General features: G+C 58.8%; 3 protein-coding genes and 1 long non-coding RNA gene across 5 annotated transcripts in view; all 4 read right to left on the bottom strand.

Annotated features, from left to right (window-relative positions):
• Positions 1-3,190: 3,190 nt before the first annotated feature.
• ELFN1 (extracellular leucine rich repeat and fibronectin type III domain containing 1) lies at positions 3,191-6,067 on the bottom strand. Its single transcript, XM_060284801.1, has one exon. It carries the CDS (start codon positions 6,065-6,067, stop codon positions 3,620-3,622), a length of 2,448 nt encoding a protein of 815 aa, XP_060140784.1. The 3' UTR covers positions 3,191-3,619.
• A 46-nt stretch (positions 6,068-6,113) lies between these two features.
• On the bottom strand, positions 6,114-71,680 carry LOC115848698 (uncharacterized). The gene is made up of 5 exons (XM_030849581.2): positions 71,575-71,680; positions 71,071-71,167; positions 68,515-68,655; positions 34,667-34,828; positions 6,114-6,310 (listed from the first exon to the last, which is right to left on the bottom strand). Exons 1-5 carry the CDS (start codon positions 71,678-71,680, stop codon positions 6,214-6,216), a joined length of 603 nt encoding a protein of 200 aa, XP_030705441.2. The 3' UTR covers positions 6,114-6,213.
• A 5,149-nt stretch (positions 71,681-76,829) lies between these two features.
• On the bottom strand, positions 76,830-95,096 carry LOC115848713 (uncharacterized). The gene is made up of 7 exons (XM_060284409.1): positions 95,069-95,096; positions 87,586-87,653; positions 86,694-86,834; positions 84,106-84,536; positions 80,287-80,447; positions 79,997-80,202; positions 76,830-79,593 (listed from the first exon to the last, which is right to left on the bottom strand). Exons 1-7 carry the CDS (start codon positions 95,094-95,096, stop codon positions 79,573-79,575), a joined length of 1,056 nt encoding a protein of 351 aa, XP_060140392.1. The 3' UTR covers positions 76,830-79,572.
• A 15,381-nt stretch (positions 95,097-110,477) lies between these two features.
• Positions 110,478-121,896, bottom strand: part of LOC132593464 (uncharacterized) — a 24,732-nt gene continuing 13,313 nt past the window's right edge. The window contains exon 3 of one of the 2 annotated variants that reach the window (XR_009559011.1): positions 110,478-110,652. This is a non-coding gene — a long non-coding RNA (uncharacterized lncRNA). The other variant, XR_009559010.1, reaches the window with a different exon arrangement.

Raw genomic sequence — 121,896 nt, 5'->3', positions numbered from 1 at the left:
ACACAGCAGGTGCTCTGTAACTGTGTGTTGAATGAACGCATGAATGAAACCTCAGGACCACATCTTGGGTTTTCTGCTGTTTGTGCTCTGTGGTCCCCTCTAGAGGGAGGACACGTGAGGCTCGGCCACGCTTTTGGCCTCTGTTCTCAGGTGGTCCTGATTCTTCTCCCCACCCTGTGTCCCCGCCCTTTGCCCCTGTGGAGGGAGTGGCCTGTCTGCGCCTTGACTTTGAGCTCAGCCATGTGACTCACTCTGACCATGGGGGGCTTGCTCTCTTGGCCATCACCTGGGCCGGTGTGTGGAGGACGAGGGCCCCAGTCCTCCCAGCACCCCCCAGATACATGGATGGGCGACCAAGATCAGCAGAACTGCCCTGGTCACGTGAGCAATAACGTGTGTATGGTGGTTGTTACACGGCACCGTCGGACCGACAGAGGTGACAGATACAAGCCCACGTGCCATTCGGGGACCCAGTGCAGTACAGGGGGGGCAGGTGCAGCGTCCCCACTGAGCTGCAGAGAGGTCAGCGGCCTTCTGGGGTCGCGCGGTCACAGGTGGCAGAGCCTGCTTTGTGCCCACGCTTTCGGCTTCCACATCTCACAGACCTACAAGAGCTGCCCGTGGGGAAGCCGGGCCCTGGTCCCAGCCCAGGGCGTGACTCGCTCCGGCAGACCTTCATTCTGGGCTCTGAGCTCACTTCTGAGCCCACAAGGCTGCTGACCTCTCTCCACTTTGTAGTGTCCACCCACCATCCTCACCGTGGCTTCCTTTTTCCAGACCAAACACCCCTTCTAGGAAGCCTTCCAGGCTCTTCCCAGGCAGGGGTTCCCATCCTTCTCCGGGCCTCCTGGGCCCTGCGCCTCCCAGAGCTGCGTCACCTGCCTCTGCTTCCAGTGCCCTTCTGGCCTGTGAACCTCTCCAGAGTCGGGGCAGCGTCGACCCCTCCCTGGGCTTCAGTAGGGCTGGCACAGAGCCCCGCACGCAGTAGGGGATCAGAAGCGTGTGCGTCCTGTGTGTCTACTGTTGCCTCCTCCACTGTGACCACCTTCGAGCAAGGGCACGGCGACATACAGGTCTGTGCCCTGGGACTGGCCCAGCATCCAGCAGTGAGAGCCACGTCTGTCCAACCCGGGGTGTCCCTGGGACCCCTGCTCGGGGCAGGGCCCTCGGTAGTGACGTGTCCTCCCCGATGCCTGGCCAGCTGGCGCCTCCGGCCTGTGGCCGTCGCTCTCTGATTCCCTATAGCCAGTGCTATCTCCTCAGTGACAGGGAACAGCAGCTGAGGCCTGACCCCACTTTTGTCCCACGGCCAGGACTGTCACCACTTACTGCGTGACCTTGGGCGAGGCAGGCCCCTCTCTGGGCCTCCACCCAGCCTCCAGCCCCGGGGTCTGCCTCCTCTGCCTGCCCGCGCTGCCCTGGGCACGGCCTCGTGGTCTCCAGCCCCCTCACATGTAACGGTGCCCCTGCACTGTCACCCCCATGGCCGGAGCCGGGGGAGCCTGGGGCCTGTCGGGTCGGGGGGCAGCGTCCTCAGAAGTGGCCCACTCTGGAGGGGCTCAGTCGAGGGGGGCCGTGCAGGGGCCCCACATGCAGGACCTTGACGGGGTCACCTGGGTGCAGAGGCCAGGACGGCGGCCAGCCCGCAAGAGACAGACCCGCCGTGTCCCGGCCCCGGCTCCTGCACAGGCTCTAAGGTGCCTAAAGTGAGATCGCCATGGAGGGGAGGGGGGAGCAGTCTGTCAGCGGGGGTGTGCAAGGAGGGCTGCTGACCCGCCGCTTCCAGCCCTGCCCCCCACGCCTGAACCCCGCTTCCATCCTCTGCTCCGGGTCTGGCTGCTCTCCGGCTCCCCATTGCTTCCGAGCTCAGTCCCAGCTCCCACTCGTGCCTGGGCGTGGGTTTGCCCTGGACTGGGGCGGGGGGGGTAGGAAGGAGAGGAGAGCCCCTACCCCTGCGAGGTAGAGAGCTCGGATGAAGATCTGACGCGTCCAGCGGGAGGGTCAGTGGCGGGTCCCCTGTTCCCTGCAGGGCCCGCCTTGGAGAAGGTGCTTCTGCAGGACGCAGGACTGGGATGGGTGCAGGTCCTCCACTGTGCTGACAGGTGGCCTCAAGGCCCAGAAATGGCTTCTCACCCTAAAAGCCTTGCTCTGGCTCCTGAGGGAGGGCACCTGTGGCAGCACTGCTCTGGACGGAGCCACTGAGGGGGACCCTCCGTGAGCTCGGGGTCGCGGTCCGGGCTCCTCGGGAGATTCTGAACAACCTGGCGCTGTTCATACCTGCGCTCAAACCCCTTCCTCCGAGTTCGGGGCCCCACCAGGCTGGCAGGGGGATGGGCGCGAGGCCCGTGAGGGCCTGCGGCGTCGGGATCTGAGGGAACTTTCCCCGTAGGGGGGGCTCCAGCCACGGGAGGGGCCCCTCCAACCCGCTCGAGCTCGCCCCGCTCACATGCAAACCCCACCATGTGTACACACCCGTCAGCTTCCCGGGTGTGTGCGCAGACACCAGTCACACGCACCGTCGGACACACTCACTCACCCCCCCGGTGCCCACCTCCCTCCCCTGCCCTTCCACACCGAAGCTGGAGTTCCCCACCCAGGGCTGGCTGCGTCACTCCCAGGGCCTGTGACCCCAGCGCCACCCCTAAACCAGACATCTAAAACCCCAAATCCTTCCCTAAATCCCACAGTAGAAACCCACTACAAACAAACAAGCATTGGGATTTTTTTCCTTTGCAGAATTTTTTTTTTAGTGGACAGACAGACATAGTCTTTTTTTTCTTTCTCGTTTTACAGCAAACATTGCAAATATAGAAATATTTTTCTATACAACAGGACGACAGGAGCACACACAGCCCCCGGCCACCCCCGAGCCGTCCCCAGGCACAGCCCCCCTCCTCGAGTCCCGCAGGGCTCCGGGACCTTCCTGGAGGCCACTCGGCCGCCTGCCTTCGCTCTGCCCCTCTTTGGTGGCCTCCGGAGGTGGCAATGAAGAGACGGACTGAACAGTCCACAAAAAACCACGGACGGAGATCATGCGAGGAGCCAGGTGGCCACGCTGGCCACGCCCCCCAGGTCTAGTGTTTTATCTTTTTAAGAGAACTTTTAATATATTTTTTTAAAAAAGAAAATAACGAGAGAAGAGAGGGAAAGAAAGAAAGCAGAGAAGAATCAAAAGAGAGAATAGATAATGAAAAAAAAACCCCCACCCCCCATCCCTAAGACACAGTTTTCCGAAGTCCCTTGTGTGTGTGTCTGTGTGTGGGGTGTGTGCGTGGGGTGTGTCTGTGTGGTGGTGGTGGTGTGTGTGTGTGTGGTGTGTCTGTATGGTGGTGTGTATGTGTGTGTGTGTACGGGCCCGCTCACACCGGTGAGAATGACTCAGGGCAGGTACACGTGCTCGGCCACGGTTCACCTCCCGTTCATACTGTCAGTGCCCCCTCCCCACTTCCTCTGCAAAGCCCAGGGCTTTAACAGCTGCTAGCGTGTGTGTGTGGGTGTGTCCCGTGGGTCTCTGGGTTACAAACAGCTGCAGTGGCTCTTGTGTCCTTTTTGGTCCAGTGGGCATCACGAGTTTCGGGGAGGGCGCGGGCACCGGGCGCCTGGCGTGGGGGGGGGGGGCTCAGGACTTGTGCTGTGCGGACACGCCCTTCCAGTAGTCCAGGATGTCGTGCAGGTCCTCATCTTGGGCGAACTGGACCTTCTTGCGCAGGGCGTGGCCGGCCGCCACGAACTCCCCGTTGTCCTTGTGCCGCCGGCGGCTCAGTCTGAAGCGCTCCCAGATGCTCTGGGAGGCCCTGCAGGTGTATTCGGGGCTGGAGGAGTAGCTCAGGTTATGGTACTGCGGGGACAGCTGCGAGTAGGCCAGGTCGCGGGGCCGCGGCCGGGTCAGAGGCTCCAGGATGGACGCCTTGCGGCCGCCGGGGCCCTCGTGGGGCAGGGGCGTCTCGGCGGGGTGGGAGCCGGGGTACGAGTGCCGGTGCTCACCGTACTGGCGGCTCTTCTCAGCCTCGGCCCGCAGCACGGCGGCCGCGGGGGTCACAGTGAGGATGGCGTCGGCCGCGGGCGAGCTCTTCTCGATGTACTTGGCCTCGGCGGCCGCGGCCTTGTGCGGCCCGGCGGCCTCGGCGCGGTAGGGCCGCGGGCTGCGCGCGGAGCCGCTGGACGAGGTGCTGGCGCGCGGGGCCCCGGGGGCGGCCTCCGCGCTGTGATGCCGCTGCAGGCTGTGGCTGAAGGCGTCCTTGTAGGCGGGCGCCAGGAAGCCGTGCTTGCCGGCCAGCGGCTCGGACAGCAGCACCAGCTGCGGCTCGGCCGCGGCCCCCGCCTTGCCGCCCTGGAAGGAGGTGGACTCGGACTTGAGGGCGTCGATGCAGTTGTTGATGATCTGGTTGACCTTGTCCACCTCCTTGGCGATGGTGGAGATCTCGGCCACCGAGCTGCGGCTGTCGGGGCCCGGCCCCCCGTCCCTGCGCTCCGCCTGCCCCCCTGAACGCACCTCCAGGTAGCTGCCCTTGCTGGCCTTGGGCGTCTCGCCGCCCTCCGCCAGCTTGTACTGCTCCAGCTCGCCGGCGGCCGCCGGCAGGTACGGCACGCGGGTCACGGCCTCGGGGCCCAGCAGCGGGCCCTGGGACAGCGGGGCCAGGCCGGGCGCCTCCATCTCGGGCCCGTACTTGAGCTCGATGACCGTCTTCTGGAGGCTGCCGGCCGCGGCCGCCGCGGCGGCCTTCTGCTGCTGCTCCTCCCGGCGCCGCCGCCGCCGCAGGCAGTAGTAGACGGCGCCGAGCACCAGCACCATGCCGAAGAGGCAGCCCAGGACGGTCATGATGTAGCGCGTGGCCGTGGAGGAGCCGGGCACGGGGCCCGGCGGGCTGGGCGGCTTGGGCAGGCAGATGGTGAGGCAGGTGTGGTTGTGATGCAGCCCCGAGCTGGTGGAGACCACGCAGTAGGTGTAGTTGGTGAGCGCGTAGAGGTTGGTCAGGCGGATCTCCTCCTGGGCCCGGGTCAGCCTGGACACGGTGGACGACCTGCTGTTGTTGAAGTGCTCCAGCGTGTACATGCGGTTGAACGGGCTGGGCAGCTGGACCGTGATGGTGGCCGAGTTCTGCGTCAGCTGCGTGACCTTCATGAGCGGGCGGGCCTCGGCCTGCGGGGCCAGCGTGGGCAGGGCCACCAGCGGCGTGGTGCCGTCGCCGGAGAAGCACTCATCCTCGGCGCAGGGGCCCTCGCTGGGCTCCGCGGGCGGCGCGGGGGGCGGCGGCGGCGGCGGCGAGCGGCCGGGCGCCGGGCGGGTCTCGGCCGCGTAGGAGGCGTCGGTGCACACGGACTGCAGCTTGCTGAGGACGCTGCGCTGGCCGTGGCGGCCCTGGCCCAGGAGGGAGTAGCCCGAGTAGAGCGGCGGCGACTCGCACTGCACGCGGTCGTAGGTCTGCGTGGCGTTGGTGAAGGCCGCCAGCCAGCGCAGGAAGCCCAGCAGCTCGCAGGAGCAGTAGAAGGGGTTGCTGTAGAGCTCGCACACGGACAGCTTGGCCAGGCCCGCGAAGGTGGCGCTGTGCAGCCGCTGGATGCGGTTCATGGACAGGTCGACGTTGACGATGTTGGGGCACTCCCAGAAGGCGCCGGGCGCCACCACCTCGATGAGGTTGGCCTGCAGGTACAGGTACTCCAGCTTGCTCAGGCCGCGCAGCGCGCCCTCCGTCAGGTTGCGCAGCCGGTTGTAGCCCAGCTGCAGCACCTGCAGGTTGAACTGGCCCGAGAAGGCGCCGTCCTCGATGTAGCCGATCTCGTTCTTGGTGAGGTTGAGGTACGTGAGGTTGCCGAAGCGGCTCAGCGCGGCGTACTGCACGCTGCGGATGCGGTTCTCGTTCAGCCGCAGGTCCACGACGGTGCTGTTTATCTGCTGCGGGATGGCCTCGTAGGGCGGCTGGTTCTGGCTGCAGATGGCCAGCCACACGAAGCCCTTGTCGCCCTCGATCAGCCAGCAGTCGCCGCGCACCAGCCCGCCCGCGAGCAGCAGGGCGGCCGCCGCCACGCACGCCCAGGCCCACGGCGCAGCCTGCCGGCACCCGGCCATCGGGACCAGCCCTGCGGGGGCGCCCGCTCGGCCTGCCCGGGGGCACGGGGTGGCGGGAGGGGAGGGCGCCCGCGCTCTCAGGGGCGCACCGGGCCGAGCCGCATGGCCGGGCGGCCCGAGTGCTGGGGGCGGGGGGAGCGCCTCCCTCACGGCCAGCCGCCTCTCGCCATCCGCCGGCGTCCTGCCGGAACCGGGGCCTCCTTCCCCATCGGCCCGGGCGTCCTCCAGCTCCAGCCGGTCCTGCTGCAAGACAAGAGGGGAGAGGGCGGTCAAGTGCGGCCCTGGGCCCAGTCCCGCCGAGCTGCCCCGGGCAGTGAGGGAGGAAACGCAAGGGGGCTCAGTGCCGGACCGCAGGCTGACCTCTGTGCCCTGAAGCGGGAAGCATGGGCTGAGCCCGAGCCCCACTTCCGCCCCCTCACCAGTGACCCCACGTGTCAGATGAGCAAACCGAGGCCCAGGGACAAGGCTAAGGTGCTTGGCTGACCGGCGACGGTGGGGGAGGGGCCGTGTGACAGATGCTCTGCGCTGCCCCCTGAAGGCCTGGGGTGGCACTGCGGCCACCTAGGAGGGCACTCAGCCCCTCCCAAGGGTCCTCGGCTGGCTGCGCAGGAGCCTTCCAGACCCCTCTCAAGCGAGGAGCCAGGACGGCGAGGTCCTGGGTCCGCGTTCTCGGGCAGTGTGACCCGGGTACCTCGTGCCCCTTCTGGGCCTCCGCTTCCCCGAATGAGCCGGCTGGACGCTGTCTGTAGCTTTCCATCTGGCTCCGATGAGCACACCTGGGCAGCCCTGACCCCTCCCATCTCTGATCTCTGCCCCCACCAGACCCCGCGCGTCTCCAGGGCAGGCCTCCCCACCCCCGTGCCGGCACGCGTGCCGAGGCTGCGACGGTCACAGTACAGGGCAGCCGTCCGGGATGAAGCCGGTGCCTGTGGGGCTCACGCGCCGCGGGCTCCCGCTGCGCCTGGACGCGCCCCCCCTCCCCAGCCCCGGCCAGTGCGGGACTCACCCTCTGCCCCTCGTATTTCTCCCGCAGGACAGACAAGGGCGTGTGTCTGCCGGTTACGCTTTGGAGTTGCAGCGGCCTCTGTGACTGCCCCGTGGCCTGGCGGGCAGCCAGCTGAGTGCATTTCACTGATATTGACGTTTGCCACTAGCCTGCACTGAGGTGGTTTAAATTAGGAGAAAAAAATAATGATGTGAAATGGATTTCCCCCCCTTTGGAAACTTCACGAAGAACAGCTTTGATCTGGCTCCTGGGGCAGAGTCTTTCCGAGTTAGTTAAAGGGAGGGGAGAGCTCAGAAGGGGCTGGGAGAGTTCCTGTGGGGCCACAGCAGAGCCCAACCGGGGCTCGGCCCAGGGTCGCTGTGTGACACCCAGCAAAGCACAGGGCCTCTCTGGGCCCAAAGGGAAATGGCTGGAGGAGGGAGCAGCCTGCGGTTTGCCTGGGTCTCCCTCGCCTCAGGAGGAAGCCTTGCAGGGGATGCTGGTGTCCCTGCGTGGTCCATCTTGTGACGTGAGATCTACAATCCCAAGGGGCGTACTTGGAGTTCATCGCCATCACACCTCCCAGCGTCTGTTGGCCTGTGCAGGCCCTTTCCTCCCCACCGGTCCCCTGCCCCATCCGTCCAGGTGCTGGGGCTTAGGTCCCCCGGCCGCCCCAGAGGCCAAGAGCGGGCGGCCGGGCAGGCTGCAAGTGCGTCCAGGCGGTGTTTGGAGGTGGGGATGGCTGGCGGGGCAAGGCGCCAATCAGAGTCTGGCTCCGGCCTCCGGATGGACACGGACGGAGCAGTGAGCCCGTCAGGGCAGCGCGGCGCCTGGGCAAGGCTGATCATAATCGCCTTTAATCTCTTGCTCAAAATAACTCAAAGTCAAGTTAAGGAGGATCACAGGGCCTAAAGAACCCTTACCACAGGCAGGCGTGGTTGGGGAAGACGGGCCCCAGGGCTGGCCCAGCCTCTCGCTGCCCCACGCCCAGGGCACCTGGGCACCAGGTGGCTGGAGAGCCACGTGCACGTGTGCTCGCACGCACAGGGCGGAGGTATGTTCCACACTTGCTGGGACCTACGTCAGCCCGTGTGCGTGGACCCGTGTGCCTTCGGATGGACGCGGCTCCGCCCGAGCGCTCGAGGGTGTGCGGGCCCCTGCGGTCCAGCCAGGCCTGCTGCGCCCCCTCCCCACGGCCCGCCCTGCCGGCACTGCGGCCCTCCTCCCGGCGTGACAGTCTAGGAACTGCGCTCAGGGCTGGCACCTGTGAGCGGCAGGTGCCTCTGGAGCCCAGCCTTGCCTCTCCCCACGCCCCATCCGGGGGCCTCCTCCATCGGGCCGGCCCTCACGATGAAGGACGGAGGAGGGCAGGGACGGGTCCCGGGGCTCCTGTTGGGCCGGCCGGCCCGCCCTCAACTCTGTGCATCAGACCTGGCCCTGGAGCCCGGGCCGGGGGGGGAGCCAGGCCTGCGGGGACACAGCCCTCCCTACCCGCCCGGCCACAGGCAGGAGCATCGGCTAGGAGTGTGGGTGCCACCCTGGTGGCTGTTCCCCAGCCAGCGTAGCCTCCGCCCCTCACCTCAGCCTGGCAGGGACCCCAGAGTTCTGTTGCACACCTCACACAGGGGAAACTGAGGCCCAGAGGGCCTCCCCGAAGGTCACACAGTGAGCCAGCCCGTCCTCCTGTGGAGGAGGCCCCTCAGGCCACCATGTGCTGCGTCAGCAGGAACGCCCCGGTGGGGGGCCAGGATACCGCCCCCGGTGTCTGAGAGCCCCGTGAGGACTGGGGTCCTCGGGAAGCGGCTGCCCAGGGAACTGGCCGAGTCACTGAGAAAGGTTCTGAACAGACCACGGGGCCCGCTCCTCCTCTCGTGCTCAGGCACGCATCACGCTCCCGCCCCGTCCATCCCTGGTTCGCTCCCACACCCCTGCCCCCCCCCACCGCGCACAGCAAGCCTCTGGCCGCACAGCTGTTTCCGGGACGGCTGCAGAGCGCGTGCGCTGGGGGCAGGGCGCAGAGACCTGTCCCCCAACCTGCCAGCACCCCAGACTCACGGTCCCAGTACAGGTGGAGCCGCAGGGCCCTGGTCCCTCATCCTGCCCTCGCTGGTCCCCGGGCCCCATACTTCAGAGAGATGCAGGGGTGGAGGCCGCCTTCAGGGGGCCCTAGGTACAGCCGACGTGTGCTCCCCCGCTCCTGCATCGTCCCCCCGGCTCCCGTCCCCACCCGCGGACTCCGCGATAGTACAGATGGTCTATGTGTGTGCTGTCCAACAGGGCGGCTACTGGGCACAAGCAGTGGGGCAAGTGGTGTTGAACACACAGGTCTAGAACCTTCCATAAAGACAGCAGCTTGACCTGAGCACCCTCCGGCCACGCCCCTCTCCCTTCCCCCCCCCACGATGCCGCGGTTCCACCCCCACCCCCGCCCCTCCAGGGCAGCATGCATCCCCCACAGCCCGAGCCGCCTCCCATCGAGATCACTAGTGCTCCAGAGGGAGCACTAGTGACCTCTGTCCTGCCCGCTCCACTCCTCTTTGTCCCTTTTGCAGCCTCTGGGCGGCCCCTGGCCCAGGTAACCGGCCACCCCTTCCTGGAGCACTTCCTGCTCTGGGTCCCTGAGCCGCCACGCTCTCCCGCCCTGGGCTCCTCCGCTAGCTGCTGGCCCCTCTGCCGGCCCCCTCCCTCGCCCTGACCTCTCACTGTGCCTGTGGCCAGGCTCTGCCCTCCCTTCCCCGCGGTGCTGTCACCCCTCCCTTGGCTTCAGTGCTCTCTCCACGCGCCTGCCCCACCCCGCCCGCCCACCTCGCCAACCTTGACGCCCTGGACCCCAGGCTCACAGACGCAGCCGCTTCCCCCTCGAAGTGCGCAAGCCTCCTCCACCACGTTCCCCAAACCACAAGCCGGCGGGTCGTCCTCGAGTCCCCTCTCCCCCCCACCCCAAACCCAGTCCCGCAGCAACAGTGTCCGCTCCACCTCCAAACCGGGACCTTCGCCTCCCGCCACGCACGCTGTGGCCACCCCGGGCCAAGTTGTCCCCATCCCTCGTGGGACAAAGGCCATCGCTCCAACCTTGTGGCACCCACGATCCACTCCCCCGCACAGCCAGAGGGACCTGGAGAGCCCTCACGGGATCCCACCGTCCCGCCCACAGCCCTGATGACAGCCATCCTTTCCTCCCACATGGGGAGCAAAACCCAGGGTCCTGCCCCACCCGCCGCCGCTGCCCGTTCTCAACCCACCTCCCTGCCCCCACCCCCTTCCCTCCAGCCACCGGGCCGCAGCACCCCTGTTCCCGCCTGGAGAGCTCTTCCTCCGGCTGTCCGATCAGAAGAGGCCCCTTCCTCTCCCCCGAATCCCAGAGCCGGCGGCCTCCCCATCTGAACTCGTGCTCCCGGCCCCGTCACCCAGTTCCCAGCTCTGCCCAGCACTCATCTCCCCCGATGTTTCCCTTGTTTATTTTATTATTCACTTCTGGAGTAAAGATCCTCTCCCCGCTGGGATGTAAACCCCAGAGCAGGAGCCGTGTCCTGTTCTCTGCTGTGATATCCCAGGCCCGGACCAGCGCCTGGCACATGGGAGCAGCTCAGCAGGGAACGTCTGCTCCGTTTTCTCATCTGCAAAAACAGGGTAGAAGTGCGTCCTTCCCGAGGGCCGCTGCTTTCTCACAAATCACCTTCCTTTGCATTTTGTCGGGCCAGCGGGAGCTGTCACTACCCTCTGGAGGGCCTCGGGCTGCCTGGGTTGCCCCTGGTCTGCAAATCCCAACACGCCCGATAGGACCAGCAACGTGTGTCCGACGTCCTCCCTCTGCCAGCGCCCCCCTGAACGCATGCCCAGGGGCTCTGTGCCCCCTGCGCCCCTCACCCAGGTGGACGGAGCCCCGAGCACAGTCACTTTCAGAGCCATCACATCCTCACCCTCACGGCAGTCCCACAAGGTGAGGGGACAGGGACACCCACCCTGCCCTCCGGGCCCAGGTGAGAAGCCTGAGGCCCCGCGAGTGAAGGGACCTGCGAGGTCCCAAGACCAGTCAGGTGGGAAGCCCACCGGGGCCACCCGGCCGCTGTCTCAACAGCCACCTCTGTCACCGAGGACGTACGACGGGGTCAGCATGTGTGAGGCTGGCACCGAGATCGTTCTGTCGCATCAACTCCAGAGCCCGGGTCGCCGATAATGAAATGAAGAAATATGGTGGTTCCAGGCTTTTAAACTCCTTACGACCAGATTTGCATAATCACCACGGCCATGTGGGAAAGGAGCACATCCGTCTAAAAAGACTGTTCCTCTCCCCGATCGCCAAGCCCAGACAAGAGGCCGGGGTGCTCTGAGGATTTTGCTGATGGACGGGACTTTCCACCTCCACACGGACGCTCAGGCCGAGGGCCAGGGGCTCGGGGGAGGCAAGGAGATTGGTGGCAAGTTATAGATGGATAACTTTTTGCCGTTCCAACGTTTTGCCAACACATGGTGTTCACTGCTAACGTTTGTCTGACCCTACAGCCTGGCTCTACTGCAGAGCCCACGGGTCATGACGGGCACCTCAGGCAGGCCAGGCCACGAGGCAGGCGGATGACCCCACCCAGCCAGACCAAGCGTGGGAGCGGCTGCCCACCTGAAAGAGGCACAGAACCATCTCGGGCTTCAGGTTCCTGGGCCAGGACGAGAATGCTGGCTCAGCCGTGCTCTGGCTCTGTGGCCTTGGGCCAGTCACTCACCCTCTCTGAGCCCGTTTCCTCCCCTGTCAAATGGTAGGTCCCCCAAGGGTTACAGTGAGGCTGCCATGGCCAGATTATGGAGGCCTCCAGTGCGTTGCCCGGTACAGGGGTGCTCTGTAGACCCTTGTATCCTGCTGCAGCTGTGCCCCTGGCCTCGTGGATGGAGGAGGCATTCTAGGCAGTTGGGCGGGGCGGGGGGGGGGGGGCAGCAGGCCGCTGGACGCTCTCTGTGGGTTTTACTTCAGCAAGCCGCCCACTCTGGGGGGTATACGGGGGCCCCACGGGGGCCGTCCTGGGCTCAGCACCCACCTAGAACCTGCCCCACTGCCCACTCCCTCCCTGTGTGTCCAAGGAGGCTGGCACGGGCTCGCATGGCAGGTGGTCCAGCAGTGCTGACTCAGCGGGGCTGGACCCTCAGGACTTGGCCACGGGGTCGGGTCTGGCAAACCCCTGACCTCAGCTGGCCCCGGCCTTGTCCTCTGGGAGGACATGAGGTGGAGGGACCAACCCCTGCACCCCGGCCCCCCACCCCGCAAGGATGCGGACGGTGTCGGCAAAGGTCAAAGGACGGGGCCCAGAAAGGGGCTGAGTGCCCAACACTCCTGCCAGTTGACCTTGGGTGGGTCCACGGGACCCCACCGGGCCTCAGGGCCCTCACCCTGCCCATCCAGAGGCTGTGACGAGCACATGTGCAAACAGAGGTCACGACCTCTCACTTCCTCCAGGATTCCCCACGTATTGAGCGCCTACTGTATACTGACCCGCTTCTCCCATGTCTGGGGAGGCAGGTATCGGCGTTACCCAACAAGCCGGCTGCGGAAACACGATTCTCCCAAAGTGAGGTCAGAGGACCACGGCATCTGCTTGTTCAAAAGGCCCCGGGAGGGGGCGGGGGCGCAGGAAGGGCTCTGGGGCTGGGGTCTGTCTCCTGGGAAGATGCCATGCGCTGCATCCCTCCTCCCCCCAGGCCCGAGGCTCCAGGCTGCTCTGGAGTTAATTAGGGACCCAAACATTTAATGGTCTGCTGTGCTTCCACTGGGCATCTTTTTAAATTAAAAAACATGATGTACAGCATCGCTGGAGAGAAAAATCACTTTGCAGTGGCTTCCTGCTCGGTCGCTCGCAGGGACACGGGGGTGAGGGTGGCTGGCCGGCCTCCGGGGAGGAGGGATGACGAGAGACCCTCTCGAGGAACACGGGTCCACCCCGCGCTGTGGACGCCTGGCACTGTTCCCCATCACACCCTCAGAGCCCCTGCAGCTAGGAAGTTCTATCTTTAGTCTGCGAACCTCTCCACTTGTTTTGAGGGAGGGCTGGTCTGAGACTGAAAGCAGGGACTTGCTGGATCTGCTCCTCCCGGTACAACGCTGACAGCCAAGAGCCCTTTCTGACCAACTCCGAGCTCGGGTCCGTCCCCACCCTGAGCTCTGATCCCAGCCTGGCAGGAGGGCAGGGCGGCGGCGTAGGGCTCTGGAAGGGACCTTAGGGGAGACCGAGGCACGGGTCCGTCTCTGTCCTCCACCCCCCAGACACTCACAGGGCCCGGTGACCGTTTCCCACCTCCTTCACGGGGTCAGGCCTCTGCACACGTGCGCCCTGCAGCACGTCCCGTTGCTATGGTTATTTAATCAAAGCATACTTCCTGGCCACGATTAATTGTATTAAAGGTTTGGGGCACGGTTTTGGAGTGGAGATTATAAATGAGCAATTAGCCCGCAAACGCTAAATTAATAAGGGAAATAAAACACCACGCAAAGTCAGTCTGAGAAGTCTCCGCAACGGAGTACTCAGGACACGTCGGCGGTGCCCAGGCTGGCCGTGCTGCAGGCTGTGCCTACGGCGCCCTGTGGTCAGGGGGCAGCTCGGCACGGTGCCCTCAGCAACGGGGTGTTTCCACGTGGGAAACGGGAGAGCCGTCATCACACCGGGGATTCCTTCCAGGAGGCTCCCCTCCACCACCCACCCCTCACATGCCAAGCATTCGCCCCACGAAACCTGTCAGAGGCCGCTGCCTCCAGGCCCCCGTGTTCCCGGGATGAACAAGCCTTGCCGGGTCCGGCTAGGCTGTAAGAACGAAACTGTGCACTGCGTGGCCTCAGCTCACACCCTCTCCTGCAGCTTCCGGAGGCGAGGCCAGCACCACAGCCAGGCCTGGGCCACAGACTCCTGTTAATTTGTGTGTCATCACATACAAATCACACACACGCGCGCACACACACGCACACACAGCTTGGGGATGCCGAGCTGTCCCGAGACCACACGTCTGCCTCTATCTGCATCTTTACATTTAACTTGCAATCCACCTGGAAAGTATTTCTCGGGTGTAAAGAAAGATAAAAATTGATGCCCCCCAAACCCCTGGAACAGGCACCCAATCGTCCTGACATCTTCTGCCGAAGAATCCACTCCCTGCACTTGACCCGTGATGCTCCGGCCCGCACCCCGGCGGGACTGTGCTTTCCACAGGGCACAGCTGGTCAAGCCTGTCCCCCTCCTCCCCCCTGCCACCCCGCGCAGCTCCCCAGTTCCCCCCATGAGCCCACGTCTCCAGCGGGCCACCCAGGCCCGGCGACGGTGCCTGCCTGGCCCTCACCGTTACTCCGCTTGTCCTACGCGGCAAAGAGTAACTTGCACATCTTCCATTTTCTCTGAGACGCTGTTTCCTCCGCCTGGAACCCTAACCCCGCCCATCACCCCAACCACCCCCTGCCAGGCGTTCTCTGTTCAGACTCCAGGTTGGAGCTGGGGACTCCCCTCGGGAATCCCAAAGCTGCCCGTGCTGGCCCCACCGCGACCCCACACTGCAAAGACCAGACCCCCTGTCTCTCCCCACCAGCGTCAGATCCCAGGCAGAAAGCCCTTGGCCAGCAGGCCCGGGTCCTGTCTGCCTTTCCAGGCACAGAGTAGGAAATGTATGCTGACTGAATTTGTGAAAATATTCAATCCACAATCACCCGTAAAGGAGAACAACCGTGTGTCGTGATCTTCCGGGGATGCTCTCTATTAATGCCTCTTGTTCCAGAGTAATTATTAATAGATCCCCTCTCACTTGCAAATTATTCCCATTTGGGTGATAACTTGTTCCATGGTCACCCTCTAAGGAGGCCTCTGTCTGGGGACTATTCTGTTCCACTGACCACGCCCTGTCCCGGACACACCAAAGCAGCACCGGCCAGACTGCCCGTCGTTAAAAGGTCTACAAATAACCAACGCTGGAGAGTGTGGAGAACAGGGAGCCCTCCTACACTGCGGGTGGGAATGTAAGTTGGTGCAGCCACTATGGAGAACAGTATGGAGGTTCCTTAAAACACTAAAAATAGAATTACCATATGACCCAGCAATCCCACTCCTGGGCATATATCCAGAAAAGACGAAAACTTTAATTTGAAAAGACACATGCACCCCTATGTTCATAGCAGCACCGCTGACAATAGCCAGGTCATGGCAGCAACCTAAATGTCTATCAACAGATGAATGGATAAAGAAGATGTGGTACATATATACAGTGGAATATTACTCGGCCATAAAAAAGAATGAAATATGCCATTCGCAGCAACACGGATGGACGTAGAGATTATCCTACTAAGCGAAGTAGATCAGAGAAAGATAAATACCCTATGATATCACTTATATGTGGAATCTAAAATAGGACACAAATGAACTTTTATGAAACAGGAACAGCCTCGCAGACATAGAGGACAGACCTGTGGTTGCCAAGGGAAAGGGGGGGATTGGGAATTTGGGGTTAGCAGATGCAAACTGGTACATATAGGATGGGCAAACAACAAGGTCCTACTGTAGAGCACGGGGAACTATACTCAACATCCTGTGATAAACCATAATGGAAAAGAATATGAAAAGTCTATACGTATAACTGAATCACTTTGCTGTACAGCAGAAACTAGCACAACACTGTAAATCAACGAGACGTCAATAAAAAAAAAATAAATAAACCACTGTCTCTATAACAAGCTTCCGTACCTAGGAGGCAAGGCATCCTTTGCACATTCTTCTAGGTCAACTCTTAGAACGATTTTATCTCGCTCTTCAAAACATGCCACCAAGGTGCGGACGGGAGTGCACGGAACCCAGAAATTAATTTTGGAAGAACCTGCAGGTTTTATAATATTCCAACACGGCTTATCTCACTCTTCTTGTTTTCTTTGGTATCTCTCAGGAAAACTTTACAGACTGCCTCACAATGACCCTCATTTTTCCTTGTAAATGCATTCCTAGGAATCCCACGGAGGTTTTTTTCGTTGCCATTGTGACTAGGGGCTGTTTATTTCATTATGTTCTCCAACTAGCTGCTGCTGGTACAGATAAAAACTATTGATTTGTGTATGCCTGTGTTCTGTGCAGCCCAGTACCTTCACCAAGTTCTCACATTAAATTATTTTTTCACTCGGTTCTTTTGGGTTTCTGAGGTCTCCAATCACATTGTCTGCAAATAATTACAATCCTTTCTTGTTTCCCGTTTAATTCTGTTTCATGTCTTATTGCTACGTCCAGAATATCTGGACAATGATAAAGGGCACTGTTGGGGTTTTTTGCATAGAAGTTTTTGAATTGGAATCATTAAAAATCTCATCGTTTGGAATGACACTGGCTGTTGAATTGAGACAGATTCTTTACTGTGATAAGAAAGTGTCTTTCTAGTTCTATTTTTAGCGGTTACTTTAAAATCAGAAAGTGGTGCTGGATGTCATCACATGCCTTTTGTCACTTATTAACAAGGCATTAGGGCTGAGCTGCTCATACTGCGTATTATTGTATTAACAGATTTCTCTACTATTAAGCCATCACTGAATTCTTTCAATAAATCCTGCATAATCAGGGCAGATTCTCTAATATTTTGTGGGACTGAATTTGTCTGTGTCTTATTGAGGACTTTGGATCCACCATTCATGGGCGAGATCCCTCCTCTGGGGTTTCATTTCCTGGACCATCTTCACAGTTTGGGTGGGGCTTGGGGCCCTCCTCACATCTACCTGGGATGATTTCCCCCAGAGAGATTGCTTCTGATGGAGGCCTCCTGGTTCTACGAGCTCAGGGCCTCCACGGCAGATGTGCCCTGGACAGCCGTGTCAACAAATCCCATGAACGGCTTTGTAAAGTGCATGGCCGTTTTATCAAGTGAAACGTCACCCCTGACTCGTCTTTTGCTCATTCCGGGTTTACACGAGTCAGGGTCGGCTCAGAGCAGGGTAAACAGCAGAGAAAGCTCCGCCGGGAAAGCTTATGACAGGCATCTCATCTGGTGACTCCAGCACTGGCCTCCAGGAGGACAGGGAAATGCGGGAAGGGCTGCCTCGGAGGGAGACCCCAGCCCCCTCGGGTGACGTTAGGATTGCTCCACCACCCTCACAGGGCCTGCTGGTTTCCGTTCCGCGTCATCTGTGTGTGGACAGACGGACATCACGTTAGGCCCAGATGAGTAAAAGACACAGACCTTCTCAGAACGCCCTCTGTAAATGAGGGGAAACCACGCTCCACACGGGAGGTGAGGCCACGGCTGCTACGGCAGATGGCTTTCCCAGAACTTCCCCTCCCATCTCGCCTGTGACGGGACCTGACTCCCCCTTCCACCACGAGGGGGGTCTCTCTCTGCACCCCTGGAAGCTGGGCGCCCCGACACCGCTCTGGCCAACAGCGCTGGCAGACGTGAAGCTGAGTCCGTCCAGGGCACAGCCCTCAACCAGCCTGCAGCCGTTTCCCGTCCCTTGGAAGAGCCGCCACCTAAAACCAGCGGCTTCCAACACGACGTGCTGGAGAAGCTGCTCGGGGGCGGAGGTGGGGGTGTGGGGGGCGAGCCACGGAAGCAGCCCCCCTCAGGGCGCGTGAGGCCGCGCGGAGCTGACGGGAACCACGCAGCTGGGCCCGTCCCGAACTCCTGCTCCCAAAGCCATGGGCCAAACTCGGGCTCCCTTGTGCCCCCGAGGTTGGGGTCGTCCGTACGCAAAGCAGTAAGTGGCACAGGGCTGAGCGCCGGTGAACAAGGAGGGCTGGGCCCCGTCCCCCACGCCCTGCCGTCCCCATCTGTCAGAGGGCCCAGCTTTTCATCTTCAAGAACCCACGGCAGGACCCGTCTGTGCTGCCGGCAGTGAGGCGGGGAGTTCAGAAAGGGGGTCTGGTTTTGGGGGGTCAGGGAAGGCCGGTCAGTGTCTGAGTCACAGGGCGGCGGCCTGAGAGCGCCAGACCCTGAGCCGCATGGGACCTGGCCTGCTACTCACCAGCTGGGCCGTTTTGTGGAACCTTCTTACCTTCTCTGAGACTCAGTTTTACTTTCCTGACAAATGGAGCCATTGACAGCCACTCCCGGGGCCATCAGGAGAGTGGAGCGCAATGGTGTTTGTGAACACGCTGGGCTGGGCTGGGGGGAGGGGGCCCGTGTGTCCCCCACCCCCTCCCTTCACAGGAGGCGGGACCCCGTGATGCCATCAGACCCTCGGTCTCGGCTTCTGAGCCAGCACATCACCCAGCGCTTCTCTCTCTTCTGGAAAGTGGGAACAGTCACCGTACCCCACGTGCTCACTGGTTTGCACAAAGAACGCATGTGTCAGGTCCTCCCGGCACCCGAGCTCGAGGAGGGCTGTGGTCCAGGGGCAGAGGGACCAGGGAGGGTCTGAGCAAAGTCAGAAGGTGCGGCCAGGCCTGCGAGCCTGAGAGTTGGGGCGGCATCTTTCCCCGCGGGACGTGGGGCTGGACCCCGACGGGGGGCTGCCTGCAGCTGCCCCTCTGCTCGCCCGGCCAGCTCTGTAAATCCCCGCCTCTCAGTCCATAAAAAATCCACCTCATAACACACCAAACATTAATTACAGCCAAAACGCCAGGAAGGGGACTGGTCTGGAAGAGGCTGCTCTCATGCTAGTCACCGAGACGCTCTGGGGGTGGGGGTGGGGCTCCTGCTTGGGGCTCCGAGGTGAGCCTCTCCCCACGACACGGGGCTGGGGAGGCGGAAAGTGGAGGCCAGGGCGCCTGGGATCTGGGTCTGGCCCTGCCCTCCAGCTCTGGCCCAGAGAAGGATCGTGCAAAGGGCTGCTGCTTCCTCCTGACGGTCAAGAGTGGGGAAGGTGAGCCCACACCCAGGGCTCTCAGCCCCCCATCTCCGTCCCCTGCAAACAGGACAGAGGCCCACCCACGGCCCCCTCGAGTCCAAGGGGGTGACAGTAATGAGTAGCGGATGTGGCCAGAGCCTCCAGCCAGGCGGAGCCCGGGAAGGGGCTGGGGGCAGTGAGCAGGAGCCCCCCTCAGGGGCTGGGCAGCCAGCCTGGGTGGCGCGGGAGGTGTCTGCTGGAAGGTCACTGGGTCACTGCTGGAAGGTCCCAAGGAGGCAAAGGGAAGATTCAGCCTCAGTTACTTGGCCCTGAGCCTAAGGAGATCCCCCCACCAGAATAAAAGGCCCTGTCTCCGTTGTCTCCGGCTACCGCAGGAAGACCAAGGCTGCGCACTTCAGCCGCGCAGGTGGTGGGGAGACCTCGGCTGGCAGCCCTGGAGACTCGCACCCCCCCCATCTCAGCCCTGAACCCTGTGGCAACGACCCTCTTCCCACAGTCATTCATTCACTCAGTGTTTACTGAGTGTCTACTCCCAGGGACAGGACAAGGTCGCTGTCCCCATGGGTCACAGAATGTGTGTGAAGAACACACGATCGGATCGCACAGCCCTAACCCGACCCTGGACTTCAGTCGTATCACCTGGTGCTGTGTGCCCCGGGGCAAGTGGCTCACCCGCTCTGGGCTTTAGTCTCCTCATCTGTAAAATGACTCATGGAAAGCACTGACTACGGTTCCTGGCTCAACAAGCGTGAGTCACCCCAGAGGAGCAGAGGCGTCGTAAGACTGCACAGAACATGCGCCGCAGAGCAGAGACTCCGCTGAGGTGGGGGCATATCCCAGCCGACCCTGAGGACCCCTTGCTGCTCCGCGTGACGGGCTCACATCCCCCCCGCCCCAGCCAGCCTGCACTGACAGACAGCCTCCCCTCTAGGTGTGGGACACACGACCTCAGCCCCCATCTCCTGCTGGTCTGTACTCAGGAGGAAACGGGAGAAGAGGGGGCTGGGGGACCCTCCTGGGGACACATCTGACTAGCAGATCCCCCTGGACGGCGGGCCCCCTCTGCAGCAGCTACCCACCCCAGGCCCCTGAGACCCAGGGGTCCCGGAGGCCGCCGTGTGGGGTGGGGTAGTCCTGCAGCAAGAGGCCGAGCGGGGCATGTGCTGCCACCCAAAGGGCACGGGGAGTGAAGGGGGGAGGGGCGGGGGTGACACCCCACCCCCTGTGAGACAGAGGCATCCCCGGGTCCCCATCCCAGGGCCGCAGGCGGGGTGGCTGCTGCTGGGGTGGGGGGCACAGGGCGGGGAGGGGTCAGCCCCTGGCAGGTGGGGGCCTGGAGGCCAGCATGTTACAGCCTGAGACCCGCTGGCGGGGTGTGTGGGTGTGGGGGGGGGGCCCTCGGGTATGGGTCTACCACCCGCCCCCCCCCCCCGCCGTGCTGCACACGCACACCGTGTCGCACAGGAGCGTAAGCCCCGCCCCACAGCGGGCAGGGGGGCAGCGGCACAGCAGCTGGAGGACGGTCAGTGCTCCGCGTAACTGACGAGGCAGGAATCGGCCCAAGCGGGGTGTGAGGACGGCCTCCCTCCTGACAGCCCTTCCTCGCCGAGCTGAGTCCTGCCGCACCCCGCCGCCGTCTGCTGGGCGTCTGTGACTCTGCTCCTGGTTTGCAGGCCACACGCGCTGGTCACCGCCTGTTCCCCCGGCCAGTGCCGGGACCCGGGGGGCGGCTGTGGGCGGGATTTCAGGCAAGGCGGCCTCCCTCTGGCATGTGGTGTCGCCACCCCATTCCCTGGCTCGATCTCCCCTGAACGTGGTGCCTGGCCTCTGCTGCCCGCCGGGTATTGGGGTGCCAGGGGCAGCTGCCCCAGGCCCTAATCCCAGAGGGCTCCCGGAGGAGAGTCTGACATTCGTGGGGGCAGAGCGGTGGGCACTCACCGAGAGTGACACAGACCACGTCACTCAAAGCACCAGGGACGCCCCCAGTGGTGTCTGGGTGGTCCGCGGCTCTGTTCTCAAGGTGAGCAGCAGTTTGGACGAAGTCTGAGAGCCTGCAGGAAGGGGACAGACGCCGGAGGCCGGGACCAGGACCCAAGCATTCCCTCCAGCTGCAGTAACGGGTCAAATCCACCTCAGTGCAGTACGCGGGGCGAAAACATGCCAGGAAGGAGGTCACAGAGAAGCACGGCCCCACACCACTCACAGCGCAAAGACAGAGGCAAGAGGAGGCTCACAGGTAAATGCGGCGGCCTGAGAAGGTAACGCGGGCCGACTTAACAGAGGCATATCAGGCGGAACAGAGGAGGCGATGATCCGGCACTGCTCCACAGGGTCGGGCTCCAGACCTCACACTCGCAAAGCACCTACTCTGCACCGCTCTTCTGACAGCTTTACGTCTCGTTCACACTATGTATTTAAACCAATCTGGTGAAGTCAGTACTGTTACTGTCCATTTTACAGAAGAGGCACGGAGACGTCTATTAACTTGCCCGAGTTTCCACGGCTACTCAGGTGGGGCCGGGTTCAAACCCAGGCAGTCTGGCCCCAGAGCCTGTGTGTGTGACCACGCGTCATGGGGCCAACAGATCAGTGTTCCAAGGCGAGTGACCCTTGGAACCCTTGGTGAAGCGCACACGCAAAAGCCGGGGGTCCGAAGAGAGGCAGGAGGCAACGGGGGTGTTTGGCTCCGTCCCCACAGGGCGTGCGTAGGGCAGAGGGGCGGAGCCTGTGTGTGGACACCGCGTGTGACCACTGTCCCCCCTTGGAGGACTCCCAGGGCCAGCCGATGCGAGCCTGGGCCAGCCGGCCTCGCTGAAAAGCAACCGGGGCGGCACCGTGAAGGCAAAGATGCACGTAGCCCGTGAGCCCAAATCCCTGTGCTGCCTGCACCCCAGAGAAGCTGCGAGGGGTCCGAGGCCGTGCGCGACCGAACCGAGGGGTCCTCAGAGACCTGACTAAGCACGCGGCACGCGCCCGGTGAGCGCTACACGGCGGGGACGGGAGCCTCCGGGCCGCGCGCGCGCGCGCGCAGCCGCCCACCACCCGGGCCTCGGGGCAGGACGCGGGACTCCGCCCACCACCCGGGCCTCGGTGCAGGACGGGGGCCTCGTACAGAGTGCAAGCAAAGAAGGCAGAATCAGCATCACACAACTTAGTGAAGGACTTACTCTAGCGGGGAGGGGAACAGGATGAGCCCTGGGGGTGCCGGTGCGGATGGCTGCACGCCAATGTGCTTAACGCTCGTGACCTGCACACTTAGATGGTAACTTACCACCATCAAAAATTTATAAGGAAAAGGGGGGATAGGGTCTGAGAGGGGCACACAGAGGCTTCGGGCGGGGCAGGGGGTGGGGGGGGCACTTGAACGCGGCCCTCTGTCCCCTCCAGGGCTTCCCTACGACCCAGGCAGTGACTGGGGTTAGGGAGAGCTTTCATGGTATCTTCTTCATACCTCGGGCTGCATTAAATATTTTATAATTAGTGAAATATTTATTAGAGATTTCTTCAATATTTGAGACGTCTTAATATTTTATAAGAGATTTTAAAATGTTTTGAAAAGGAATGGGCTGCTGTGTGAGACTGAGCTCCCCGTCGCCAGAGGTGTGCAAAGAGAGGTAGGCATCAGAGCAGGCACTCACGCTGGAGCGGGGTGGGCTAGAGCCGTGGTTCCTAAACCAGGAAAACCACCAGGACACTTGTGAGCTTTAAAAACACAGCCCCCCCAGGACCCGACTCTGGTTTCTGTCTCAAGGCCCCACTGGCCTAGCTGGGGCACTGTCTGGTCTGTGCTTTGTTTCCAGGCCCCGAGGACCAAGCCCAGGCCACTCGGGCTGTTGACCAGCTCAGCCAGTCCCAGGGCTGGGGCAGAAGGCTGTCAGTTTCACAGCCGTTGAGCAGAGGATGACATGTACCAGCCCCGAACTTGATCCCTAGAGTTGCTGGCCAAGGGCCTTCCAGGACGTGTGATGCAAGGCTCCCACTGCACAGATGGAAACACTGAGGCCAGAGAGGAGAGGGGTGTCAGGACCACGGGAGGGGGTTCGGCGAGGACGGAGGGCGGGCTGGAGCCTGAGCCTTCCTGCCTTCTTTCCGGGGCCTCTCTGTATCACAGGCTTCACGACCCCTGGTGGACAGAGCCACGCTGGTGACCCCCTGCAGAGGTCCCTCCGGCCAGGCCCGGCCTCCACCAGGTGCTGAGGAACCGTGTGACGGTTGAACTTGGCAGGCTGGGCAGGTGCATACGCTCTCTGCAACGGCTCCCGGGAGAGGCCGAATCCCTGTCTCACGAGCCGACAGCTCTGACGTGCCTGCCTCTCCCACCCGGTCGACAAAGCATTGAATGGTTCCTACGTGCCAGGAGCCCCGCCAGGGAGGCAGGGCAAACAGGGTGAACCGTCCAGCAAGGTGCCCGCCCTTGCTGTGCCGTCCCAGCGAGCTTGAGGAATCACATCAAGAGAACCTTCCAGCTCTGGCCTCTGCCCTCTAAGGGCCTGTACTCACAAGCCCAGAGAGGGCAAGGAATGTTCCCCGGGTCACACAGCAAGGTCACAGCAGACCCAGGACGAGGGCCTGGCTGTCCTGAGCCCTTCTCCAGGGGTCTCCTCTGTACCTCCACCCCAACCCCGCGCCAGGACACCAGGGCCGCGCAGCAGCCCCGGGGCTGGGAGTCCAGGAGGAGGTCGTGCAAGCGATTAACACTGTAGCTGGTTCCCTTCTGCCTGCTCTTCCCCCACAAACAGGGTGCCAGAGCGGAGGGGCTGAGAGCTGGCTCTGCAGACGAGTTGCCACTCGCCAGATGAGGGCCTTGGGCACGCCGCTAAATGTCTGTGTCACTGCTTCCTCGTCAGAGAGCCCCAGAGGGCTGAGAGAATTAGTTATAATCACGCCAGATAACTGTCATCAAATGTTTGATTTTACAAGCGCTGAGGCACGTATTTAAATGCTATTCAACACAAAGCAACACGATGATGGGTCTTATTTGACAGACGAGGAAACTGAGGCACCACACGGGCGAGGAGCACGTCAGTGGGTGGCCGGGCTGGGACCTGGACCAGGCGGACGGCGTGGGCTGCCCACTGGACCGTCTCAGTACGAGAGGTCTGAGCTAAGTCTCAGCGTCATCAGTACTTCCAACAATAACGTAAGGGTGTCTTACGATATAAAATAAAAAGTAATCGTTAACAGCCAGGTCTGTGGAAAGGGGGGCCCAAGTACAAAGATGGGGGCGCTCAGAGGAGGAGGGGATCCAGTCCAGGAAGGGAGAGGTGGTCTCAGGGCCCATGAAGCCCGAAGCAGGAAGGGCCTTCCAGGACCTCGGGCTGCACTGGCCACATTCCTGGCTCATGACGCCAGGCAGGGGGCTGTCTGGGCCTCACCTGCCCCACCGGGTCCGGCTGGGTCGGTGAAGGTGGCTGCCCGGTCCTTCCCCAGCACACGGCCTCGGGGCGCTCTCTGCTGCAGCGGGCTGGGGGCCGACGCTGGTTGGGGGGTGGGCCCGCTGCCCCTTTCTGGAGGCTGGACGGGCCTTGAGGGGAATCAAAGGTGGGCGAGGACTCCCCGGGCCCCGGCTGGAGGCTTGGGACCCCTGGCTGGTCCCACCCTCGTCTTCCCAGCAGAGGGGGTGGGTGGTGGTCCCAGGCTGCGTCCCAGCGAGAACCTGGGCTTCCCCGTGATGAGGGACACGGGGTGGGAGTGGGGCTGGAGAGGAGGGGCGTCTCCTGGGACAGCTCCAGGCCACACGGAGCTCACGGGGGGAGACGTGCCGGGATGCTGTCTCGGGGCTGAAAGAGAGGAGGCCGGGCCTGCAGGTGCCACCCGCCCCCCAGGGGCCTGCTCCTTCCTGGTCTCAGTGCTCGTCACCACCCCCGTCACCCCCATTTGAAACGAGTCCTCCGGGCCCTGCTGTGTCTCTGGTTTTCATGATGACGGCACAGATCTGCCGGGGGCCCCAGGAAGCAGCTCCCCACGGACTCAGTGTGAACAGCCGTCCAACACGGCTCCTGTTCCAGAGGCCCGGGGGGCTCTGAGCCCCTGATTCTCCCCTGCAAAACGGGGACCGTGGCTCCCACACTGCCCGCCCACCTTGCACAGACAAATGGCGAGCAAGTCCCCCCCACGTGTCAGATGCTGGGCCAACAGGGGTGCAGAGGCCAGCAAGGCCAATGCCTTGGAATTGCCGGTCTGGTGGAGGAGACAGAGCTCCAGCTGGCACGAGTGAGATGTCATCGTGAGACAGCACTGCGGGGAGCTGGCGCAGGGGGATCCGTCCAGGGGTCCAGGTCTCGGCCCGTGTTCCCAGAGACCTGAGAGAGAGCTTGGCTATGCAAAGGCCATAGGTGAAAAGACGGGCGGGGCCTATGAGGAAGTACAGAGGCCAGAAGAGCCGGAACTTGGAAGGTGGGGTTGGTGGGGTGAAAGGAACCCGCTGGGGCAGACCTGCTGGGAGCTCTGATCTCAGCCCGGGGGCACTGGGGAGCCACTGAAGGTTCAGTAGAGAGGAGGAATGATTACCCTGGCTGTTGACGGAGAATGAACTACTGCAGGAAACAGTGGGTGTGCAGGGAATGGAGAGGAAGCTGCAACAGTCACTGAAGGAGGGAGGACAGGGTTCTGGGCTGGCTCGTGGAGGGAAACGGAGAGACGAGGGGAGGCAGCCACGAGACACAGACAGTACCCAGCGGAAACGCACACACGCGTGCGCAGGGAGACTCGGGTGCTCACAGCAGCACTATTTGTAATAGCCCCAGCTGGACACTACCCGCTGCCCATCGACAGGAGCCCAGACAGCACACTGTGACACACCCACACCATAGGACAGTCATGACACAGCGACAGGATGGGCGAGCCCTAAGGACGCAACAATGTGATACACGTCACAAACACGAGGTTGAGCGAACCATTTACACAGAGCTCCAAAACGGGCAGTGTGGGTACAGGAAGGCAGTGGTCACCCTTGGGGTGGTGGACGGAAGGGGACACGAGGAGGGCCTCGGGGGGCTGGTGATGCCCTTGATCTGGGTCCCAGGGACACGAGTGTGTCCGGTTCATAAAAGTTTATTGAGCTAAACGTACTTGTGACTCCTCACTTTTCTGTCTGTTACGCTCCAATAAAAGATTCGAGAGAGAGAGAGAAACGGGGTACTTAGGAGGTCAGACCAATGTCACCTGGAGATTTACTGGGTGGTGGGAGACCAGGGGCAGTGAGTGATGATGAGTTGGTACAGTCAGAGCCATGCCGAGCTTGGGGTGCCTGTGACGGAGGATGAGGGGAGATGCCCAAGGCCTGGGCCGGGCAGAGAAGACCGGGCAGAGGGGGGAGATGGTCCAGGCGCTGCCCGCACGGTGTGGCTGAGGCCGGGCAGGGAAAGGGCACAGCAGGAGAAGAAAGCGTGGGCAGGGACTTCAGGAGGATCCGCACTTAGGGACACCTGAGAGGGAAGTGTGTCCAGAGGCAGGAGGGCTCAGATGCCAAGAGCAGAGAAGAGGATGTTTCAGGACAGAAGGTGTGATCCGGGGCACTGAGTCCCGGGCACGTGGGAACCTCTGAAGTCACAGGGCGCTGCAATTGTCGGGGTCCCGAGTTCACAGATGAGCTGGGATCAGGGCACGTCCCAGAGGTCTCCTCCACGTGTATCAGGCGAGTATCACCTGTGCTGGAACCAGCCCAGGCTGCAAGGGCTCAGAACACACTAAAGAGGGGCAGGGGCAGGTGGGGGACAAGGCTGGCACGTGCAGGGAGAGCAGGCGCCCACGCCGTGAGCTGAGGACGGACAGAGGGGCTGACGGGGTGTGGGGGAGGGAGCCATCTCTGAGCGATGGGTATGTTCACGGATGGGTGTGTGCAGACCAGACTCTCAAGGATGAAGGAGGGGGAGGGGTCTGGGGGGGTCGGGGCTGCCTGACCCAGACCTGGCCCTGTTGGTGGGGAGGGTGGCCCTGGGGTGTGGAGAAGCGGCAGGGGCGGGGCAGCCTTCAGCGCCCTGACTCTGTGCAGGTGCTCAGGACCATGGACAGCTCTGGGCTGGCCCTAGATGCTCCGTAGAGGCCTAAACGGGGAACCCAAGCTCCTGCCTCTGGGACATCCCCCCCTCAGCACCGCAGAAGCCCAGGCTCAGAGAGGCTGACAGGCGTGCTAAGAAGGAGGAATGAGGACACGGCTGAGACCAAGTGTCACTAACACAGGGTCTGGGGGCTGCACTGTCCACAGAGAGGAAACAGACAAGATGATCTGTCTCTAGGTAGGGTGGCCACAGTTGGCCCTGCCAGTGTAATTGTTAACACTGCCTCTTTTTACTCTCAAAAGTGCTTCCGGTTTGGACGCTAACTTACAGAGCCACCCTCTTGCTAGAGGACCTTTCCATTCAAAACGTACTAATGATCTCCTCTTGCTCCATAACTGTCAGTAACGGCAAGCTTCCTGCCCAGACCAGTGAGGCTCTGGGAGTGGACAAGTCACACGCCAGCCCCAGCCCCCATTCACCAGCCAGGCCGGCCAAGGATGCCCTGCACCTGCTTCTTCTCTCCGCAGGTCCTGAGGCCACAGGACGTCCAAGAAGAATGCGTGACCAAGCTCTCTTGTTGGTCACCAGTTTCTATCCTCCTCTTCCTTTACTACTGGACCCACATAAAGACTGTGGTTCCCAGCATCCCTTGCAGATAGGCAGGGCCTATGACCCAGTTCCAGCCAACGGGATGTGAGTGGAGGTTGAAGGGCACCACTGCTGAATCACTCCCTTGAAAGGAACGGGCATGCATGCACCTTGCCCAGTTAGGATGCAGATGTGATGGTGGGAAGTGCAGCAGCCACTTTGGTCCCAGACACAGAAGCCACAGGTTATAGTGACAGAGCTGCCCTACCAGCCCTGGGCCACAGGCTTCTGGGCTGCTTTGTGAACAAGAAATAAAGTTCTATCTCATTTGAAGTATCGTATTTTTGGAGAACTTTAATGGCTCACTAATAGAGATGAGGGCCTTCTCAGTCGGGGGACAGATTACGAGGGAGAGAGCTCAATGGGGTCTGGAGATGCTCCGGGGGCCGGGAACAAAGGAGAGGCAGAGTTGGCAGCCCCGCCGCACACCCTGCAAGCTTGTCCCCCCCACTCTCCATCTTACCTCTCTCCACCCGCCCACCACAGCCCAGGCCCGGGCCACTTCCTACGCTGTGTGCATGCCAAGTGCTATGCAAACACCCTTTCTCACATCTGGAAAGGCCTCCTCTCCGCCACCCACCCCAAGTCCTGCCCATCCTTCCCTCCAGGAAGCCGGCTCTGTCCGGTCTGCTTCTCTGAGCTCTGCGCACTCACACATCCTGTCTGGAGGGCTCAAGGCCCACGGGAGCCCCTTCCCCAGCCAGGCCTGGCCCTCCAGCTGCACAGACCAAGCACAGCGCCCACCTCTGCCCACCCTCCCCAGGAGCCTCAGTGTTGGCAGGTCAGCCTGGAACTGCAGCCGGCCATACGCGCTCGGCATCTCAGGGCCGAACCGCAAGCGACCAGGCCAGAGGCATTCATGGGTCCGGGGCCAGGACAGGCAGGGAGCCCCTGCGGGCTCCAGGAACCCTTGCTGTCCACGCAGAGAGCAGCGAGGGTGGGAGCCCTGGGCGCGGCGGGGGCAGGACCCTCAACCCTTCTGCACCTCCATTTCCCGGGGGCGGTCACAGCAGGGACGCCTGTCACTCAGGGCCACTGTGGGGAGTGAGCTCTGGCATGGAGAGGGCCTGCACACAGCGGCACTCAGTAAACGCATCCTCGCTCCCTCCACCCTTCCCTCCCTCCTGAACATCCTGGCAGAGAAGCTTCTCTAGAGCTCTGGGTCACGTCCATATCAAATCACCACGACGAAGAAACAACTGTCTGCTGGTTCCCCTTCCGGCTCCCATGCCCCGTGCCTGCCGCCCTCTCTGGCCTGCTCCAAACCCCGCTCTTCACCCCATTCCCCCTCCCATCACCCCCACAGCTGTCATCACCCCGGCCTGGGCAGCGGCCTCCCCTCGCTGGTCCCTCCCGTTCCCCGCACGCCCCAACCCACTCTGGCTGCAGCCCTGGCTGTGAGTCACTGGGGCTGAGCATGCAGAGGAGGGGGAGGGCAGGGCGGAGCCTGGGGCCCCCCCGGGATCATGGGGACACGTATGCACAGAGGGGCATATGCACACGTGTGCAGGCTGTGGACATCCACGAAGCAGGAGGTGGGAAGGGGGGAAGGCAGGGGAGGAGGCAGAGGTGGGCTACTCCTCGGTGCCTCTCATTCACTTCATCAAAGGGCCCCACCAGCAGCTGCCACACCCCCATAGTACGGACGAAGAACAGAGAGGTGAAGTGACTTACCCCTGATTGCACAGCTGGCCAGCACTGGCACCCATATTGAAATCTGGGACCTAGACTGGGTCCCTGGCAGTGGCGCCAAGGAGATAGGTCAGAAGTCAGGTCTACGAGGGAGGGGGCGAGAAGCTCAGGCTGAAGGAAAAACCCGTAGCAGAGATGGGTGCACGGGGCCGCAGGCCCAACCCAGGAGCCCTGGCCCGAAGGAGAAGGGGTCTCCAGGGCCTGCGCAGCCAGAGACAGCCCAGAACAGGAGGCGCCGCGAGGCTCGACCCTCCTCCCGCTAATTCACTCCAGGAACCAGAGGATGTACGTTCTATGAGGAAACGAAAAGGCAAATTAAGGTCTAGGAGCAGAAACGTGGCCCCGCAAGCCTGGCCCACCAGCTGGCTGGAGGGACACACAGGCCAAGGAGGGGCTTTGCCGGAGGCCCAAGGGGGAGCACAGGGACCCAGGGCCCAGGAGGGCTGCGGGAGAGGGGAGAGACGCTCCCCCATCCAGGGCAGCTCTGTACAGGCTGACTGGACACCCCCGCAGGTGGCTAGGGCAGTGTGGGTCCGCGGGGACGAGAAATGCGACGGAGGCAGAGCCACCCTCGAGCTGAGCCCACTGTGGACAGCAGGAGCCAGGTGTGGGGTGGAGGGGGGAAGAATGCCCCGAGGCGGGGCCACGACTCATCTCACAAAGGCCAGCACGTGGCCTCGTGAACACAGGGCAGGGGTCTACTGCCTGGAAAACAGGAGGCACCAAGTAAGCATGCGACAGATAGAGGGACCATTTAGTGAGAACCAACCATGAGGCGGTAGTGGACCACAGTGGGCAAGAGAACAGGCTCAGGTTGTTATCCTGATAACCAGGAACAGACTCGGCCAGTATACTCCCTTCCCTTCACCTCCTCTGCTTTTCCCACCCGAGATGCAGATACGATGGCTGGAGGCACAGCAGCCATCTGGGGGCCATGAGGACAAATGCTAAGACTGGCCAAGGGGGCAGCTACAAGGAAACTGAATTGCTGATAACTTCCTTAGACTGTGTACCACCCCCACTGCTGCACTCTCTACACGAGAAAAATGAATTGCTACATGGGGTTCAACCACGCAAGTGTCAGGTTTCTTCTGTCTTGTTCGGCCAAATTCAATCCCTAGCTGACACAGCATAAAATAATGCTGAATAATTTCATTAGACAGTTACTCTTAATTTAATTCTTTTCAGTGCTGCTGATTACATCAAAAGAAAGTCTCAGATCAGGGCTAGTAAAGTCTTGAACACCTGTGCACACTTGCTGTTTTCCCTTTTTAATAAAGCGATAGCAGGCCTTGGGCTCTGAGCTTCCTCTGGGCCGCGGCATCCAACTAGAATTTAATAACATTGCTTTGTTTCCACTGAATTTATTTTTATGATTATGAATTCTATTTATGGAAAAGGAGGCTTGTTTTCTATTTGTAGTAGTGCCATAAAAGTTCCCTTTTAAATAAATGTATTTAAGTTTTTAAAAAGTAAATTTACTTAGAGAAAAACAGTAACAACACAGTCAGAGGGAGTGTGCGTGTGTGCCCTGCACTTCGGCTGCTGGGGACTGTCTGCTCCTGAGCTCCGGGTAGGCTGAAGGCTGGGGGCTGATCTCCGTTGTTTGTCCGGCCTGGGGCAGGGAGTGGACGGCTGGACCCCGGGCGTCGGGAATCTCTAAAAGGTGGAGCTCAGAGTCGTGCGCTGGGAATCAGGTGATGAGATGGGAGCAGGGGTTTGAAGCTGTCCTGGTAACCAAGCCACTAACTCAAAGTCTCAGCTCCCTCCAGCCTGTCTGTGTGAGGCCCCGACTTCAAAAGCGGGGCCTCCAGGAGCAGGCGTGACCTTTTGCTAATTAGCTCGGGCTGTTTGCTCTGCGGCCGCCAGCTGATCTCTGGACAGCAGCTCTAACTCTAGCCACTGCTGCCTGTCACCATCCGGCAGATAAATAACTCCGCTCCTTGGAGAGAAGGGGGTGGGGAACCATGACAGCTGGAGGGCTGGGGGAGGGGCAGGGATGTGCAAGAGGGGAGGGGGTGGGTCCCGACGGTGCTGGGTGGCCAGTCACCCTTAGGTCATGCCAGCTGTGCTGGGGAAAGCATCACCCCCGTTTCTCAAAAAGAAAACCGAGGCCTAGGGAGGGGAGGGGTCTTACGGGGGGGGGCTGGGGTGCCAGCTCTGCCAGCTCCCAGATCCCCCTCTCACCCACCACCCACAGCCCAGGGCCACTCGCTGGGCTCTGTCCCTGGTGCTGAGCAAGTGCCGGCACAGAGCTGGCCCTGACAGGTCACCTGGGGCCACCAGAACACTCAGAAGGTTCCTTCTGGACTCTTTAGTCATTGCTTCAATATAAGACACTTCTAAGGACGAGGTCTTAGGACCAGGAAACGGAGGAGGAAGGAGGCAAGAATAGACCAAGAAAGTTCAAGTCGCTGAATGACAAAATGTTCTATCTGGAAGGGATCTCAGGAACAACAGCCCAACCCCCAGGCGCCTGGAGAAGACCTAGTGCAAGGCGTGGGCTCCCCCGCCAGACCCCGCAGGAGCGCCACCATCTGCTTTGCCACCTGCCTGCTCAGGTGGGGCGGGGCTGGGAAACGTCCCATCCATTCATCCCACAAACATTCATTCAGCGTCTGCCACCCGCCAGGCTCCCGCGGAACACGCAGCCTGGGGCCAGTACAAGGGCTCCAGGGCCAAGGCAGGAGGGGGATGCCCCCCGGCCGTGGGGGTCCCGGACTAGCTCGGGTGAGCCCGAACTTGACGTGGGCTGGGGAGAGCGGGCACCTCGGAAGGAAGGGAAGAACTAACATTTATCTAACGTGATGGGCCAGAGACGCTCCCATTTCATGCTGGGGGGGCAAGGGGTGATACCCCTTACTGTTTCCTGAGCGCCTACTGTATGTACACCAGGCGATTCACACATCCCACTGAACACTCTCCGTAAGGGAGAGATTATTATCTCTACTTTACCGATTTAAAAAACGTGAGGTCATAAGCGAAGTCAGCCAGAAAGAGAATGACAAATACCTTATGATATCACTTACGTATGGAATCTAAAATACGACACAGGGACTTCCCTGGCGGTCCAAGGGTTAAGACTCCACGCTTCCAATGGAGGGGGCGCGGGTTCGATCCCTGGTCGGGGAACTAAGGTCCCACATGCCACACAGTGCAGCCAAAAATTAGTAAGTAAATAAAATGAAATAAATAAAGTACGACGTGAACTTATCTACGAAACAGAAACAGACTCACAGACACAGAGGACAAACTCGAGGTTGCGGGGCGGGGTGGGGGAGGGATGGATTGGGAGTTTGGGATGAGCAGATGCAAACTATTACATAGAGGATGGATAAACAACAAGGTCCTGCTGTAGAGCACAGGGAACTACACTCAGTATCCTGTGATAAACCAGCATGGAAAAGTATATGAAGAAGAACGTATATGTATAACTGAGCCACTCTGCTCTACAGCAGAAATGAACACACCCTTGTAAATCAGCTATAGTTCAATAATTTTCTAAAACGTGGGAGGCCAGAGGTAGCGAGTGACCTCTCCAGCACTGTACATCCGAAATTCAGCAGAGTAGGGTCTGTCCGACACCAAATTCACTCCAAAGACAGACGGACCTTGGAGAGAGGATATTCCAGGCAAAGGTACCACCATGAGCAAAGGCACAGGGTAGGAAAGGACTGAGCGGATGCCAGGGCCTCAGCTAAACCCGGGCTGTCCTGCACCTTCACGGCCGTGCCAATGGCCTGAGGTCAGCACCCCCGAATCCACCCAGCCGGGCCCTAAGTGTACACTCTCTACCACAGCCCTGGGCCTCCGGGGTGTCCCGTCCACCCCTGCGTCACGCTCCACTGCTGTGTGGTTCAGTCTGGACGCCCATGGGGGTCTTAGGCTACTGTGTGGTCAGAGCTGCCCCCACCCCAGACTGTCCTATCTTCTCAACTTCTCAACAAATCCATGGAGAAGGTTCTTGGGGACCCCACCATACTTCATATGGGAAACTAAGGCCCACTGAGGGGCAGGTGCCGGTCTCAGTCACATGGAGTCAGAGCCCAGCCCACCCCCAACCCCGACTTCCTGGATGATATCAGCTAAAGAGACGGGGGGCCACGGGGCAGCATGAACTGCATCCTCACACTTCCCTCCTGCTAAACCTGGAGGTCCCTGGAGGGACAGGGGTCTCCACCCACCATGCCCAGGGTCTGGCAAATGGCGGGCACTCGATGGCCGTCTGGAGAATGACGGAAGGAGCAGTGACCAGGCGGCTTAACCCCGTGACCCGGCCCCAGCCCAGCGCTCCGCCCGCGCCTGCGCTCTGACCCTCACCCGCGCCAAGCCTGCCCGCCCCCAGGGCTTTGCTCGGCCGCTCCCTCTGCCCGGGACCCCTGCGGCCTCTTCTCCTGCCGGTGGGCTCCTCTCCGTCCTCGATTCCTCTTCAGAACCACCTCCCCAAAGCCTCACTCGAAAGCCACGCTGAGGAGCCACGTGCCGGAGGACAAAGCTTCACAAATCCCCCGACGCCTCCTGTCACAGTCCGTTAGAGTGGGCAGAGCATAAGACCACCATCACTTTAAATGAACCCAGTTTACAGGATTCTGTAACAGCCGAACACAGCAGGCAACAGTCTACTGCAAACACCCAAAACCTAAAATCCACTTTTCAAGGTACCGTGTCACTTACCAACAGCACCTCCTGCTGGTTCAGTGAAACATTACAACCCAGCTCTATCAGACGAGGAAACTCCCATTCACAGCACCTGCCTAGGAGCCAAGTTTGAAAACTGCTGAGTCAGAGTCCCAGGACCACACGAAGTCCTTGTGGCCTGGAGAAACCCGAGATACGGTCGACAGAAGAGGGCATATCTGTGATTTCTGAACGCACTGAAGGAGAACAGCTTGTCCAGCGACTTTCCAGCTGGAGGTGAGACTCCAGCAGACACAGCACAGCTGGTCACGAACACCTGGCCACTGGGATGGCAGCTTCAAGCCCCATCACTCACTTAGGTATTCAATGCAGCATCTCAGATAATTTTTTCCATATGAGCCTGTCTTCAAATATACACGGAGTCAATATTAACATATATCGCGCTGCAGCTATGGCTTTACGCTCCAACACGTGACGCCGCATCTTCTCCCATAAAGTGGTGGAAGACGAAATCGCTTTTACCCCACAGAGCATCCCCTGACTCATCGGGGAGGATACTGGACAGGCCTGAGCACGGCCACTGCCTACTCAGACCATTCTCGGGTCCCCTGAAACCCCCCGTCCCTCTTGTTGAGTCTTAGGGAGCCCCTGCAGCCTTTGCCCGTTTCCTCTGTGGGCTGGGCAGCACCTCTGAACGGGAGCCAGACCCTAAAGGCCGACTGTTTTCTGCAGGAACGGCCGAATTTCCCCCCACCCCTTCCAGGCCGCACCCATGACCCAGCACACCTGCCTCCCAGGTCCTTATGAACTGGCCCTGCCCCCCTTTGCCGGGACAGCCAATGAGCAAGGGCATCCCTTACCTCCGGATCAGGGCCTGCCGATGACCTGGCCTGTCTGAGAAGACCAGGCTGGTGTGTTCCTCCCCAAGGGGGTCGTAGGCATCACATCCTCGTTTCAGGACACAGAGGGAGAGCACGGGTCCAGACAAAGTGCAGGACACGGTGTCACCAAGGCAGCTTCCACTGTGTGGAGACAGAGGGGAGAGGAGTTGAGAAGGGAACGGGCCTTTCGGAAGATCCCATCTACCCGAGCACAGGGGGAGTCTCTGCCCTGTGTGTGCTCACTGTGTGGGTAACAAAACGGAGGGCAAGCGAGGAGCTGACACAGAGGCAAGAGATCAACAGAACTTCGCGGTCCAGACCGGCTGGGCCCGTGGTCACTGCTGCGATTCCAGCCCATTCCACCCTGCGGTGGCCCCGGTGTCGGGCAGGGAGCCCCAGGAACAGAAGCCTTCGACCCCCGGCCCGGCTCTGGCTGACATAATGAGCTTGTGACCTCAGCAATTCAGTTTACAGCCCGAGCCCCCTCGCCTGCCCACCAGGTGTGACCGATCATCTATCCTGGCTCAGCCCCAACCTGCGCTGAGCGTCCTCAGTGCCGAGGACCTTCCACGCGCCTCATTTCACCCTCACTCTTCAATCACTCGATCCCCACTTTGCAGGTAGGGAAACTGAGGGCGAGGGGCTGTCCTCTTGCGGGGGCACACAGGGGAGATGCAGTAAGGAGCCGCGTTTGGACAAAGCCCGCGGCCACCATGCCACCGCTCTCTGCCTGTTTCCAGCCAACTCGAGGGCAGCACCACCTGGTTTGGGGCGAGGGGGTGCCCAGAGGAAGCGGCATCTTTGGGACAAGGGGGATCCCGGGAGTAGGATGGGGGCGCTCCGGCACACCTTCAGCCCCTGGAGGCCCGGCAGTGACCCTCAAGGGCCTGGGCAGGAGCCGGATCCCCACGCAGTCTGCCTGCGCCTCCCATCCCCCCACTCGGAAGCCCCCCAGGCTCCTGGGCTGGGGGTGGGAGCTGAAAGGGAGAGGGAGCCTGTCCTGTGAGTGCAAATAGATGAGAGAGTGGCGCATAATTACCTAAAATTGTTGGTTAGAAGCGGATGTAAATAACCAAAAAAATATGTGGGGAAGTGGGGGGAATGCTCATCAATTAGAGTTAATTACTTAACAGCTAATTGAAATAATAATGAATGTATTTGAATATGCTAATGAGGCTGAACCTGCCTTGGAAAAGGTAATTGGAATAAAAATAGAGAGGACGCCGGGCTCAGAAGCTCCCTGAAGCCGGGCCCCCCCGCAGGATTCCAGGCTGAGACCGCAGCCCACGGACCCAGAGGGCCACATCCCTTCCCACCCCCAAGGCCTTTGCCCACCCTGGCTGCCCACCCAGAGTGCCCTCTGCTCTCCTCTCCTGGGTCCCGGTGACCCTGACAACCCCAGCTCGGCCTCCCAGCTGCCCAGAGCCAGCAGAGGGGCTGCCTCGCCCCACGAAGCCCCGGAGGAGAAGCAGGAACGCACGCTTACCGAGCGCCCACTGTATTCCCAGCCCAGCTTCGAAAAGAGTCCCGCATTACAGACGAGGAAACAGCTCGGGAACCCCAGGCACCCTACCGTCTCGGCCGGCACCGGGCAGGGCCAGGGCCCGGGTTTCCGGCTACCCTCAGACATCCTAGCAAAGCTGTCCGAGGCGGACCAGTGGCCCCCATGCTCCCACGCGTGTGAGCAGAAGCCGGGCCACCGTACGGGGAGATCCGCGGTCCCTGGTCTGCGCGTGGGTCCTGCGGTCTCACACTACCTGAGCTTTCACTCTCCGTCAGCATCGCTTGCAGACCCCAAAACCACTCGTGTGTGCGCACACGCTCACCGCACTTGGCTTTAACCCAGCCCCGCATCTCGCCCTGCAGCCGCCGCGCAGGCCAACCAGAGAGGCCACAGGAGCCCAGGGCCGGCTCCCACCCATCTGCCTCTGATAATACCTCGTCTTTCCGCAAACGGCCTAGAGCATCACCCAGGTGTCACCCCTTGTGCAGGCCCACTAGCTCCCACGGACCTGGGGCCCGGCGGGAGGCCTCTCCAGGGCTGCGCCCCTTCCGGGGTCAGGCTGATTGCACTGATTTCCGACGGCGCCTGCGCTGCTGCTGGAACTCTATGGGCCTGAACAGCCCATAGATACTGCAATCGCGGCACCTGTGGTGGGAGGAGCTCAGGTGAAGCCGGTCACAGATCCGAGCCTCGGCCCGGGAGCTGCCCCGTGCGGCAGATCGGACGAGGAGGTCCGCGGTTCGGGTGGAGCGGCTCGAGCGGGAGACACGGGGTGGGGGAGGGGGGCCAGGTGGGAACCGGGCACGTGATGGAGACACGCTGACCGGTGGGTCCTCGACAAGCCTCGGCTCCCCCTCCGAAGAACAGGGATGATGGTGACCACCTCTCACCGGCCACTGCCCAGGTTGGTCTGAACCCACAGGCCTGAGGGCTCCGAAAGCCCCAGAGACCACCTGGGTTGGAGGGGTCGAAGGTGACGAGCCCCGCTAGCAAAGTGTACACACAGGGATGCTGGGGGTTCACCACAGCCCCCAAAGACCGCCCAGGGACTCCGAGTCTCCCTTCTATTGAGAAGACACCTGTGCAGGGCTTCTGCAGGTGGGAAAGCGAGGCCCAAACCCTCCATGGGGTTGTCAAGGGGGCAGAGAGCACGGGCCCCGAGGCTGTGGCCCCATCACAGAGACAGGAAACCTGGGGCTCCTGGAGGCCAAGGGACAGGCCCCAGGTCACACGGCGGGGGATGGGGCGACCGAGGCCCCCCTTCTAAGGTGCACGGTGCGCACGATCGGGTGGCGGCCCAGGACCCCTGCCGCGTCCGGGTGCCCCTCGGGCGGCAGAGGCAGCAGCTGGTGGGGGGCGGGGGGTGGAGGGGCCCAAGTCCCCCGCTTCCAGGAGGAGCGACTCATCCCCGGCGGACGTCAGTCTGGGTGAGGGGGTGGGACAAAGGAAAGGCCCCAACTTGGCATTTGCATTTCAAACACTTCTATCAGCAAAACAAATAACAGTAATTATACCATTTGCATATTTTGCGCAATGATTGTTTAGCGGGGGGGGAGGGGCTCCTGCTGATGCCAGCAGCCCGGCCTCCCCGCAGCTGCACCCGTGCCCCCCCTTCTCCACGCCACATCCCCCCGACGAGGCCGGGGCGAGGGGGTTCCGGGGGGCGGGAGGCGCCCGCCCTGTCCCCGGGCCCGTCCCACCTGTCAGGAGCCAGGCCCCTCACCTGGGACGCGGGGTGCCACTGGCCGCTTTGGGGCCCTGCAGGGGCGCAGTCAGCCCCCCGACCTGCCAACCTCAGGCCGGCCGGGCTCCTCGTCCAGCCCCCGGGCGGCTCCTCACGCCCCGCCACACGTGGCCCCTCAGGCCCTCCCCCTCTTCCTTCAGCCCCAGCACCAACGACCACCCGCTCCTGCCCCGGAGCCCCGTGGGCCTCAGCAGTGGGGATGCCGCCCCCAGGCCCCTGCGCTCCACGGCGCCTGCCGGGCTCCTGGTGTGCACCGGGGGCTGGGGAGGGCTGCCATCCTGGCGCTGACCCTACGGAGGGGGCACGGTGGGGGGAGCCCCCAACTCAGGGGCACCGTGGGCCAAGGGGAACGGGGCCGGAGGACAAGGGAGCTGAGCCGGCCTGCCCAGGCCCCTCCCCAGCCGCTGCAGGGGGTGGTGCCTTCCCGGGGTGCCCCGAGCCGGGTTCTCAGCTCCCTCCTGCCCCCGGGGGACCTCGGCAGGGCTCCATCCCTCTGGACCCCGCCTCCCTCCTCTGCCCAGGGTGGCTGGACAGAGAATGGCAGACCCCTCCTGCCCCTACCTCAAGGCTCCAGACGGGGCCCTTCTGGGGGGTGGGGGTCGTTCCAGGCTGGGGGCCACACATGGAGGGAGCGGGTGGGCTAGGGTTCGGGTTCGGGTTTACGCAGGGCAGAGTGGGCCCTGCTGCCCCTCCGTTCCTGCCCCTCCGTTCCTGCCCCGCCTCTCCTGTGCCTCTTTCCAAGGGACAAAAAGCCCGGGAACGAGAACGGGAGACTGTAGGAAGCCCAGCCCCTGGCAGGCCTGCAGGGAGGACAAGGGGCACGAGAGGGGACAGGTGTGGGAACAGCTCAGACAGCCCGGGAGAGCTGAACCCTGCCAGCCAGCACCGCGTACGTGTGTGTGCGCGCGTGCACACGCGTGTGTGCCCGGCAGAGTCCCCGGGGCCAATGCTGGTCCTTCTGTCTGGGTCAGGAAGCAAGGCAATGCACTCTGCATGCCTGACCCCTGCAGCTCAGTCTGGGGAGCTGAGGAGGGGAAGGGGCACGTCCCCCCACCCACCAGGGCTTGGGAGGAAGGGGGTCCCACAGGCCGTCCCACTGCTCTTCCCTCCCGTATCTCTGCCCCCCACAGCTGGGCCAGGGCCCTTCCCAAAGACCACAAGAATCAACCCCAGAGCCACTGCCCCTTCCCCTGAAGGGCAATCATGACAGCAGAGAGACAGCCATGCAGTGTTCCCCGGCCCCACGAGGTGGGAACTGCAGTCGTATCATCCCTGGTTTCCAGATAGAGAAACTGAGGCTCAGAGAACTGACATCCCACAGAGGAGCCAGGACCTGTGCTGGGTCTGCCTGACCCCCTGCTTTCTGCAGGACATGCTCCCAGTGACAGCACCAACAGGACAGGTGTCATTTGTGCCACCATTCTGCAGACAAGGAAACTGAGTCCCAGAGGCATGAGGAGACTGGCCCAGGATCACGCAGGATACTCCTCAGCTGGCCTGACAACTCTTTGCTTTTGACTTAGTCAGGCAGAGGCAGCGAGGGACGGGTTAATTACAGCTCCCCGGCCGGCTGCAGACAGTGCCACCTCCCCTCCTCCCTTTAATCTCTTCCCACTCCGCCCAGACGAAGGGAATCCAGGCTTGGAAGTGCAAATGAGGCCGCTTCCCCCTTAAACTGCGTGCAGAATTAACTCCTCGCTTCACATCCCACAGCCCCACAAATTCCGGATGGAGTAAACAGTTAAATATGAAATATTACACTATAGAAAAAAAGCTAGATGAAAACAGAATTCAATAGTTAGCAGTCCTGAGGAGGGAGAAGGCCTTCCAAGCTCTGGAGAAACAGAATAAATTGTACAAGAAAAGAGAGACAGATCTGACCATATAAAAATAAAGGAGGACTTCCCTAGTGGTGCAGTGGTTAAGAATCCGTCTGCCAATGCAGGGGACACGGGTTTGAGCCCAGGTCCGGGAAGATCCCACATGCCGCGGAGCAACTAAGCCCATGTGCCACAACTGCTGAAGCCCACGCACCTAGAGCCTGTGTTGTGCAACAAGAGAAGCCACCGCAATAAGAAGCCCGCACACCTCAACGAAGATTAGCCCCTGCTCCCCGCAACTAGAGAAAGCCTGCACGCAGCAACAAAGACCCAACGCAGCCAAAAATAAATAAATAAAATAATTTAAAAAAATAAATAAAAATAAGGGAAAAGAACATAAAAAATAACATTTTAAAACAAGCACAACATACTTTCATAGTATGTATTCATAGTACATGTGACAGAGAAATGATAACTTCATTATGTAAAGAATTCAAATTGATTAGGGAAACACTAACAATGTATAAAAAAATGGGTAGAGAAACAGACACAAAGGAAGAAACACAGTTGGTTAACAAATATATGAGACAATGTTCAACCTCTTGCATAATTAGGGAAATGCAAAATTTTTAAATTACATTGAGACACCATATAGGCTCATCAAATAAACAACGATCTAAAAACAACCACTACCACAGAAACAAAACAAAACAAACAAGAAAACACCTAAAGATAATAGCTAGTGCTGCTAAGGTAATGGTGAAACTGGCACAATTCTTTTGGAAAGTCATTTGGTAATACAGATAAAAAAGCTCTGGAAGGGCTTCCCTGGTGGCGCAGTGGTTGAGAGTCTGCCTGCCGATGCAGGGGACTCGGGTTCGTGCCCCGGTCCGGGAAGATCCCACATGCCGCGGAGCGGCTGGGCCCGTCAGCCATGGCCGCTGAGCCTGCGCGTCCGGAGCCTGTGCTCCGCAACGGGAGAGGCCACAACGGTGAGAGGCCCGCGTACCGCAAAAAAAAAAAAAAAAAAGCTCTTGAAGTGTGCATAGCTTACAGCAGACAAGATGCTTAATGGTGAAACTAAAACTTTCCCTTTAAGATCAAGGACAGCACATGGATGCCTGCTACTACCGCTTCCGTTCAAAACTGCACTAGTGGGCTCCACCATTGCAATAAGGCAAGAAAAAGAAATAAAAATGATATGACTCAGAAAGGAGGAAACAACTCGAGTTATTCATAGGCATTACATAAAAAAATCCCAAAGAATGTATAAATACAGCGATGGATGACAGAGCTTAGAGTGCAGGATATAAAATCCATATACACATGTAAACTGGATCTCTCTGCATCTGTAATAAGTAGCAAACGAACATTTATTAAAATTCAGCGCTGCAAATTGATCCGTAGAGTCAATGCAATCAGTCAAAACCCTGGCAGACTTTTTTCTTTTTGTGGAACTTGACAAGCTGATTCTACAATTTAGATGGAAGAGCAAAGGGCCAAGAATGGCCCTAAATAAGAAGAACAAGGTTGAGGGTGGGGGTTTACTCAATCAGATAATTTATTATACAACCACAGAAACTGAAATAGTGTGCTCGTGATACAAGATCAGACAAATGAACCATGGATCAAAACAGAAAAAAGCTCAGACACTGAACTAGGAACCAGCCCTTGATATGACAAAGAAGACACAGGAAATCAACGGGGAAAGGAAAGAGTTGTCAATAAACTAGACATTTATCTGGGAGGAAAGAGAAATCAAACCCCTACCTCACACCACACAAAAAATCAATTCCAGGTTGATTACAGACCTCAGTGGGAAAAGAAGAACTATATATTTAAGGAGATAACAGAAAAATACATTGATGACCTGGAGGAAGGGAAGGTGTTCTTCCTATGCACCCATACAAGAATATACTGATAAAACTTTATTCCGTGAAAATGAAGAATTCCTGTTCTTAAAATATAACATAAAAAGAAAAAAAACACAAGCCACAAATGTTAGAAGACAGCCATCTTCTATCTATTCCGAGGAAATGCTATTCCATTCCGAATCTATGGACAACTCCTACAAATTAACGAGGAAAATACAGGCATCTCAATAATAAAATGGAGAGAGGTCTCGAAAAGGCATTTCATAAATGAGGACATCCAATAAGCCTCCAAAAAACCAAACCATAAGAGATTCTCAACTTCATTATTCATGAAGACAGAAAAGCTTCAGAAGTCTCATGAGTCGTGTTGGGGAAGCGACGAAGCAGGAGGACCCTCATCCTCTGCTCTGGAGGCCGTTTCACCATCACTTTGGGAAACAGCATGACGTGAAGCTGTACATTCCGAGCTCAGCCGTTCCTCCCCAGGTGTAAACCTCGGACTATGGTACTCACACAACCAAAGACACACAAAGAGGTTCATCACAGCCCCAAACTGGAAACGAGTCTGATCCAGTCCTAGAATGGGATACTCTCCAGCAATGAAAATCCACCCTTGATGAACAGATAAACAGCCCCCAAATGATGCTGACCAAAAGAACGGGGTCAGAAAGACTGGGTATGAAATGATTATCTTTAAGTAAAGTACAAAACGGGCCACCCCAGAATGCATTGTTGGGGGACGCTGATTGCTACATTCGGGAATGAAAAGAGAGGGCTGTATCAGGGAGAAGCTCTTGGAAGGGCCCCCCGAGGGCTGGTGATGTTGTCTCACACTCTCTTAACCTTGACTGTGGTTGTGCAGATGTCCACACAGTGATCATTCTTTCCATTGTTCATACATGTTTTTTGCACTCTTCTGTACATACTGTTCATCACATCTGACAATATGAAAGAGTCAGAGGGGTGTGGGAGGAAAGTCCATCCCTGGGGCCAGCTGTCCTCCTCCCAAGAACCTATCTATCATAAAGAAATAATCCCAAAGAGGAAAAAAATGTATGGCCAAAGATTTCCACTGCCACTTAATATTGAAGAGAAAAAAAACTGGAAACCACCTAAGTGTTCCATGCGAGGAGAAGGACTGTAAATCAATTAGCGCACCCCCTCACTGAACACTGCACCAGCGTTTTAATAACGCTGATGAAATTCTGCAGCTTGGAAAGCGCTCAAGGTCCGTGAATGACCAGAGACAACAAGTTCATTCCAAGACGACAGAAATATGAACATATACCTGCAAAACACATGTTCAAGGGTGTTCTTAGCAACAGTATTCAGAGCAGCCCAGACCGGAAACAATGTCCGTCAGTGTCAGAAGGGACAGATGAATTGGGGTGGCTCCACACCTGGGAATATTATACAGCAACGAAGATGAAGGAACCATCACATCCAACAACAAAGTTATGTGAATCTCACAAGTGAAACGTTCTGTAAAAGAAGCTAGACATAGAGAGTATATAATCGATGAGTCTGTTTACACAATGTGCAAAAACAGACAAAACTATGCTGCTAGAAGCCAAAATCGTGGTCACCCTTGGGCGGGGCAGGACCCCGAAAGGCCAGGAGGCGACTTCCGGGGGGGTTGGTTAGTTCTGCCTCTTGACGTAGGTGCTACGTATACGTCATGAAAAATTCACTCAATAGTAGCTTGGGATCTGTGAGCTTTTCTGCAGGTAAGTTACATTTCGACTTGTCACAAGTGTTTTTTAAGGGTGATTGATACCAACACGCTGTAGCAAACCCTCAACCTCAGAAGAAAAGACCAGAAAGCCATTCTCCAGAGCGCTGACCTGCTCATCTCTGGACGGTGGAACCACGGTTCATTTCTCCTTTGAGCATTTTCCTAATTTGCTTTTGTGAAAAGATAGATATCTTTTTTTTTTTTTTTTGCGGTACGCGGGCCTCTCACTGTTGCTGCCTCTCCCATTGCAGAGCACAAGCTCCGGATGTGCAGGCTCAGCGGCCATGGCTCACGGGCTTAGTTGCTCCGCGGCATGTGGGATCTTCCCGGACCGGGGCACGAATCCGTGTCCCCTGCATCGGCAGGCGGACTCTCAACCACTGCGCCACCAGGGAAGCCCAATAGATATCTTTTGAAAATAAAAAATAATTGGGAAATAATACATTATTGCACGTATTTAAATGCTAGGCAAAAAAAAAAAAAAAAAAGTGCCTGTGCTAATGAGCATTTTGCAATCCAGAATGGCCTCACGTTTTCCGCGTTGTGGGAAAACTCAGGGCTGACGCTAGCGTGACCAGGACCCTCACCCCATGTTCTCGCAGCTGCAGCCCCGTCATTCCTCAGCAGGAGGCTGACGTGCTAATTTTCTGGGCAAAGGCAGAGAGACCTCGGAGGGTGCGGCGCAGTAAGGAAAATTGCAGCGAAGGGGAGGCCGGCATATTCGGGAGGCATCAGCCCGACGAGCTGTACATAAAGCCATAAATTTGCTAAGTGCTTATTAGAAATATGAAAATGAGGCTTGAAATTTGCTTGTCTGCCTGAAACGAAGGCTGAGGTTCCCTCAGACTCTACTTGGCTAAAAATGTGGTGAGCTGTTCCACTCCAGGCGCAAGGTAAAAAAATCCATCTAGACAGACGTGAGCTCCCTAGAAGAGCCCGTGGCAGCGTCCGCGGCACACCGGTAAACACTCCTCGGAAACGGGCCGGAAGGTCGGCCGGATCCCCCGCGCCCTCCTGCCATCTGTCCGGTGACTCTGGTTCCTCCCTCGCGGCGGTCCAGGACCGCAGCCCCAGTGTCCGGCCAGCTGAGCTCCACTCTGGCACCGAGGACAAGGGCCCAGGGACCGCCCACGGGGCACTGACTCCGTTCCAGGCCTTACTCACTCATCTTCACGCCTGCCCTGGCAGGTGGCCCCCGCTTCGCAGCCAGGCTACAGGTGAGCACTGAGAAGCAGCGAGCGACCTGCCACGATCCCGTTCCCCACCGCGCCGGGCAGCCCCGGGCTCAGGCGGCCTCCCTGCGGGACTGGCGCCCGGCAACCATCTGTTCAGGCGAAGCTGCTGAATGGTGACAAACACCTTGCCGCGTTTGCAACGGCAACACTGATAAAAGGCGAAAAAAAGACACGTTCCCAGGAGAATGGGGGGTGGGGGGAAGGGGGACATCCTTGAAAGGACCGGAAATGAACGTGCCCGCGTGAACTGTGCTGCTCCCGCTGAGAACCCTTTTGACAAATGAGACAACAGCCTCGGGGCCCCTGGGCCCCTGGGAGGTCAGCTGGGACGGAACCCAAACACTCCCACCCCGGCCCGCCTTCGCGTGGGCGGGTGGACCCCAGAGGCTCAGCTCCATCGCACAGACGGGGCAGCAGGGGCTCAGCGAGGCCAGGGATTGGTCTCCCGCCTGTGCACTCCCCCACCACCCAGACACCCCCTAGCAGGGGAGGAGGGGGCAGAAGGGGCAGCTGTCCTCGACAGGCAGAGGCCTCAGGCCCATCTGTGCATCCGTGGGTATAAACATAGGCAGGAGACCCTCCCTGCCGCCCCGACGCAGCACCTCTCCCGCCAAGAGGAGTGGGGGCTCCTCTCTGCGGTGCCCAGAAGGACCATCACCCTGTCCTCTCCCCCTGCCCTGGCTTACAGCAAACTCTCCCCCACCCCATTTCTCTGGTCGCTCACACCACTGCCGGGAAGCCCAGATCAGAGAGGGCAGGGGCTTCTCCAAGATCTCAAAGCAAATGGCAGTGGGCCTTGGACCCCAGCCTGGGCAAGAGCTCGATGCCACCTCCTCCAAGAAGCCTCCCCAGCCTGCCCCGCATGAAGGAGCCAGCGGATCGCCCCAGGCCACGTCTGCAGAACCCTGTCCTCTGGCAGTGTTCTCACCTCTCTGCTTCTCCACGTCACTCCCACTGACTGTCAACGCCATACGGGCAGGAACCGTGTCTGTCTCCTTTGCTTCTGTGCCCCGGCGTCTACACCAGCACAGGGCTGAGCACACAGTAGGAGCTCAGTAGATGCACGCTTGACACGGGCAAGGACTTGGTTTCGTACCTCCAGGCCTGGCACAGGGTAGGCCCCACAAGATTTGCTGAGTGAACGTTGAGAACGAATGAATGGGAAGCAATTAAGCCTAAAACCAGGCAGGTTTTAAGGGTGGGGATCGGGGCGGGGCTGTGTCCCCTCCTCTGCCTCCAGGTGGGACGTGGCCCAGGCCTGGTCCCCACCCAGGCTTGCTCCGGCCTCTACCTGGCACCTGACCCGAGGGTGTGGCCCAAGGGACAGGACGCAGGCTGGCATTGGGAGGGGGCTGAACGGAGTCGGTGGGGTCCCAGTCACTCTGGACTGAGGCTGGTCCTCGAGCCTGGAGGGAGCAAAGGTTGCCAGCACCCGGGGCAGCAGGAACATCTGAGCGGACGTCACGATCGGAGGCAGAGTCGTCGCCCCCTGGCCTGGCGGGGGGCGGGTTCCAGGTCGAGGGGCCGATCCCTCCCCCCACGTCGAGTGCGCGCAGGACCGCGCGGCTGTGACGTGGATGCGGGACGTGCCCCATCCACACTGACCCATGACGCCACTCGCGGAGGGAGGGGCACAGAGGCAGGAAGTCAGGTGAAGGGCTCTGGACGTCCCTCCGTGCAGGAGGCGCCCACGCCCGTGGCCACGCAGTGGGCAGCGGCGGGCCCCCTAGCTGACAGGCGGCCGGGGTCAGGACAGAGGGCCTCTCAGGATCCCCACCTCCCTCTAACAGGAAGCGTCTGTTTTCTTCTGCAGTGAACCGCAGGCTTGTTCCAACGAGACCGAGAAACTCAAGTGCGGTTCCCATGCCCCCACCCTGCAGGGCCAGCTGCCCGGTGGTCTCACGGGACCCAAACAGGCCCCAGCGAGGTGTGCGGCCGGCAGCTCTCAGAGCCAGTCGGGCGAAGTGCAGCTGGCCAGGTGTGGTGACCGTGATGCCTCTTGAGCCTTGGGTCTTATGCCCTCACTTCTGCCACAATCTCCACCTGCACCTGGGCAGCCGGGGGTCTGGGTGCCGGGGGAGGGGGAGGGTCACTCCCTTGGAGGGAGGGGTTGACTGTCTCCAAGCAGTGGGGGACACCTAGGCCCCATTTCCAGCCTCACCACATATGCCTGTGGATGACTGAGAAGCCAGAAATCCCCTCCTCCGGCCTCACCCACCCCTCCCTCCACCCTCCCGGGCCCTTTGTGCCGTCACTGCTGTTGCCATGGGAACGCTGCCAGCTGAGCCGATGATTTCAGGGCGGGCAGAAGGGGAGGAGCTGGGCTGGGCCCGCCTGGTCTTGCAGCAAAGGTCCCGGATAATTAGCCAGATGGCAAAGGAGGCAGGGAAGCCACTTGGGCAGAGGCCGAGCTCGGGTTTAAGGCGAGGGCTGCTTTCCGAGTCTGGGAGCGGGAGGTGGGTGGAGGCTGAGTCCCGCGCCTTCTAGACGGAGGCTGGCAGGACCCACACCTGCCTGGGCTGGCCGGGGAGTGGGAGTGGCCACGGCTGAAGCTGTCTCCAGCCTCAGTTTCCCTCTCCAGAAGGTGGGAGCCAGACCACAAACCCAGGGCTCCCTGCTGCGTCTGGCGGGGGGGGGGGGGGGGACCTGGGGGGCCGTTCAGCTGTAAATGCCCCGGCACATCTTGCGTGAATCACAGCCAGATGGGGGCTTCCGGAAGCTTCCCATCTAATCCGGCTCGCAGGGGGTGGCAGCGTTTGCTGGGGAGAGGATAGCACTTCCCCATCCCCCCGAGCCCTCACCCCGGGACCCTGATCGGTCCGGCCGCCCCCGGGGAGCCCACAACATGTAGCCCACCTGTCAGCACCGATTCAGGTCTCCCAGACACCTGCTCTGCGCCTGGGGTTGCCATGGGGACGAGCTGGCGGGGTGAGCGTGTTCACGCAGGGCCGTGGGCACCGCCGCGGTGTCCGCACCAGCCGTGCACACAGGTCTGCAGGTGTGCCCGCACCGTGTCCACACACAGCTGTGTGTTCCACACCAGAAGTGGCCCCTTACTCGGGGTAGATACAAGCTGTGCACGGCACACGCTCGTGCAGGGATGCGTGTGTCCCAGCCAGGCCTCACTTGGACCTTGACCGCTGTTCCCTACGCGGCGTGGAGCACATTGTCAGGAGGCAGCTGACGCCTTCTTTTACTTTCTCTCCTTTCATTCCTCAACTCTGCAAGGTAGGGATTCAGGAAGCCTCCCCCAACTTCCAATTAAAGAAACAGAGGCTCAGAGAAAGGAGGTAGCTTGCCCAAGGTCACTGAGCCCTCGGAAAGTTCCGGAGGGTTGTGTGGGGAGGTCCCCAGGAGGGCCTCAAGAATCCACAGACTTGCCTGGTCCAGCCCTGCGCCCCCAGCCCAGAGGCAGCCGCAGCCCCGGCCTCAGTGGGCGAGCAGGTTGCCAGCCCAAGTGCCTCCTGCTTCAGACTCTGCGTCTCACACATACGACGGTGCAGAAGGCTTCAGACTCTGCGTCTCATACATACGACGGTGCAGAAGGCTTCAGACTCTGCGTCTCATACATACGACGGTGCAGAAGGCTTCAGACTCTGCGTCTCTTACATACGACGGTGCAGAAGGCTTCAGACTCTGCGTCTCATACATACGACGGTGCAGAAGGCTTCAGACTCTGCGTCTCACACATACGACGGTGCAGAAGGCTTCCGACTCTGCGTCTCATACATACGACGGTGCAGAAGGCTTCAGACTCTGCGTCTCTTACATACGACGGTGCAGAAGGCTTCCGACTCTGCGTCTCATACATACGACGGTGCAGAAGGCTTCCGACTCTGCGTCTCATACATACGACGGTGCAGAAGGCTTCAGACTCTGCGTCTCTTACATACGACGGTGCAGAAGGCTTCCGACTCTGCGTCTCATACATACGACGGTGCAGAAGGCTTCCGACTCTGCGTCTCATACATACGACGGTGCAGAAGGCTTCAGACTCTGCGTCTCTTACATACGACAGTGCAGAAGGCTTCAGACTCTGCGTCTCACACATACGACGGTGCAGAAGGCTTCAGACTCTGCGTCTCTTACATACGACGGCGCAGAAGGCTTCAGACTCTGCGTCTCATACATACGACGGTGCAGAAGGCTTCAGACTCTGCGTCTCTTACATACGACGGCGCACAGGCAATTCTCCACGTCGAGAGCCTTGCACAGCCTCTGCTGACAAGTGCCGACTTCTGGCTGCCTCTTTCCCGGCTCCACTCAGACACGCCACCTGCCCCGGGTCCCTCCCCGCCCCCGCCAGCTCCCCGTCGCCCTCCTCGCCAGAACGAGGAGAGGGAAGCACCGCCAGCAGGCAGGATGCTGAGTGGCCTCAGCACACGCACCAGGCCGGGGTGGGGAGGCGGCAGGCCTCTGCCCGGGTCAACAGAGCAGCCCGGCCCGGCCCTAGAGCCACTGGGGTCCTCTGAGTGCCCGGGCTCAGCCAGGAGGCTGGACGGAGCTGTCCGGGCCCCAGCGACCAGCTCGGCGGGTTGGGATGTGGCTGCAGCATGGGGGGGCGGGGGATGGGTGCCAGCAGCCTCTCCCCACACCTCACAGCAGCACATAACCAGCCTCTCCACCACCATGCCTTCCACTCGGCACACCAGGCACGGCGCAGGCAGGGGGACCAGGCCCAGAGTCACAAGTGGCTTGTCCACGTCACGGAGCCAGGGCATGGCGGCCACCGGGAGGGTCTGGCGGGGGATCAGATCGCTGCACGCGGCGCGGGCGCTACCCTGCTGGATGCGCGGGCAGCCCGGCGCTGCTGCGCTGGGCGGCCAAGCTGGTCTTTAAATACCCCGGTGATTTCACGCCGCGGCGCCCTCCTCTTCCCAAGTCACCTGAGGCGCCAGGCCGCGCGGCTAACGCCTCCTGAGCTGTGAAGGTCCATTTCTCAAAGTTAAACATTTCCCAGGCTCCCTGGCCACCACGCGGTGGCCCACGTGGACACCACGCCACCCCCAGCTCTCGCTGCCCAGCAGGTGTCCGCAGAAAACCGACCCCCGCAGCCAACCTGTGGGGCACCGAGTCGGGGAGGACAAGACGGCGGCAGGAACCTCGCCCCAGTGCAGCCTTCAGATTCCGCCCCACTTCACGGAGCAGAAACCGAGGGAGGGGCTGCGAATCCCCTAACATCAGCGACCACGGGGTCTTACCCAACTCTGGGTCCCATGGGGTCCAGCACAGGGCCGGGCACCCAGCAGGTGTGCTGCCAGGAGGAACTCACCCGAGGCTGCAAAGCAGTGAGCGGCAACCACGGATGGAGACCCCAGACCCCCGGGTCCACTGCGTTGGCCTGGGAGGCCTCCAACTGACCTCTGTCGCTTCCGTGTGAGGCGGCCTGACCCCTCAAGGCGACCCTGCCTCTGTGGGTTGGGGGGGACGTGCTGGAAAGAGGCCTGAATGCGGACTCAGTCTCAGTTCCGCCACTGCCTGCCTCCATGAGCCTGCTGCCCCAGACGCTTCCTGGGCCTCAGGGTCTCCACTGCCATCTGGTACCATCTGCCTTGGAGCCAGGGGTCTTCTTCACTCCCATTTCTTCCAAGCCTCTGTCCATACTGACACCGTCTTTCTGCAGTCCCTGTAGGTATATCTATCCACCATCCATTCATCTACCATCAGCACCTCATCCACCACCTAACCCATCCGCCATTCATCCATCTTTCAGCCATCCATTTACCTGTATTCATCTATCATCCCTCTATCAATCCACCCCTCTATCCCTAACACATCTATCCGCCCTTCCATCCATCCATCCGTTTCATCACCCATCTATATCCATCTACACACCCACCACCTCACCCATCTACCCATCCATTTAATTATGAAGAATGTATCAAGCAGTCCGGGGCCAGGGCTGGAGCCCAGGTCCCCAAATCCTGACCCAGGGCCCTTTCCAGGTTGCTGGGTACTCAAACAGCTCAAGGAGTACCCGTTCTGTCACTGGCATTGGCTGTGATCGCTGCCGGCTTGAGGAAGGGCTCCCAGCCCCACTGGAGGGCTCCTGCAGATAACGGAAAGCTAAGGGACCAGAGAAGCCCCCACCACGGGCCCCACTTCAGGACTACGTGGACCTGGTCAACCCCCCGACCTGCAACAGACACATGACTGCAGAGGCTTCACATCGGGCCACACCAGGGAAACTGGCTGTAAATGGACAACGTGGTTAGGGAATGCAACAGAACAATGGAAACTAAAGGGACAGGACACATTTTGCCCTGGCCACCAATTCCACAGCTTCCCAAGGGTCTGTGGTGCACCAGCTTCCAGCCACCAGCTAAGGTGGACTCGGCCTGCCCAGACGAGCCCTCTGCAGACCTCAGGCAACAAGGACAATCTGAAAACCCAAAATTATACCAAACACCCAGAGACATATGCACGATTCCTCAGCAGCCCGTGCCCGCGTCTTCTTCCCCGTGTGTCCCCTCATCCTTTGGCTCCTTCGCTGTCCATCTGTACTGTCAGACCTCAGACCCGTTATATGAATGGAGCAGAGACCAAGATCCTGTACAGCCCTGAACTTGTGCTTAGATGCAGGCAAGCACATTCACATGCATAATGAACACATCCAGCGAGCCATGCAGAGAGACCAGGTTAAAAAACGATGTCACTACTCGGTTACCAAAAAGAATGGGCTTCTGATAAACACAACCTGGATGAACCTCCAGGAAGTGTTGCTGAGTGAAAACAGATGTGATCCCCACAAGTTACTGTACGACTCCATTTATACAGTATACTTGAAAAGACAAAATTATAGAAATGGAGATCAGTTTTGCCAGGGATTAGGGACGAGGGTGGGGGGAGGAAGCTGAGTGTGGCTACAAAAGAGTGACATGAGGGATCTTGGTATGGATGGAAATGTCCTGTGTCTGGACTGTATCACTGTCAATATCCTAGTTGTCATATAGTTTTGCAAGAGAGCACCCCTGGGGAGAAATGGATAAGAGGTACCTAGGATCTCTCCAAATTATTTCTCATGACTGCACGGGACTCTACAATGGATCTCAAAATAAAATTTCTGATTTAAAATAAACGAAATAATGCCACTGAAAATGGGTGGTATTTTTAATAAAAGGTGTAAGATCAACTGGATTAATATATATGAGAAGAAATGAAGATGAATCCCTGCCTCACACCACAGATAAAAAATGAATTCCAAGTGGACTGAAAGTCAACGTCAAACGTAAAACAATAAAGATTCTAAAAGACGACATGGAGGAGGCTCTTCAAAAATTTGAGGTGAGAAAAGATTCTGTGATGAGCTAACAAAAAGCACTAACTCAGAAGGGTAACTTGGACTGCATTAAAATGAAGAACTTCTCATTAAGAGACATGAATGGAAGAGGGAAATATCAAGCAATAGAGTGGGAGGAGACACTTGCAACCTATATCAAGATCGGAAGAGTTTATAGATAAGTAAAGAATTCTTACAGGGCTTCCCTGGGGGCGCAGTGGTTGGGAGTCCGCCTGCCGATGCAGGGGACGCGGGTTCGTGCCCCGGTCCGGGAAGATCCCACATGCCGCGGAGCGGCTGGGCCCGTGAGCCATGGTCGCTGAGCCTCTGAGTCCGGAGCCTGTGCTCCGCAACGGGAGAGGCCCCAACAGTGAGAGGCCTGCGTACAGGAAAAAAAAAAAAAAAAAAGGAATTCTTACAGATATACAAGATAAAGGCAGAAATCTCAATAGAAAAAATGGGTAAAAGTTTTGAACAGATTATTTCACCAAAGAGAATATCCAAATGGTCACTAAACTTATGAAAAGGTGTTCACCAGGAGGACTAAAATGAAAAGGACGGACAATATCAAGTGTTGACAAGGATGCGGAAAACCCAGCACAGAACGCGTGCTGACTGGTGGGGCGGACTCATGGGAGTATAAGTTCGTACAACCCTTTTGAAAGGCGTTTGGCAATATCTACTCACATTGAACACAGGTTCCGCCTATAGCCCCGCCGCTACGTATCTGCCCAGCAGAAATGAGCGCACATGCCCACCAACAGGCACGTGCAGGAGTGTTCGTGGCAGCTCTAGCCACAACTGCTGTAGCCTGGAAACAACCCAAATGTGCATCAACAGCAAAGACAAAAGGGACACCGTCTAAAAACATAAACTACACGTACACCACCGACACGGACGGAGCTCACAAAAACCGTGTTGAGCAAGAAGCTGGCCTCAGAAGAATGCGTATCGCGTGCTTCCATTCATACAAAGCATAAGAACAGGAAAAACTATAGGATTAAAAATCAGAAAGGTGTTTCCGTTTAGGGAGAAAAGAGGGGTAACAATCATATGGGAACACGAAGACGTCCCGGGACGCACGTAATGCCTTATTTCTTGAACTAGCTGGTTCTTCGATGAATTCCACTTTGTGATCATTCGTGGAGCTGCCTGTTTTTTGAAGTTTTGTTTTCAGAAGACGGCGCTGTGAGATGGGACTTCCAGCACGCTGGAGGAAGAGGGTTGCCAAAGCCTTTCTCCAAAACTATAAAAATAGTCAACGTGATAAAAATAACCATTTCAATATCTTAGAAATTGACCCAAAGACATTTATCCAAGAAAAAGTATGGAACTTTGAGTAAGGCAGGGAGAATCTGTGACATTCTCACCTGGAACGGCTTCCGTCTCCCCACTCCCAGCTCGGCTGACACATCTTCCTAACAGGACAGCACAGGGCAGGCTGTGAAAACTAGAAGCTTCCCTGCCAGAGGCTGATTTGATGGAAAGCAGTGGGCACTGAACTCACGCTCAGCAGCAGTGATGTCAATTATGAGCAGCAATCTCAGGGGTGAGTGAACGAGAAGAGCGAGCGATGCTGCAGGGCTGAGACCGCGATCCTGGCCGGGGCAGCAACGGACCAATGGACTAACGGGAAACTTGACAGAGAAAGACATGAAATGTGACAGTCACAGAGGTGCCGGGTAAGCTCTCCACAAACACCCGGCTGATGGGTAGCATGCGACAGGGAACGCAGGCAGAGCCCAGGAAATTCACACATCCCTGGCCCGCCGAGAGCCTGTGCACGTATGCGGGGGAGACGCGAGAGTCTGACAGGGAGTAAAAGCCAGAGCAGACTCGAAAACCGCCTGGTCCTTGAATGTGCTCCTAAACCCACCGACAGACAGCGAAAGCCTGACACAACCGCTGACCGATAACTGCCTGACCACTAAGCGAAGCGAACACGGACGTGACCCACAGGAAGCCAAAATTTAAAATAAAAGCAGGAATGTTTTTAAAAGGCAGACTAAGCAGAGACATCGGTCATCACACACCGGGGGACAATGGCTTTCAAACTGTTAGTCCAGGCGAGTTACTCGATAAGAAAAAACAGCAACAATAATGACTCTCAGGGGGAAAAAATAAATTCAGAATCCAGAGGTGCTACGTATGTTGTCTCAACTGCCCAGTCAACACAAAATTACCAGATATGCAAAGGAGGAGGAGAAGGGAACTCATACTCAAAATAAAAAGCAGTCAGTAAAAACTGTCGCCGAATGTCACAAGATGCCGCGTATAGCAAGGGCTTCAAAGCGGCGATCGTAAACCTGTTCTTAAAAAAACACAAAAGACAAATCATGTTTACAGATCAAAGGAAAGTATGATGACAATGACTCAAAAACAGAGAACCTCAATGAAGAGAGAAGAATTATTTAACAAAGTTCTGGAATTCAAAAGTGTAATAACTGAAGTGAAAAACTCATGACGGGCTCAACCGTCGATCTGAGACGGCAGAAGAAAGAGTGAGTGACCCCAGAGATAGAGCAGAAGGGAGCATCCAATCGAAAGAGCAGGGAAGGAAAATAAAGGGAGCCTCAGATATCTGTGCGACAGCATCAAGGACACCAATATGTATGTGATGGAAGTCCCAGGAGAAGGGAAAAGAAAGTGGTACGAAAATACTTCAAGAAATAAAAGCTAAAAAGTCCCCAAATTTGAGGAAAAACATTCATCTAAAATATGCAAGATCAACAAACCGCAAGCAAGATAAAAACAAAAAAACCCACCTGGACACATCATAGTCAAACTGTCGAGAGACTGAGAAAATAGAAAGACAAAAGTGGTCCATCACACGCAGGATAAAGACAATACGATCAATGGCTGATCTCTCACCCAGAACTATGGAGGTGAGAAGGCAGTGGGACGGCATATTCAAAGTGCTGAAAGAAGAAATGTCGAGCATGCCAGATCCCATGAAACTACCCTTCAGAAATGAAGGGAGACTAAGGACCTTCAAAGACAAACGAAGACGGAGAGAACCTGGTGCTAGCAGACCTGATTTACAAGAAGTACTGAAGGAAGTCCTTCAGGCTGGAAGAGGTCACGTCCAGCGGTAACTTAAATCCACAGAAAGAAATGAAGGGCACCAGAAATGACAAATGTGTGGATGAATATAAAGGACTCTGTAAATGTATGATTTTCTCTTTCCTTCCCTCAGCTTCTTTTAAGAACATAAGATTATATAGAGCAATAATGATAACACTGTATAGCTGTTATAACTAGCTAGCATATATTGGTGTACTACACATGACAACAACAGCACAAAGGAGGGAGGAGGAAAATGGAGCTATACTGGAATAAAGTCTCCATATTTTACCATAATTAAGTCAGTGCTAATCTGAAATCATCTGTATTAAATTAAGATGCATATTGTAATCCCCAGAGCAACCACTAAGAAAACAATGCAAAGAAATAAAAGTTTAAAAAATTAACAGAGGACTTAAAATAGTACACTGGGGGCTTCCCTGGTGGCGCAGTGGTTGAGAGTCCGCCTGCCGATGCAGGGGACGTGGGTTCGTGCCCCGGTCCGGGAAGATCCCACGTGCCGCGGAGCGGCTGGGCCCGTGAGCCATGGCCACTGAGCCTGCGCGTCCGGAGCCTGTGCTCCGCAACGGGAGAGGCCACAACAGTGAGAGGCCCGCGTACCGCAAAAAAAAAAAAAAAAAAAATAGTACACTGAAAGTATCTACTTAACAGCACAGAAGAAACAGAGGGGAAAAAAGACGGCACACGTAGAAAACAACTCAGAAAATAGCAACCACATCAAATCAAAAATTGCGTTATAAGTGAATGAAGTAAACATTCCAATCAAAAGGCAGAGGTTGTCAGGCTGGAATAAAAGAACCTCCACATATATGTTGTCCAAAAGTGATACACTTTAGTTCCAAATGGACAGCTATGCTGAAAGTAAAAGGATGGAAAAATGCATGCAAACAGTAACCATATCAGAGCCAGAATGGGTAAGTTAACTTCAGGCAAAAGAGACCTTAAGAAAGGTACCAAAGCCAAGAGGGATATTTCATAATTATAAACAGGTCAATACCTCGAAAGAGATGCCAATTATAAATGAATATGCCTGTGACAAAAGAGCTCTGAAATACAGCAAGCAAAAACTGAGAAAATGGAAAGAACTGAAACAGACAATTCACCAATGATAGCTGGAGATGTCAATACTCCACTTTCAATAACTGAGAGAACTAGACAGAAAAAACCAGCAAAGACACACACGACTTGAACTACACCATCACCCACTTAACCTAACTGACGTTGGTGGAAATCCTACCCAGCAAAGATACACGTTCTTTTCGAACACACAAGGTACATTCTTCAGGAAAGACCACATTCTAGGCTACAAGACAAACCTCCATAAATTTTAAACGAATGAAACCACAGAAAGTATACTCTCCAACCACAGGGGAATTGAAATAAAAATCAACAGAAGAAATAAATCTGAGAAATCCCAAATATCTGGAAAGTAAACAACAGAGTTTTAAATAGCCCAGGAGTCAAAGAAATCACAAAGGAAATTAGAAAACGTCTTTAATTAAATGAAAATAAAACAGAACATATCAAAATCTATGAGCTGCAGCTAAAGCGGGGCTCAGACCAAAATGTACAGCTTTCAGTGCACATCAGAAAAGAACAAAAACTCCAAACCGAAACATCTACCTTAAGAAACTAGAAAAAGCCAAAGCAAGCAGAATAAAGGAAATAATACAAATTAGAACTAGACTCATGAAAGAGAAAAACAAATACCGTATATTAACGCATATATGTGGAATCTGAAAACTGGCACAAGGAAAGAAAAGATCTAACACTGATGCAAAAACAGAAAAAACTCAGAGAAAATCAAAATTCAGTTATCTGAAAAGATTAACAAAATTGACAAAACCTTTAGCTGGACTAAGGAAAAAATGAGAAGACACAAATTACCAAAATTCTTCTTACCAGAAGAAGATGTTATTATTAAAGAGAAAACATCACTACCAATCCTACAGAAATCAAAGGGAGTATATGGGAATACTATGAACAACTTTATGCCAACAAACTACACGACTTAGATGAAGTGGGCAAATTCGTAGAAAGACACAAATTAACAAAACTGATTCAAGAAGCAATAGAAAATCTGAACAAACTTATAGCCATTTCTTAAAAATGAATGACTAATTTAAAATATTCCCACAAAGAAGAGCCCAAGCCCAGGCAGCATTAGTGGTAAAGTCTACCCATTATTTTTTAAAAATCATATTGATTTTTACAAATTCTTTCAGAAAAAAAAAGGAGAAAAACTTCCCTGCTCATTCTATGAGACCAGGAATTTTTTCCCTGATACCAAAATCAGACAAAGACATCATAAGAAAATAACAGACCCATATATCTCATGAACACTGCTGCAAAAATCCTTCACAAAACATGAGCAAACCAAATCCAGCGACAAAGAAAAAGGATTGTACAGGTGGCATTCATCCCAGGAATGCAAGCCTATTTAGCATCTGAAAATCGACTAAAGTCATACTAGTAAGATAAAAGGACAAAAGCCACACGATCATTTTAGTAGATGCAGAAAAAGCATCTGACCAAATCCAACACTCATTCATAAGAATGCTCAATAAGAGCTCTCCCCTGGTGGCGCGCGGTGGAGAGTCTGCCTGCCAACACAGGGGACGTGGGTTCGAGCCCTGGTCCGGGAGGATCCCACATGCTGTGGAGCAACTGAGCCCGTGCACCACAACTGCTGAGCCTGCGCTCTAGAGCCCACAAGCCACAACTACTGCAGCCCATGCGCCTAGAGCCCATGCTCCGCAACGTGAGAAGCCACCGCGATGAGAAGCCCGCGCCCACAACGAAGAGTAGCCCGCGCTCGCTGCAACTAGAGGAAGCCCGTGTGCAGCAACGAAACCAAAAATAAATAAATACAATAAATAAATTTTTTAGAAAACATGCTCAACAAACCGAGAATACAAAGGAACTTCTCACTCAAGCTGATAAAGACCATCTAGGAAAGCCACGGCTAACATCATACCTAATGGTGAGACACTGAATGCTTTTCCTCTAAGGTCAGGGATGAAGCACCTCGGCCATTCAACATTATTCCGGAGGTTCTGGCCAGTGCAATAGGAAAGAAAAATAAAAAAAGGTATCCAGTTTGAAAAGGAAAATGGAAAATTCCCCTTATTTGTAGATGACGTGATCCTGTATGTAGAAAACGCTAAGGAATCCACAAAAGTCTGCTGGAACCAGCTAATAACTCAATTCAGCAAGGTCACAGAATAAAAGATCAATATACGAAACTCAACTTTATTCCTGCGTACTAGCAACAAACAACCAGAAAATGAAATTAAGAAAATAATTCCATTCACAATAGCATCAAAAAAACTTAGAAATAAATCTAACAAAAGAAATTTAATTAGCAAGACTTGCACACTGAAAACAACAAAAAATTGCTTAGAGAAAATAAAGGTCTAACTTAATGGAGAGACAGTCCATGTTCATGGATAGGAAGACTTAATATTTCCGAATTGGTCTATAAATTAAACAAACCCATCACAATTCCAGCAAGCTTTTTTTAAATTGACAAAAGCTGATTCTAAAATTTACATAGAAATGTAAAGGGCTCGGAATAGCCAAAAATATTTTTAAAAGAAAAATTTAGAGGACTCACACTACCTACTTTCCAAACGTGCCACAAACCTACAGTAATCAAGACGATGTGGTACTGGCAAAAGAAGAGGCACATCCGTCCGCGAAATAGAATTGAGAGTCCAGAAGTAAACCCTTATATTTGTGGTCCCAAGAGAACTCAACGCAGAAAATACAGTCTCTTCAAAAAATGGTGCTGGGGCGATCGGACACCCATATACCAAAAAAACGAACTTAGACCCATACACGGCATTTACAAACATTAACTTAAAATGGGCAATAAATCTAGGAAGAGCTAAAACAATGAACTCCTAGAAGAAAACACAGAGGAAATCTTTGTGACCTGGGATTAGGCATATAGCACTAATAATACGATTCATAAAAGAAAAAAAATTGGTACGTCACACTTCATTATAAGTAAAAACTTCTGTGCTCCAAAAGACACCAGGAAGAAAATTAAAGACAAGATACAGACAGAAGATATTTGCAAACCATACTTCTGATAAAGGACATACCCAGGAAGTAGAAAGAACTCTCGCAACAATTCTGAGCAACTCTGAAACTCAGCAAGACAAATAAACACACTAAAATGGGCGGAAGATTTAGACATTTTGTCAAAAACAACATGTGAATGCTGATGAACACACGAGAAAAATGTCCAACTTCACCGCTCATTAGGAAAATGAAAGCAAAACCCCAGTGAGACACCACAGCTCACCAGCCTGCGCATCTGCAATAAAAAAAGACCCACGTCACCAAGCCTTGTGGGAATGTGGGGCTGACCCTCTCCAAACGCCTAGAAAAGAAAACCCAGAGAGACAGCGCGCAGACCAGTGCCTGGGGGGAGCGGGGACCACCCACCCCTGGACAGGACGTGGGGAACCTTCCAGGGCCATGGGAAGGGTCTGAAACTCGCCTGTGGCCACGGCTGTGCACATCTGTAAACGTGCCCAAGCCGCTGAGCAGTCCCTTCCCAGTGGCTTGGAAACGTGGTTACGCGGTCACGGTACGTCCAGAAAGCGGGGAACGGGAAAGAACAAGCAGGCCGGCGCGCTCCGAACGCGCTCCCCAGGACCTCCACTGGACGCCCTCACCTAGGCGACCAGCCTTATCCCAAAGGCAAGCACTGCCTTCAGGACAACTTACCAGCCGCCAAGGCCAGCAGGCTCTTTGCCGTCCTGAGATCTCACTCAAACAGGAGGACCCCCTCCCGTGACCTCGGGGTACCTTTCTGCACACACAGAACTCTGGGCAGGAAGCGAAAGGGAGCAGGGGGTTGTACCCGGGCAGCTTGGACCCCATAGCTCCTCAGCCAGGTGGGTTCCCCCAGACCCCCAACTCAGGGCAGGCCCCAGTTCCTCCGCAGTCAAGGGCCCAGAGCCGTCAACAGTCAGTTCCCCCGTGCTGCCTCCCACTCTGAGGCTCAGTTCTCCCATCTGTAAAATGGGCAGGACGGGGTGGAGCGAGGGGGTGTCAGAGACGGAAGGATCTGGGTTCTGGCGCTTGTGAGCTGCGAGCCTGGGCCCAATCACCTCCCTCCCCGGCTGTGGGAGATTCCCAGTGGTGCCGGGCCCGCCACACTGGGCATGGGGCCAGGCAGGGTCGGGGTCATCGCGCCCAAACAGGCTCTGAGCTCTGTGGTTCTAGGAACCTCCCAAGGCCAGGCTCGCGGCAGGTGGCTGAAGAGGAGCCAGGGGGCCCGTGTGGCGGAGGGGCTGTGCCCCACGAGGCTCGGGTGCCTTCCCTGCGAGGCTGAGGAGGCACCCAGGGGTCAGGCCCTGCCCCTCCAGCCTCAGTGTCCCCTTTCGGAAGGAGGGAGCTGGGACAGCCCTAACGCTCTGGGTGTGAAGCGTCGCCGCCTTTGTCCTTTCTGCCAGGTACCCACATCTGCCACCTCCTGGCCCTAGAAATGGGGGTTTTCTCCTTGAATTTAGAACTTCCAGACATTTCCCAAGAGGAAAGTGGGAGATGGAAGGGCTTCTGACCTGAAAGGACCGGAATTTGGCTCCTACGACCTCATGGCCATACAACTCTGGGAGGTGCAGGTGTCACTGAGGATCCAGGCTTCCCCACGGCCCGTTACCTTCTGCAGAGCCCATACCAGACGACCTGGGGGCGCCTCAGCGACGTGGCCCCAGCCCTGGCCGGGGCGGCTGCGGCTCCACAGTCTACACTCACGAGACACCCCTGCACGGCCTGGAGACGTGCCCTCCCCAACGGTCAGCACCGTCCGCCTCATCCACCCTCCCAGGCCCTTGGCTTCCCAAGGAGCCCACAAGGAAGGGTACAGCAGCGGCACCTGGCACAGCAAAGGTGAGTCCACGATGCAGCAGGTCCCCTGGCCGGGGGTGGGGTGGGGCTCTGGGAGGGGAGCCCACACACACACACACTGCCCCCAGGACGACTCCTCCCAACCGCAGACCCCGGAGACAAACAGCGTCACAGCTGCCCTGTGTGTCAGCACGCACAGGACACACCGAACCGAGCGCGGCTGTAGCAGCCGTGCAGGTGTGCGGGGTCCAGGGCACTGCAGAGGCCGTGGCGCACCTGGCCCAGTGCAAGCCCCGGGCGTGTCTGGACGCGCACCGGAAGATGGGAGCCTGCGTGTCAGTGCACGTGTATGACGCGTGCTCTGCGGGCACACGTGCGTGTCAGAGGCTGCACCTGTGCATCCGGGGTGGGCTGTGTGGGCATAAGACCCTGTGGCTGTGTGTGTGGGCTGGTGAGGTGGAGGGTGTGTCAGCCACGTGTCCTCAGGGCTTGGGTACAGCTGCCCAGGCTGGGGCGTCTCAGCCCTGACGTGTGGGTGAGGCCGGGGACGGGGGGTGCACCTCTGGATTTCTGGAGAGATGTTTTTCTAAAAAGCTGTCTCTGGTGAATCATGTCCTTCAGATCTAGCCTGTTCCTGCTCTGTGGGGAAGCCAAAATGAACCCAACGGAGTCTCTCCTGGCCTCTCCCCCAGGACGCAGAGCCGGCCAGCTCCAGGCCCACGTGGGGGCCACTGGGGGCCCCTGGGAACTCTCCATGCCCCTTGCTTTTAAAACCGCAGTCCGCTCTACTGAATTTGCTAAAAAAAAAAAAAAAAAAAAAAAAAGCAGGCGAGAAATACATTTTACAGAACTTCAACCCTCAGACAGGCTCTGAGATTGGAACTTGCCCTTCATCGGGCAACGTAACTCGTGAGACTACACCTGCTGTTTGTTCTGGTCCCCGAGAGGACAAAGGAGCAGCGTCCCTGGGAGGCATGCACATGCACACACTTGGGCACACAGACACACACACGGGCGCGCACACACAAACACACACACGCACATGCACACTAAGACCTGACGAGTGCGTCTCTGAAAGGAGGCGCCTGCCAGCCGCCTGGGGAAACAACCCGCACGCCACTTGGCCACTTGCACCCGGCACCCCCAGGGTCGGCGCCAAGTCACCCCCTGGTTTCACACCCACCCATTGTTTTTTGCGGGGGTGGGGGGGTTCCTCTCCCTTTGGAAAGGCATCTCTGAAATGTTAATGGACGTCAGCGGAAAACAGGATTTACTTAACGCAATCCCAGTCTCTATTCAAATGCATCCCTCATTTCGATATAAACGGGAATACGGGTTTTGCTTTACAGAATGTTTTTCTCTACAGGAACACAGCTCCAATTTTTAAAGCGATGTCAAAACAGATGGCGCAGGCCTCCCTGTCTGTCCCTCGCCAGCGCCGTCAGCCTGCTACGGGCTGCCCCATCTCACCCAGATGTTGGCATACACTCCTAACCGGGAGGCTCCTTCCCACACATGCCCCTAAGACTCCTCCCCTCCCCTCCAGCCAGAGGGACCTTTCAAACGTGGAAGCCAACTGCGTCCCTTACCTGCTCAAACTCCCCAAAAGCTTCCCAAGGCAAACAGAATGAGATCCACCTCTTCCCAAGAACTCCGACGCCCTCGCAGCCCAGGCACGATGGGCTCTGTCTCCCTCTGACCTCGCACCTCTGGAGGTGGGCCTTATCCCTCCTCCAACACGCCAAGCCTGGTGCTCGCTACCTCAGGGCCTTTGCACTTGCTGTCCTCCTCCCAGCTCCCTCTTTCCGTGCCTCTTTGCACAGCAAAGTGCAAAGGGACAGGAGGGCCAAGGCTTGCGCAGCCAGAGGAAGTGGGTCCACAGGCCTGAGTGAGGGTCCCACAGGACAAAACCAAAGGCCCAAGGATTCCATGAGCATCAGTGGCAACTTTGCCTTTCACAGAACTTGTATCACCATTTCAGACTCACCACAGCTGGCCATGCACCCCAGTCCTCACCTTACAGAGGAGAAAACAGGCTCAGCGAGGAGAAGGGACCCACCCCACAGCCTGGGCCTCCTGACCGGGGACCATGCATCTGGCCCCAGACTCTGCTTCCAGCCCCAACACCCTGGGAGGGCGTTTGCTCTAGACCCATTTGACAGACGAAAGCACTGAGGCACAAGCAGAAAAGCAGCTAGCCACCAGCTCGCATGGCCAGCCAGACGCACGGCAGACACTGAGCTACCCCTGAACTGCAGCTGGGCCCTTCCAGAAACTTTTGTAGGGCTATCAGAGGTAGGGGAGATAGCTTAGTGGGGATGGCAGAGGCCAGGAACAGGTAACACAGGCTCAGAAGCACATCCCCTGGCCCTCGGGTTTCCAGGGCAGCATGGAAGCCTGGGGGGGTGGGTGCAGAGGGCAGCTCTGGTATCCACACTGCCCCTCCCAGGAAGTCCTCCAGGCTCTGTCCTGACAACACAGGACCAGTGGCGCTTCCTCACTGCACGCTCTGTAAGCCTTCTCTCTGTAGCGCCCACTGTGTGTGAAAAGGATCTAGAAAGCCCCCTTCTAGACAGGGCTCTTGGTCCCCCACCCCTGAGGCCAGCCCAGCCCGCCCCCATCCCCACGTGCAAAGAGGCCAGCCCCTGGGTCTGTGTCAGCTACCGGGAGCCAAGGAGGAAGAGGTGCCCGGTTCGGTCCTGCCGAAAATGAACCAGGATCTATCAGCAAACACGAGGGAGCCTCGGCCGTCAATCATCAATCATCTCCCCGGGTTCCCTGCCCGAGGGAGACTCTGACTGGACCCGACCGCATCCCAAGGCAGGGGCGCAGTGGCCCACTCTCGGGGTCAGACCCTGGGCCCTGTGTCATGCCGTCCGCCTCTCCAGCACTGGTGGACAGCTCTCAACACAGCGGGGCTTCGTAGATGCTTGTTATCCAACCGGCTCTTCTACGAAGTAGCTGCTGGGGGGGGGGGGGGCTGCAGAGAGCTGTGCTTGGGGGTAGGGGGACAGTGTTAAAGAGGGGCACGGACCAGTGTGGGCCCAGAGGCAGCAGGGGTGGAGCGTGGCTGGTCCACTGCACGCACACCCTCCCCCGAGGCTGGAGAGCTGAGGGCGGGGCCGCTGGGGCCCCACCTGGCAGGCAAGGGGGGGGGCGGTCTAAAAAGACCCCCTGCTGTCTCCAAGGCGGGGCGGCAGAGCGTGGGAGCAGGGCTGAGCCGGGCTTGCTGTCACTGTCCTGTCTGGTCCTCAGTTTCCCAATCTGTTTAATGGAGGAGTTGAGTCAGAGGCTCCACCGAGTTCAGTGGCTCCACCGAGTTCAGTGGCCCCACCGATGGCTGGGAGGGCTGCTGGGTGCTCCCGGGCCACGCCCCCTCTTCTCATCCCCTGCTACTGGTCAGCACCTCAGCTTCTGCTGCTCCCGGCCCCTGCTGCTGATCTGGGGGGCCGGTTCCTCCCAGATCATCTAAATGCTTAAGGGCCCACCAGACCCCGTCTTCTGGGAGCCCCCATGCTTGGGACAGAGCAGCCCCCCAAGGAGGAGCTGGGGCCCACTCACGGGGTGGGGAGCCCCGAGGGCCAGACTGGCCACAAATTCTTAGGAACTAAGGCTCACTGTTGGGACAGGAAGGGAGGCGCCCCAGCAGGGATGAGTCAGAGACTCGGGGTCTCCCAGCACGCAACAGCCCAGGAGTCTCAGCTGCAGGGTGGGTGGCGGGCGCCGTCAGGAGAGGCCTGGGGGCAGGCGGGGCCCAGTGCTCAGACACCAGGCCAGCCTTGGTGACTCAGTTTCCCCACAGCTCTTCCTCAGTCCCCAGGGCCCAGAGCATGCAGCCCCCTCTTGACCCCCTAAGGAGGCTATCAGGCCCTTCTGGGGCCCCCCGCTGCCCCCAGCCTCTGTTCTAAGCCCGAGGCCAGCCTAGGCCTGGCTCCCAGGAGGATTCCAGCCTCAGCCTCGTGACGTGCTTGCCGTGTGATCCTGGGTGATGCTGGACCCTTCTGAAAGATGGGGCCAGACCGGCTGCTCTCCACTGGGAAGGATGGTGTACACGTACTTGCGTGTTCATGTCTATCGGCTGTCTCCCAGCCCAGACACAAGCCCCCCACTGCCGGGGCCTCACACAGTCTCATCCCCAGACCCCAGCAGAGCACGCAGTGGACCCTCAACACGTCTGCTGGACAACCTTCGGGACCCTCCAGCTCAGAGGGCCCAGAGCCTCGGCTGCTGCCCCCATGTGGCTGCTGGGTCCCAGGTGGTCTCTCCAACCCCACTCCTCCCCCTCTCCTCCCCTCCCCGGGAGAGCTCGGCAAAGCCAGGTCTCAGCCGGCCACACACAGGCAGGCCAGAAAGAGGAGGTGAGTGTCCACACCCGCCGCCCCACTTCCTGCTCACCTACGTAGTCGCCCACTGACACAGGGTACCTGGCAGTGTCCGAGGCCGGCCTGCCCTGCTCAAATACCAGAACTGAACCAACACAGCAGGGGCACAGGAGCCCCTCCGCCACTCTCTGCTCCCACTCACTGTGCATCCCCAGACAGTACCCCACCCCACTCCGGCCTCAGTCTCTCAGTCCCCCCATCTGTACGGTGGGTCCTGGGAAGGACGATACCAAAGTCCCTTCCACAGCAGGGCTGCAGTCCCCTGCATGAGCTCCACCATCAGTCACCCCAAGAGCCCTGCCCAAGGCCAGGTGACACCCAAGCTTCTACTGGAAGAAATCGGAATCCATGACGGGAGACAAAAAGGGAAGGGCGATGCAGGGGGCATGAGCGGGGGTTGCTGGAGGGATGACAAATGTATCCAATGTCCACGGCGCAGCAATGCCACCATCTGCTCCAGGTTCACGCTTGGAAATTTACGGCCCCATCACCCGGCCCTGGAGATCTACCTCCTGCCTGTCAGTCACCGCATCTCTCATCCTGCGCCCTCCCCGCGTGTGTATTATCCACCACCCGCCCAGGCAACCACGGGGTCTGCCTGCTTGTTTCCTGCGGAGATATATGAACACCCCAGTCCAAGCACCTCTGCTCGTAAATTTCTCCCGCGGCTACGCGCCCTCAGAAACAGGGTCCTCTGCTAATGGGCTCTGGGTCTCTAAGGGGATGGGGACTGCAAGGTAGGGGTAGGGGCCCTGACCCGAGGGATCTGAGGAGTTTCCTGAGTGTTCAGAAAATCCCACTGAAATCTAGAGCTGGTGTGTGTGTGCGTCTTAGAGACACACACAGACGTGGGACCAGGCAGGCACTCGCGTGTTACCCTGCTGAGATCCAAGCCACTGTCAGGATTCTGGCCCCACTAATTTCTCTCTTGGAGCAGGTGATGTTAACAAGCAGACATTTAGATTCAAATTCCCAGGGTCTAAGAGAGGGGCTGCTGGGTCCAAGTTTCTCCTGGGGGCCCCGGCCACCTGGGTTTTTTTGGGGGGGTAGGGAGTTGGGGGAGCAGCAGCCTCTCCCCAGCTCAGGTGGCGGGCGTCAGCTTCTAAAATCTGTGAAGAACTGCTAAGCTTTCCAGAGGGACTCCTGTGGGGCTCTGGGGAAGGGACATCAGGCTTTCTCGTCCCCCCGCCCAGGTACACATGCCCACCACATCCCTCGCCCACCGCCCACATCTGCCAGGTCTCAGGATAAGATGCCCATCCCTGCTTTTCCCAGTCAGGACTCCAGGCCTGTGGCTGCTATATCATCCTAAATGATACACGGGCAGCCGGCCTGCTGCCGTGGCCAGGGGGACTGCACAGCTGCTGGCAGGAGAGGGTCCAAGAGGATCCGACTGTATGACTGCCAACCTTCCTGACCCAGAGCCCAGGGCGTGTTCAGCCGTCCCTTAACAAGAGCCCAGGAAAGTGAGGCACCAAAGTGCTGGGGTCCTGGCCCGGCTCCAGCCCCCGAATCTAGATAGCAGGTGGGCATTCCCTCTGACGCACGGGCCATCTGCAGTTTGTCCCTCTGCCTCTGAGTGTGCCTCTTCTGATGAAGCAGGGTGCAGACCTGAGACGAGGTTGGGAGTGTGTCCCCCATTGCTCGTTCAATTAGAAGTTGAGAGCTGCAACGACCCAGGGTGCAGGCCAGGAAACAGGAGACTGTTTGTGGCTTCAAACCAACATAAGCCCCGTTTGCTCCTTTCCTCTGGGGCTGGGGCCTCACCGGAGACAGCCCCAGAGAGAGGAGACTGGGGAAGTCTACCTTTGTATCCCCCCTCGCCCTGCAGCCTTCGAAAGCTCCTGCCTCCAAGGCTCCTGAGATCTTAGATCTTGTCAGTGCTTTCCTCCCAGCCCCCAGCCCAACAGAGAGGGAGAGAGGCAGACCCAGCTGCATCTGAGCAAGGGCTCAGGGAAGATGGCTCACACCTGAGGCTCTGCTGGGGCTGCAAACCTGGCCTGATCTCCCCACGCCTGGAGGAGAGGCCCCCAGGGCCCCGCCCGTGCTGAGCCTCCCCTGTGGTGCTCCTTCCACAAGGCGCACGTTTTCACCTGGCCTGGTCTCCCCACGCCTGGAGGAGAGGCCCCCAGGGCCCCGCCCGTGCTGAGCCTCCCCTGTGGTGCTCCTTCCACAAGGCGCACGTTTTCACCTGGCCTGGTCTCCCCACGCCTGGAGGAGAGGCCCCCAGGGCCCCGCCCGTGCTGAGCCTCCCCTGTGGTGCTCCTTCCACAAGGCGCACGTTTTCACCTGGCCTGGTCTCCCCACGCCTGGAGGAGAGGCCCCCAGGGCCCCGCCCGTGCTGAGCCTCCCCTGTGGTGCTCCTTCCACAAGGCGCACGTTTTCATTGTACCCCCATTTTACAGCCTTGGAAACTGAGGCTCTGGGAGGTTTACCTGCCCCAAGGTCACACAGCTGATGCCGGCAAGAGTCTGGTTTTGATGCCAGAGGCTGTCGGTCTGATTTGGAGGGGGAACACCTGCAAGGGGCCCCACCCTGAGCAGCGAGCAGGTGACCTGCGGATTTTACAGGATGGAAGGGGGGACCTGCGTCCTTAGAGGCAGGTTGGGGCAAGGAGGCTCAGCACCCCTCCCCCAAGGGATGACAGTGAGAACGGGTCCGAGGTGGGGGAGGGGTGGAGAACATCCACCAGCTTCTGAGCAAAGGCCCCCGCCCCCACCCCTACGCCAGGGCTTTGGCTCCCTGATCGCAGAATGCGGCCCCTCCCCCGAGTAAAGCTGGACCGTCCCGGGGTGCCTAGTGTGGAGGCGCGCAACGTCGGAGAGCGGGCAGACAGGGCAGGAATGGTGACACCGGCACCGACGGGGCTCAGGGACCCTCGGCCGAGGAGGTTTGGGGAAGGGCAAGGGCCGCGCCGGGTCGACCGCAGGGAGCAGCAGCTCTGGGCGAGGGTGGGATGCGGACCGACGAGGGAGCGACGAGGGGGCAGAGGTGCTGGGGAAGGGGCAGGTCCTAGCGAGGAGTAGTTGTGCGAGGGGCAGGGGCGCTCCGGGGGCGCCAGCGGTACCCCTATTCAGGACCCCGCTCTCCCCGCCGCCGCCGCCGCCAAGTTCCTCCAACTTTGCCCGCTGCGCTCGGAGGGCGCGCTGGGCCTGGGCGCACTAGGGCCGGGGGCGTAGGGAGAGCGCGCCGGCGACGCGAGGTGCGCGGCCCGCCGCGCCGCCCCCGGGAGTGGCTGGACTCCCGCGTGCCCAGGCTCGGCCCCAGTCCCGCGTGGACTCGGGCTCCGCGGGCTCCGCACTTACCTGCTCGCCCGGCCGCCGCTCCGGGGCTGCGCCCGCCGCCGCCGCCACCGCCGCCGTCCTTCAAGCTCTAACTTCGCTCCGGGGATTGAAATTCCTCCCCAGCTTCGCCCATCGATCCGCGCGCGCCGCCCCGCCCCTCGCCTCGCGGGCAGCGGGGCTGGTGTTCGCGCACCTCCCCTGCGCTCCCCCCTCCCCTGCGCGCTCCCTCCCACCCCCTCTTCCTCCCTGCTCGAGTCCGGCTCGGAGTCTCGCGCCCTCCCCCTTCCCCCCTCCCTCCAGAACCCCCTGCGCTCGCCCGGCCTCCTCACGGCCGCGCTCCTGCCCTCCGGCCGCCGAGCGGAGGGGGAGGGGGAGGGGGAGGGGAGGGCAGCGGGAGGGGAGGTACTAGAAAGCGCAGGAGGGTTCCTTCTCGGGCCCTCTCCAGCCCTTCCACCCACGTCCGAGTGGGGGCGGGGCCGCCCTCGCGTAGGGGCGCGCGCAACAGCTGTGGCCGGGAAGAGCCACCCACGACCCCTCCCCTTTAAGCAAAGACCAGGCGTCCTCAGGACCCGATTCGGCCCGGCTGTCCGGCCCACCTAGGAGAAGGTAGGGATCCGGGGGCAGAGAGCTGGGGGGCCGGGGGCGGACAGGTAGGGCTGGCACCCTCTCCCCAGTCCTGGCCCCCCTTCCTTCCCTCACTCACCCCAACCTCTGGGAAAACTCCGAGAGGCTCGGCGCACTCTTCCCTCTTAGTTTGACCCTCACAACCTGCGTGTGCGGAAGCCCCCTTTCCGCAAGTTACAGAGAGGCCCAGAGGCTTGCCCCACGTCACACAGCAGGTCCGGAGCAGAGCCCGAAGGGCAGCTTTGACCCCAGGTCTGAGCCTCCTGGCCCCTCGGGGCTCCTCGCTGGGGCCGGGCAGGCCTCGGCGGTGCCCCCGGCCGCCCGGGTGGGCTGCCCGGCCCGCACCTCGGGCCGCTCGTGTCCCCGCGCAGCCTGGCTCGTCCCCGCCGGCGCCCGCAGCCCCCTCCCCGCTTCCTGTCCCCCGCCCGCCTCTGATTCCCGGCCTCAGTACCCCCGGCACGCTCTCCGCTCCCCGCCAGCAGCTGGGCAATTCACCGAGCATACAAAAGAGTTGACTCAATTCAAAGACAGCAAATCAAGATAAATCCTATAGTGTGTGGGGACCGGAGAGAGAATGTGAATGAACGCCCACAGCACCAGCGACTCCTGTAGGGACCGGCAGGTCCCCCTCGCCCCGCACCACCTGGGCGCGGAAGGTCAGCCAGGAAGTGGGCAGTGGGCTCTACGCTGCCCTCCCCCTGCCAGGTGGGAATTGAGGACCTTAGTGCTTTGTGGCCCCCTCCTGCCTGCCAGGTGGGGCTCCCTTGTGAGGGGGTGCAAAGCCACAAAGGGGGTGCTAGGACAAAAGCAAGGGTGCCCCGTGCTTATGTACTGGGGGGCGGTATGTCCAGAAACGTATCACAGCTCCGGGGGTCAGGGTGAGGCACAGGGAAGGAGGCAGCGGGGCCGCGTGGGCATCTGAGCTGCAGCCTTTCTCCCTGGGCTGCCTCCTACCTGGACCCTTGTCCCAGCAGGCCTCAGGCCAAGGGCAGGCCCTGGCTATTACCACATAGATATACTGCAAGCCTCGGATGTGCCAGGCCTGGGGACCAGGGAACGGAGGGGTTGGTGAGAGGACCCCCTTCCCCTCCCTGTTGTCTAAGAGGCCCTCCGCAGCTGCAGTTGGGACTGGGGAGAAACTGGTCCTCCCCCAGAGTGACACTGGTCACTCCAGGAAGGTCCAAGAAATCACCCTTCAAGCCTCTGGCCTCACCAGCCCTGTGCAGGGAATGCATGGGAGCCGAGGCTCCAGTGCATTCCTTCCCAGGCAAGCCTCTGCCAGAGGTGACTGACTCCCGTTTCTGGCTGGTTCCCCCAGGGCTACGCTGGCCAAGCAGCTCGGGCTCAGGAAGGATCCGGTTGGCTTGGGATGGGCCGCTGGGGTATGCCAGGGACCGAGCTAGGGCCTGCCTAGAGTTACATCCCGACCTCCTGCTGCTTGCTCCCCAGGCCCAGGGGCTACGCGCCCATCTCTAAGGCGTAGAAGCCAAGGCCAGAGGCCTCAGAGCGCCCTCACCGGCACTGCCCCACCCCCCAGGCAAGTATTGGCTGCCCAGGGTTAGGGCTCTGTGGAGGGGCTCAGAGGCCAACGGAGGGGCAGGGAGGGTCCAGGCACCCGGGGGATCCGTGAGCCGGCCCCACAGAGAGCAAATCGCTGAGTTGGGGGCACAGGGGATTGGAGGTGGGGCGGAAGGCGGGGCTCCGGGTCCTGGCCACTGAACCCCCCACCCCAAGCGGAGGCTGCACCTTAGGGCTGCGACCTCGTCCGCTGAGTCTCAGCTGGGTCGCCCCTCCCCCGTGGTCGCGCCGATTGGCGGCCTGCGTGTAAGTCATTAATTCTGTTACAGAGACGCCGGCGCCGCCGCGAGGACATCTGTCAGGGACCACATACGGCGCTCCACGCCCCCTAGCCCACCCCCAGACCCAGAGCGGGGGAAAGGATGCGGATCCTACCTCCCCGAGGCTCGCAGATCGCTGGAGCACAGCAAGCGAGCGCTGGAGAGCGTCGGGGTCCCGGAGTTGAAGGAGGGGGCGGGGCCCGCGGCCAGCCCTGGGGACAAAGACACCCCCCCCCGCTGCCTGGGGGCTGGGTGTTGCAGACGGGGAGACGGGAACCAGTACCCCGTGTCCCCTGTCCCCCAAATCCTCACATCCACTCAAGCTCCGGTCTGACTGTTGGGGGTGGGTGGACCGGGGGCGGGGGAGGAAATGGAGTCCTCCTGGGCCTTCGGGGTGCGCGCAGGCGACGCTGGAGTGGCGGCCACCAGGACATCGCCTCCTCCCTGCACGTGAGGCTGTAGCTACACCCCAAAACCCTCTCAGGAGCTTCGCGGGTCTCCTTCACTCTCCAGAACCCCGTCGGCTGCTCGCGGCGACCACCGCACTACCCCCGCCGCTCAGATGGGGCGGGTGAATGGGCCGCGCAGCAGTGTGAGCTTGGCAGGAATTCCCGCTCACCGCCGGCAGTCCGGCCCCAGGGATCCCACACCCACCCAGAGCCGGAGGGCTCGGGTGAGAGCTGTGCTAGGATCGCGCCGGTCTGGGCGGTCACAGGCCACACCATGCAGTTTGGGAAGAGCAAAAGTTGGGGGGGGCGACACTCCGAGACCGGAGAGTAAAGAATGAGGGGAGAGGCGGGGGGGCGTGGAGGGAAGAGCGACAGGATGAGGACCATGAGGGTCGGGGGCAGCTCCGGGCCTGGGGTCCCGCCACACCCCGCAGCCAAGCCTAGCTTCGCGGCTTCCCCGGCGGAGACAGGTGCGGGTTACAGGCGCCTATTAATAGCCCGGAGCCGGCTCCTTCCCGCGAGCATGGCAGCAGCGGGCAGAGCCGGGCGACCGGATTGGGGGGGGGGGGTCCTGTAACACCCCCTCCAAGGGCTCCAGCGGCGGGGGGCGGAGCAATGCTCCCTCCACGCCGGCTGTGCGAAGGCTAGGCGCCCACAGTCTGCTCCCTGCCCGTCCTCGACTACAAGATGGGGCTCCAGATGGGGGGCAGTCTCCGCGTCAACTTGGGGCGCCGCGGCTACCACTGCTCCCTCGCAGGCAAGACCACCTCCCTACCCCGATCCCTGCCTATCCCGCCCTTCGTGCTCACAGCGCTCAGGAAAGTTTCGGGGTCCCCAAGGCGCCTCCTAGCCCGAGGGGTCCGGAGTCCCGGGCCTTCGGGCCGCGGCGTCGGGGAGGGAAGTTTGTCCAGCCGGGGCTGGGCGACTGCTAACTTCGAGTGCGCCCGCCTCGGAACCCGAGAGCGGGGACGCCCAGGACCGACGGACCCAACGCGCCACAACCAAAGCCCCACCGGCGAGGGGACTCGGCCCCGGCGCGGACGCTCAGGGCACGGCGCGGGGACTGGAGCGGCCCGGGCCGCGAGAGCCGCTGGGGACCCCGAGCCCGCCCCCGCTGCCGCCTGGGCGAGCATCTTCCTTGCCTCCCCCAGGGGCTGGGACCCGCTGGCCCTGCAGCTGCGGTAGAAGCGACCCCCAAGCCGCAGCACCCTCCCCTACACGCCCCTTCCTACCTGGGCCGGGGTGCGGGCCAGGGGCCGGAGGCACGGTCGCGGGCGAGCGGAGCGCGCGCGCCCAGGTCCCCGGAGCGCGGCGGCGGCGGCGGCGGCTTCCCCTCCTTCCTCCAGCTTTTCCTCCTCCGGCCTCGCTGGCTCCAGACAGATCTCCTCCCCCTCGCGCCCTGCCCGCCACTCCCGGAGCCCGCCGGGCTGGGCTCCGCCTGCGACGGGGAGAGGAGCGGAGCCGGCGGGAGCCGGGCTGCGGCGCTCACTGCGTCAAGCGCGGGGCGAGCGCGGGGCGGCGGCGGGGACAGCGCGTGGCGAGCCCTGGGCCGGCCGGGCAGGCGGGGGAGCGGCGGCTCCGGCTCCGGCTCCGGCTCCGGCGCGGGCGCGGGCGCGGTGGTGGCGGCCGCGGCCGCGCCGAGGTTGTAGCACATTCTTTCCGAGCGTGAGCGAAGGTTTCGTGGAGGAGCCCGAGCGGGGAGGGCTGGAGGAGGGGTGGGGGACGCGGGCGGGGCGCGCGGCGGTGGCGATCCCTCACGTCGGTGGACTGGGGGTGTCCGGAGGGTGAGGCGGGAGGGAAAGTTGGAGCGTGCTGTGGGGGCGGCGTGGGGAGCCCAGCGGCATCCTCGCCCCCTCCTTCCGGCTCGCTCTGCGCGCCCCCGCCCCGCCCCAGGCCACGTTAGAGCAGAAGCCCCCGAAGGCCTAGGAGTCGGGACACTGGGTGGAGATGGGAGGTGGGCCCCTGGGGCGGAGATGTGCACGCGCGTGCGGGCACTGCCTTGTGCACACACACCCGGGAACCGCGTGAAAGTTGACCCGAAGTCAGACCCTGTGTGGGCGCGCGCGTCCGCGAGTGCAATTGCTCGGCCCGCAGGGGCGCGCGTTTCCGGGATGGGGAGGGCCCTGCACCTGCTGGAGGTCGCGCCCTAAAGGATTTGCCCTCCCCCAGATTGCTGACCCCCACTAACCCTCCCACTGCTCGGCCCCGCCCCCCTTTCGGTTAGGGGGAGGGCCGAGGAGGGTGTGTGGGATCAGCCAGGATTCTTCGGATTCCGGAAGGTTCGGTTTAGCGGATTTTCCTCCCACCGATCCCCTTCCCCTACATTCGCCTCCCGAACCCCCGGGGGACTGAAATCTCTCGGTCGGCCTCTAAACAGGGTTCTAAATCCGCAGCGCCCTGGTCTCCCTGAGCCCGCACCCAGCGTCCACACCGCCTCCCGGGGCGGCTCCCGCTCCCCACGGCCGCTGCCCAGCCTGCGGCTTGCGTGTTCGGTGAGAATTCCAAACCAGACTCAAGAGCGCCCCCGCCCGGCACGGCCTGCGCACCGCTTCCTGAGCCGCTGTGTCGGAGCCCGGGAGCCGGGACGCCGGAGGGCGCGCGGGGCAAGACCCTCCGGGCGCCGCGCCTTGCGCCGCGCCCCTGCCCCGCGTCCTGCCCCGGCCCGGGATGGGAGACAGAGACGGCGGGGTCGACCTGCGCGCCGCGGGGCGCGCGCGGCATAGGGGAGGGGGCTGCGGGAGGGTGAGGGGCGCCCCCCCCCGGGAGGAGGCGCCGGGACAGGCGTGGGAGTGGCGCGTGAGGCTGCGAGCAACGCGGCCAAAGGCTGGCCAGGCCGAGGATGGGCGCGCTGGGTTCCGGTTCGGGGTCTGGTCCAGCGGCCTCTCCGCAGCCCATAAACTCCGTCCAGCCTGCGGCGCCCGCTGCCGCCCTCCAGCTCCTCCCAACCCCACCCGCGCCTCCGAGACCCCAGAGAGGTCCGGGATAGAGGATAGGCCACCACCTTGCCCCTGGACCCTTGCGCCTAGAGGATGACGGTCAATGTCGGAGCCACTGTCTTCTGGCTGTCCTGTCCTTGAGGGGTGCTCAGACCTCCTGGGACCGAGAGGTGGGGGCAGAGGCTGCCTTGGGGGGGGTGTCTCTCTTGCCAAGGGTCCCTACTAGAGGTGCACTGCCCCTCTGTAGCCTAGGCCGGCTCACAGCCCCCGTTCCCACTTTCTCCCCAACTCGCCAGGGCCTTGCAATTCGGTGACCTGGTTCGCCAGGCGCGGTGCTCCTGCCTTAGGGGAGCACTCCTGCCGGATACCCAGGCCTTTCCTGCTCCAGCATCTTGAGATGTGGAAATACGCCTTTGTTTGCTCTAAGAGGGCAGAGCCTGGCTGCTGCCCCCCAGAAAGGCCAGACCCGCCTCAGGCTGGGAATGGGAGACCCCAGGGCAGACCCGGAGGGAGGAGGGAGGCCCGTCTCTCTCTGGGCTAAATAAAGGCAGAGGGCTCTCTCTCTGGTGTGTCTCCTGTGAGGCAAGATCCCTCCCTCTCTCTCTCCCTCCCTCTCTCTTTCTCCCTCCCTCTTTCATCTCTCAGACACTCCTCTCCTCCTGAGAACCCCCCCCCCCGCCCAGCCTCTGTTGTAGACACACTGCACCCACACACCTCATGTCTATAGGCAGCCGCAACCTCACCCACCAGCCCACTCCACCACGAGGCGTTATCTAGTCGGGAACGCGGGATACTGCTCCACCCTCACAGAAGCCCAGCTTAAGTTGTAGCTGGTATAGCCTGGCAGCCTGCTCCAAGCACCCCCAAGTCAAATACACCGCAAGTCCACACCTAACACACGTGCACTCACACGCCCACGTGGAATCCCGAGTCCACACCTAACACCCGTGCACTCGCGCGCGCCCACGTGGAATCCCGAGTCCACACCTAACACCCGTGCACTCGCGCGCCCACGTGGAATCCCGAGTCCACACCTAACACACGTGCACTCGCGCGCGCCCACGTGGAATCCCGAGTCCACACCTAACACCCGTGCACTCGCGCGCGCCCACGTGGAATCCCGAGTCCGCACCTAACACACGTGCACTCGCGCCCACCCACATGGAATTATAAACTTCACTTCCATGTGTCAAGCGTGTGCTTGCCGCGTGCATCAGTTCAGTTCATCCTCGCGGCCACCCTAGAAATGAGTACTATTAACACCTCCCACTTCACAGGGAGGCCAGGATTGAACGCTACAGGAACTGGGTCAGCAAGATTCTTGTTTTTATTGTAACAAACCCACTGCCGTATCTGGATGCACCCCAGTGCTCTCTGGGGAGAGGCAAGCTAGGAAGTGAGGGCCCTCGGGCCTGGGGCTGTGGGGCCACCACCTTCCCGAGCTGCTAGGGCCCCCCCCGTGCCTGTGTCCCCCACCTCTTTCCTCCAGACACTCTGAGATTCCCCCGGCCAAGTACTCACCACATTGGATTTTCCACCAGACTGTGCAGCAGAGCAGGACAGTCTGACCCACCTCTGCATCCAGGTGCCATACACCCGGCCAGCACAGGAGGGGTGACTGAGCGCAGTTTCAGAATAGACGAGGGCCTCACATTTCTCCACACCCCCGTCATGGCTCCTCTCTCCTCTAACGATGGCCTGGCTGGGAGGAGCTGACCCAGGCAGGTCAGTCAGTCACCTGAGAGTACACAGGGAAAGAGCAGAGGGACACAAGTGGCCGGGATTAATGTGGAGAAGAGCCCTCCCCAGCCCCATCCTGGGAGATGGTACCCAGAGAAAAATGGAGACTGTCTCTTCCTGTGCCCGGAACTTCACAGTAACAACAACAAACAACATAAAACCCAAAAGCCATAAAAGAAGCAATATGTCCAACTTATATCCAAGCAAAGATCCTTTATCCTCATATGTAAAGAGCTCTTACAAATCAATTAAAAAAATATACCCAAGAGGGAAAAAAGTGAGCAGAGATTATGAACAGAAAAGGAAATAAAAATAACACTTATATATACAAAAAGTGCCCAGTCTCACACTTAACAACAGAAATGCAAATTAAAATTACTCTCAAAGATGATTTTTCATTGATCCAATGGGCAAAGAGTAAAGTTTAATGACACACCATGTTGCAATGGTATAGGGAAGCAGGCACTCTTGGAACATCTGAAACAATGTCCAAATTACAAATACATATATCCTTTGGCGCAGCATGTACTTCTAGGAATTTGTCCTCCAGAGACTGCTCACAAACCTGAAGAATGATATATTACTGCATTCAAGGTTATTCACTGAAGCACTCTTTGTAATAGCAGCAGATTGGAAACATCCTAAATATCGGCTGGCGGTGGAGCGCTGGGACACATCCACGTGGAGGCGCGTGCAGCTGGGTAAGCGCAGACTGATTTGAGTCCATCTCCCAGAACGGTCTTGAGGGGAACAAACAAGGAGAGGAACAATGTATGTAGTACTTTTTTTTTTTTACGAGTACAAAAAGGGTGTAACAAAATAACATTTTACTTGCTTGTGTGTATTATTTACTGACAATGAAATTCAACCTCCTTAAGAGTACAGTTCCACGAGTTTTGACAAACGTATACATCTGTGTCATCACCACCCCAATCAAGATATTGAAACTTCCATCGCCCCAGAAAATGAGACTTCTCACTGAGTACCCACGTCTGCCATTTGAATTTTGTACAATGTGCATACATTTCCTTTTGTAATACATTTAAATACAGAAGTTAAAATGAAAAATTGTTTCATATCTGTCATCTCATCTGGTCCCCGCAATAACCCAGGGAGGCAAATCGTCCCAGCCCCATTTTACGTATCAGACTGAACTTCGTTCCTGGAATGACAGAGACTTGCCCCAGAGAGCCGAGTCCGAACCTGAACCCAAGGCTCTCTTGTTTCACCAGATTTATTGAGGGATAATTTACATGCCATACACTGCACCCATTTCAAGCGTGCCAGTCAATGGATGTTAGTGTATTCACAGAGTTGTGCAACCATCTAATCTGAGAGCATTTTTTACCCCAAAAGGAAAGCCCAGTACCCGTTAGCAGTCACCCGCATTCTCCACCACCACCTCCAGCCCTAGGCAGCCACCGACCTACTTTCTGTCTCTGTAGATTTGATTTTTCTGGACACTTCAGATCAATGGAATCGTATGCTCTGTGGTCTTTTGGGACCGGCTAAGTTCACTTAGTGGTATTGTCTTAGTGGTAAAATGCAGGGGGGTCTTGTTTTCGGTTTTTCAGTTTTTTCAGGTATGGAGTTTATCTCAAATCATGTTAACCTGTGATGTAGGCATTTGGAATAAAAGAGTGGAAGACGAGCTGAATGAGTCTGAGAGAGCATCTGAAGGGGCAGCATTTTACACGCAAGGAAGACGAGGCCCACGAAGTGAGGTTTCTTGCCCAAGTCAAACGTTAGCTGGCAGCAAGTCGACGATGAAAATTTCGATTCCCTTCTTCCTACTCCACTGCTTCTCCTTCTGACAAACACTTGGCCTACACGGTTTAGAATCCTAGATCCCTCTTCTCCAACTTCTACAGAGATGGCACGATGTGGAGAGGAAGGGAAAGGGAGGATCCATGCCTGCACCCTTTGACACATGCCTCTGTAGCATCTTGAATCAATCATTCTCTTCCCATTTCCACTGCCATGCCACAGGGCTGGCCCAACGCCTGCCCAGAAGACTTCTGCAGGAACTTCAAAGCTGAGATTCCTATATGTTGTAGCATATGTCACAATTTCATTCCTTTTGATTGGCTAATAATATTCCATTGCATGGATGGACCACATTTTATTATCCATTCATTAGCTGATGGACATTTGGGTTGTTTCCGCTTTGGGGATATTAACGAATATGCTGCTATGAACGTTTACGTAGTTTTTACATTAACACGTGTTTTCATTTCTCTTGGGTATATACCAAGGAGTGGAATTGCTGGTCATATGGTAACTCTGTGTTTAACATTTTGAAGAATTCCCAAACTGTTTCCAAAGTGGATGCAACATTTCATATTTCCACCAGCAGTGTGTGTGTTTCGACTTCTCCACACCCTCACCACCACTTGTTTTTATGTCTATTTGATTCTGGCCATCCCGGTGGGTGCGAAAGGGTATCTCACTGTGGTTTTGATTTGCATTTCCCAACGGCTAATAATGCTGAGCATCTTTTCATGAGCTTCTCGGCCTTTGTAAATCTTCTTTGGAGAAATGTCTATTAGGGGCCTTGTCCACGGCCACTAGGCTATTTACCTTTTTATTATTGAGTTGTAAGAGTTCTTTATATATTCTAGACACAAGTTCCTAATTAGATTTATAATTTGCTAATATTTTCTCCCTTCCTATAGGTTGTTTTTTCACTTTCTTGTTGGAATTGTTTGCAGCACAAAAGTTTTTAATTTTGATGAGGTCCAATTTTTTTTTTTCTTTTCGTCGCTTGTGCTTTTGATGTCGTATCTAAGAAGCCCCTGCCTAAGGTGAAGATTTACTCCTATGTTTTCTTCTAAGAGTTTTATAGTTTCAGCCCTTATATTTAGGTCTTTGATCCATTAAGTTATTTTTCAGATGCTGTGAAAAGGGGGTCCAGTTTCATTCTTTGCACGTGTTGTTGGTCCCAGCACCATTTGCTGAAAAGACTGTTCCTTCTCCGTTGAATCATCTTGGCCCCCTTGTCAAAAATAAAGTGACCGTAAATACAAGGGTTTATTCCTGCACCCTCAGCTCCACCCCATAGGTGTATATGTCTCTACCCTTCTGCCAGACCCCTCTGTCCCGTTCCCTGTAGAACCTGACCGTGGGACGTGGGAACCCTCTGCTTCGTTCTTCATCTGCAAGATCGTTTTGACTCTTTGGGGCCCTTTACTCTTGAACTCAGTGCAAGCCCTTGGCTTATCCATCAGCCTCCCGGGCTGCCTCCAGCACATGTAGGAGCCGTGATAACTCAAGATTACCAACAATGGAATTGCTACCAACAAAGGGCGCACTTTTCAAGCACCTGCTGTACGCCAGTACTTACTGTGTGTAAGTACTTGATGCTCGTTAATTCTTTCATGCCGTGGCGACACTGAGGCACCAGGAGTCCAAGAAACTAGTCCAAGGTCTCACACACACGGTCAGTGAACAGCTACCACGGTCCAGCCGCTTGGCTACAGCACCTGGGCTCTTTCATTGGCTTTCACATGTAATCTTGCAAATTTTCAAACATACAGAAGAGTTGATATAATTTTATAGTGACACCCAAACGCCCACAGCAGACGTCTGGCTCCACTTGCTTTATCACCCTTCTCTCCAGCCCCCAGGAATCAACCACTTTCCCAGTTGGCTGCAGATGTCCATACACGACACCCCTAAACAGGCAGCGCGCACAGCACAAACTAGGCTTCAATGTTCGTTATGGAGTTTTTCATTCTTTGCAGTAAAACTGATAATGAAATGTAGAAACATCAGGGGGACCATCTAGAATGCTCTAATGTGTGCTCTGCAGCCCAAACCCCCATTGACAGACAGAACGTTCGCTCCAAAAATGCCCACGTGCCCCAGCCCCCCGCGCCACCCTGGCTCCGACTTTTTCCACCGTACGTTGGCTTACTCTCTTCCGGAATTTCATAAACTTGGGGTCATAGAGTATATGCCCTCCCTGGGTCTGGCTCCTTCCACCCTGTCCAAAGGTGTGTGTCCGTTGGCTGCCGTTTCGCTGAGCGGCTCTGAGTCGTTCGCACATCACGGCCGCTCTTCCCCATCGTGGGGCTGGGCGCCTGGAGGCCTCGCAGCGCCACTCCCATGGCGTGTCTTGGTCTGAGGGAGGCAGAGACATCTGCCCAGCCTTCAGACGCCACGCTGCTCCCCCGTGGCCTCAGCTCTGGCCTCTCTCCTGCTCACCTGCGTGACCTCTGTTCGCACCTGTGTCCCCACCTGCTCCTCGGGGCCAGCTGCACACCGACCGGAGGAAATGGGGGCCATGTCTCCTCCTTGGAAGCCAGAGGCTGCAGAAATGCACGTCTTTGTGGGCATCGCGCGTCTGGGATAAACCACACGATGGGCTGTTGGGTGGAGAAATCAACAGAGTATGACTGCATAGAAAATTCAATTCCAATTTTGCGAAGAACAAATGTACGTGTGCGTAGAAGTAAGACCTGGCCGAATGATGGTGCTTTTCGTTCTCTTTTTTTTTTTCCAGAATTGTCCCTCTTGACGATTAGGAATGTGGATTACGACAGCCGGGGCTGTCGGAGCTCGGGCCGCGCCGAGGCACCCTGCCCTCAGGGACCCTGAGACGTCAGGTCTGTGTCCCTGACAGGCGCGGCCCAGGGCCACCATCAAGGAGCAGCCAATGTTTGCAGACCGGATGCGGGCCGGAAGGACAGATGGACGGACAGACAGAGGGGGCCTCACACCTGGGTCGGGTCCATTGCGTCTCCAAGTTCTGGGAACTAGCGGGCCGCCTTTCCCGGGGCTGCAGAGGTGGGGCTAGGACAGCTGTCCCAAAGGGGCTTGCAGCCCCTCGTGCTTTGAGGGCTGGAGCTGGTCTCCTACAGCGTGAGAGGCCGGGGACCACAGCTCCCCGGGGGGCCGCCAGGTCCCTCCAGGGACTCCAAGATGGAGGGGCCGTCGGAGGCCACAGGTGGGCGTGGCCTTGAACACATGTGGGCCCCGGCCGACAGTGAAAGCGGCAGCAGCACCGGCCCTTCCCCCACTTCTCACGTGAGCCCCTGGGGTCAGGACCAGTCAGAGCAGTGCCACCTTTGGGCAAAGTACTCACAGTAGGTGCTTCGGGACCGAGCCACAGGTGTGCCCTTCCTCACAGGTGGGCCGTCAGCGTGTAGCCCTGCTGCCCTGCTCGGTGGGGACCCCAATGCCCACCCTTCTCCCTGGGAGACCCGCTGCAGCCCAGCCCCGGGGCGCAGGAGCCCGGGGGCAGGAGGGCGGGTCTGGGTTCAGTGGGCACCATCCTAGCGCGCGCTCGTCCCCTTCTGAGGGTGTGGCCTCCTCACCTCCAGGCCTGTGCTTACGCCTGTGCCCCTGCGTGGCATGCTGTCCAGCACACTGGTCAGCCTGCCCCAGGCCTCTGCCCTTCAGGCCCAGCTTGGGTGTCCTGGGCCGGTTCAGGTGCCCGTGCACGCCCATCACCTGGGCTGGGGTCGTGGTTCCTGGTCGGGGATCACCTTGCAGGAAAGGGCTTGTGTCAGTGCCCCCGAGCCCCAGTGCCCCTCACAGGACTTGAACTGACCTGGCTGGGGGGGGGGGCATCCCAGGGGAGGGACAGGCAAGTGGGTCCAGGGAACAGAGGCCAACTCCGCCCCTCCCCCTGGCAGTCTCCATGCCAACCGACCGTCCCATCTCCTGCTTCGGTGTCAGCTGCTCTCCTTTCCCGGAGGGCCCTCTGCCCCCACAGACAGGCCACTTACCCTGAGCCCCCGTCAGGATGGAAAACCAGGCAAAGTAGGAGATTTGGGCCAGGAGGTGCCCTGCTGCAGGGAACAATTGATTGAGTCTCCTCCAGGAATGAGGCCAGCGCCTCCATCCTTCCTGGCCGAGCGCCCTCCCTCTGGCCTGATCCGTGGGTCAGAGGCATGTGGACGAGAGTCCAGGGGGTGGCCTTCCTCACAGCCACCCTGATCCACCCCTTCCTGGGTCCATGTCGACGCCTCTGCAGGGCAGCCTGGGATCTACAGCTGCAGGCCTCAGATCCCTCCAGGCTGCCCAGCCCCTGGGCCTCCATTAAAGCACCAACTAGTGTGGGAGGTGGCCCTCCACCACCTCCTTGCAGGACAACGTGCCCCCCCCGCTCAATTACTTTTGAGAAAAATACACACGGCCCTTGTGTTACTGTCCTTTCTTCTCCCACTCAAGCCTCCTGGCCCAGTGGGGCATCAGGATGTGCTTGATTTCCTCCAGTGTCAGGGAGCTCACTACTCAGCCCTGGTAGCTGCTGGTTTATGCACCTACATGTCCCACCTGGCTCTGTCTTGAGAAGAGCTGAGCACCCCGTCCTGCCCCAGACAGGGCGGCTCCTCGGGCCATCTCAGGGCAGCCTGTGGTGGGCCCACCTCTGAGGGCTCCTGGCCTCAGCTCGGTCCTCGGCCCAGCCCTGCCTGCCCCCTCCCACGTGACCTCCACCCACACCTCCTCGCCTCCCCTGCATCTCTGCAAAGGTGTCCCCAGCTCTCCTGGCTGTGCAGCCACCAGTGCCCCCTGGAGCTGACCTCTCGGGAGTCTGGGCTTCGCGGGCTAATGGGCAGCAGCCCGGGACAGGCTGTGATGGACACCAGCAGGGCAGGGACCCAGCTGTGTGATGTACTGTCAAGTGGGCAGCAGATAAAACGCCTACCCAGTGCGACAGAAGCAAGATATAAAAAGCCTCCACGGCGCCTTTTTATTGACTAGAAATCTTGTCCTTCATGTCCCATCATGTCCCGGGCTAACAGGCCACACTGAAGCTGGAGGGAAGTCGGTGTCCTGGCCGCAGGGAGACGCGGGCTCCCAGGTCGCCCGACACAGCCTGGGGCCCCCCGTCGTCCCCCAGCATCAGTGAACCCCTCCCAGGACTGTCTGACGTGGCGGGTCACCGTCCCCCATGCACTTTCTCCCCCTTCTCGTCGGGGGTCCGGCAGGACACGATCACCCCTCGCGGAGGCTGCGGGTGGCAAGGGACTTGCCCAAAGCAGACCTGGTCCTAGTTCTGCAGCATCGTAGAAGCGCAGGTTCTGGGGCCGCCCACCACTCGGCATGCAAGGAGGACGTGCGCCCGTCTTGCAGTTGGGGCTAAGTCCCGGGATGGGGGGATTTACCCTGCATCCCTGCAAGTCAGAGGCAATGCTGGGCTGGGACCCAAGGCTATGGGGCCCCAGAGGCCCAGGGAGCCCCCGGGGGGGATCAAGCCAGGGTCTAGAGCATCTGCAGATGGCTGTGGAGCTCCAACCGGACCAACACCCAGAGCACAAGCTTCCCCGGCACCAGGGGTCTGCGGGCCCCAAGGCCCTCACGAGGCCAGCAGGGCAGAGATGGAAGACAGGCTCCTTCTGAGGCAGGTTATGCCCCGCAGGCTAGAGGCCAGCAGGGAGAGGGCTCAGGAGGCGGCCGCAGCCTGGAGCTGGCTCCTGGGGGTCCTGTGCCCACCCGAGCCCCGGGCCGGGGTCCCCAGCAGCCCCGTTCCTGTCCTGTGCAGGCCCCTCTCCCAGTCCCCTCAGGCAGGTGGCAGCTGCAAGCCCGCTGCTCCACGCCCGGCCCAGCACCCCAGGGACCGCGTGAGCCAGAAATGTCTGTGGCTCAAAGGAGGCCGGGAGGCACGCTGATCTAAATGAAGGGCCGTCTCTTCCTTCCAGAAGAGCTGGGCCCGTGGCACCTCCGAGGAGCCTGGAGCTGGCTGGCCAGTCGCGGCATGCGGAGCTAGTAATTAATAAAAATGAGTAATGATGGACCATCTGTCCCAGCCTGTGCTCCATGGCGGGGCCACGCCGAGCCTTCATTAGGCATTCCTCGGCTGTGTCCCCACAGATGTTGACAGTGGCCGTGGGGCTCCTGTGGGAAGACTGAGTTGAATAAATTTAGGCAAACAGCATGGAGAAGGCTGGGTCTCGGTGAAGGAACTCATGCGGGGTCAGCCTGAGTGAGACCCATGGGCAGGGGCCCGCCGTCTGTCCTCCACCCGGGAAGGTGGGACGGGGTGCAGACTGCGCGTGGGTGGGGGCCTGGCCTCACCTGCTCCCTGCACGACCTTGGGCGAGCGCCGGACCACTCCGAGCCTCCACTCCAGGCTGCGGGGAGCAGGGCAGGGCCCCAGGACGGGGGTCAGAGTGTGTGTTGGAAGCACGGGGATCAGGGATCAGGACCCCCAGAGCCTTTAGTTTGCTCACGTGCAAAGGAGGCCGCTGTCCGTGGAGTCTAGTTGGTGACCAGTGGACAGAAGGGGCCTCGTGTCTTAGAACTCTTGGAAGGTGCTGGTCAGGGCTTACTCTCCTCGACAAGCTGGCCACCGCTGTGCTCCTGCCAGAGACCCTCAGCCCTGGAAAAGGCCTGCGGGCCAGGAGCTGCTCCTTGCCCTGGGGGAGTCCATCAGCAGGAGACGGGGCTGGGCGCCCTGGATGCCCACGGCTTGCAGCCCAGGGAGAGTCAGACAAGCAAAGAGGGAGCTGCAGGGAAACCGGGGTTCAGCATGGGCGGAGGTGCCGGGAGAGGAAGCACCCCCAGAGGTCTGGGGTGGCAGGGAGCCTGGGCAGACGCAGAGGCAGGGTTTGCCCTCTTGGAATCCCAAAGCTTTGGGCTCTGCGGTGTGTCACGGCTCCCCAGGCTGGCTCCTCTCCGGACAAGTGGCCAAATGCCCCAGGGTGGGGCCCTCCCACGCAGGGAAGGGTAGCTGGCCTTGAAAACACCGGGAAGAGGCATGCACAGAGAGGGACACTGAGATGCAGAGCCAGGCGGCCTGCCCAAGGCCACGCAGCGAGAGCAGTGGAGCCTGACTCCCTCCAGGCAGAGGGAAGCCCCAGCTCACCCTGACCCTGACCTCGAAGGTCTTCCCGCCCCTTTCCCCACCCCCTCCGCAGCCTCCAGATCTGAACTCTCCTGCCGTATCTCTGCCCCTCGTCCCCTATTTCCCTCCAGTGTCTCTACTGCATTGTGAGGGTGACTCTCTCAAGATGGACCTCATCTTAGAGGTAAACACTCCGGTCTCCCCTGCGGACACGGGTATTGAACACGGACCACAGCAGAGGATCTCTGCCTGCTCAGCAGCTCTTCGCGTTTGCTGTCCTGTCAGCTGACCCCACCCCTCCTGGTGAGTGCACCCACCCACCTGTGTCTCCCCAGTCCCAAGGGACAGCTAGCTGAGCAGGCCCTGGCCGCAGGCCCGTGACATCGGACCCCAGGCGTCTCTGGTTACCCACCTGGGTAACCCAAAGTCTGCCTGGCTCACCCCCAGAGAACCCAAGCCCCCAGCTTTGTCCCCACACAATGGAGCACCCGCCCAGAAAGTGGAATCAGAGGATGTGTTTGTTCCAGGGGCAGTCAGCCTGGCCGGACCCTCGGTGCCCATGGAGGTCAGAAGGGAAACTGAGGCCCAGGGGAAGGCAGCCCTCCCATGCAGAATGGGGTCAGAGTGGAGACAGGAACCCAGACCCCCTGGGCACCAGGCCAGGGGTCTTTCCCACCCGGGGTCTCCTGCCAGCCTCACTGCAATGCAGGTACAGCCCCCTCAGGCAGGGGTCAAGGAGAGAAGAGGGTGCAGGGAGCCTGGAGAGCTATGGAGGTGCTCAAGGGCAAGGGGGTGGAGAGGAGCGCGTCATTACCCGCGTGAGTATTCATGAGTCCCATGAATATTCATAGCAACTCTTACCACTGATAAGGGACAAGCTGGACTGGGAGGGAGAATCCATTACTCACTTGTCTGGCCAACCTGGGGCCAGAACCTGGGCAGTGGCCCTGGGCCTTGCGGCCCATCCACCAGCAGGCCCAACAGGGACCCCTCTCCAAAGGTTGACAAGGAGCAGGGGCCAGCGAGGGCCTGGCCAGGGTGAGAGGGCCACACGGCCTCTCCCTGCCATGGGCGTGGGCTCCCGGGCCCAGCAGCTAGTCACGGACGCCTGGGCGTGGCAGGCGGGGACGGGGGGGGGGGGGGGGGGGGGGGGGGCGGGGGGGGCGGGGGGGGCAGAGTGGCCGGGAGCTGGGTGCCTCAAGATGGGTCTGGCTCCTCCGGGTAATTGGCAAGCAGCCAGAAGGAGCTGGGAAGAGGCTGCAGCTGCTGGAAACAGGATCGCCTGGGGGCTGATGAGGACAAGACTAATGTCAGTGGTGGAGGGAGCCCAGAGAAGGAAAGCGAGGACGGCTCAGAGAGGGTCAGTAACTCGCCCGAGGTCACACAGCAAAACCATGAGGCAGTCCAGGGCTCCATTCTGTGAGTGTACAAGTGTGGGTGGGGGCTCTGGTATGCAGGAGGGTGACACCTGAGCTGGTTCCTACCCCAGGACAGGTGTGTGATTCTTCCCGCACTTAGTAGGCCCTCGATTTGTATATATCCAATGAATGACTGACCCACAGCTCCACGTGTGTCTGTATTTTAAAGGGAGAACCGAGTCTCAGAGGAAGGGCCCCGTCCCAGGTCATGCTGGAGGGCACGATGGGTCAGCCCCTGTCTCACTGGGTTATGCCTGCAGGTTAGACACGGATCTTTGTGGAAAACCACCATCTTTGGCGATCCTGAGCCATTAGGAGCGGGGAAGACTCCGCCCCGCCTCTCTGTGACCTCAATCCCTTCTAATACACGGAGCTGAGAAAGGTGTGCGAGTGATACTCACCTGGAGGAAAACAGAAGACTCAGGAGACCAAGGGCCGTTGAGAGCGGAGGGCGGCAGGGCTGGGCTGAGACAGGACAGGGCAGGTGGATAGGAGGGTCCCAAGGCCAAGGGAGGCCTGAGTCTCTGGAGCAAATCCCGAGGCTGAAAGAGTGAGCACACACGTCCATCTGCATGGTGACAAAGCAGGCAGGACACCACGTTGATAGGAAATCAAATGAGGAGGCTGACAGTTTGTGGGGGACTAAAATAATCATAAATGATGGTTTTTATTAAAAAGTATCACTGGGAAAATGTAGGCTCATTCCAGAAGCCCAAAAAGAGCCCAAAATGTAATAAGGGGGAAGAGGGGAGATGGGGAATGGAAAATTAAAATCATGAAAATAGCCCAAGAAAATCTTCTGATATCTGCTGGCGGTGGCGGGAGGGAAGGACGGAAGGAAGGAGGAAGGGAGGGTGTCATGTAGTGTGAAGTGATAAACATTATTCTGCAGCCGAAACAGCACGAGGGCGGGAGGAAGAGGGACAGATAATCTATCACGGAGGCATGACGGATGTTCCTGCTGCGGACAAGGGGGCCAGGCCAGCCGCGGGCCCAGCAGGAGCCCAGGTCCCCGGGAGAGTGGGGACAGCCTCTGGTGGCCCTGGGCAGCCTAAGTTACACGGTGTCTGGGCTTGAAGGGCCTGGGGCTCGTGGAATCCAATCTGGATGAGAGAAGGGAAACAGGCCCAGAGAGGGGAGGCCGGGGCTCAGAGTCACACAGCAATCCAGGGTCAGGGAGAGGCAGGAACATGGGCCTCCCTGGGGACAGGGGAGGCGGGGACGGAGCAGCAGCTGGACCCCCAGATCCAGGCCTCCCTCAGGGAGGAGTCGGGAGACCTCGCTACCTCCTACCAGCTCCTGCCAAGCCGGCGGCCGCAGCAGCCCCCCATCCCCACAGGGGTACGGGCTGGGGATCCAGTCTGGGTGTGAATCCCGAGTCAGCCACTCCCCCCAGGAAAGTCCCCCGGCGCACAAGTCCCGTCAGGATGTGGAAGGTGGCCAGCGCGCAGTGCCGGGCACAGGGCAAGGGTCCCCTCTACATCCACGGCTGGCCCTGGAGCTTCTGGTGCCATGTCATTCAGGGGGCTCTACCTGGGGTTCCCTCCTGTGAAGCAGAGGATGCTAACCCCTGACGTGTCTAAAGACAAAAAAAGAGGACCCGGAATCTCTCAGGTCGGTGGCCATCTACCCTGTCTTTGCGTGGAATCAGAAAAACTCGACTTGCAAGCTCTGGCTAAGGTGGCAGGGTGGCAGGAAGGGGCGACGTGGCCCGGGCTCGGGGGCGTCCGGGCCTGTCGAAGCCCTCTGGGCCTTGGGAGACGGGAAGCAGTCGGAACATCACCTCCCTCCCTGCCAGGGGCTGCGGGGGCAGCTGGTCAGCCAGCACCAGGACGGGCAGGCGACGGGGGCGGTCCAGCCAGCCCCACCCTGGGCCACCCGGCTCAGCGGCACACCTGAGACCCCTGCACGGCAGGTGGGGAGAGACAGGAAGACGGGAAGGTGGAGGCTAGGCCTGGAGAAGCAAGGAGAGAGCCAGAGGCAGAGACGCCAGGACCCCTCCCCAGACTCCACCTCCCGGGACCCCTGCCCTCCCAGGGTCCCTGCGGGCGCCGCTGTCCTCCCACCCCTGGGCCCCCTGCCTCCCTGGGCAGGGTGCTCCTTGGTACATCCTCCCCGCACCCCTCTGCTCTGTAATTAAAGGCGATCTCAACCCCCTTTCTGGAAAGTTTGGGACGAATATGAGCAAAGCCCCTTCCGCAGCCTCTGAGCCACTTTGAGCAGAGCTGGGGGCAGAGGCCACGCCCCCTCTCCGCTTGGGAGGGAAGCAGCCTAGGCTCTGATGCTCTGGGAACCCCACTTCCCACCCACAGTCCTCTCCCTCTGCTGCAGGAGAAAGGGTTTGGGGTCCGTGCCGACCAAGGGATGCAGGGCGGGGAGCTGTGCGGCAGTCACAGCCTTGGGCTCCAGGAAACGCGGCGGGGGAGGGTCAGAACCGGCCCCTCAGGGGCTGTGAGGACAGGACGGAACTGCCCGCCCGACCACCACGGCCAGGACCTGCCTGCTGCGGGGAGCTGTCGGGGACCCCAAGGAGAGAAGAGTGTCCCAGACACCCCCCTTCAGCCATCCTGGGTCTATGTGGGCCCCCTGATGGGAGGGTGCAGGGCACCCAAGTCCCCCAGCCAGGTCTCGGGACCCCAAGTCCAGGATCCTTTCAGGGCTTGGGGATTCACAAGGCAGTTGTCTCCTAGGGCCCAACCCCGCGGGGCTGCGCCCATCCCCTGCTGGCAGCAGAAGTCTCCGTGGGGTCTGCAGGGAGGGCCCATGCTCGGAGGCTGCAAAGGGGGCCTGGAAGGGCGCTGACCATGACCGCAACCAGCAGCATCTCCTGGGCGCTTTGCAAGGATGGGGGCGTGACTGCCTGAAGGGTTCCGGGTGGGGTTTTGGTTTCTCGAGGAAGTTGAGGTGGATTTCCACACGACTAAGTTCTCCCTCTGAAATTGGTTAAAGGCCTTCCTGGGTTCGGGAAGCAGGGAGGCGAAGGAGGAAGGAGACAGAACCAGGCCCTGGGAATGAGGCCCAGCCAGCAAGCGAGGCCAAGGAGGCGGGCGCCCTGCGCAGAGGGGCTGAGAGGCTGCGCCGGCCCAGCTGTCACAGCTCCTGAACCCCTGCGTCCAGGACGCTGGAGAAAACCGCTGCGATCGAGCCATCAGCCACCGGCGGCCTGGGCCTCTCCGCTCAAGCGCTGGAGGAATTTTTCAACAGATGCAAATGACTTTCTTGGGGGGAGGGGAGCAAAGCTTCCTTCCCTGCCAGAGATGCCTGGAATCCTGAACTGGCCCTGGGCCCCGGCACGGCCCTCACACGCCTCTCCCCATGGCTGGGGGCCGCCCCAGTGCCAGCCCCCACCCTGGGCCCCATCCACCTAACCCAGGAACGCCAGGGCAGACAAGGCAACGACCACCGGAAGGATGCAGAGGAGGGAAGCTGGCCCGCAGTGCACGATGGGCCTCCTCGTCCTGAGCAGAGGTGGCGGCCCGGGAGGCAGCTCCCCCGCCCCCGTCCCCACCACAGACCAGGGTGGATCTGCAGCCAGGACCCCCGCCCCCCTCCACGTGACACCGAAGCCCCCCCATGCCTAACATTGCCCGAGGGCCGATTAGGACGTCTGGAGTTGATTAGACTCTGACACTGATGAAGCCCAGAGGTAATTAGTGAGAGAAAAAAAGTTCTGATTAGTCCTCAGCATAATTCTCTCCAATTATTCAAAGTTCATGCCTGCAGGGGGTGGAATATCTCCAGGAATATTTATTTATATCCCGAGTTTTTTCATCAGCTTTGTGAATCTAGTTAATAATCACCAGGACTGAACTTGTTAACCTGGAGACTTCGATGGGGCCGAGCCGGTCTGACGCTCAGAGGCTCAGCAAGGGACACTGGGGCCTGTCTTTTCTCCGCTGGAAGAAGCCTCGGGTCGCCACCGACATGTGTCACTTGGGGCTCACCTGGAGCTTGTGGGGAGCAGGGTCGGTGGCGGGCCCTTCCTGTGGGTAGGAAAGTGGGAGGAGGTAGGAGCAGCCATGCGCCCAGGGCCACGGGAGGTGGCCCCGCAGCAGGGCTCCTGTCCTGGGGACGACCTCCGGGTGGAAGCTAACGTGGGGTCTTGGCCATCTGCTGCCCCAGGCCCGGCCCGCCCTGCTCTCCCTGGGTGCCCGGGACTGCAGCCGGTCTTCACCCCTGCACAGCGCACTCTTTGCCAAGCTGCGCACACCCCCAGAGGCCCCTGCTGGTGGCTTAAGGCCCAGGCCAGGTCCTGCCTGTCTGTGGCTGGCAAGACAAGGCAAACTGCTGACCACAGGTGAGAGGGGTGTGGCCGAGGCCCAGCTGCACGGCTGCCAGGTGTGTGCGGTGGGAGAGCCCGCTTCCCGCTCCGAGCCTCAGCAAAATCTCACGGGGACAGGCAGGGTCCCGGAGGACCCCTGAGGTTTTGGAGAAGTCCCAGGGCAGATATGGGGACACCGTGGTGACTCTGGCGACTCTGAACTTGGAGCACAATTGCTTGGGGACTGCGTGTAATTCTGTTTCCTGGTATTGCCCAGCTCAGACCTCCTATAGCTCAGGGACCAGGTGAATGGGGGTGGGGCGCGGAGGGGGGTCTGTTAATGGAAGGAGAAAATGAATCATTAAAGAGAAAGGTTTTCGGGCTTCCCTGGCGGCGCAGTGGTTAGGAATCCGCCTGCCAATGCAGGGGACACAGGTTTGAGCCCTGGTCCAGGAAGATCCCACATGCCGCAGAGCAACTAAGCCCGTGCGCCACAACTACTGAGCCTGCGCTCTAGAGCCCGCGAGCCACAACTACCAAGGCCGTGTGCCAAAAGTACTGAGCCCGCAAGCCACAACTACTGAAGCCCATGCACCTACGGCCCATGCTCTGCAACAAGAGAAGCCACCGCAATGAGAAGCCCGCGCACCGCAACGAAGACCCAACGCAGCCCCAAAATAAATAAATAAAAATGAAAGAGAAAGGCTTTCCATTCATCAGGAAAGTCCTGCAGCCTCTGATGCAGCTGAACAGAGCCCTCCCCCAGCAGGCTGCGCCCCCTCGGCTGCCACCCCTCCCCCTCCATCCTCAGGCCCTCCTAGTTAACAAGCTCGCGGCCTTTGCAGGTCTGGAGAGCTAACGCAGGGTTTGGCTTTTGCCCTCAGGGGCCACGGGGCAGAGCGTCCGGCAGGGCTGGCGTTCTTGGGGGGCTCTGGGCTGGGTGAATCAGGGTCCTTTCTGCCTGCAGAGTGTGGGGTCCGTGCAGGTGCAGCTCTAAAAACGGTCGCCTCACTACTTTCATGTCCCACACGCCCTTCCAGAACCCTCCACTCCCGTGCTGAGAGGTGGAGTCTGTTCCAGCCCTGCGTTTGCGGTGGTCCCCAGGACGCAGCGTGAAGTGATGCTCTGTGACTCCTGACGCTGGCCACAAACGGCGACACCACTGCCACCTGGCTCTGTCCTGGGGACACAGACACCCTCTTCTGCCCACAGACTGCCCCCACTGGAGCTCACCATCTGGAATGAGGCCCCTTCACCCGGGCCGGTGCCCCACCCAGTGCCTCGGGCAGCAGAGACCAGCGTCCAGTCCACGCCCAGCCCCGCCCACGGTGCAGATTTGGGAGCGGAATAAACCGCTGTTGTTTCAGGCCACTGAGCTTGGGGCACTTTGTGGCGCAGCAACAGTACCATCAGAACAGGGGGAGCAGCGTGGGGCTGGGCTGCAGTGGTCCAAGCTGTGCCCCAGCTCCCCGGCTCTGCCCCCACTCCCACCCCCGGCTCCAGGCGTAAGCGGCTTCCGGGAGGAGATGAGGCCAGGGCTGCCTCTGCCTCCGTTCCCTTCTGGTCCGCATCCTGGAACTGAAGGCTCCAGTTTTCAGTGCGGAGGCTCAGAGCTCCGCCTCCCTCTGCCCTCTCTCTTCTCTGCTGCTGTCCAGGCTGCCCAGAAGAGCCCGCCTCAGCAGCAGATGACGCTCTTTTTGGATTAATTTAGCCCAAATCAGCAAGGGATCTCCTCATTAGGTTTTAATGAGGAGCTTATTAGCTGGGCGGTTCAGGGAAGGGTATTTGCTCTGTCTGCCCAGGTAACGCTGCTTCAATCCAGCTAAGAGGAAGTTCGGAGACACCCCCGTTCCCCTGTTCCCGTGGAGGTTCAGCAACCCCTCCAAGACGAAGGAAGAAGAGGGAACTGGGCACCCACTGGCCACAGTAAGAGGCCTGGCTGCTGGGTCCGGCGTTGCCACTGACCCACTGGCCAATCCCAGTCAACACCCCACCCCACTCCCGGCCTCAGTTTCCACATTTGCGCCCTGACAGAGTTGGACGAGATGAAGACGACACAGGGAGATATAATCGTTCAGTGCTTGCCACGTGCTGGCCCAAGTAACAGCATTCACCAGCAACAGGAATCCTGCCAACAACCCAGGTAGGGGGTGCTCGATCTGCCCGGTTACAGGGAGCTGCTGGGAACATCCGTGCACCATTTTTGTGGGACACATGCGTGCGTCTCTCTTGGGTGAGAACCTAGGAGCGGAGCAGCTGGGTCTGGGTCGAGGGCAGGTGTTTCACTCCCCAAAGTGGCTGCCCCGCTTCCCACCCACCGTCAGTGGGAGCGCCCCAGCTGACCACACCCTTGCCGACACTGTGGTCGGTCTTTGCTCATTCTAGCCTTTCCAGGAGGCGTGAGGCGACGCCGCGCTGCGGTCCTCATTTGCCTTTTCCTAGTGACTGACGACACTGAGCATCCTTTCAATGTGCTGATGTGCCGCGTCTTCTTTACTGAAATGTCTGTTTAAATACTCGGCCCTGGGCTTCCCTGGCGGCGCAGTGGTTGGGAGTCCGCCTGCCGATGCAGGGGACACGGGTTCGTGCCCCGGTCCGGGAAGATCCCACATGTGCAGAGTGGCTGGGCCCGTGAGCCATGGCCGCTGAGCCTGCGCGTCCGGAGCCTGTGCTCCGCGACAGGAGAGGCCACAACAGGGAGAGGCCCGCGTACCGCAAAAAAAAAAAAAAAAAAAAAAAAAATACTCGGCCCATTTCAAACACTGGGCTCTGAGTCTTCTTATCACCGAGTTATGAAAGGTCTTTATATATTCTGAATACAAGTCCTTCATCAGATATATGTTTTGCAAATATTTTCTTCTAGTCTGCAGCGTGCCTTTTCGTGGGAGAAAAAAACTTAGGGACCTTGGGTTTGGCAAACATTTCTCAAATGTGACACGAAAAGCACAGATTGTAAAATAAAGTGGACTTGATGAATATTTAACGTGTTTGCCCTTCAAAAGACACTGTGGTGCCCATTTTAAAGATGGGAAAAGTGAGACATGAAGGGCTAAGGCATCTTGCCTTTCCTCTGTGAGTCTGGGCAGGAGTGTGGTGAGGGGAAGAAAAGGACTCGCCTGGGGTGACCCCGCTCCCTGCTCAGCTCTGTGGCCTCAGAGTCTTATCCAAATTACTGTCCGGCCCCCACTGGTCACCGAGCGGGTGGGAGGCCACAGCACTGCCCAGCGATGCACCCCTACTGCTGAGTGGTGGCGCCAGCCTTGCAGCCAGGGGTCTGGCCCCAGGGGAGGTCCTGAGGCTCAGAGAGTGAGTGTGTGCCCCGTGGCTGCAGGGGGGTCCCAGGGGGGTCCCAGGAAGGCTGGGAAGCAGAGACTGTCAGAGCCCGTGAAGCAGCAGGAGGTGGCCTTGGGGGAGAAGTCTGGCCCAGAAACAAGGAGTTGGGCACATGTGGGGGCCAGCTGGGGACCTGGGGGGCACTCAGCACAGGCTCTGTGCCTCGGCCCCAAGGTCAGACTGGGGCATGGGTCCCCTAGGCTGGTCATACCCTCAGAAGGCATCTACCCTGGTTCACGGATGGCCCAAGAAGGGAGGGGGCCCCCGAATCATACAGGGGGCCACAGTGAGGTAGGGCCAGCCCCAGCATTGCCTGCCAGGCGAGGGGGCTTCTCCGTCTCCACTGGGCCTCCCTGCCTCCAGGCCTCTCCCACAGGAGCTGGCGACATAGCAGCCCCCCTGCCACCACTTCAAAACCTGGGATGGCCCCCAATTCCACATACTGCCTGGGCGCCAGGCCCTGGGCTGGGCGCTGGGGACGCAGAGAAGGGGACATATGGGGACACGGTTTCTGCTGGCTGACATCTCAGCCGGGTATCCCAGGCCCTCTGTACGACTCCGGCAGAGTTCTCAGGTGCTCTGCCCCTCGCTGACCCACAACTGACCCATCCTTCTTAGCTCTGGGCTTGCTCTTGGGGCTGGGTTGGACTTCTCCTCCAGGATGCCTTCCTGGGCCCCATAAACCCTGGAGGCCCAGCTTGGGGCACAACAAGGACCAGAGCGACTCACAAAGCCCCCACCTCAGTCCCTTCGTAGGAGAAACGGGACTATCTCAGGGAGGGGCCTAGGAGCTAACGTGTGCGCGTGTCTGCTGTGGGTGCAGAGCGCTTTGGAATCCGGAAAGCGCTTCGCGCGCTGGCAGCCTCTGAGGACACGCCCCTCCCGCTATCTGCGCCCTTGCGCCCGGCTCTTCCCGTGCTGAATGGGCCGATTCCCAGGGCCGTGAAGCGTTGCACCTCCCCTCCCTGCCATCTTGGGTCACTGGCTCTGGGAGGCCAGCTGCCGTGCCGTGAGGACACCTGGCCTGAGCAGGGGCCAAGTGGGAGGAACCGAGGCCCCGGCCACTACGGACCCTGAGCCGCCTGGACAGGGAGCCTCCGGCCTCAGTCAAGCCTTCAGATGCAGCCTCGTGAGAGCCCCTGAGCTGGAACCACCCAGCTAAGCGACGCCCAGATGCCTCACCCCGGAAATTATGGGAGATAACACGCATCGTTCTACTTCACTAAACTTGGGGGAGATTTGTTACGTAGCAAGAGATGTCGAATACACAGACCATTTGCTCTGTGAGCCAAAAATAATGCTAGTAACAATGATAAAGCATCTCTGCAGGAGCAGCTGTTGGGAGCTGCCCCCGGGGCCACCGCGGCGGTGCCGGGCGCGGCTTCCCCGTGAAGACGCGCTGAGCATGCCCACACTCCCCCAGATTGGGAGCTGCCCCCGGGGCCACCGCGGCGGTGCCGGGCGGGGCTTCCCCGTGAAGACGCGCTGAGCATGCCCACACTCCCCCAGCTGCCCCGCAGCTGCCTCCAGGTGGTTTCGCCCAGGCAGGGGCTGGAAGGGGTCTCAGGACCCCCTTCTCTGCCTCCCCCCGGTCCAATTATTACCCCTTTCAGCAGGAAAAGCCCTCACACGGTTTCCCCCGTCCATGGCCTATGCAATAAAGTCTCTGTTCTCACTCAGAAACGCTTTCTTTCTCAAAAAGCCTTGCCCTTGCAGAAGAAATCCTCTGCGCTTTCAGAATCTTACCTCTGCTGAGAGTTTTAAAAATTCATCCGGAAAGTCAATTGATTTCTTTGTTCTTCGCTGTGTCTGCTTCCCCCCTGAGGCAGCCGGGGCCCCGATTCAGTGGGCAGAGGCCACAGAGAAACAAGAAAACTGTGGAAGAGACAAAAACCTCTGTTATTAACTACAGACTGCATGTTGTCACAAGTGGGCCCAGGCTGCCAGGGTGTCAGGGCGAGCCCCAGGACCCAGGGGTGGCGGAGCCGCGGTGGAGGGATCGGGGTCCGCTGCCTCCCCCAGGCCCCCAGCCCGGAGGCCACCCCCTGGGACGTTAGCCCTGCCAGCCCTGCATGCCACATTCTCAGTCTAGCCAGGGACACACATGTCGGTGCAAACAGCCCTGGGTGTGCACAGGTGAGGTGGGGGGTACGGTGGCGGCCAGAGCAGGGCTTTAGTTCACTGCTGACGTCAGCTCAGAGGGAAGAGCAAACCTGAGGCTTCCCCAGGCCCCTGCCCTGCCCCTTGGGCCTCAGTGGCCCCCACTGCTTGCCTCTCTGTCCTCTGTGCTTAGCCACTGCCTCCTCGGGGTACCTGGAGGCTCCCACTGGACACAGACAGCGAGGGGCACCCCTGGATGCCCAGTTAATGCCACCTGCGCCAAGAGGGGACATGTCTGGGGCCCCCACTGCATTGTCCTGTGATGGGGACCTGAGCTCCTGGGATCTTGGCACAAATAGGTGCAAATGGCGATCTGTCCCAGAGTCAGTGGCATGAAAACCCCCCTCAGACTTGGCCCAGCCCCTCATCCTTCTTGGGGAAGGCGTGTAACCTCGTCAGCTTCAGATTTTGACTGTCCTTGTATGGAAGTCAAAGAAAACCAGAGTGTGAAGGGCCCTGGGAAATCACTTCATTCAACCTGCTCGTTTAAAGACAGAGAAACTTAGGGGCTTCCCTGGTGGCTCAGTGGTTGAGAGTCCGCCTGCCGATGCAGGAGACGCGGGTTCGTGCCCCGGTCCAGGAAGATCCCACATGCTGCGGAGCGGCTGGGCCCGTGAGCCATGGCCGCTGAGCCTGCGCGTCCGGAGCCTGTGCTCCGCAACGGGAGAGGCCGCAGCAGTGAGAGGCCCGCGTACCGCAAAAAAAAAAAAAAAAAGAAAAAAATGGATCATAGACCCAAATGTAAAACCTAGAATTATAAAACTTATAGAATACAACATAGGAGAAAATCTTTGTGCCCTTTGCTTAAGTGAGGATTGTTTAGATATGATATCAAAGGCGTGATCCAAAAAATAAAAATTAATAAACTGGGCATCGTCAAAAGTAAAAATTCCTGGGCTTCCCTGGTGGCACAGTGGTTGAGAGTCTGCCTGCCGATGCAGGGGACACAGGTTCGTGCCCCAGTCCGGGAGGATCCCACATGCCGTGGAGCGGTTGGACCCGTGAGCCATGGCCGCTGAGCCTGCACGTCCGGAGCCTGTGCTCTGCAATGGGAGAGGCCACAACAGTGAGAGGCCCGCGTACCGCAAAAAAAAAAAAAAAAAAAAAAAAAAAAAAGTAAAAATTCCTGTTCTTTAAAGGTAACTGTAAAGAGAATGAAAGGACAACTCACAGAACGGGGGAAAATATTTGCAAATTGTATACCTAACAAAGAATTTATATACAGAATGTGTAAAGAATTCTCAAAATTCAACAATAATAAACCAAAAAGTCTATTTTAAAATGGGCAAAAGATATGAACAGATACTTCACCAAAGCAGATATGCAAATGGCAAATAAATACCTGAAAAGATGCTCAAAGCTAATAATCATTTGGGAAATACAAATTAAAATCACAACGAGTACCTCTCAGCCCCTATTAGAATGACAAAAATTAAAAAAGACCAATCATATCAAGCGTTGGTGAAGATTTAGAGGAACTGGAACGCTCATACACTGCTGATGTGAATACAAAACTGTACAACCACTTTGGAAGATGGTTTGGCAGATTCTTAAAAGGTGGAAGTTAAATACATACCTGCCATAGGACCAAAACATTTCACTCCTAGGTATTTACCCAAGAGAAATAAAAAGATGTGTCCATACAAAGAATTGCACAATGATCTTCATAGCAGCCCAATCTGCAGTAGCCTAAACTGGCAACAACCCAAATGTCTATTAACAGGTGAATAAACAAATTGTGACATATCCATTCAATGGAATGCTATTCAACAATAAAAAGGAATAAACTATTGATACACACGACATCACCAATAAATCTCAAAAAAAAAATAATGCAAAGTAAAACTACCTCTATTAAGAGATGACACAACCTTATCTATAGAAAGTCCTAAAGAATCTATACACACAAAAGAAACAGAGCTAATAAACAAATTCAGCAAAGTTGCAGAATATAAGATCGACACACAAAAGTCAGTGGTATTTCTATACATTAACAATGAGCGATCTGAAAAGGAAATTAAGAAAACAATTCCATTAACAATAGCATCAAATACTTAATAATAAGAATCAGATACTTAATAATAAATTAAGTAAACCAAGCTAGTAGGTACAAACTGATATAAGGAAATCTATAAAACATAGAAATCTATAAAACATCTAAATAAATGGAAATACATCCCATGTTCATGGATTGGAAGACTTAATAATGTTAAAATGACAATATTCCCCAAATTGATCTACAGATTCAATGCAATTCCTATCAAAATTCCAAGACCTTTTTTGCAGAAATGGACAAGCTAGTTCTAAAGTTCATATGGAATTGCAAGGGGGTCCCAAAAGCCAAAATAATCTTGAAAAAGAAGGACAAAGGTGGAGGATTCAACTCGCACTTTCTGATTTCAAAAGTTACTACAAAGCTACAGTAATCAAACAACGTGGTACTGATGTAAGGATAGACATAACGATCAGTGAGAGTCCAGAAAAAACTCATACATCTGTGGCCAACTGATCTCCAACACGCAGGCCACCACTATTCAATGGGGGTAAATAGTTTCTTCAACGGATGGTTCTGGGGCAACTGGAGAGCCACACACGAAAAAAATGAAGCCGGACCTCTACCTCACACCATATATAAAAATTAACTCAAAATAAACTTAAAAACATGAACATGACAGCTAAAACTATAAAATTCTTGGAAGAAAATCTTTATGACCTTGGATTTAGCAATGGTTTCTCAGATATGACACCAAAAACACAAGCAACAAAAGAAAACATAGATAAATTGGACTTCATCATACTTTAAAACTTTTGTGCATCAAAGGACCCCACCAAGAAAGTGAAACGACAGAATGGGAGAAAATATTTGCAAAACATATGTGGTAGGGGTCTAGTACCCAGAACGTATAAAGAACTCATACAACTCAAGAATAAAAAGACAGCCCAATTTTTAAAATGAGCAAAGGATCTCAATAGACATTCATTTCTCCAAAGAAGATATACAAATGGTCAACAAGACATGAAAAGATGCTCAACATCATTAGTTAGGGAACCGCAAATCAAAACCACAGTGAGGTACCACTTCACACCTACTAGTTTGACCACAATAATAAAAAAGAAAAGAAAAGAATAGGTGTTGGAAGGATGTAGAGAACTGGAACCTCGTGCAAGCTGGTGGGGTGTAAAATGGTGCAGTCGCTGTGGAAAACACTTCGGCAGTTCCAGAATGTTCAACACAGGGTTACCGTGTCGCCCAGCAATTACATGCCTAGGTACAGACCCCAAAAGAACAGAAAAGGGTTGTTTAAACAAGAACTTGTACATAAACGTTCGTAGCAGCATTATTCACACTAGACAGAAGGTGGAAATAACTCAAATGGCCATCAACTGATGAATGGACAGATAAATAGAATGTGGTCTATTCGTATGATGGAATATTTTTCTGCCACAGAAAAAGGAATGAAGCGCTGACACCTGCTACAACCTAGAGGAACCTTGAAAACGTGATGCTGAATGAAAGAAACTGGACACAAAAGGCCACATATCGTGTGATTCCATTGATGTGAAATGTCCAAAATAGGCAAGTCCTATTCCGGATTTGCTTAAAATCCTAAAAAGACACATAAGGCTACATGCTATATGATTATGTTTATAGAATGTTCTAGAAAAATCCAAGCTGTTAGTACAGAAAACAGATCCGTGATTGCAGGGACTGGAGGTTGGGGAGGAGGGGGGCCCGGCTGCAAAGGGACTTCAAGAGGGACCTAGTATCCAGAGAGCCCGAGAGGTGGGAAAGGAATGAGGGCTCTCTAAAGGTGGGCACAACAGCTCAGACACCTGGCAGGCCGCAGGAAGAAGGAGCTCTGCCCCGCGGGCTCCTGTCCACTGGGGCCCCAGATCGCGGGCGGCTATCCATGCGCCAAGGTCTCACTGAGCACCATGGATTCAAAGATGTGCTTGGCTGTAGTTTCTAAAACTGGCCACGGCTATATTCCTGGTCCCTGGTGGTGGTCAGGACTCTACTCCCCTTTGAACTGTGCTCCCTCTTCTTGAATCTGGGTGGGGACCCATGTCTCCACCAGCCAGGACGGTGCAGAGAAGCAGTCTGTATGTTCTGGGCTAGGTCACAGAGAGGACACCGCTTGTGCCGGGCACTGTCTCCGGATGCTTGCCCGGCCCCCGCACCGTGAGGAAGCCCAGACCCCACGGAGAAACCGCCAGTCAGCCCTCAGCCCCGTGTGTCACCTGGTGATGGAGGAGAGGCCTAACGCCAGGGGCTCAGCGGCCTTGGCCTTGGCCTCCGAAGGCAGCCAGGCCCGCCTCACACCCAATCTCCCGTGACGCCGGGCAGGCAGGCCCACCCAGGGCTCACACGGAGCTGGAGGGGCCCGGAGCCTAGAGGGGGCCGGTGGGACCGGGGTGCAGGCCACACGGTGGGCCTTCTGTGCTCCGTGGCCCCCGGCCTCTCCCCACCCAAGGCTTAGCCCAGAGCGTGAGACCTGGGATCCCATTGTCCGCCCCCATCCCCAGGCCAAAGCTCTCAGGCTCCAGATCCAATTACAGGCCTGGTAGAGAGCAGGCGGGGAGACGATGGGCATCCGGGACCCCTCCCCTTCCAGCCCGCCTGGGGCCCCTGGTCTTCGTTGGTGACTTAATCCCAGGCTCTGGGGAAAATATGTGGCCCCCAGGAGAAGCAATAAAACACAGACACTGGCCCCCAGGCTGAGGTGCGCAAGGGGAGGACTCCTGAGTCCCTGTGACTCGGCTGAAGGTCCGCCTTGAGGCGCTGCTCCCCACAAGGCGGGAACTCAGCCAGCTGTCCGTCTGAGCTGCCCTCCCTTCTCCCCGCAGACGTGGGTCTGAGTGCTTCTGTGTGTGTGGAGAGGGGCCGCTCTCACCACCGCCTGCCCTGGGGCATTGCCCCATGGCCCTTGGGTGTGGCCCATGTCCTTCAAAACCCCACAAGTCACCGTGGTCCCTGTGGTCACATGGCCTCCAGGGCTCTCTCTGCGTTGCTGGGCCGGCTCCCTGATTGTTTTAGGCGTCCTCTGTGTAGCCTGGGTGTTAAGCCCTCGTTGGTTATGCGTATTGTAAATATCTCCTCTGTGTCGGGTGGTCTTATTGCTGTGTTTACGGTGTGCTTTGTCATACCAAGTTTTCTAATTTTGCTCTGGTTGGATTTATCAATATTTCCCTTCATTTTTTGTTTGTTTAAGAAGTCTTTCTCCGCCCAGAGATGGTAAAAAAGTTTTCCCTGCACACTTAGGTCTCTAACCATCGGGGTTGCATTTCATAGTGATGTGAGGTGGGGTCTCACCTGGTGATTTCGGTCTAGGGGCTGATTTCCCAGGTCCCCTTATTGCTTGATCCCTCTTTTGCCTCTGATTAGTATAGCCACCATCCCCTTGTGATAAACGGGGTGGTTTGAGTTCCTGGAAGCCCTAGGGGAGGGGAAATGTGGAAGGGGAGAGAGATGAGTGGGCCTTGAGGGAGCAAGGAGGCCAACTGAGGTGGAGGCGGCTGGGATGCTGGGACGACGTGGCAGATGGGGGATTCCTGGGGGAGGGGCGCTGGGGATGCTAAACAGTTAAACGGGACACTTTTGAGGGATGGGCAACATTGGGATGTCTGTGTTCTGTGATAGAAGCTTCCTTGGACCCCGAAACCTTGTGATGAGCCTCCTTTGCACACAGAAGCCTTGTGCGAGGGTCAGGCCTCCGGTGGGGGGAGGGGGGGCAAAGCACAGGCCCTGGAGTCAGGAGGCCCAGCCGCCCTGCTAGCTGAGACCCTGGCCTCCTGCAGGCTCCCCACCTGTGAAGTGGGGTCGGAGTGGAGGGTTCCCTGCCCTTGACCTCGGCCCCAGCCTCACCGTCCACCTGCTGGAGGGGGTCACCCAGTCCGCTGAGGGACGGGGGCTTGCTCAAGGCCACACAGAGTTACAAGAGAGAAGACCAGGCCTGGGACTCCAGGCTCCCAGCTGGGGCCCCCTCTCGTGCAGGACAGCTACCCCAGCCCTCGGGGAGGGGACACCCGGACCCCCTGGTGACGCTGCCTCCCAATCGCCTTCCCCACCTTGGTTCCCCCACCCACCCCCGGCTCAGCCACCAGCTCCAGTCCTCACACCACGGTGCCCAGTGGGGCTGGCAGCTCAGATAGGAAACCCGGGGCTGCCTGGGAGGCTGGGCGGGCAGGAGTCTTGCAGCCCTGGGTTGGGGGTGTCTGCTTCCTGGGGCTTCCCTGACAGAGCACCACAGGCTGGGCGGCTTAAACAAGAGCCTGATTTTCTCCCCATCCTGGAGTCTGGACATCTGAGATCAAAGCATCAGCAGCGCTGGCTCCTTCTGAGGCCTCTCTCCTTGGCGTGCAGATGGCTGTCTTCCCCCTGTGTCCTCCTGGGGTCGTCCCTCTGTGCGTCTGAGTACTAACCTCCTTTTCTTACAAGGACCCCAGACACACTGGATTAGGACCCACCCATGTGACCTCATTTTACCGTAATTCTCTTTAAAGGCCCCGTCTGCATACACAGTCACACGCTGAGGTGCTGTGGGTAGGGCTTCAACACATGAAGTTGGTGGGAGACACAGTTCAGCCCATAACGGGGGGATGGGGACAGAGAAGGGTCACGGGAGAGGATGGAGGGGGGTTCAGGGGCAGTGGGGATCTGGCCTCATTACCTGCGTTGGGCCTTTGGAGGGGTGGGTGCTCTGGGGTTCGAGAGGGCTGTGCCGGTGTGATGCCTGGGGCATGGGGCTCGCTTTGCGGGTGATGGGGGTGTCGGGGGCAGAGGACCCTCCACTGGGGCCTTGGGCAACACCCGGGGACCTTCCTGCCCCTGAGTGGGAGGCGCATGCTGTCTACCGCGGGCATCACCGGGGAAGCGCAGATTAAATCCTCAGTGAGATGCCACTTCAGAGCCGCCAGCTGGGCAAAAATTCAGGCCCGCAGAACGGAGTGTTGGTGAGAGGCTCTGGAGCACCGGGAACTCTCCCAGTGGCGGGACAGCAGATAGGCGCCAGCATTTCGAAAAGCCGTGCGGCCGTTTCTCCTGGAGTTGCAACACCTGCCCGGGACCCGGCGGCTGAGCCCCTGGCCGCGCGCCTCAACCCCTCGGCCGCGTGTGTTGGGACTGGCATGTGACCAAGAAGCGCCGCGAAGAGCACCGTGTGTATTTCACGGGAAAGGAATGAATGGCGTTCACGCGGGAGCCCTGGCCCGCGGTTAATGTAAACAGACGATCGACGAACCAGACACAGACCGACTCGGGTAAGTCTCGGGAGGGTCATATTTGAGCAGAAAAGCAATGCTGAATGTCAGGGACTCGAGGTACCATCTATGTCAAGTTTAAACGTTGATCCTGCAGGCTGCTGGGATGTAAGCATGTGTTGTAAACATACAGAAACACCGTGGGACTGAGCCATGCTGACAAAAGATCTGAGGAAAGGGCACGTGTCAGAATGTCACGTCTGCTCAGCCTGGGTGCTGGGCTCACAGGTGTTCATCACGTCACTGTCTGCCCTCAGCCAGTGGAGAAAGCTCCTAATTATTCCAGGAGCGGTTTGACCATTCCCAGGTCAAGCGCAGGCCCGGCTCTGCTCCAACCCCTTCTGTCTCTGTCCCGAGCAGGGCCTCTTCCCCTCGTCCCCCTGCAGCGAGCAGAGGGCTTCTCACCTGGGAGCCACAGCCCCACCCCCGCCTCAGGACACGGACTGCCTACACCAGACCTGGGTTTAAATCACACTCAGTGCCTGGGCCTCCCCAGGGCCAGCGCAGCACCCTGCTGTGTCGAGACCCTCCTGACCCGGAGGTCGCAGAGCAGCAGCAACCCCAAGGCCCCCGAGGTGTGGGGAGGGTGGGACCTGGGGCAAGTAGTCCCAGGTCACAGGCCACGAGGGACGCTCAGGTGGGACGTGTCCTCATCCAGAGCAAGTCAAATGAGAGGTGGTCCCAGGTCGGTGACCCGGGAGGTCAGATGTCAGCGTGGGCCCTGGAGCCCCTTCCCCCGGGTATGTCCGCACAGGGGAGAAGGAGACAGTTGTGGGGGCAGCACCCACACGCCCAGCACTTGGGGCATTGCAGCTTGCAAAGCGCGGGGGTCTCTGGCACGTGCCCCAGAAGCCACCCGTGGGCAGAAGGAGCTGGCCATCTAGGGAGCCATGCCCACGAGAGGGGGACCAGGCTGGTGGCCAGAGAGAGGTTGCCTGCAAAGGAGGGGTGTGCTCCCATTTCACAGGTGAGAAAACTGAGGCCCCAGGAGGACACAGGACCCCCATGAGGCCACACTCAGGTGGGGAGGAACTGAGCTTGGGTCCAAACCAGGCCACTCCAGCACCACCCACCACCTGCTGGGCTGGATCTCATGCTCCTGGGTGGAGGCGACACTTCCGTGTGGATGGTTCACCTCTCGGCCCTGCTCCCTTCTCAGCTCCAGCCCCCGCCTCTCCCCAGACCTTCAGATCCACTGCCCTGTCCCTAGACCTGCTCAAACGGGATGTGTTCAAACAGAGCGCCTCGTTCTCTGCTCCTCGGCAGCGGCTCAGGCCAAAACCTCTGATCATACCCTCTTCCCAGCAGCGCCCCCAAGGCCAGAGCAAGTCCAGGAGCCCCAGTCCCCGCTCCAGCCAGTGGCCACACCGGGATCTCCATGTTCTCCCGCCTTCCACTCCCCAGTGAGGAGGCAGCTCCAGCCTTCAGAGCACAGACCACGTCCCTCCGCAGCTGAGCGCCCCATGGCTTCTCACATCCCTCCCCACACCCCAGCCTACAGGGCTTCCTTTCTCTACCTCCCTGCCCTCAGTTCCTCCTGCTCCAGTGGCCACACGGGCCACATTTCTTTGTTTTTCTTTTTCAAACCTGACTTTCAATTTAAGTATCTTATTACTGATAGTTTTATTTATTTATTTATTTTTGGCTGCGTTGGGTCTTCATTGCTGCGCACAGGCTCTCTCTAGTTGCAGAGAGCAGAGGCTACTCTTCATTGCGGTGCACGGGCTTCTCATTGCGATGGCTTCTCTTGTTGCAGAGCACAGGCTCTAGGGGTGCGGGCTTCAGTAGTTGCAGCGCGTGGTCTCAGTAGTTGTGGCTCGCGGGCTCTAGAGCACAGGCTCGGTAGTTGTGGCACACGGGCTTAGTTGCTCCGCGGCATGTGGGATCTTCCCAGACCGGGGCACGAACCCATGTCCCCTGCATCGGCAGGCGGATTCTCAACCACCGCGCCACCAGGGAAGCCCCACAGGCCACATTTCTGACCCACGTCTCTGATCCACCCCAGGGCCTTTGCACTTGCTCTTTCTTCTGCCTGGAAAGCTCTTTCTCCAGATCTGCACGTGGCCCAAGTCACCTCCTTTGCAGATAAAGAACCCCAATGGACGCAGGGAACAAGCCCTGATGGGAGGAGGAGTGGCCTTGTTGTCATAAAAGAGGCCTAAGTAAATGGCCCCTTGGCTGGGACGGTGGAGGGGATTCCAATCTGCTTGAGGGTCTGGACCAGGTCCACCTCTGGGGTCTCTTGTGGCCTTGAGGGGCCTCCGTTTCTCCCATTGGCAATGAAGGGGTAGACCAGATGGCCCCTCAGGGCCAGGTCTGATGGGAATGTGACATTTGGAACTGCCTTCCAGGGGACCTCCAGTCAGTCTGGCCCATCACCCCCAGGAGAAGGACATTCGCACCGGCCAGTCAGGAGACCAAGGCCCTCGGCATGCAGGTGGAGCCAGGAATTCAGCCTCGCTGTGCCAATTTAATCCAGCCCCCTGACTGGCAAAGCCCATTACAGCTTGTCAGCATACAGCAGGTACCCCCAGCCCAGCCCACCTTCTCCAGCCTGGATGATGAGCAGAGCCGCTCAAGTGGATCTAAGACGCCCCTAATTGGAATCCTGACGGTTCGGAAACTAACGATACACTCAACTCATCCTTAATTGGCGTGGTGCCACTGGAGACGCAGGGCGGTGAGAGCCGAGGGCCGGCTCTGACATGAGCCATCATTAGAGCTCCTCAGGCAGCTCTGCAGTGGGGCCGGTCCCCACCCTGCACCCCCGGAGCCGCGGCCCGGCAGACCCCCCCCCCACCTCCCCAGTCTTCTCTCTGACAGCTGGGTCTGGGGCGGCTGTTTTTGAGGCTCCTAGGGGGCCCCGGGGCCTGTCCCTGCGTAGATCCCCACCCTGGGAGGCTGGTCAAATTCTGGGGTGCTGGGAGGTCTCTGCTCTCCCTCATCACCAGCATTGCCTCCCTGGGTCAGCCTCAGCTGGTCTGACGGGGACCTCATTAAGTGTGTGGGGAAAGCCAGCCAGAGCATCGGGCCCACGTGGCTTCCCCTGATGTAAGTTCTCAGTGCACAGCTCCCGACCCTGCTCTGAGCCTCACTTTCCTCAAATGCAAATGGAGATAAAGTTGCTGGTTCAGCCTTTCCCCCAGCTTGCTGGCAGGCCACACTCACCGCATGGCCAGGCCCTTGGAAAGACAAAGGAGCGTCCCCTCCTTTGGGGGTGTCCAGGCTGGGCACACTGGCACGGCTAGCTCCGGACAACCAGCCAGCACAGGCTGAGTCCAGGGACAGCCCCGCACGTGGGGTCTGTGAGGAAGCCCAGAGCTGTGTCAGTGTGCTGGGACCAGGCCCTGCAGAATGGGGCTGCGAGGCGCCCTGGGAGCCGGGGACGGTGACCAGCTCCGTCAGGGAGACTCCAGCCTGGGGCCACCTGAGCTGCCTGGCGACCCTGCTCAGAACCCATGAGGTTCAGCTGGCCTGCTGCCCACTCAGGCCAGGCCCCTCTCTTCTCCCAGGGGCCCTTCTCCTCACCCTCGTCCTCAGACAGGGGCGTGAGTGGGCAGGGGTCCCCAGCGTTCCCTGGCACGGCTTCCAAGCCACATCTCTCCCCACCCCCACCCCCAGCCACACTTGTGCCCCCTGTCCCTTCATGCCAGAGGCTCTGTGGGGAAGAGTGACTGGCAGCTCTCCAAGGACACCTGGCTCTGAACCTGCTGTTTCGTCGGCTTGGAGCACTTGCGCCATATCCCGCGCCCCGGGCTCGGCTAAAGCTCCGGCCATTCTTCTTGATCACCCAGGACAGGGTGGGTTTCAGGGACCCTGCACGCGCCTCTGCAGCCCCTGGGTTCACCCCAGCAGAGGACACATCACTACCTGCTGGCTCATTCTTCTCGGCCTCTGGGCCACACCACCTGGGGGCAGGAACCCTGCCAGCCCTGCACCCTCGGTTCCCTGCATAGCAGGCATGCCACACCGTTATTGAACAGCCGGGAGAACTGTGGGATCCAGAATCCAGCAGCTCTGGGCCCTGGCTCTGCCACTTCCCGGCTGTGTGACCTTGGGCAAGTTGCTGACCTTCTCCGAGCCTGGCTACTCACCCACAAACCTGACTTACACAGTCACTGCAGCACTTCCCGAATACGGCACACGGTGAGCGCTCAGCAAATGTATTTTAAAGTGCTCCAGCCCCTGCCTGGCACACAGTAGGTGCTCAGAACATGTAAAGATGCTGCGGGGGCTCCAAGGGCCGCTCATCTGGCTGGGCCTCCGGTCTCTCCTGGGAACTGGAGCTCTGTGACAGGCCCCAGCCCCTGGCCAGTGCCACCAGCTGCCAGAGCAGACCAAGAGGCTGCCCTCTTGCCTCGCAGAGCCGAGGCCCCTGGGCTGCTCTGGGCTCCCCGGGGCGAGGGGGAGACGGGGTCATTACCATGATTAACACGTCGTTTCTCATCAGACACCACCTCCCAGTACTTCTCCGTGGCTCTTAACACTGTTCCAAACTCCTGCCTTTTCTATTTCTGACTCTTTCTCTTGTTGGACTGCTCTGGCTTTGCCCTTAATAAATCTCATTTTACCCTTCTAATTAACTCAGACAAAGCCGCTCGGTTTTAATATCATGTAAATTATTAGCCATTCTGTCCGTTTACTGGTATCTGCCAAAGTTCACGCATGGATTTGCCAGCCTGTCCTCTGGGTCAGAAATCCACGAGCTTCGTGGAGGCAGCCCCCAGCCCGGGTCCCGGGAGCCAAACCCAGCGCCAGCCTCGAGGGCGCCTCTCGGGGAGCAAGCAAAGCATGGGGGGGGGGGCCTGCGAGCATGTGAGCGCGTGTGCGGCAGGCTGCTGGCCTCGAAGGAAGGGGCGCTGGGGTCTGGGACGAGTGAGTGGGGGAGGACAGGGAGGGGGCCGCCCCCAAAAAGGCCACGTAAGCCGAGAGTCTGGGTCCTGTGGAGCGGTGGGGAAGGTGGAGGGGGAGGCCATGCCAGGGCCCCTCAAAGGCGATACTACAACCACGGACAGGGGCTTCCCTGGTGGCGCAGTGGTTAAGAATCCGCCTGCCAGTGCAGGGGACACGGGTTTGAGCCCTGGTCCGGGAAGATCCCACATGCCGCGGAGCAACTAAGCGCGTGCGCCACAACTGCTGAGACTGCACTCTAGAGCCCGTGCTCCGCGACAAGAAAAGCCACCGCAATGAGAAGCCCGCGCACCGCAGCGAACAGTAGCCCCCGCTCGCGGCAACTAGACAAAGCCCACGGGCAGCAACAAAGACCCAAGGCAGACAAAAATAAAATAAATAATTTTTTTAAAAAAATAGAACTTCATTAAAAAAAAAAAACACGGGCAGAGGAGCCGGTTATGAAATCCAGATATTCAAAGAAATCAAAGGGGAGAGTGTCTCTGATGGACAGCAGGAGGCAAGGCAAGCCACCAGCGCCCGGGGTTTCAAGTGCTTAAAAGGAATTTACTATTTTTAAATAGCTAACATTTACTGAGCATTTAGCACGTGCCAGGCACTATTTTAACTACTTTACAGAGAATAATTAATATCCTTAACACCCCTGTGAAGGTAGGCATGGTGATTTTCCAACAGCTTTACTGAGATATAACTCACGCACTAATCACCCACTCGGAGCGCATAATTCGAAGGTGTTTAGTACCTGTCCAGAGGTGTGCACCCACCACCAACAGTCAATTTTAGAACATTTTCATCACCCCAGAAAGCACTCCTGCACTCCTCGGCCATCACCCCATTCCCCACCCCTCCCAGCCCTGCTCACCACGTTTCACATAAATGGAATCTCACACTCTGGGGCCTTGTGTGGAGGGCTTTTTTCACTGAGCACCACATTTTCAGATTCATCCAGGCTGAAGCACGTATCAGGACCTCAGTCCCTTTTTATTTGCTGAATAATATTCCTCTGTGTGAACAGACCACATTTTATCATCTGTTCATTGGCTGATGGACATTGGGGTTCTTTCCACCTTTTGGCTGCTGTGAACATGTGTTTCCCTTTCTTGTGGGCAAATAGCAAGGAGTGGAATTGCTGGGTCGTAGGGTAATTCTGTGTTTAACCATTTGAACTGCTGGACTGCTTGAAAACGAATCGATTTTGAAGATAAGAGAAAGGAAACAAGAATGGTGCTTTAGGGCACGCGCCTGTGCTGTGTCTGGTCGGTGCCAGGAAACTGGGATTTGTTTGTCTCATTCATTTCTGTGTTCTCTGGCACCAAAGGGCCCTGTCATGGATGAGTGAGTGAATGAATGAATGAGGTGACCCAAGGGACCTGGGAGAAGAGGAAACAGACAAAAGAGGGGAGAAGTCTTGGTTTTCCAGTCCTGAAGCCGAGCTCGGCTTGGGCACTGCCCGAGCCCACGTGCACTCAGGTGGGACCTGGAGGGGACCCCGCCGAGGGGCTCTCAGCAGTTGTTTCCTGTCGCCCGCCCACCCCGGGCCTCGGCTTTGCTCCGGGATATCGCAGCCCAGAAGCCCCTCCTTCGGCTAAGTCACTGTCTTCCAGCCTCTCACTTTGACAACACCTCCCCACGCTGTCTGAGAGGCTGTAACAGCCTGTTAAACAACATAATGAGAGGAATAAAACCCACTGAGACGTGACCCAGCACGGCACACAAAACCTGAGGCTGCCGCGGGCGGCCTAGAGGGGTTTCGTGGGGGACGGAAGTGCGTGGCAAAGATACCACAGCCGGGACGCGGCGCCGTGGGGGGGGGGGGGGGGCCTGGCGGGGGCGGAGACGGCGGAGACGCAGAGCTGGGGCGGGGCCGGTGCCTGGGGGCGGGACGGGGCGGGGCCGGGCGGGGCCGGGCCGGGCCGGGCCGGCTTGGGGAGGCCCCGCTCGGCCCCGCGCCCCCTCGGCCCGCGTCTATGATGCAGCAGGCCTCCTCTCGGCTGCCTGCCCCTCCGCACTACCTGCCTGAGTCCCGCTCCTGGGCAATCCGTGTGCGTCAGTGTAGCACACGGTCTTTCCCACCATCGATATTCCTGGACCACCTGCTCTTCCAGAACCTTCCCATGAAGGGGTGGGGTCACCTGTGGCCCCTCTTTCAGCCTGGGCAGGCCTCCGATCGCCCTATGGATAGAGTGCAGCTGAGAGATGCTCTCGGTCGGCGGCGCGGCAGCTGTAACAAATACCACACACCCGGCGGCGTACACAGCAGACATTTATTTCCTCTCAGCTCTGGAGGCCGAAGATCCAGGTGTGGGCAGGGTGGTTCTTCCCGAGGCCTCTCTCCTTGGCTTGCAGACGGCCGTCTTCTGCCGTGTCCTCACGTGGTCGTCCCTCCGTGTGTGTCTGTGTCCTACTCTCCCCTTCTTATTAGGACACCTGTCAGACTGGATTAGGACCCACACACATGACCTCATTTTGCCTTAACTCTCTCTTTAAAGACCCCGTTCTCCACAATTGCATCCTGAGCTACTAGGGGTTAGGACGCCGGCGCACGAATTTGGAGGGGGCACAATTCCGCTCACAACAGATGCTGTCTGACGTCTGAGGCTGGCATCATAACAGGCGATGAGCCTGCCGCCAGAACACAGGGGTGGCGCAGTGGGGGCCGGGGGGAGGCCCACGTGGAGGGGAACCAAGGCCTCTGGCCCTCTGCCAGCACCCCCTGCCAGCCACGTGAGTGCACCATCTTGCAAGGCATCCTCCTATCGGGACCTGCCTTCCACGGGACTGGTTCTGTGCCAGGCTCTCTACCTACACTGGCTCCTAGCGCAGCCACAGCAGGCCTGTGAGGCGGGAGACACAACTGTCCCCGTTCTGCAGGGGAGAGACTGGAGGCTCAGAGAGGGCAGGCCCCTTGCTCACGCCAGAGCAGGGCCCAGGAAAGGCCGAGCCCACGCTGGTCTTAACCACTCTTGGCCAAGCATTGAATCGTGCCGCCTCAGCCTGGACAATGCTCCCCTGGCCCCAACTGGCGGGTTCCACACCTGGGCAGGTACAGGTCCAGTAGCCAGTAAACATCCCCAAGGAGTGGAGGGAAAAAATTACAAAAGTTACAAGATGACACAGCCTCCAGGAGCCCCAGGCAATGGGCTGTCGGCCCCTCATTGGCTGTTGGCCTGTGTCACCCTGGGCAGCAAGGAGGGTGGGACCCTGAGAGGTGGTGGCTTTGGGTTGCCTTGGATCTTTCCGCAAGGTTGAGGTGGGTCCCAAGGACGTTGGAGAATCCTGGCACCAGGAAGGGCTCAGGGCCAGACCCCCAGCACCCCCCTCTCCCTCCCTGTGGGACCTTGTGGGTCTACGTGGCTGGGAGGGCGGGTGTCACAGGGGGGCTCTGGGGGTGTGCGCCCACCCCCACCTCTCTGCATTTGCTTCACGTTTTACTCCTCTCTCCGCATGGCTTCCCCCACCCCATCTCTCTTCTTTCTCTGCAAATGGACATCAGATTTCCCAGACCCCATGGGAATAAAGCTGCCCCGCAGCCACCTGCTGGGACTGACCTGCTACCCCAACTGCTGATGCGATTGGTCTAGCTTAAGTCAGGTGACCGGCCCTGGTCCAATCGTCAGGGCCCAGATGGGTATGGGGCGGGATGGCAGGGAAGACGTGACAGCTGGGCTCACCCTAAAACCACAGCCCGCATCAGTGTCAGCTCGGTGCCTGGACTAGACCTACCGCTCCTGCAGCCACGTCCCCTGCCCAACCTCCCACAGCAATTGGCACAGAACCGGTCACATGTGGCTTCTCCCTGGATGTCAACCAGGTGGGCCAGCAGCGCACCTCGGCTGGAGGTGCGGTGTCCAGAAGCAGGAAAGTCATGGGACTCTTGGCCGGTTGGTCAGAAAAAGGAACCTTCTGCTTGGTTCTGAGTGCCTGACTTTAGGGACACTGGCAGATCAGAACACCCCCAGGGACAGGATGGGAGGACCCGGACACCAGCTTAGGACACACGGTTGAGGAACTGGAGGTGGTCAGCAGAAGGGGAGGATGACACCAGACAGGAGGGGGCGGTGATCTGTACATCTTCAGAGGGCAGAGCACAATCGACGAACAGATCTGACCCGACACTGGAGAGACCTTCCCACAGCCAACCCGACCAGCATTAGATGTGGCTGCCCTCGAGGTGGTGAGCTCTCCATCACTGGTGGTATTCAAGCAGCAACAGGATAGCTGTGGGTCAGGAACATCGTACAGGGTGAGCAGTTGGCCCCCCACGCTCCCGCAGCTCTTCTCATCTGATGGCCGCCATCCAGGGCTGGCTCTGGGGAGAGAGCATCTCTTTCTCTCTAAAAATGAATCCTCACTTCTCATCATTTCTGTCATGTTGAGTCCTACAGGAACAGCTGTTAAGAAATCACATTTGTACCTTCTCAGGAGCTCTCTTGAACTTGGAGTGCAAATTAACTTCATGTGATCTGAAACATAAAAGGTCGCTTCTCCCACAGATTAAAAGCTGGGGGCTGCTTGCCAAGCTGGTGAGCGTATCAGGTCCTGCAGGGACGTCTGCGGGGAGGGCCGGGCATCCACGCTGCTGCCACGTGCACGAGGACGGCTCCGCATCGTCCTCTCTCAAGGCCGTCTGCCCCGGTCACAACGTCCGCCCAGGCTGCGGCCTCTCCATCCCTGACGGCCCTTCCCTACTGATCTGCGGCCTCCGGGACTTCCAAGTGTACCGAACACCCACACGGGCGCGCGGAGCCAGGACCCTGTCCTGCTCATCTTCCTGGCTTCTTCCTGCCTATGTTGTGTCAGAAGTGGGCAGGGCACAGCCGAGGGGCCTTCAGTCTCCCCACGCTGCACCAGGGCGGAAGCCCCCAAGTTCTCTTGTGTCCCCACACCCAAAGCTCCTTGGACGCCAGAGGTCCTGGCTACTCCCCCCGACCCCCTCCCCACCTCCCTGCCTCTCCACCGTCACCAGGACCAGAACTCCCCTTTACCGCACCCCATCCAGGATTCTCGCGCCCTCGCTCCCCAGCCAGGCTCAAGGACATCACTGCCAGCCCTGGCGTTGAAATGCTAAACGGGAGTCAAGGGAACCGAGAGGCTGTTCTCACTCACAGAGCCTGGCCGTCCCAACCGCTCCCCTCGCTGTGAGCTGGCTCTGCACCCTGGGCTGACCTTTCCTTCACCTGTCTGTCCTCCCCACCCAGGGGCCTCCAGGCAGCTCAGGGCTCAGCCCCAGAGGTGGGAGGCATCAAGGGAACATGAAAGGATGATTGTTTTGCTAGTGTCAGGATGCTGTGCCAGTACACATGAGCAGGACTGCGGGGGAGCTCACGTGGCTGGAACACGGTGGGAGGCGGAAGTGAGCTGGGCCGTGGCCTCGTGGCTAAGCATCCGGGCTCAGGTTGGAGAGTCTGCCTCGTGGGCCTCAGTTCTGTCATCCGTAAAAAGGTGAGCGTAGCCCCACGCCTGGTACCCACTGAGTGCCTGATGTGGGGTGCGGTGTGAGGGAGGAGGCCAGGGCGGGGCATGGACGCCTTTGGAGGGTCTGGAGGAGACTAGAAAGCGTGGGGCCACACCTTTGGGAAGGGCCTGTGTCCTGTGTTCTCAGCCAGCTCCCTGTCACAGGTGGAAGGGGAGCATGGGCTCCCCAGCCAGTGCCCATGTGGGCTGGGGGCCACTTAGGGACAGAAGCTCACAGATTGGTTCATTTCCAATAGAGACTGCACCATGACCACATGGGGTCCCTACAGGCTTTCTAGAACCTCCAAATTGGTCTTAATTTCAAATCCCAATTACTTGCTCTTAAGGAAGAAGTTGGAAGATGTAGCTGGGTCCAGGAGGATGGGTTCAGGGGACAGTCAGAGAGGTCAGTCCTGCCTGATAAGGCCCCTGGTTGCAGCCAGCCTTGGAAACAGCGGTCCAGCAGCTGCCCGCCATCACCTCATTGTAGGGGCTGCTCTGGTGAGGGGACCAGGGAGAGGTGGTCTACCCTTCCAAGGTGGAGACTCACCCCCCTCAACTGACCAGACTGGGAGCGGCCATCCGTGGAGGACTTGGGGTACAGCTGAGGGACATGGAAGCCTGGGTGGTCCTCATCCCCGGGATGGGACGTGGCTTAGACCAAAGCCCTGTCTAAAGACAGGCAGGAGGAACCCAGGGGGTGTAGTCTGCACGGGGCCATGGAAAAGGCGGAGGGATCGGAGAGCAAAGGAGCACAGGAAAAGTCGGCCAATCCCTAACGAGCCAGCGCTCTTGTTCTGGTCCCTCAGCTGACCTGAAGCCCTGACCGGGGTGGAGAAGGCTGCTGCTACTGCTGTCTCATCATCACTGCCGTCATCACAGGCATCACCATCGTCATCACTGCCACCATTACCTCCATCATCACCATAAACGTCATCATCATCATCTCCACCACCACCATCACTATCACCTCTATCATCACCATCATCGTCACCCTCATCATCACCATCATCCCCATCACCGTCACGGTCACCACCATTGTCAGCTCACGGTCAGCGCACACTCGTTCTCCCTAGGCCTATGCACACGCCGGCTCCTCCTTCCAGAACTCTCTACACAGCTTCACCTGGAGAAGAGCTACTCACTCATTAGGTCCAAGCTGGGAGAGCTCTTCATGGACCTTCCCCCTGAGACCCCAGCCCCTGTTCTGGGCACCCACAGCCCCTCCTTCCCCATCACAGCACTGAGTGCACTAGATTGGAGCTGCTTGTTGAACGTCTGTCCCTTCAGCGAGGAGGTAAGCTCCTGGAAGGCAGCCGTGCGCGCTCACGCTCCCCAGCCCTGGAGAAGCCTCGCTCCGTAACGGGTCAACGATCAGCCACTAAGTACCCCGATGGGCTGTGTCCCTCCTCGGACCAGGCGGGCCCTGGGCCAGCGTTTTACATGCACGATTTCTACCTCCTAGAGCACCTCAGAGCTCAGGCCTTGCCTACAAGGACGCTGCCGTTCAGAGACAGGGACCGACTCACCCGGGGGTGCGCAGCGCCTCGGAGGCCGCGCCAGGATGGGAGGCCAGGCGGCCCTCGCCCCGGACGCAGCGCTGCGGCTCGTTCCGCGAGGCTCCGGTTCCCAGTTCTTGACTGGGCTCCGGTCTGCATGGCCTTCCCAGCGTCACTCCAGAGCCTCCCTTGCTGATCGCTGCTCCGCAGAATCCCACCCCGCACGCCCACAAGCTTGGCACAAACAGCCGTCAGCGCTGCCAGCATGGCAGCACCATCATCAGAGCCCTTCCCGGGAGCCCTGGACCAGCACGCCCCACCCTGGCCTCCGACGGGGACCCTCAGCCACGGCCCCCTGCTCACCAGACGTCCACTCCAGTCCTGCCACCAGCCAAGGTGCTGGACCACCCTGCGGCCGGCTTGAGAGTTCCCTGACCCCCGGCACTCTGCTAAGTCAGGACTAACCAGGACCGGCCCCTGCAACCTGGGGCCTGCAAAACCGTCCTTCAGCAGCACCCTCCCAACAGTCCCGAGACCAGGCCTAACCCCTTCTCCGTGTGTTTGGGGCGCGTGGCCGGGCAGGCCCATCCCCAAGCACCCGTCAGGCCATGAAGGCCTGGACAGCCCTGGCTTTCTGAATCTTGGGTTGTAGGGGCCACACACACCGTGCACACACACGTCCACACGTGAGGCACACGGCAGCCAGGCAGAAGGCCCCCGGGTCTTTGCATCTGACACCTACTTAGCCTGCCCTGGTCCACCCCGAGGACGGCCCGCCGCCCGGCCACTCTGCTTCCCCGAATCCGCTCATCCGACATCAAGGGCTCCCAAGGGGAGAGAAACCCGGGGAACATAATGAATCCGGAGAACCTGCATTATTAGTTCAACCTTCTGGCTGAACTGGAGTTCACACCAGAGAGTCAGCCTGGCAAGGCAGCAGGGTGCCAGCAGTTTCTCTCGGATTTGGGGGAATCAGGATGGGAAGGGGTCCCAGAGGCCAAGTAACTGATGAGAAATGGAGGTCCGGGGCGGGGGGTCGTCCAGCATCACGCAGCCTCTTCTCAAATCCCCCCGGGGATGTAGCAGAAGCAGAGGGACACAGCCCTCAAGGTTGGCAAACGGCTTCCTTGCAGGAGGGCACGAGACCTCAGCACAGAACTGGGCTCCATCCCCAGTACAGCACGGCCGGAGGGACAGGGGCTGGGGGGACAGGGCCGCTCACCCCTTCTCCCCACGTGTCTGACGTCTGCCCCACGGCCTTGTGAACAATGCCCCCACCAGGAGCTTCCCGTCACCAGGGCTGTGTCTCTCTCAGCTGACACAGGAAGCAAATATTGCAGCCTAGAGGCATTTGGGGATTAGAATGCTTTAACTAATTTTTAGTGATCAATGTTCGCGAGGCCTTTTGGAGATGAAAGTCCCGCGGCCCCCACTGTGTGACCCCGCTAATGGAATAATAATCTGTATGATGGGCTAAAAACACACAGCCCAACCCCTCAGGGTCTGTGGGAAGCGCAGAGCTGCTTCCTGTCAGTGACGAGTGATACTGTCATCCGAGGAGAGAGGCTTGTCTGTGTCTCCACGGCCCTCCCCCAGGACTCAGGCCCGTTCCAGCCGGGGCGGGCAGGTGTCCTGGATGAGGAGATGCCGGTGGGGGCCGGGGGAGGGGACAGTACAGTGAGGGGCCCTGCACCTGCCCCACCCCACCTGCTGGCCCAGGACACAGCTGCTCAGCGAATGGCAGCCTCCCATCTCACCTGTGTCCCCACCCCGCATCGTCAGGCCCTCACACAGCTGATTCCTCGTCTCCATCCCCATGGCCTGCTCGCCTCCCCGCTGCCCCAGCCCAAATGTCCCTTCATCTCCCTTCATCAGGGACTCCCCAGGCCTGCAACCCAAGCCGGCGGCCCCGTTATTCCTCCCACAAGGCTCAGCCCCTGGAGCACACATTACGGACCTGTCGTTCCCTGTTTGTTCCCTCTCCTGCTAAACGGTGGCCTTTGTGATCATGTCACCACCATATCCCCACGCCCAGCAGAGCTCCCTCCCTGTACTGATGTGCGCTGGCTGCTTGGATGGGAGGGAGGGAAGGAGGGAGGAAACAGCACCCTCGGCCTGGGGCTCCGGCCCTCTTGCTGCAGGGCGGGAGGGGGACCCTGGACCATCTCAGAAAGGCAGGAACTGGCGGAATAGCAGCGGGGGTGCCTCTGGGCGTGGGGTCTGCAGTCAATCAGGCCTCTTCTCCTGTGCGGCCCTCTGCCAGTCCTGCTAGGTGACAGCTTCCCCAGGCCCCGAGGTGCCCAGTCCGCCTGGGCTCTGGCCTTGTTCCCAGTCTCCGGAGGGCTCCTGCCTCCGCCCCGCCAGCACTCGGCCTGACCAACAGGTCCTGCTGCCCTCCTGATAACGTCCTGGGTGCCGCTGCAGGTGAGCAGAGCCCCCTGAGGCCGAGGGCTCTGACGAGCTGCACGGAGGACGGAGGACGGGACCCAGCCCCAGCCGTGGCTTCCGCTCCTTCACGGGACATCGAGCTTCCCTACCACCTGCTCTGCCAGTGCTGTGCCCCTGCCAGGGGTGCCACCCCAAGGCCATGAGCCCTCTGCGCCATAGTTTCCTATCCACTGGTCTCCTCTTCCCAGCCGAACTGGAATCCCACCTCTGCTCATCACCGTCCAGTTGACCTGGGGCCAGCCACACGCCTTCCTGAGCCTGGTTCTCTGGGGACAATATGCGGACCGCAGGGGGTGTGGTCTTCAGTGTTCAACAAGATAATATCACCGGGGCACGAAGAGAGCTCCTGGCACGTGGAAGGTGCTGGAAAATGTTGGTCGAGCCTGACTAATCTTTCTAGTCCACGGTGCCTGGAAAGGGAGGACAGACAGACAGATCGGGCTGCCTTCTCTCCAGCTGAGAGCGTGGCTCGAGTCCCACCGTTTCCAGGCAAAGCCCTACAGGTTGCACCGGGAGCTGCCACCCTCCCCACGCACCCCCCGCCCCCCCGCCGTGGCCAGGTTCCTCCTCCAGAAGAAGAAGGAATGAGGCAGAGGAGGACGAGACATTGGAGAAGTTGGCAAGTTGCAAGGGAGCGAGTGGATTTCTGAGAACCCCAGGTGCAGCTTAACCTACAAATGAACAATTATGGTGATGAGAAAGAAGGAATATTTGGTGAGGCAGCCTTGGGGGAAGGGGAACTCGGCTGACGTGCAAGGAAAGGCTCGGGGAGACGGCGCGGGCGGGATTCTGCTCGGGGAGCGGGGGCCAGGGAGCGACCCGAGGAAGGTGCCCCCCCGCCAGCCTCAGCCCTCCAGGTGCCAGGGCAGGACACTCACTGCTGGCCGGCGGGTCCAGCCTGGCTGACTTAGTCACCCCCCCGTACATCACGCCCTGAGCATACACCGAGCGCCTGTGGACGCTCCCGGTGCCATTTTCTCAGGCCCCAGCGTCCCCACCCCCGCCAGAGTCAGGGGCTCCCGGCCCCAGCCCATGGTGGTGGGGCATCACGCCCGGCACTCTCGTGGCCGGGACTCTGGGGGAGCTGCCTGCAGGTACGGCCACAGTGGTTCTCTCCACCAAGGAGCAGTCTGTTTCCCCTCCCTTGGGTCTGGGCCAGGCCCACGACACGCTTTGCCACTGGAATGGCGTGGGATTGATGTTACCCATTCCCAAGTTTGACATGAGGAGGCCCTGGAAGGCTCCCCCGATCGGCCCTGTCCCAGTAGGGAAGCTGGTCCAGGCTTCCGAGGGCAGGGCCCCGGGAAGGGAGCCGGCCCAGCACCACGGCCTTGGGAGGGAGGATCCCGGGCTGCTGCCGCAGGTGGGTGAGCCCTGCTACACCACAGGGAACCGCCAGCCCTTCTCTGCCTGGTCCTCTGGGAAGCCACCCGCCCCCAGCCCCAGCCCTGCCAACTTTGATCCATGTGGGCATAACCTTGGGCCCTTGGAGGCGAGTCTACGGCCCCTCTCATCACCCGCTGACAGAGCCAGGCAAGAGGCTTGCAGGAGTTCCCCGCTGGATTCTCTCTACATCCTGCGAGGGCGGCTGTGCTATTTCCCCCCATCTTCCAAGGGAGGACATTTGAGAGCTCAGGTCACAAAGCTCCTGGACGGCAGAGCCCAGACTCACACCCAGGCCACCTGTGTCCTCTGAAACCACACCCCCCTGGGCCAGACCTGAGGACCACAGCCCCGCCCTCTCCAGAGGCTTCCAGCCCCTGCTTTCACTTCTCAGGCCACTTTTGCTTCCCACCCATCCTCCCAGACCCCAGACAGCGGGCCCCCAGCTCCCCTTTCCCCCACCATCTGCCGTCGCTTCTGCTGCCTCCCTATTTGCTACGTGACCCAAAGTGTCCAGGCAACCCCTCTCTCTGCACAGCACAGCATGGTGGACCGAAGATGCCGCAAGTCCCTGCCCTCCTCCCGTTGATGTGGAGCCTGCACCCCCTCCCCTTAATCTGTGCGCTCAAGAGTGTATGGCGGGGGACCTTCCCTGGTGGTCCAGTGGTTAGGACTCCACGCTTCCACTTCAGGGGGCACGGATTGGATCCTTGACCAGGGAACTAAGATCCCACATGCCATGTGGCATGGCCACACACACACACAAAAAGAGCATACGGGGACTCGGACTCAGATACCTGTACACCCATGGTCACAGCACCATTATTCACCGTAGCCAAAAAGTGAAACAACCTCAAGTGACCATCAGTGGATGAATGGATAATAAAATGTGGTCCATCCACACAATGGGATATGATTCAGCCTTAAAAAGGAAGGAAATTCTGACGCCTGCTACAGCATGGAGGAAACTGGAAGACATGAGGCTCAGTGATAAGCCAGCCACAGGACAAACACTGCCCCAGGTGGCCTCTCATCAACGCCATGTGGCACAGAAGAACCGCCCACCCGAGCCCAGCCCGGATTCCTGACCCACAAAGTCATGAGCTATAGTAAAATCATTGTTGTATGCTTCGTCATACAGCAAACTGGAACACACGGTAAGTCAGACAGACCATCCAGATACCGACCCAGGACACGACTGACCCTTTCCTGGGGCCCAGAGCATGCGGGCAGCTGGGGACATTCAGGTGAGTTAGAAACAAACCCTTCCCTGGGGGGCTCACGGCCTGGTGGGACAGGAGCCTGATGAGGGGTGGGACCCAGCTGGAGAAAAGGAGGGAAGGCTTCTTGGTGTGGCTGCTTTGGGCTCTGACCCAGTCAAGACTCTCTGAGCCTCAGTTTTTCCATCTGGTGTCTCCTCCTGGTGACATGAGGACCATGAGACATCCCAGGAGGAGATGGTCCAGGACACAGACATTCACCAGCGTCTGATGGAGTTGGTGTAGAAATACCTCCAATACCTGGAGGGGGATGGCTTTGAGGGATGCTCCACAGTGCCGCCCAGGGCCCTGAGCAGGGGGGAGCCGCAGCTGTCCACAGGGCAACATGTACCCTTCCCTGACTCAGTCCCCCCTGCCCTGAGAGGACCTCCCCATGACAGCACTCCTTCTCAGACCCTCCTCTCAGGGTTGGCTTCCAGGGAGATCCCCAAGTCTTTCCCAGAACAGCCCTGATGCCTGTCTTGCACAGGGAGGTACAGGGATGGGTGTAGAAGCAGACAGGTCTGCAGTCAGTTCTTCAGTGGAGCAGCTGTGCAGCCCCGGACAAGCTCTCTAGAGAGGTCACCTAACCTCTCTGAGCCTTAACAAATTGATGTCTTTAGATGGAGGGATTGGCTCTGGGTCAGTACCAGTCTCTTCCTCGTGTGGCCCTCAGCGGTGGTCCCTGCTCTGCCCCTGGTGCGCTGTGTGACCTTGGGGGCACTCCTTCCCCTCTCTGGGCCTCAGATTCCCCCAGGTTCAGGTAAGGGATCAGCCTAAGCTGCTGAGACCCACTGAGCTCTTAGAACACAGGGTATTCGCTTAGGAAATACCACCCGGGGGACGCTTGGCTACGGCTCTGGTTCCTCTCCTGGAAGGGATGGAAGGACAAGCCCGCTGGTTCTGGGGTGCTGCTGGGTGGGGAGCGTGGGCAGGCTCTTTCCCCCGGACGCTTTGCCCACCCTGCCCTGCTCTGGGCTCCTACGTCAGCGATGGGGAAGGACGGCCAGCACTCCAGCCCTCTTGGCAATCTCGGGGCACGGCAGGTACTCCTTGGCGGGCACCCCCACCCCTCGCTCGCCTCCGCTGACCTCAGTCGCTCTAGCCTGTGACCTGGGCCCTCCAGCTCCACCCAGAACTCTTTTATCCTGGGTGCCTGCTCTGTGCCAGAGAGCCTGCTGGCTGGGAGGGGGGCACCCGGAGAGCAGCCCTGTGTCACAGGGATGGGGCCTCCCACCTGCCCGCCCACGGCCCCAGGCACAAGCCCCAGAGTCGATGCCCAGGACGGGCTAGGAGGACACAGGACGGGGAAGAGGAACCAGCCGGCGTCTGACCCCGGGGCAGGAGAGCGGCAAACCGCCAGGTCTGCTCATCCAGGGCGGCCCCGCATCCATCCCTCATTCCCAGCTGCCTGGAGAGAGAGCCCAGCTCTGGGCAGCGCGCTCTGCCGGCCCGCGGACCCCACCTGCCCTCCCTGTGACCTTGGCGCCAAGTGCACAAGTCGCAGGGGCTCGCAGACTAGGCAGCCCACCCCGGAGGCGGCAAGAGGGAAGACGGGTGTTCCCAGTTTGTGGATGGGAAAACTGAGGCTTGGGGAGGTGGATGCCTTTAGGGTCCTTCCGGGGGGATGACTGCA

The sequence above is a fragment of the Globicephala melas genome, chromosome 15 (genome assembly GCF_963455315.2).
Source record: "Globicephala melas chromosome 15, mGloMel1.2, whole genome shotgun sequence".
Lineage (NCBI taxonomy): Eukaryota > Metazoa > Chordata > Mammalia > Artiodactyla > Delphinidae > Globicephala > Globicephala melas.
The sequence above is the reverse complement of the archived record's forward strand: the minus strand, read 5'-3'. Positions and strand labels throughout refer to the sequence as shown.

Coding starts and splice junctions, on each gene's coding strand:
- ELFN1 (XM_060284801.1), bottom strand. CDS start 6,067: ATGGCCGGGTGCCGGCAGGCTGCGCCGTGGGCCTGGGCGTGCGTGGCG.
- LOC115848698 (XM_030849581.2), bottom strand. CDS start 71,680: ATGGTGTGGCCTGTGACCGCCCAGACCGGCGCGATCCTAGCACAGCTC. Junction 71,168..71,574: donor CTGGGGCCGGACTGCCGGCG/GTGAGCGGGAAT, acceptor CTTTGTCCCCAG/GGCTGGCCGCGGGCCCCGCC. Junction 6,311..34,666: donor CGGCAGGCCCTGATCCGGAG/GTAAGGGATGCC, acceptor CTTGTCTTGCAG/CAGGACCGGCTGGAGCTGGA.
- LOC115848713 (XM_060284409.1), bottom strand. CDS start 95,096: ATGCGTGTTATCTCCCATAATTTCCGGG. Junction 84,537..86,693: donor AGTCTTCTGTTTTCCTCCAG/GTGAGTATCACT, acceptor GTTTCCCTGCAG/CTCCCTCTTTGCTTGTCTGA. Junction 79,594..79,996: donor TTATGAAATTCCGGAAGAGA/GTAAGCCAACGT, acceptor AAAATTTGCAAG/ATTACATGTGAAAGCCAATG.